At 44.0% G+C, this 143,353-nt stretch overlaps 3 protein-coding genes, 1 long non-coding RNA gene and 1 pseudogene across 4 annotated transcripts; 3 read left to right on the top strand and 2 right to left on the bottom strand.

Moving 5' to 3' along the window:
• Positions 1-24,686: 24,686 nt before the first annotated feature.
• Positions 24,687-32,085, bottom strand: LOC138430405 (uncharacterized). Its single transcript, XR_011253145.1, has 3 exons — positions 31,816-32,085; positions 30,798-30,826; positions 24,687-26,484 (listed from the first exon to the last, which is right to left on the bottom strand). It is a non-coding gene; the product is annotated as an uncharacterized lncRNA (long non-coding RNA).
• A 166-nt stretch (positions 32,086-32,251) lies between these two features.
• ABCB10 (ATP binding cassette subfamily B member 10) lies at positions 32,252-66,312 on the top strand. The gene is made up of 13 exons (XM_069572578.1): positions 32,252-32,833; positions 42,506-42,706; positions 43,538-43,740; positions 48,057-48,191; positions 48,975-49,121; positions 50,180-50,315; positions 52,767-52,862; positions 54,010-54,219; positions 55,935-56,014; positions 57,143-57,323; positions 61,647-61,690; positions 63,683-63,717; positions 64,176-66,312. Exons 1-13 carry the CDS (start codon positions 32,350-32,352, stop codon positions 64,405-64,407), a joined length of 2,184 nt encoding a protein of 727 aa, XP_069428679.1. The 5' UTR covers positions 32,252-32,349; the 3' UTR covers positions 64,408-66,312.
• Positions 66,313-71,199: 4,887 nt separating this feature from the next.
• NUP133 (nucleoporin 133) lies at positions 71,200-127,037 on the top strand. Its single transcript, XM_069572577.1, has 26 exons — positions 71,200-71,835; positions 73,808-73,926; positions 78,488-78,591; positions 79,716-79,823; positions 81,660-81,794; positions 82,410-82,580; positions 84,280-84,435; positions 84,711-84,781; positions 87,920-88,067; positions 89,986-90,133; positions 90,945-91,102; positions 92,550-92,641; positions 96,664-96,827; positions 97,941-98,035; positions 100,375-100,599; positions 105,051-105,173; positions 105,785-105,884; positions 106,756-107,007; positions 107,653-107,786; positions 110,140-110,298; positions 110,907-111,042; positions 113,784-113,902; positions 115,295-115,375; positions 117,103-117,167; positions 118,817-118,905; positions 126,290-127,037. The coding sequence occupies exons 1-26, from the start codon at positions 71,654-71,656 to the stop codon at positions 126,424-126,426; spliced, it is 3,471 nt and encodes a 1,156-aa protein (XP_069428678.1). The 5' UTR covers positions 71,200-71,653; the 3' UTR covers positions 126,427-127,037.
• On the bottom strand, positions 75,136-75,963 carry LOC138430307 (sodium/potassium-transporting ATPase subunit beta-3 pseudogene; annotated as a pseudogene).
• A 6,407-nt stretch (positions 127,038-133,444) lies between the features above and the next one.
• On the top strand, positions 133,445-136,434 carry ACTA1 (actin alpha 1, skeletal muscle). Its single transcript, XM_069572590.1, has 7 exons — positions 133,445-133,768; positions 134,553-134,693; positions 134,799-135,123; positions 135,226-135,387; positions 135,489-135,680; positions 135,776-135,957; positions 136,043-136,434. Exons 2-7 carry the CDS (start codon positions 134,565-134,567, stop codon positions 136,184-136,186), a joined length of 1,134 nt encoding a protein of 377 aa, XP_069428691.1. The 5' UTR covers positions 133,445-133,768; positions 134,553-134,564; the 3' UTR covers positions 136,187-136,434.
• Positions 136,435-143,353: the final 6,919 nt, after the last annotated feature.

The raw sequence follows: 143,353 nt of genomic DNA, 5'->3' as shown, positions 1-143,353 counted from the left end.
AGTTATGATTGAATAATGAATTAGAAAGAGCATTGCAACTGCTCGAAAAGGTAAAAGGCAATAGGAAGCAAATATGAGCACTGTGAAGGTGACATAGACAAACGGGAAGAAGGACAGAATTGGACCACAGTGCTGAGACAACTGGCTATCCACAGGGGAAAGACTAAAATTAGACCCCTACCTCACCACATGTGAAAATCAATTTGAGGTAAATGAAAACCTAAATGTGAAAGGCAGAAATACAAAGCATTTAAAAGAATATCCTCATGACTTTGAGACAGGAAAGAAGAAAAGGATTGATTAAATTCAAAAACATCCATTCCCATCGAAAGAACCACAAAAAGAAATAATGGACAGGGTATGAATGGGAGCTGGTACCTGTAACATGGGAGGGACAGAGACAAAAAGTTGAGAGCTGTACTTCACAGTAGAATCAGCTGTGGGGCTGGGAATGTGCTCTGGTTCTGTCCTGTGGAACATTCTGTGAGGCTGGGGATGTTCTCCTGTTCTCTACTGTCCAGTAAGGTAGCTAGTAGCACATTTCAGCATTTGAAATAGTGATAGTATAACTAAGGATGTGATTTTTTTTTAATTTAATGAATATAGCTTCTTGAGACTATCTGGCTAACATACTAGTCTGCAGAATTCTAAATTATGAAGAAATCGTGTAAACCAGTGAGAAAAAAAGCCTACAGTCAATGGGGAAGAAAAGCAAAGTCTTAAACACTTCAGAAAAGAAACTCAATTGGTCGGTAAACAAATTTAAAAGTATTCATCCTTGCATTACTCAGGAAAATGCAATTTAAAACAGTGAGATTCTATTATAGACACATCAGACTAACAACAGCATAAAAGCTCAACAGTGCTAAGTGTTGGTGTTTGGGGACCCTCCTGACATAGGTTGGGAATGGATATTCCTGATGTCTTTCAGACACGGTCTGGAATTACACAGCGAAGCTGCAGAAAGGCAGACTCTGCCATCACCTATCATCCCACCGCTGTCTGAGCTCCAGGCTCACACTGCCCAGGAGTGGACCCTGAAACATCCACACAACAGTGTTCTCCATTCCCCAGAGCCGAAAGCAAACTAAGTGCTCCCGAAGAGAAAGGAAACGCTCGTTATTGGGTAGTCACATGGCGATAAACTGCAACAAGAAAAACTGACAGCTACAAACAGTGAAGTGGCTGTCCCTCACAGTCTTGAGTGAAGAGAGAGAAAGTCCACAGAATGTATCCATTTACACAGAGTTCAAATCTCACAGAATGAACCATATTATTTTCTAATATGTGTTCAAAGACAAACTGTAAGAGGGCTGGAGTCCAGATCAGAAGGGGCCACCAGTGTGCCAGGGGTGACTTACGTAGTGGTGACCCCTGTGGACACTTGAGAACTGTCCCTTATGTGTTATGTGGCGCAGGTAAGCTTTATTTCCACTATGTTTAAAACATTTCCAAAAGAGTAAAAAGTTGAGGTGAGAGTGGAGGGTGGAGCCAGTGCAGGAGACATCTTAAAAGGGGCAGAAACAGACATGTGGAAGCAGACGGAATTCACCTGCCTGCTTTTATGTTTTTGTTGATTTTAATGAAAGTTCCAAAAGCAAGGCTTTTAAACTTTTAGACTTCAACCTACAGGAAAAAAAATACATTTTATACTGTGACAGAGAACACATAGAAACAGGGTTTCATTGAACCTAAGACTCCATTGATTATAAGACGCATTTTTAAACTCTCATCAAATGATGAACAATGCTTTATTATTGTTTGTAAGTTTTATTTTATGTTTATTTGATGCTTTTGAACTGTGGTGTTGGAAAAGACTCTTGAGAGTCCCTTGGACTGCAAGGAGATCCAACGAATCAATCCTAAAGGAAATCAGTCCTGAATATTCACTGGAAGGACTGATGCTGAAACTGAAACTCCAATACTTTGGCCACCTGATGTGAAGAACTGACTCAGTGGTGGAACCCTGATGGTGGGAAAGATTGAAGGCAGGAGGAGAAGGATGAAACGGTTGGATGATATCACTGACTCGAAGGACATGAGTTTGGAGCAGGCTCTGGGAGTTGGTGATGGACAGGGAGGCCTGGTGAGCTGCAGTCCATGGGGTCGCAAAGAGTCAGACACGACTGAGCAACTGAATTGAACTGATGTTTATTTGAAGCACTTTCAGACTTATACAGTCTTATAAGTGAAATACATTGGTACCAGTTTTCCTAAAGCTTTCTCACCCTGAGTCCCAACTTTCTGAGTCAATCATCAGTGCCTAAGTTTGCCCCTTTTTGACCTCAAATACACCTTAGATGGAACATCTTAGAAGAAGGCAGACTCTTGTCCCTAGGATTTCATTCCAGGCCATCAATACCCATCTGGCAAGGCTTAATGTTGGCATCTTCTTTATCTTGGTGTCAATAGAAGCTTTCCGAAAGCAAAATAAGGCTTCTTATTCCTTCCTAAATCATCCTTAAATATTTTGCTGACAGAACTAACGAGTGACTGCAGCACTGAGGGCCTGGCACCTGGACTAACAAACCACTTCACATGTCACAACTGCTACCTGGCCAAGGGCAGGTAAGGTGCCATCCAGTTGTGAGGCCCATCCTCTCCTGACTCCAGCAATGTTCAAAAGTGTGTTTTGTAAATTCCATTGTAGACTCAAAAGAGTACATAGAAAACCATTTCCATGTGTGATGTGCTGTGAGATACTAACTTTAATACTGGTCACGACACATGCATTAAGTTCATGGCCCACAAGGGACTTCCCTGGTGGTCCACTGGTTGCAAGTTCGATCCCTAGCTGGGGAACTAAGATCTCACAAGCCATGCAGCAACCCCACCAAAGAAGTTCACAACCCCTGAGTGAGGCCATCACAGGCAAATGGGTCACTGCTGTCTAGGCCTCCTGAATGCTGGCAAGAGAAGCCCAGAGTGGAGAGAGGTGGCACGTCGCTGGCAGAGAGAAGCTTGGCGGCAGGAGTCAAGGAAAAGAAAGGGCGAGGGAGGCAGGCTGTAGAATAAAGAATGAGCTTCAGGACCCACATATGTTTAATCACTGGGATTATCTCTGTATTAAGTTTTGTTCACATCATTCAGCTTTGATGACCGATATGTTTCCCGGAGCAAGTAACTTTTAGCCTCTCTGAACTTGAGACTATTTTTTCAAAATACGAAGAAAAAAACAAGAGAACTAGAGTTGCCCTGATGCTGACATCTTGTCTGGGACAGCCCCAGTGACCCTGCTGCCCTCAGCCTGGACTTGAGCTCCCTGTAACCTCGCCACACTGCTTCCCTCTGGCTTCCATGAGAAGCACCCTTCTGAGACCCCTGAGGTGCCTTGGCAGCCACAGGGCATCTCTTCCTGGCCTCACCCCACTCTGCTCTGCTCTGAGCTACACTGGGATGACCAGGAGGCAAGCCAGGCGCTTGCCTCTCCTCTCCCCTGTTTTCGGATTTATTCTCACAGTCCACACACCCCGTCACACAAATGTGCATGGGGCATGGAACAGGAAAAACTCTTCACCAGGCCCAGGCTGCAGGCAGACAGTTCTGCTCAGGCCACATGATCCAACAGTCGTGAAGCTAGTGGAGATGAGGATGTGAGGAGCCGATGGTCAGCTCAAGGGAAAGGCAGGATGCAACTAAGCAGTGGTTGCAGGCATGCTTAGTCATGTTCGATTCTTTGCAACCCCATGGACTGTAGCCTACCAGGCTCCTCTGCCCATGGGGATTCTCCAGGCAAGAATACTGGAATGGGTTGCTGTGCCCTCCTCCAGGGGATCTTCTCAACCCAGGGATTGAACCTGAGTCTCCTGTGTCTCCTGCATTGGCAGGTGAATTCTTTACCACTGCGCAATTAGCTCGCTCCTTTTTGAAGGTCCTGGAGAGCTTCCCTCACTCCCCCATTCTTTCATCTTCTTGGTGAAATGCGAAGAGTGAACCCTTTGAGGAGATGAAAGGTGGTTCTTCTCTGTGGAGCCCCACAGTGAAGCAGCAGGACTGGGTGTTAGGTGGTAATCAATGTGAAGCCAAAGCAAAGCTATGGTAAATAAGAAGAAACTCTTTGGGGCAATGTTCTGGTAACTGAGACATTTGGAGGTGGGAGAGGAGAGGGGAGTAGATGAAAAAGAAGGGAGCAGGATCATAATAAAAGGTGCCACTTATAGACTATACTCTGTGTGCCAGGCGTCAGGCTGGATACCAGAGACTCTGTGATCAATCAGATGAGCTGACACAGGACCGGCACTTCCGTCTTCCAGACCAGAGAGGCCATGGGGTCAGCAGGCACTCAGACAGCACTGAGCTTAAATGCTTGCTGATGGGTGGAATGTCAGCACCATAAAATCTATCTGCTTCTCAGACGTGTGCACAACAGCCCACAAAATTCCTGTGAGCCGTGACACTGCAGATCTGACCTCTTATCAAAAACAAATACCTTAAATACTTCCAGCAGGTCAGCGGGGGTGATGCAGCACAGGGCACTGTCTACTGATGTGGTATCCTGCAAGTTCAAAGAGAAGAATGTTAAGTGTGTCCAGGAATTTTAAGATAATGTAAAAAAAAAAAGATGTATTACACTTCAAACTACATCAACTAAGCCCTTTCAATATTTGTGGGTGGTGCCCACTTCTAGAAGAGGTTATCAAGACAGTGTCACGTAGCGTAACTATTTCACACTTCCAGATTTGCTTAACTGGTACCTCCCTCTTTCAGTTAACAGAGAGGTCAGATGTGTGACTAGGTACTCAGATACCTGAAATGTCAGCATGTAGGTCGAACAGTGACAACATTTGCTAAGCCTTCCCAGTAACTTGTTTCGTGGGGGTCTTTTGTACCCAGGCATTTAAGCAGTTCCAAAGAACTTGAATGCCCTAGATCTAGCCTATTAAGTAAAAACAAATTTCTTCTGAAGGTCAGTTGATTTAAAACAATACTCAAAATTGAATTTGATGACAAATTTCAACACTTTGTCTAAAACTTAACTCATTTTTTCTCATGTTATACGTTCTCTGACCTGATGATCTGGTCCCATACAAAAGCAGAAAATTGGCAAACTATTTTTCTTAATCATTCATTCACTGGTTTAAGATCACAGAGATTTAGGTCATGTGTTTCTACCATTTTATGTGCCTGACCCAACCTGTGAGAAGGCAGCCAACCCTTCTAGGCATATACAACATGCAGTGCTGGTGTCAAGCTGGTCCAGCTGGACAAGCAAGCAGTGGCCAGCATGCTGGAGCTGTGATAAGACACAAAGATAATCCCCACAAAGATTCAGGAGCTCACCCATCAGGTCAGGGGCCTGCTGGGACACACATGCTAAGTGAAAAGCCAATTGCAGCTCCTGGCATGCCTCCCCACAGAGAGAGAAGCCTCTCTGAATTCTGGTGAGACATTCCACCCTCAGGACAACCCCTCCAGTCCACACACCCCGTCACACAAATGTGCATGGGGCATGGAACAGGAAAAACTCTTCACCAGGCCCAGGCTGCAGGCAGAACAGCTCTGCTCAGGCCACATGATCCAACAGTCATGAAGCTAGTGGAGATGAGGATGTGAGGAGCTGATGGTCAGCTCAAGGGAAAGGCATGATGCAAGCCTAGCTCTGGAACAACATTATCCTATCTGCTACTTGAAAAATAGCTCCTGCTTACATGACTCAGATGGTAAAGAATCTGCCTACAATGCAGGAAACTTGGGTTTAAACCCCGGGTCAGGAAGATCCCCTGGAGAAGAGAATGGCTCCCCGCTCCAGTATTCTTGCCTGGAGAATCCCATGGAAAGAGAAGACTGGAGGGTCTACAGTCCATGGGGTCACAAAGAATGGGACACGACTCAGTGACTAACACGTTCCACTTTTCATGCCACAGGCTCTGGGAGGGCTCAAGGGCCCTGCATCAGCACCACCCAACACGTGCTACGCTGTCAGATGCATCAGTTCACAGAGTCGGGGAGCCCAGATACAGCCCGTCACAAGATGGTCCATCTAGTTTGAGCCTGAGCAAGCCAAGAGGGCACATGTGAGCTGTGTGAGCAGTAGCCAAACCCCCCACCCACCACAGCTGCAGTGGCACCCCTCCCTCAGCCGACAGGGACGGCTACCTGAGGGGGCTCCCCTACAGACAGTTGAAGTGGGAAGAAAGTGCCCAGACTTGATTTATGAGGGGGTGGCTCAATGAGAAAATTCAAGTCAGAAAATAGATTGCAGCTTCATTGTAGCCACACTCAGGAGTGACCCTGAAAGATAGCAGAAAGGGGAAATCTCCTAGAGGACAGTGTACCTGGTTATGTGTGCTGAGCAAAAGAAAGGCGGCCCAGAATGAGAATATATTCGGGCTCATGGGCAGTGGTGAATGACCTGGCTGGCTATTTCAGTGCCGTGGAAGACCAAGGACAAGGAGGTTGGAGATGGAGGACTCCTACGTGGATGGCCACCAGGGCTGGGCTCAGGGTGGGAAGAACCAGGAAGAGCAAGCCGTGCTCAGCAGAAAGCATCCACCGCAGAAGAGGCACCAATCAGCTACACCGATGACCACCTCAGCCTATGGATGTCAGCCGCTCTTCGTCATCAGCCACCCCGGCCCTGGAGAGACGGACACAAATACGGAATGGCCACAGTGCCAGAGATGCACAGCTGACATGCAGCCCATCATGCGGACTCTACTGGCCAAGCCTGATCTAGCTACCGCTGTCTGTGGATGTCCAGCCTACCACCTCCCTGAGCCCCCACGGTGGCACTATTTTTTGATAGAACCAACCACCTACTTAGTGGCAAGTTTACATCACCCTGGAAAGGTTCACAGTTTGTCCTACAGGAATAAACCCTATTCCAAGCAGGATCGCCCTTCCTTCCCAGAGAACTACAGCCAGCCCCAAACTTGGGGGCTGCGAAGTACCTGACCCTCCTGGTGCTCACCCTAGGGACCCACTTCAGCATCCCATGTGTCCCAGCACAGCCAGGACCCAGGCACTGAGGGGAGGCCCTGCCCCTGCACAACAGAGGAGCCAGCTGGAAACAACATTCTGCCAGAATGAACGCCGTCTTCCAGGTCTCGTGTTCCAGGGTCTGAGGCCTCTATGCAGCTGTGTCTCCTCTAGACAGGATCCAAGGATCCAAGAACCAAGGACATGGGAGTGGCCTGCTCACCATCCTTCTCCAGAGCCCACTGCCACACCTACCCTTCTGCACTCTGCAGTCAGGGGTCCCAAAGGGAGCCCACCCTTGCCACAAAACAAAGTGTGTACAGAAGCAAGTGGATACGGCTGCTGTCTGGGTGCTTGGTACCCATGTGTCCAGAGACCCAGAGGTAAGAGGACAAGGCCCCATCTTGGCAGGAGTACCTGGCTGTGAGTGTCAGGAAGAAGCAGAGCTGCTGCCTGACCACAGGGCAGTGGTCACTCAAGTGGTCAGCCTGTGTTGGCCTGTGGACTCCCCCTTCCCTGTCGTGCCCACAAATGCTCGAGTGAAACAAGCTCAAGCTGGGAAGAAGACTGAAATGAGCCCTCAGAAATGAGGGCTGGGGTCACACCAGCAAGCTAGTCACCAGGACTGGCAGAAATGACAGGTGAGGGCAGGGGAAATTAGAACAGCCAGTGGAGGAGGAGCCAGTGTGCGCTGGCTGTGGCCCCAAATCCATGAGCAGTAACACGCTACCCTCCATGGGTCAGGAGCCCCTTGGGGATGAACACACCCAAGTGCCCTGGAGCACCGGCTCCCCAAACCACAGGTAGTGTGAAGCCCTGTGGCATGGGAGGCAGCCAGGGCTGCCAGGAGCTGTGTTCTTAAACCTCTCTCTAAGACAGAACTCACTGGCAGCGACACTGAAGCCACAGTGTCTCGGGGCTCCATCCACCCCTCAATCTACCGCCATGCTCTTCCAAGAGCTCCCAGTCAAGGACTGGGCATGACCTTGTTTGCTCAAATTGGACTCCTTGAAGGGACAGCATCGAGCCCAGCCTGCCCACCGAGCTGAGCGAGCCTTTGTCAGATGGCCATCCTAGGCAAGGCCCGCCCTGCCTGTTCTGCTTCCTCCATTCCTTCCACTTGTGTCAGGCCCCCAATATGACCTGGAACTCTCCCTGCTCAGTTTTGCTCCTGCTGCTTCTCCTCTGTCTCTCCTAAGCTCCACCTCACTCCCTGCCTTCCGTGAACGTGGCCATAAATTGGGTGTCTGCCCACAACAGTCTGTAGCGCCTCAGTTCTGGAGCCGGAAGTCCACACTCGAGGTGTCAGAGGCTCTGGTAGGCTGACGGAGGAATGGGCCCAGGCCTCTCTCCTATCTTCCAGGGCTCGGGCGCCGGCAAGCCTCGGTGTTCCTAGCGTGGGTCACCCCAGTCTCTGCCCCCAGCCTGAACACAGTGCTCTGTCCTGTGTGGTGGTTTCTTTCCTCTTGAGGGCACCAGTCATATCGGACTAAAGGCCACCCTGCCCCAGAGTAACCACCTCCCAGTTTACATCTTAATTATATTTACAAATATCTGCTTTCAAAATAGTCACGTTCACAGGTGCTGGGAGTTAGGGTTTCAACATATCTTTTTTGTTGGAAGCCAGAACATGATTCAACTTACACACCGCTAGTACTCACATTCAGTGTCTGCTTCCAGAGGCCCCAGCTGACACAAAAGGTAAAAAGGTGGGTGACATGTCAATTCAGTTGACACGAAGAATTACTCAGTCATCTAGCAGGATGTACCATGTTTGACCCTGTTATTTATCATTTCATTGAAGCCCCAGTACTGTGAAGCAGCAATATATAGATTTCTATCAGATAGAAAAGGTCGGCCCAGAGGTTATTGTCCTGTAGGACATTAACCCATTAGCCAGTTCATTTCAATGTCCGTGGACTGACTATGCAAATCTCTACTTCTCAAATCCCCTTCAGAACCGAGCATGTCATCTTACTGGTTCCCCTCTAATCTCAAATTGAATACAATCTCTGACAAGCGTTCCTTTTGTATTCATCTAAGTCACACTGTAAACCTGTTAACACTGTACTTCACCACCGCGTTGGACCTCCTTGTGACTATGAATTCACCTTCTGGCACCTGCATGCCTCCTCCCAGGAGCCCTGGGCATCCCACACTGAAAGAACACATTTTTGTGGGTCAGCCTTGCAGAAAAACCACGAGCCCATAAAGTTGACACTGGAGATGCTTAAAGGTCAAAGGTGACAAATTTCCATTGTGTTTTCTCAACTGATAAATCTAGGAAGTTGGTGAATAATAGGAAACTGAAGAAGGCCACTAACAGAGTTGTTCAAATTCAGATTTTGCATGCTAGAATGATGCATTGCCTGCAGTTTGAAAGGGCTCTGGTGCCTAATTCAAACCTCACTATGAGTGATATTACACATCCTATGGATGAGAAAACTGAGTCTCAAAGGAATGTAAGCAATCTTAAGCTATCACCTGGCATGGCTGGGAGTCAAGTCTGCGTTTTCAGTCTCTACACCAGCCTTCTTCACACCTGAACTTCTGCAGAGGGTACTCTTCCTAAAAGTTACATCATGTGTGTTTTACCCATGTTGCCAATACATGTGAGTCTAATAATTATGCATACAAAAAAAGTAATGGGACATCTACCAGGGATTTCTAAAGTAAATATCGCCATTATTTCTCTATGTCTTAGCATAATATAAATTACTGAAAGTGAAAGAAAGCGAAAGTCACTCACTTGTGTCCAACTCTTCGCAACCCCATGGACTATAGCGTCCATGGAATTCTCCAAGCCAGAATACTGGAGTGGGTAGCCTTTCCCTTCTCCAGGTATCTTCCCAACTGAGGGATTCTAAAGTGAATCCAACTCTAAAGTAAATCATATGCATTCTTTTTTTATTGAAATATATTTGATTTACAATGTCTTGTTAGCGTCAGGATACAGCACAGTGACTCGTAATATATATGTGTGTGTATATATATATATTTTTTGAGATTCTTTTCCCTTATATTAATAGACTATTATAAAATATTGAGTATAGTTCCTTGTGCTATACAGTAGGGCCTTGTTGATTATTTTATATATATATATATATATTAATGTGTGTGTTAATCCCAGCCTTCTAATTTATCCCTCTCCTCACTTCTTTCCCCACTTTGGTAACCATAAATTACTTTTCTATGTCTGTGAGTCTATTTCTGTTTTGAAAATCATGTTTCTGGATTCCACATATAAGTGATATCATATGATATTTGTCTTTCTCTAACTTACTTCATTTAGTATGATAACCTCGAGGTCTATTCGTGTTGCTGCAAATGGTATTAATTCTCTTTTATGGCTGAGTAATATTCCATTGCATATTTATACCATATCTTTTTTGTCTATTTATCTGTCAGTGGACTTTTAGTTTGCTTGTGTGTCTTGGCCATTGTGAATAGTGTGGCTCTGAATGCTTTGAGTTGTGTTTCCTTTTGAATCATAGTTTTCCCTAGATATATGCCCAGGAGTGGGGCTGCAGGATCATATAGTAACTGTAGTTTCAGTTTTTTAAGGAACTTCTGCACTATTCTCTATAGTGGCTGCAATTTACATTCCCACCAACAGTGTAGGAGAGTTCCTTTTTATCTACACCCTCTCCAGCATTTATTATTTTTAGACTTCTTGATTATAGCCATTCTGAAGGGAGTGAAGTGATACCTCGTTATAGTTTTGATCTTCATTTCTCTAATAATTAGCAGTGTTGAACAATTTTTCATATGCCTGTTGATCATTGATATGTCTTCTTTGGAGTAACGCCTATTTAGATCTCTCCATTTTTTTATTGGGTTGGGGTTTTTTAATATAAAAAAGTTACATGAGCCTGTTGGTATATTTTAGAAACTAATCCCTTGTTAGCTGCATCATTTGCAAATATTTTCTCCCATTTTTGTTTTTATTTTCATTACTTTAGGAGATGAATCAGAAAAGATATTCTTGCAATTTATGTGGACAAGTGTTCTGCCTATGTTTTCCTCTAGGAGTCTCGCCGTATACAGTCTTACCTTTGACTCATGTTTCTTTAATACAAGGGGAATCAAGACTGCCGGGAGAAATATCAATAACCTCAGATATGCAGATGACACCACCCTTATGGCAGAAAGCGAAGAGAAGCTAAAGAGCCTCTTGATGAAAGTGAAAGAGGAGAGTGAAAAAGCTGACTTAAAGCTCAACATTCAGAAAACGAAGATCATGGGAAATAGATGAGGAAACAGTGGAAACAGTGTCAGACTTTATTTTGGAGGGCTCCAAAATCACTACAGATGGTGACTGCAGCCATGAAATTAAAAGATTCTTACTCCTTGGAAGAAAAGTTATGACCAACCTAGATAGAATATTCAAAAGCAGAGACATTCCTTTGCCGACTAAGGTCCGTCTAGTCAAGGCTATGGTTTTTCCAGTGGTCATGTATGTATGTGAGAGTTCGACTGTGAAGAAGGCTGAGCACCGAAGAATTGATGCTTTTGAACTGAGGTGTTGGAGAAGACTCTTGAGAGTCCCTTGGGCTGCAAGGAGATCCAACCAGTCCATTCTGAAGGAGATCAGCCCTGGGATTTCTTTGGAAGAAATGATGCTGAAGCTGAAACTCCAGTACTTTGGCCACCTCATGCGAAGAGTTGACTCATTGGAAAAGACTCTGATGCTGGGAGGGATTGGGGGCAGGAGGAGAAGGGGACGACAGAGGATGAGATGGCTGGATGGCATCACTGACTCGGTGGACGTGAGTTGAGTGAACTCTGGGAGTTGGTGATGGACAGGGAGGCCTGGCGTGCTGCGGTTCATGGGGTCGCAAAGAGTCGGACACAACTGCGCGACTGAACTGAACTGAACATTTTCCCTTTATCACCTTTCATTCTGTGAGTGTGTGGTATGGCAGTTATTGAGCCTGGAAAGCATACCCTCAACTTGGAGATATGGAAGACCAGTGCTTGATTCAACCTAAATGCTCAAATGGGGTGTGTGCACAAGATGAGCAAAACTGTGCTGAGATTAGCCTCCACTCCCAGCGTTTGTCAGGATGGGATCACAAATGCGTCCTGTGGACCAGACGTGGATCATGCCAGAGAGTGCCCTCATGCGGTCATCGTGCGCCCTACAGATAGTCTGCGAGGCCAGAGGGGACCCAAGGCTCAATTCCTAAGGGCTGAGGAAGGAGGACCAAGTGAGTACTTCCAGTAGTGATGCATCAGCCTGGATCACGGGAACAAAGATCCCCAGTAGACTCTCCTGGGATCCCGTGGTGCCACCTGTAAGAGGCAACTGACTCATCGGTCACTGAAACGTCTACCCTGCCCAGAGAGCAGAAGGCAGCCTGGAGACTGTGCCAGCTCAAAGAGGGGCTTTCCCACTCCATATGGCCCTCCACCCCACACATCCTTCTCCAACACTGGAGGGGGCACCAAGAAACTGGGTAGGCTGCGGGTGCAGGAAGACTGGGAGAGAAGAAGAGGCTGACTGCAAGACAGGGGAAAAAGGACAGAGCCTTGTCCTGATCCACAGGGACCTGCCCTGATCCACAGTGGGGAAGGTAAGGAGGTTTGGTGCTTAGTTACAATGTACTGTTACCTCTGAATAGCCAGAAATCCTTGTGCCTGCCTGCCTTTTCTTCTAAGAACAAGGGAAGTTTACCTCTGCTCAATAAACTTTATAAGGGCTGTGGAAGATGAAAATAAAATTGAATTTCAAGTTCATGTTACAAACAGTGCTTGTTTCATTGTTATATGCATATCAATACCCAGTAAGAAGGAAACCTGTTTAGCTTTGGCTTAAGGTGCTTACTAAGAAAAGAAATCCATTGTTGTGCAGAAGCTTTTAATTTTAATTAGGTCCCAATTGTTTATTTTTGCTTTTATTTCCAATATTCTGGGAGGTGGTTCATAGAGGATACTGCTGTGGTTTATGTCGGACAGTGTTTTGCCTGTGTTTTCCTCTAGTTTTTTTTTTAATTATTATTATTTTTACTTTACAATATTGTGTTGGTTTTGCCATACATCAACATGAATCCGCCACGGGTGTACACATGTTCCCAATCCTGAACCCCCTTCCCACCTCCCTCCCCGTACCATCCCTCTGGGTCATCCCAGTGCACCAGCCCCAAGCATCCTGTATCCTGCATCAAATCTAGACTGGAGATTCGTTTCTTATATGATATTATACACGTTTAGATCTTTAATCCATTTTGAGTTTATTTTTGTGTATGGTGTTAGAAAGTGTTCTAGTTTCATTCTTTTACAAGTGGTTGACCAGTTTTCCCAGCACCACTTGTTAAAGAGATTATATTTTCTCCATTGCATATTCTTGCCTCCTTTGTTAAAAGCTTCTGCACAACGAAGGAAACTATAAACAAGGTGAAAAGACAGCCATCAGAATGGGAGAAAATAATAGCAAACAAAGCAACGGACAAAGAATTAATCTCAAAAATATACAAGCAACTCCTGAAGATCAATTCCAGAAAAATAAAAGACCCAATCAGAAAGTGGGCCAAAGAACTAAATAGACATTTCTCCAAAGAAGACATACAGATGGCTAACAAACACATGAAAAGATGCTCAACATCACTCATTATCAGAGAAATGCAAATCAGAACCACAATGAGGTACCATTTCATGCCAGTCAGAATGGCTGCTATCCAAAAGTTTACAAGAAATAAGTGGTGGAGAGGGTGTGAAGAAAAGGGAACCCTCTTACACTGTTGGTGGGAATGCAAAGTAGTACAGCCACTATGGAGAACAGTGTGGAGATTCCTTAAAAAACTGGAAATAGAACTACCTTATGACCCAGCAATCCCCCTCCTGGGCATACACACCGAGGAAACCAGAATTGAAAGAGACACATGTACCCCAATGTTCATCGCAGCACTGTTTATAATAGCCAGGACATGGAAACAACCTAGATGTCCATCAGCAGATGAATGGATAAGAAAGCTGTGGTACATATACACAATGGAGTAATACTCAGCCATTAAAAAGAATACACTTGAATCGGTTCTAACAAGGTGGATGAAACTGGAGCCTATTATACAGAGTGAAGTAAGCCAGAAAGAAAAACACCAATACAGTATACTGACACATATATATGGAATTTAGAAAGATGGTAACGATAACCTTGTATGCGAGACAGCAAAAGAGACACAGATGTATAGAACAGTCTTTTGGACTCTGTGGGAGAGGGCAAGGGTGGAATGATATAGGAGAATGGCATTGAAACATGTAAATTATCATATGTGAAATGAATCACCAGTCCAGGTTTGACACATGATACAGGGTGCTTGGGGCTGGTGCACTGGGATGACCCAGAGGGACGGGATGGGGAGGGAGGTGGGAGGGGGTTCAGGATGGGGAACACATATACACCCATGGCTGATTCATGTCAATGTATGGCAAAACCAAGACAATAAAGTAACTAAATAAATAAAACTGAAAGAAAAGAAAAGTAATCCAAAATTTGGAAAGAGGCAAAGGGGATTACTAGCTGCTATTTCTGTGTCCAGCTCAAAGTTTCTAACAAGCTTCCTAGAAAAATCCTCTTAGTATTGATCAGGCTGTTTTACAATTCTACAGGAGATTAATGCGAAGAAAAGTGATAATACAGCAAATGATATTTGTCTTAAGAGTAGAGACAACATCCAAAACCATCATTTATCGCTCTGTGGGAAATTACCCATGCTTGTAGTAATGGAGCAATCTCATTCTACATTAAAAAAAAAAAGTCTTTCCTGATTAACATACGGACTCTTGTTCCTCAAATGCTCCTTGAAGCGTTACCATCCTGCTGATCCCCTCTTTAATGACTTAATCAATCCCTGACATATTGTGATTTTATATTTGTATGAAATAGTCATGCTTTGTAACTTTTTGAAAATTAAACTTTACAACTGTTTCCAAAACTTACTTAGCTGTCAAAACCCTATAAGCTTTTTTTCCTAATCTCATTAAGCCCACTAATGTCCCTGGGAACCATATTTCAAGGAATTTACTTTGGAAACAGCTGCCAAAGCAGTCTATTAGGAGAACAAAGGCAGTGCGTGGCTTGTAAACAGGCATGATGACCCTTGAGGGTCCCTTGAACAGCAAGGAGATCAAACCAGTCAATCCTAAAGGAAATCGGTCCTGACTATTCATTGGAAGGACTGATGCTGAAGCTGAAGCTCCAGTACTTTGGCCCCCTAATGCAAAGAGCTGACTCACTGGAAAAGACCATGATGCTGGAAAAGATTAAGGGCAGGAGGAGAAAGAGGTGGCAGAGGATGAGATGGTTAGATAGCATCACTGATACTGTACATGAATTTGAGCAAACTCTGGGAGACACTGGAGGACAGAGGAGCCATGGGGTCACAAAGAGTCGGACACGACTTAGCAACTCAACAACAATGAACAATGATGATCCGAATTGATTAAGCAAAAGGAAGATTTCAGGCAGTCCAAAAAGACTAAAAATCAAGACAGTACCCCAATTCACACACTCCTTTCATCCCCCAATCAACCCTGATAGTAAGGTGAGGTACTACTGTTTGGGAAGACGGAACTAAAACATCCTCATGCCAAACATTTTGTTAGGTATTTGAATTTTGGCATAGATACATAGATACATGTAGAAACATATGAGATTGCTTTTTAATTAAAAGAAGGTTCTTATTTTATTGATGGCTACTTGGAGAAGACCAATAATCACAAAACTATATATTGGAATTACAGGTAACTGCACCACTCAGAGAGAACTGAGCAGTGTCCACCTTTCAGAATTGGGATCAAATCTAAGATGCTATTAATGTCATCTCCTTACTTCATTTAACAATTTGTCATAAATATTTTCCCTTGTCATCAAATATTGTTCTGCATGATTTTTAATGGCCTCAAAGTTATCCATTCTAGGGAGGTACCAAAATTTATTTGGCGAACTACGGACCATTGAATTATGGACTATTCAGGTTGCTGCAAATTCCTAACAATTTCTTTAGGCTGCGTTCCTGGAAGTAGAATGTTAAAATGAAGTGTATTTGTCAAAAACTTTTTTAACATGTTGCCAAATTGTTCAAAAAGACTGTACAATTAAGAATTCCACCAAAAGAACTAAAGAGGCTCTTGATGAAAGTGAAAGAGGAGAGTGAAAAAGTTGGCTTAAAGCTCAACATTCAGAAAACTAAGATCATGGCATCTGGTCCCATCACTTCATGGCAAATAGATGGGGAAACAGTGGAAACAGGGGCTGACTTTGTTTTTGGGGGCTCCAAAATCACTGCAGATGGTGATTGCAGCCATGAAATTAAAAGACGCTTACTCCTTGGAAGGAAAGTTATGACCAACCTGGACAGCATATTAAAAAGCAAAGGCACTACTTTGCCAACAAAGGTCCACCTAGTCAAGGCTATGGTTTTTCCAGTGGTCATGTATGGATATGAGAGTTGGACTATAAAGAAAGCTGAGCGCTGAAGAATTGATGCTTTTGAACTGTGGTGTTGGAGAAGACTCTTGAGAGTCCCTTGGACAGCAAGGAGATCCAACCAGTCCATCCTAAAGGAGATCAGTCCTGGGTGTTCATTGAAATGACTGATGCTGAAGCTGAAACCCCAATACTTTGGCCACCTGATGTGAGGAACTGACTGGGAAAGATTGAGGGCAGGAGGAGAAGGGTATGACAGAGGATGAGATTGTTGGATGGCATCACTGACTCAATGGACATGGGATTGAGTGGACTCTGGGAGTTGGTGATGGACAGGGAGGCCTGGCGTGCTGCGGTTCATGGGGTCGCAAAGAGTCGGACACGACTGAGCAACTGAACTGAACTGAAAATGTTGAGTCCTACGCCACAGTACCTCAGAATGTTTGGAGACAGAGTTTTTAAAGAGGTGACAAATTAAAATGAGGTCTTTAGGGTGGGTCCTAATCCAATGTGCCTGGTTTCCGTACAAGAAGAGGAGATTTGGGCCCAGACGGGCATACATATGGAAGAAAGGCCAGGCCGTGTATGGACTAAAGGAGAAGGTGGCTGTCTGCAAGGCAAGGAAGAGGCCTCAGAAGAAATCAGACTTGCTGTCCTGCAGGACTGTAAGAAAATAAATTTCTGTTGTTTAAGCCACCAAGTCTGTAGTATTTTGTTCAGGCATCCCTAGCAAATAATAAAGTATCTTAGCCTTGATAATCATAAGTGACATCAATCTGTAATTATTTTTGCTATTATTTTAAGCAAAAACCAGTATAAATGCTATACTGGCTTTACAAAAGATTTCCCCAACATCTCTTTGTTGAAGTTAATCCTCTAATAGTCTCCTCAAAAGGAACTCATAAAGTCCATATTTCCCAAGCTTTTGTGTACTGAAAACAATTTTTCTATAGTTTTAAGACTTGGAGGACAACATAGTGGGTTGAATGGTGTCCCACAAAAAAAAGATGTTCAAGTACTAACCTCTGATACCCATACATCACCTTATTTGGAAAATGGATTTTTGCAAATATGCATGTGTGCATACTAAGTCACTTCAGTCGTGTCTGACTCTTTGCAACCCTACGGACTGTAGCCCACCAGGGTCCTCTGTCCATGGGATTCTCCACACAAGAATACTGGAATGGGTTGCCATGCCCTCCTTCAGGGGATCTTCCCAGCCCAGGGATCAAACGCATGATCTTCTGTCTCCTGCACTACCACTAGCGCCACCTGGGAAGCCCTTTTGAAATAAATAAATAAATACCTGCAGTCTTGGGATCAGAGTATCCTGGGTTTAGTATGAACCTGAAATGCAATGACTGATGTCCTTCTAGAAAAAAGAGAGTGAGATTTTAAACACAGAGACACAGAGGGAAAGACGAAGTGAAGCCAGAGACAGACATTGCAGTCACGCAGCTACAAGCCAGGAACGTGGAGAGCTGCCGGCACCTGCTGGAAACCAGGAAGGGAGCGGGAGCAGACCGTCCCTCAGGGCCACCGGAAGAAGACGATGCGGTCACCACCTTGATCTCAGATTTCTGGCCTCCAGCACTCTGAGAATAAATGTCCAGTGTTTTAAGCCATCAAGTTTGGTAATTGACTATGACAGCTATAGGCGACTAACACAGACTGAAATCTTCACATTTTTTTCAGTGCTGTTCCACGATGGCCTGCCTTGTATGTTACTCGGGAGAAGTCTGAAGTCCGATGGCTAATTCTCCTGCCCTTGCAAGCTCTTTAACATGTTTGCCTGGAGGCTCTGAGAATTTTTTCTTTAAGGTATAATTTACTAGACTAGGTCTCAGAATTGGCCATTCTGTGTCAATTTTCTCAAATAGTTGTGGGTTCTTTCTCATAGAGACTGATGGAGATTAGCATTTTATTTGTTTCTTTTTTGGCTGCATCATGGCCTGCAGGATCTCCATTACCCAGCTAGGGACTGAACATGAGCCGCAACAGTGAAGGCCCAGAAACCTAACTGAGAGGTCATCAGGGAACTTCCATGTGGCTTCTTTATATAGTAGATTCAAGTTATTTTTATTTTGGAATTTTTCTTGGATTATAGGTTGACATATTAGTTCTGGTCTATTGTTTTGATTTGCTTCTCTAATTATAGAAATTTTGGACCTTTATTACCTACCTTCCATTTCAGCCATTTATTCTCTGGCCCTTTATACTTTTCTCATTTTTATTCTTTGAGGCTTTTTGGACTTTTAATACTTCTCATCAGATTTTTAAAATTTAAACTGTTCTCCCTTGGGCTTGGGCACTATTTTTTCTTTAATTTGACATGAGCTCTGAGTTCAATCAACTCATTTCCTACTTTTTGTGTATTTTGTTCTTAGTTCATTAATTTCTTATTCAAGATGTTCTTCATATCCCAAATGCTTATTCGGAGATAATTCATTTGCTTTTGTTTATTATATTATAATATGCTTACGTTTTGTGCTCATTTAGAGGGGAAGGAGGGCTTTCCTGGTGGCTCAGACAGTAAAGAATCTGCCTGCAATGTGGGAGACCCATGTTTGATCCCTGGGTCCAGAAGATCCCCTGGAGAAGGGAATGGCAACCCACTCCAGTATTCTTGCCTAGAGAATTCCATGGACAGAAGAGCCTGGCAGGCTATAGTTCACAGGTTCGCAGAATCAGACATGACTGAGCAACTAACAATTTCACTTTCAATTTTTATCAGTTGAAATGCTTTTATTTTCCTTATCTGTTTCCTACTTACAATAATTTTGTGTTGATGAAAATTCTCCATTCCGTGAATGGTGGTTTAGGGTTCTATCACAAGATCATAGCTCAGGACTGCCCTCTCTTGTCAGCATAATAAAGTTCAATTTCTTTAATGAATGACTTTCTCTGGGAAAGGAAGAGAAAAAAATTCTATGACTTTTGATTTCAGTTCTTATAATACCAAATTTCCTCCTCTTTCTTTTTTTCTCTCTGTACCACCAAATCTTCAAAGAACACTTTTTCTTTCCTTTTAAACTTCCTTCCCCTCTTCTCCTTTTCCCTTTTTGAGGCAATTACCTTGGTCCAGCTCACTTTTAGTTTCTTGCTTTGTAGTCAGTGTTTGATCCACTAGAACACTGTCTCTTTTTTAAAAACTTAGTTTCATACTTAGGTTCTCCGTTCTCTTCTGATCTTAGGTTGACATTTTTTTTAAAAAAGATAGTTGGTGACCAGAATTTTTTTTCCACTTGTCTACTCTCATTTTTCGTTGTTCTGGATCTCTGTTGCAATGCATGGGTTTAGTTGCCCCGTGGCATGCGTGGTCTTAGTTCCCCAACCAGGGACTGAACCCCAGTTCCCTGCACTGGAAGGTGGACTCATCACAGGATCTGGTACTTATCAAGAGACTAATTACATTATAATCATATCATCATTCAGCCTTTACTTCAGGAAAATTTTTATTTCCTATTTCATTTGCATCTTATTGTTTTCCTCTCAGTAAAATTTTATTATCTTCACAATTATCTTGCCTGTTGCTTTTGACTCCTAGGTGTTTTACAGTTTTATTGCAATTCTTAATGATATTTTTTGCAGTGTATTTTTTACCTTCATAAAGGAACACTATTGTTTTTGTCAATTTTGGGTTCAACTACCTTGTAGAATTCTCCTACTATTTTTTCACTTGACTCCCTTAGTTTTTGAAGGAGACACAACTATCATTTGCATGTAATGGTATTTTATCTTTTTCTTGCTGATAATGACACCTCATTGACTGTTGTCTCTTCCAACGGCTGGGCCCTCCAGCACACATGTAACAGTAGCAGGAATGACCAGCATCTTCGTCTTCCTTCTGTTTTCGATAAGAAGTGCCTCTAGCAGTTCACTACTAAGCATAGCTGAAGCTGATGGTTTGATATGTTGTTGTTGTTGTTTAGTCACTAAGTCACGTCCAATTCTTTGACCCTGTGAACTGCAGCACATCAGGCTTCCTTGTCCTTTACTCTCTCCCCGAGTTTGCTCAAACTCATGTCCATTGAGTCAGTGATGTCATCTAACCATCTCATCCTCTGTCACCCCCTTCTCCTTTTGCCCTTAGTCCTTCCCAGCATCAGGGTCTTTTCCAATGAGTTGGCTCTTTGCATCAGGTGGCCAAAGTATTGGAGCTTCAGCTTCAGCATCAGTCCTTCCAATGAGTACTCAGGACTGATTTCCTTTAGGATTGACTGGTTGGATCCCCTTGCAGTCCAGGGGACTCTCAAGAGTCTTCTCGAATACCACAGTTTGAAAGTATCAATTCTTCAGTGTTTTACCTTCTATATGGTCCATCTCTCACATCCATCACTACTAAAACCACAGCTTTGACTATACAGACCTTTGTTGGCAAAGTGATGTCTCTGATTTTTAATAAACTGTCTAGGTTGGTCATAGCTTTTCTTCTAAGCAGCAAGCATCTTTTAATTTCATGGCTGCAGTCACCATCTGTAGTGATTTTGGAAACTAAGAAAATGAAATCTGATACTATTTCCACTTTTTCTCCATCTATCTGCCATGAAGTGATAGGACAGGATGCCATGACCTTTGCTTTTTGAATGTTCAATAGATCAACAGACTAGATCCATTGAATGCCAGAGTGCCTGAAGAGCTATAGACAGAGGCTTGTACATTGTACAAGAGGCAGTGACCAAAACCATCCCCAAGAAAAACAAACACAAGAAGACAAAGTGGCTGTGTGAGGAGGCCTTACCAATAGCCGAGAAAAAGAGACGCAAGAGGCAAAGGAGAAAGGCAATGATATACCCAACTGAATGCAGAGTTCCAGAGAACAGCAAGGAGAGATAAGAAAGCCTTCTTAAGTGAATAATGCAAAGAACTAGAGGAAAACAATAGAATAGGAAAGACTAGAGATCTCTTTAAGAAAATTGGAGATACCAAAGGAAAGATAGACACGATAAAAGACAAAAATGGCAAGAACCTCACAGAAGCAGAAGATATTAAGAAAAGGTGACTGCTGGGCATACACACCGAGGAAACCAGAATTGAAAGAGACACATGTACCCCAATGTTCATTGCAGCACTGTTTATAATAGCCAGGACATGGAAACAACCTAGATGTCCATCAGCAGATGAATGGATAAGAAAGCTGTGGTACATATACACAATGGAGTATTACTCAGCTGTTAAAAAGAATTCATTTGAATCAGTTCTGATGAGATGGATGAAACTGGAGCCGATTATACAGAGTGAAGTAAGCCAGAAAGAAAAACACCAATACAGTATACTAACACATATATATGGAATTTAGGAAGATGGCAATGACGACCCTGTATGCAAGACAGGGAAAGAGACACAGATGTGTATAACGGACTTTTGGACTCAGAGGGAGAGGGAGAGGGTGGGATGATTTGGGAGAATGACATTCTAACATGTATACTATCATGTGAATTGAATCGCCAGTCTATGTCTGACGCAGGATGCAGCATGCTTGGGGCTGGTGCATGGGGATGACCCAGAAAGTTGTTATGGGGAGGGAGGTGGGAGGGGGGTTCATGTTTGGGAATGCATGTAAGAATTAAAGATTTTAAAATTTAAAAAATAAAAAACTAAAATTAAAAAAAAAAAAAAGAAAAAGAAAAGGTGGCAAGAATACACAGAACTATACAAAAAAGCTCTAATGACCCAGATAACCACAATGGTGTGATCATTCACCTAGAGCCAGACATCCTTGGAATGTGAACTAAAGCGGGCCTTGGGAAGCATTCAGTTCAGTTCAGTCAGTTCAGTCGCTCAGTCGTGTCCAACTCTTTGTGACCCCATGAATCACAGCATGCCAGGCCTCCCTGTCCATCACCAACTCCTGGAGTTCACTCAGACTCACGTCCATCGAGTCAGTGATGCCATCCAGCCATCTCATCCTCTGTCGTCCCCCACTACTTTTTAATTTAAATTAAAATAAATAAATAAATAAATTTTAATCATAAGTTGAAAAAATTTAAAAAGGAAGCATTACTATGAACAAAGCTAGTGGAGGTGACGGAATTCAGCTGAGTTATTTCAAATCCTTAAAGACGATGTTATTAAAGTACTGCACTCATGCCAGCAAATTTGGAAAACTCAGCAGTGGCCACAGCACTGGAAAAGGTCAGTTTTCATTCCAATCCCAAAGAAAGGCAATGCCAAAGAATGTTCAAATTACCATACAGTTGCACTCACTTCACATGCTAACAAGATTATGCTCAAAATCCTTTAAGCTAGGCTTCAGTAGTACGTGAACCGAGAACTTCCAGATGTACAAGCTGGATTTAGAAAATGCAGAGGAACCAGAGATCAAATTGCCAACATATACTGGTTTCACATAGTATTTTTTAAATCGGGTGTGTATTGTACAAAGTGGCAGTTCTATTTTTATTGTGTTAGTTTAATACTAATAACATTTTCTTAAGTCTTTTAACATTGTACTGGATTTGATTTGCTGTTAAGAAATTTTCCATTTATATACTGATATTTGTCTATGTTTTGATTTTGTGGATATCTTTAACAGCAATTATGAATAAAGGCTATTCATAATGGCTAATGTATTTCATAAATTGAATTAAGAAATCTTTTTCTATGATTGGATACAATGAGGATTAATTACTCTCTAAAAATTTGGAAACAACTTGCCACATTGTCTTTTGTTCTCTTTTTACTTTGCCATGCTGCCCAGCTTTCAGAATCTGTTTCCCAACCAGGGATTAAACCTGGGCCACAGCAATGAAAGCCCTGGATCCTAAGCAGTAGACCACCAGGAACTCCTCCAAGTTTTTCTTTAAGGTAATCCTTAGTATCTTAAAAAATTTCTTCTCCCTTTAATCTCTACATAGATTATCTTTAATTGTTTTCTTTGATTTTTGAATAATGGTGAAAAATCCAAAAGTTACAGAAGGACCTTTACCCTTGTAGACCATTTACTTCTCCCCAGAAGCAATCACTGTATCTTGTGTATCCTTCCTAACATATTCTGTGAATGTGAGTATAAGTACCTGTCAGTGTATTTATATTTTTATTTTTTACACAAATATACTATACCACACATGTAGTTCTGCACCTTGCTGTTTTCATTGTGCATCTCAGGGTATGGCTTCAAACTGGTCCATGTAGAGCTGTCTCTACATGGTCTTCCATTGCCTGAAGGTACCTCGATTTAATTCATTTAATTAATGTCCTGACGCTGGACTGAAATGTACGGTCTTGCTATTGTAAACAATACTGTAATAAATGTTTTTGTACACATCATTATTCTAAGTGACACACCTGTTAGAATGGCTAAAATCCCAAACACTGACAACAGCAAATGCTGACGAGGGTGTGGAGCAACAGGAACTCTCAGTCATTGCTGGTGGGAATGCAAAATATACAAACACTTTGGCAGGCAGTGTGATGGTTTCTTACAAAACTAAACATACTCTTATGATCCAACAGTTGTTCTCCTTTATGTTTACTCCAAGAAGTAGAAAACTATGTGCATACAAAAACCTGCCCACAGACGTCTGCAGCAGCTTTATTTATAATTGGCAAAACTGGGCGGCAACCGAGATATCTTTCACTAGGTGAGTGGATAAATAAACTGTGGCACACCAGGCAATAGAGGGTTAGTGAATAATAAATATCAATGAACTATCAAGCCATGAAAAGACATGAATGAAACTTCAATGCATGTTATAAGTGAAAGAAGCTAATCTGAAAGGCTACATACTACATGGTTTCAGCTGTACTGTATTCTGGAAAAGGCAAAATTACGAAGACAGTAAAAAGATCAGTGGCTGTTGGAAGCTGCAGAGAGGGAGGGATGAATAGGCAAAAAGTAGAGGATTTTTAGGGCAATGAAAATACTCTCCATGATACTATAACAGTGGATACATGTCACTATACGTTTGTCCAGCTCACAGGATGTACAACACCGAGAATGAACCCCAGCGTAAACGATGGGCTTTGGATTATAATGTGGTGTCGGTGCAGATTCATCCTTTGTGACAAATGTCCCATCTGGTGGGAATGTGGTGGTAGGGGAGGCTGGGAATGAATGTGGACGAAGGTGGCATATGGGAAACGTTTGTACTTGCCACTCAATTGTGCTGTGAACCTAAAACTTCTCTAGGAAAGAAAGCCCACTTTTAAAGTCATAGGGGAGATACTTCAGGGTTAAAGGACACATACATTTAAGTTTTTAATATATATAATGAGTTTTCCATAAGTAGTGCAACAGTTTTCATCAGCATTGCCTATATTTCTACTCACCCTCATCAATACAATGTAACTGAACTTTTTGATCTTTGCTAAATTGGTAATGGACTAGGGTAACTGCTTATCACTTTTTTAAATTTAAATTTATTTATTTTAATTGGAAGCTAATTACTTTACAATATTGTATTGATTTTGCCATACATCAACATGAATCCGCCACGGGTGTACACGTGTTCCCCATCCTAAACCCCCCTCCCACCTCCCTCCCCATACCATCACTCTGGGTCATCCCAGTGCACCAGCCCCAAGCATCCTGTATCCTGCATTGAACCTGGACTGGCGATTCATTTTTTATATGATATTATACACGTTTCAATGCCATTCTCCCAAATCATCCCACCCTCTCCCTCTCCCACAGAGTCCAAAAGACTGTTCTATACATCTGTGTCTCTTTTGCTGTCTTGCATACAGGGTTATTGTTACCACCTTTCTAAATTCCATATATATGCTTTAGTATACTGTATTGGTGTTTCTCTTTCTGACTTACTTCACTCTGTATAATAGGCTCCAGTTTCATCCACCTTGTTAGAACCGATTCAAGTGTATTCTTTTTAATGGCTTATCATTTTAATTTTCATGTTTATTATAAATCAGATAGAACATCTTTTTTTTTCTTGTATTATGTCTGAGTCACTTGAATTTCCTTTGAGGGTGAAGTGTCTGTTCATTTTCTTTCCATATTTTTCAATTAGGTCTGCATCTAATTTTAGAGTTAGAAATCCACAAATAGGAATGGGAGTGATGGTATTGAGATCTTACATTTTGGATCAAAAAAATATAGTCATCATATACCCCACAGTCAACTTTGCATCTTTAAGCATGAGATGAAATTAAAACAGAATGAAAAAAGTCATAGGGTATGAGCACTTTTTCTATATATCTGGATACAATATCAGGCTCTTAACATAAGAAAAAATACTGTACCTAAATGTTACAAAGAGTATAGAATCAAGTGCACTGTCTACAGTCCTGACCTTTCCTTAGATCACGCAAGGTTCTTTGTGTAGCCTAAAATCTGGAGAGCTGCCGAACATACTTTTAGTAAAACAAAGTTAAGCACTGTAGCATATGGGATATGCAAACTGATGGTTTAAAGTAGCCTGAATAATTCAATTGGGTTGTGGGGAGGCCAACAATGAGGAAACTGACAAATAGTGAGCATCTACTGCAGTATCAAATGAGACACTGACTTTGGTTACTTTCCTAGAGCCGCTGCTGCTGCTGCTAAGTCGCTTCAGTCGTGTCCGACTCTGTGCGACCCCACAGACGGCAGCCCATCAGGCTCCTTCGTCCCTGGGATTCTCCAGGCAAGAACTCTGGAATGGGTTGCCATTTCCTTCTCCAATGCATGAAAGAGAAAAGTGAAAGTGAAGTTGCTCAGTCATGTCCAACTCTTCTCGACCCCAAGGACTGCAGCCCACCAGGCTCCTCCATCCATGGGACTTTCCAGGCAAGAGTACTGGAGTGGGTGGCCATTGCCTTCTCCATTCCAGGAGCTACCTTAATACAATTAAAAACAAAAACAAAAACTGGACAGCTTAAAACAGATTTACTGTCTCATGGCTCTGGAGGCCAGAAGTCTGAAATCAGGTTTTTGAAGAGCTATGCTCCCTCTGAAATGTGTGAAAGAGTCCCTCCTTGCCTCTTGGCAGCGTCTAGTGACTTGCTGGCCATCTCTGGCATTCCCTGGCGTGCCGCCGCATAACTGCCATATCTGCTTTGTCTTCACAGGGCATCTTCCTTGTGGGTCTCTGTCTTTGCAGGGCCATCTTCTTATAAGGATACACCACTCCTAATCCAATGTGACCTCATCGTTACATCCGCAACAACTCCAGTTCCAAGTAAGGTCCCATTCTGAAGTCCTGGGGTTTAGGATTTCAACATACCTTTTATGAAGGGACACAATTTAATCCATAACAACCTTTCACTAGATTATTTTGGGATAGGTGAGAGAAGGTGAAAGTCAAGATTTTGACACCTTCTTTATCCATAGCATTCAGCCCACCTGAGCCATATGGGCGTTGGCTGAAAGCACACAATGCGGAGGAGTTACCAAAAGTTTAGACTTCAGAGGAACTTACAAAGCATTTCTGCCCCTGGTGGATCCCACCCCTTTCCTCATTTGTGATTCACTGAACCGCATGCTCCTCTTTCAATCATCACCTTGCCACCCTGTCCCTGACAGGATGAGCTGCAAGCTGAAGAAAAAAAGAAATGAACTAAGAAAGGTGAAATGACCGCCCCCCTGCCCCCCCGCCGCCCCCACAATCAGATTACAGGTCAGACTGTAGGCCAGGGAGACTTTTGTCCACTTCCTGGGCTATTGTGCCTCGCGGGGGGCCCCCTCCTGCTGTCCCCGTTGCCGCCTTTTTAAAAAGACAAAAACCCACAGGTGGAGCTATCCCTGAACTAATCTCAACTGATCTCAAGTTTCGACCAAAACACGTCCTTTTTGAATCTGACACCTGTTGGCCACCTAACCTATCAACATTCTATTCATTGAAGGCCAGATTTTGCTACTTGGTTCAGTTATCTCTCCACCAAGAGTCCTCTGTCTCACTGCGTGTAGCATTTGAACTTTTGCTTGTTTTCTCAGAATTAATGTGCAGCCTTTCCTTGTTTTCCTGAGGAATTTTGTACTATTGATCCACTCACATCTAACTGGTTTGTTTTCTTTTTCCCAAACACATTTTAGAACATTTCTTGCTCTTTTCAGTGGCCAAGGGATTTTATGCTAATTTCTAATGAAAAGTTATTGTTATTTTTAGTTTATTCTGATTGCGCTAGGTCTCTGTTGCTCTGGTTGGGCTCTCTCTAGTTGTGGCTGTAGGCTTCTCATGCTGGCTTCTCTTGTTGTGGCCCATGGGCTCTAGAGTGCACAGGCTCAGTAGTTGCAGCACAATGGCTCAGCAGTTGTGGTGCCTGGGACTGGCTGCTCTGAGGCATGTGGATTCTTCCAAAACCAAGGATCAAACCCACGTCCCCAGCATTTGCAGGTAGATTCTCAACCACTAGACCACCAGGGAAGGCCTATCCTTATTTTAAAATGGGAAATGCATTATATATATGTGTGTGTATATATATATATTATTGTTGCCAATATATTGGATTGACAAAAACATCTGTTCAGGTTTCCTGTAATATCTTATTGAAAAACCCAAACGTTTTGGCCAAACCAATATATTGGATATATGTGTGTGTGTGTTTGTCTGTGTGTGTACTTAGAGTCGGCAAATCACTAGACCATTCAGTTCAGTTCAGTTCAGTCGCTCAGTCGTGTCCGACTCTTTGTGACCCCATGAATTGCAGCACGCCAGGCCTCCCTCTCCATCACCAACTCCCAGAGTTCACTCAGATTCATGTCCAGTGATGCCATCCAGCCATCTCATCCTCAGTCGTCCCCTTCTCCTCCTGCCCCCAATCCCTCCCAGCATCAGAGTCTTTTCCAATGAGTCAACTCTTCGCATGAGGTGGCCAAAGTACTGGAGTTTCAGCTTTAGCATCATTCCTTCCAAAGAAATCCCAGGGTTGATCTCCTTCAGAATGGACTGGTTGGATCTCCATGCGGTCCAAGGGACTCTCAAGAGTCTTCTCCAACACCACAGTTCAAAAGCATCAATTCTCCGGCACTCAGCCTTCTTCACAGTCCAACTCTCACATCCATACATGACTACTAGAAAAACCATAGCCTTGACTAGATGGACCCTAGTCAGATATGACCTAAATCAAATCCCTTACAATTATACAGTGGAAGTGAGAAATAGATTCAAGGGATTAGATCTGATAGACAGAGTGTCTGAAGAACTATGGATGGAGGTTCGTGACATTGTACAGGAGGCAGGGATCAAGACCATCCCCAAGAAAAAGAAATGCAAAAAGGCAAAATGGTTGTCTGAGGAGGCCTTACAAGTAGCTGAGAAAAGAAGAGAAGTGAAAGCAAAGGAGAAAGGGGAAGATATTTGAATGCACCCATTTGAATGCAGAGTTCCAAAGAATAGCAAGGAGAGATAAGAAAGCCTTCCTCAGTGATCAATGCAAAGAAATAGATGAAAACAATAGAATGGGAAAGACTAGAGATCTCTTCAAGAAAATTAGAGATACCGAGGGAACATTTCATGCAAAGATGGACTCAATAAAGGACAGAAATGGTAGGGACCTAACAGAAGCAGAAGATATAAAGAAGAGGTGGCAAGAATACACGGAAGAACTGCACAAAAAAGATCTTCACAACCCAGATAATCATGATGGTGTGATCACTCACCTAGAGCCAGACATCCAGGAATGTGAAATCAAGTGGGCCTTAGCAAGCATCATGACAAACAAAGCTAGTGGAGGTCATGGAATTCCAGTTGAGCTATTTCAAATCCTAAAAGATGATGCTGTGAAAGTGCTGCACTCAATATGCCAGCAAATTTGGAAAACTTAGCAGTGGCCACAGGACTGGAAAAGGTCAGTTTTCATTCCAATCCCAAAGAAGGGCAATGCCAAAGAATGCTCAAACTACTGCACAATTGCACTCATCTCACATTTTAGCAATGTTCAAAATTCTCCAAGTCAGGCTTCAACAGTACATGAACCGTGAACTTCCAGATGTTCAGGCTGGATTTAGAAAAGGCAGAGGAACCAGAGATAAAATTGCCAACATCTGTTCGATCACTGAAAAAACAACAGAGTTCCAGAAAAACATCTACTTCTGCTTTACTGACTATGCCAAAGCATTTGCCTGCAGGGATCACAATAAACTGTGGAAAATTCTTAAAGAGATGGGAATACCAGATCAACTGACCTGCCTCCTGAGAAATCTGCATGCAGGTCAAGAAGCAACAGTTAGAACTGGACATGGAACAACAGACTGGTTTCAAATCAGGAAAGGAGCACATCAAGGCTATATATTGTCACCCTGCTTATTTAACTTATATGCAGAGTACATCATGAGAAATGCGGGGCTGGAAGAAGCACAAGCTGGAATCAAGATTGCCGGGAGAAATATAAATAACCTCAGATATGCAGATGACACCACCCTTATGGCAGAAAGTGAAGAACTAAAGAGGCTCTTGATGAAAGTGAAAGAGGAGAGTGAAAAGTTGGCTTAAAACTCAACATTCAGAAAACTAAGCTCATGGCATCTGGTCCCATCACTTCATGGCAAATAGATGGGGAAACAGTGGAAACAAAATAAAGTGTCAGACTTTACTTTTTGGGGCTCCAAAAACACTGCAGATGGTGACTGCAGCCATGAAATTAAAAGACGCTTACTCCTTGGAAGGAAAGTTATGACCAACTTAGACAGCATATTAAAAAGCAGAGACATTACTTTGCCAACAAAGGTCCCTCTAGTCGAGGCTATGGTTTTTCCAGTAGTCATGTATGGATGTGAGAGTTGGACTATGAAGAAGGCTGAGCACCAAAGAATTGATGCTTTTGAACTGTGGTGTTGGAGAAGACTCTTGAGGGCCCCTTGGACTGCGAGGAGATTCAACCAGTCCATCCTAAGGGAAATCAGTCATGAATGTTCATTGGAAAGACTGATGTTGAAGCTGAAACTCCAATACTTTGGCCATCTGATGCGAAGAACTGACTCCTTGGAAAAGACCCTGATGCTGCGACCCTGGGAAAGATTGAAGGCAGGAGAAGGGGATGACAGAGGATGAGATGGTTGGATGGCATTACTGCCTCAATGGACATGAGTGTGAGTAAACTCCGGGAGTTGGTGATGGACAGGGAGGCGTGGCATGCTGCAGTCCTGGGGTTGCAGAGGCGGACACGACTGAGGGACTGAACACTTTTTTTTCTTTTTCTTTTTTTGGTGTGATGACCATATAAGTCCAGATGATCCTTTAGCCAATATTTAGTCCCTGCTTCTTTCCCCCACTGTTTTTTTGAAAGAACCATGGATGTTTTCTCTAGATTCTATGTTAGTAAATAAAAAAATTCTTGCTCATATATCATATGATAGGTGGGTGGGGGTTTTTTTCCAAGCATGACAATTTTTTCAGGGATAATTTTCAGATTATCATCTGACTGATTGTTAGAAGTGCAGGCAACACAGAGAGTTATGGTATCTTCATGAGCTACACTTCAGGTATTTTGTTTTTTGACTCCAGACCCCAGAGAGTGCTGGCTGAAAATGTTGGACTTCGTTCTGGAGAAGGCAGAAAGAAAAAGCCAGTCTCACCTTTCCCAGACAGTAGCAGCAACAGTTTTCTGGGAAGTAGAAAAGAGAAAAGAAGAGGAAGATTAGACTTGAATTAAAATTGTCACTTTTTCTCCCACAAAGTCATTATTTGACTTGATGTGGGGTATTCGGCACTATATCTCCCTTGCTTTCAGAAGTCATCTAACAAAATCCCAGGACTTGCTTATTTATAAATCAGCAGTGTAAGCTTCAGTCACATTACACCTTGCATTCTAGAAGGTAGACGCCAGGGAGAGGCGGTGGGGGTGGAGTGGTGAACTATGGACTCCATGCCCCTCTAGGTTCAAGAGGTTGGAATTTAGAGGATGGAATTTAGAGGATTCCTGTTGTCTTCACAGGATTTAGGGTGGGATTTAATCCTACATTACCTCTCCATTATGGGTACTTCACCTCAAAAGTCCTACACTCCTTACCTACCAAAGCCCCAGGTAGGTAAGTGAGGCACTCTCCTGGAGGCAAAATTTAGGGAAACTCTAAATAGCTCCAGTAATCAAGATAAATGGTATTCTAAAGAAAAAAAAATTGAAAACAAATTGCAAACAAAGCTGCTAATTGCTTGATTTTGTAAACAAAACTCTGAGGGCTGGGATCAATGTTGAGAGAGAGAGGTGGGCTTGCCCAAGTGCAGGGACAGATCCTTCATTTGAAATTTTGATACATTGTTCATTATGGATTTTTGCATTAATTTTGATTTTTTTAAAATTTGAACTAAAATATATTTATCTTGATTCTTAACCATTTTTCCCCCCCGAATCCATAAATATTGCAGCTGAAGCAATGTTTCACTTTCACTGGCCTCATCCGAGTCCCAGCCTTTAAAATACTGAGAGATCAACAAAAAGCTATCCACTTTTCCTCAAACATTATTCTTAGATAAGGACCAGGCCCTGGAGTACGGATGTCAGGCCGTGAAGTCCCTGCGTCCCGGTGGGTTTTGACCCTAATCTGGGCTTTCCGCACTCGGGTATTACACAGCGCGCGTTCTGCCTGGCCTTACCGGGAAGCAGTCAGCCGGCGCAGCCGGGCCACCTCCGCTCAATGCACGTCTGCCCAGCTTATGAGAGGACCCCTCTCCTCACAGAGCTACCCGAGTTTCACCCTCCGCCAAGCCCGCGAACACCAGCAGCCCGCTGCGGTCAGAAGCCGGGCACGTGCGATCGCTCCCGCGCTCTCCGGCGCGCCGGCGTGACCAGGGGCCCGCGCCGCTCCCAGCTTCTTCCGAGCGGTCCAGGGGCGCGCAGTGCGCCCCGCGGGGCAGTGCGCAAGCGCGGCAGCCCAAGGCGCTGTCTTCCGCCTCTTCCACCGCGGGGCGGGCGGCTCGCCGGGCTCCGGGCTGCCCGGTGGGGGGCGCTGCCGACCGGCGCCGGGGACGGGCGGGGGCCCCCGGGGTGGTCGGGGCCGGACTCGGCGCCCCGGGGCGGGGCTGCGCGGGCGGGGATGGGGCGGGCGCGGGGGCGGCTAACCGGGCGGGCGAGCGGCGGCGGCGCACGGAGGGGGCGGCGGGCCGAGGCGCACGGTCGGACGCGGCGCCATGCGCGGGCCCCCGGCGTGGCCGCTGCGACTGCTCCTGAGGCGCGGCGCAGCCGCCCGCTCCCCCGAGCCCCGGGCGCTGTGGACGCACCCGGCGTTTGCGAGGCCTGGGGGCGCGCACCCGGCCGTGCTCGCGGGGCGCTGGGCCGCGCGAGCCCCGCGGCGGTGGGCGGGCGGGGGTCCCGGCGGCCCCGCGGGCGGCGCGGGCCTGGCGCGGCTCCTGGCGCTCTGGGCGCGGCCCCCCGGGCTGTCTAGGTGCTGGGCGCTCGCCGGGCCCGTCGCCTCCAGGCCCCCGCGCCCAGCGCTCCCTGGCTGCTCGACCTTGGTCGCGCGGGCCGCGGGAGAGGCTTGGCGGCGCGGGCCGGCCTTGCCTGCGGCCGCGGCGACTCCCGGTCACGACCCGCTGCTGCGGCCCGCGGCGGCCAGGCGCTCGGAGGCGCAGAAGCTCCTGAGCCTGGCGCAGCCCGAGCGCCGGAGGCTGGCAGGTAGGGCCCTCCTCTCGGTCACCGGCGACCTTACCCGTGCGAGGTCCGAGGCCGGCGAGAGGGGCACTGAGGGGGCAGCAGGGGGCCTGGGGCCATTGGAATCGGTGAAGAGGACCTGGGCGTCCTCCTGCAGGTACGGACGGAGTGCGCCTGCTGTGGCGGTGTGGGTCCGCAGGTGCGCGGACAATCTGTAGCATATTATGCAAGTGGAGAGGCATCTCCTTATTACAGTCGTCAAGTCCGTTTCGCTTTTACTTTGCCAGCGTTCTCAAGTGACCTGGGTTGGTTGTTTGTTTTTACCCTGTCGGTAAAATTAATCGTAGATTCTAGAAGACCTATTTTGTAATATGCTCTTGCACACACAAAAAAACCACATACACGTTATTTGCGTCAGGTTAATTTCTTAAGCAGCTAACACTATTTTTACTCCGTGAAGCAAAACAATGTAAACCTTTCAGGTTTGTCCCGTTTTTGCCTCACTGAGTGGTAGGCAGGAAGTTTTTAAGCTCTTCAGAAGAGTCAGCACTGGCTATGGTCAGTGATCAGTAAACTCTAGAAGGGTTGAGAAACTGCAGATCACAACCCAAGTAAATCTTAACTGAGTAATTTTAGAAAGTAAAAGTGAATATTTTTAGAAACAAAATTCAGATTTTGTATAGTCTCATTTTTTGCCATAAATGGAGAAATGTTTAAATGCAAAGTCCTTGTAAGATCTAAATGGTTTTGAGGTTTCTCCAAATCTTCATTTCTTTTAATAAATATTGAGTCTTGTGTCCTAGGCCCTTGGGTTTCATTGATGAGCAGAAGAAAACCTGGTTCCTGCTCCTGCTGGGGCTTGCAGTTTAGTCGGGGAGAGGCATTAATGAAAAGACCATGTGACTAGAGATAAAACTGCAGGTTTGATGAGGGTTGCGAAAGAGGGTTTGTAATGTTCTTAGACTTGAAGCAGGTGAGAATCCCACATTTTTTGTTACAAATCTGTTGCTTTAGGAAGGATAGTCCTAGAGAAGGATTTGTCATATAGGGCAGGCTGGTGTGGGAGAGGAGGGAACAGAATGGAAACATTTTACCTCTCACTGACTTTTACAGCTTAGTGGGTTCTTGGTATTACCGAGGTATAAAGAGAATAATCTTGTCACTTGGTTGTGCGTGTATTTTTGATGGAATTTTTTTTTCCCTGTTTCTCTTTTAAAAGAAAAACTTGAGATTAGGAGTTCTCATTGGACTATGAGCTTCTTGGGAAGAGAGCTGTGTCTGCTTCATCTTTCTGTGTCTAGTCCTTAGCGTGTGTGTGGCACAGAATAGGGCCTTCAAAGAGTGCCTTCAAAGAAGGAATAAGGGATGGCCTGACCAGGCCCAGGTGGAAACCTGAGTTTAGAAACCCTGAGCACTGCAGGGTGTGTCCATCATCTTCATGTGTAATTAAAAATAGGTGTAGGAAATCCAGTTTTGTTTCTGAAATTTTAGATGTCAAGAAAGGTTTTAGGTATCAGGCTCAGGCTCTGTGGCGCCCACGCATCTGGCCGTGGTAGGTGGCCCAACCCTGCCTCTCCGCATGGTCACGGTCTGTGTACCTTTGTACCTGTTCCCACATGTCCTGTCTGTGAGCCTGCTCAGAAGACAGCCTTTAAGGAAGCAAGAGCTGTACCTCCTTTTATTTTAAGAAGGGGAGCTAGTTAGATTTGCTGCCTTGAAAAAGTGTGAATGTATAATTTGAGGGAGTAAATCTTGGATTGGTACACTAATTTATTCCCACCTTTCAAACAGATAATCTGCCTGCAATGCAGGAGACCCCAGTTTGATCCCTGGGATGGGAAGATCCCTTGGAGAAGGGAAAGGCTACCCACTCCAGTATTCTGGCCTGGAGAATTCCAAGGACTGTATAGTCCATGGGGTCACAAAGAATCGGATACAGCCGAGTGACTTTCAATTCACTTTTCAAACAAACAATATATACATATTGTATTTAATATGATGAAAGCTCCTTATGAGGACATAGGGTTGCCTCAAAAGACAATGTACTATTGTCTGTATACTATGTTGCACCCACTCTGAATGTTGACATTTGTAAGATTAAGAGAATGTTGAGGGGGATCGCCATTAATTTGTAACTTATCCTTGTAGGAGCAGCCTTAGACGTTGGCCCATCTCTTTGTAATGCTGGAAATAACGAGCACGTGTGTGTGTGTACTTTAAATCAAGAGGCTGAAAAAAATGCTGAATTGAAGAGAAGGAATTCCAATGTTTGTTAATTTTTAGAGAAAGGAATACAAAAATTCTTCTTCAGAAGTGTAACTATATGGTTGAATAGCAGTGTTTTCATCTGTGTTCAGCAGTTTGCTGAACATGCTGCCTTAACTGTGTGGCCAGAAAGCTTTGATCTTACGTGATTTGTATCAGAAACTTTAAAAACAGGGTCTGCCATCTGAGACGCCTGTGGGTATCTGCTGAAGACTGTCATGTCCGTCTCTCTTCTGAAGGAACCACAGTCCTTGATACGCCCCTTGGCCCTTCCTCCTGTGTCTCACTTTGTGTTGGAATTTGTAGATATCTTCCAGCAGCTGTGGCCTACAAGGTTGCTCTGCAGTCATTTTTCGCTGATAACTTGTCTTATCGTCTTGGTCACAGGAGTCTTAAAAGATGAAGGAGCTCACTGCGGGGCCCCTGTGGCTGATGGGATAAGAGGTGACTGGTCTGAGCTGTGCTCCCGGTCTGGCAGATAGAAGAGGCTGCTGGGGCGTCCAGTGAGTGAGAGGGTGGGAGCACCGTGCATGGAGCTGGGAGCTAGGAGTGAGCCCAGGGCCTGAGGGGGCAGTGGGATGACAGTGATGGAGGGTCTTGGTGCAGTGGGCACCACAGGGATTGTCTTGCTCATAATTCCTAGGTGGAAAGAAAGAAAGTGAAAGTCACTCAGTTGTGTCTGACTCTTTGTGACCCCATGGACTGTCCATGGCGTTCTTTTAGGCCAGAATACTGGAGTGGGTAGCCTTTCTCTTCTCCAGGGGATCTTCCCAACCCAGAGATCGAAGCCGGGTCTCCCGGATTGCAGGCGGATTCTTTACCAGCTGAGCCACACCAGAAGCCCAAGAATACTGGAGTGGGTAGCCTATCCCTTCGCCAGCAGATCTTCCTGACCCAGGAATTGAACCAGGGTCTCCTGCATTTCAGGCAGATTCTTTACCAACTGAGCTATCAGGGAATATCAATATCCCAGGTGGGTCACTGGTCAAGTGTGGAAGTTGCATGTCCAGCCCTCCACCCCCAAGCTGTTCACTTAAACACAGATAAGGACTTGTGTGGTTTGAGATGAGGACAGTTCTTAGAACCTGATGCCCGCCAGGAGCTTTTGCTACATTCATAGTTGAATATTACAGAGCTAGACCGTTAAGTGACCAGAATGAAGAGACTGATGAAACCAGCGGGTGTAGAAAGCAAGGCGAGGGCGAGGCGTGCTTAGAACGGCTGCATCCTGCACCCCAGGCCAGGAGTGAAAAGTTCTGACAAGGATAGTGCTGGTGGGGCAATGAGGCTGAACCTCGGAAACAAAATTGTTCCAGAAAGCCTTCAAGTGTATTTGCTTCGGAAATACCACATTTCAGAGAAAACCTGAACATCCTGTAGCTGTGCTGTGAAACGTGCTAGTCGGAGTTGATTCAAAAGTGAAATACCAGATATTCAAGGGACTTAGTATGGGGAAAAAATGTGAATTTTCTTTATGATTTAATGTTCATTGATGACTAATACTTTGGATATATTGGATCAAATAAAATATGTTATTAAATTAATATTACCTGTTTCTCTTTAATGTGGCAACTAGAAGATTTTAAGTTCTGTGGGCAGCTCACATGGCGTGTGTGCTGGGCAGAAGTGCCAGTCGTGGGCAGGCCCATTGTGGTTACTGCAGCACAGATGCCACGCCTGTCGCTTGCACTCTAGCCTTGCCCAGACCTTTGTCTCCAGGTCACTCCACAGCCTCAGAGGCTTCCTTGGCGCTCCACTTCCTGCTGACTGTCGGCCCTTTCTACCTCTTGCCTTGTCCAGCTTAGCTACTTGCCAGGCTCCTTCACTTCAGCCTCTCACCTGCCTGGGCCCTCTACTCCTGTGTTCTCTGTGGACACTGAAAACTCCTTTCCTTCTCTGTCCCTCCTCTCGGAGAGTGGGACACAGCTGGCAGGGGCACCAGTCGGTCCTGACTACTTGCTGTGCCAGCTGTAATATAGAGACTCTGTGTGTGCGCTCAGTCATGTCTGACTCTTTGTGACTCTGTGGATGGTAGCCCACTAGGCTCCTCTGTCCATGGGATTTTCCAGGCAAGAATATTGCAGTGGGTTGCCATTTCCTTTGCCAGGGGATCTTCCAACCCAGGGATCTCCCAGTGGCAGGTGGATTCATTACCACTAGTGCCAGCTAGGAAGCCCAGTATGTTAATAGATAATAGTGGATACTTATTATTGATTTAGCTTCCCTGGTGGCTCAGATGGTAAAGCGTCTGCCTGCAATGCAGAAGACCCAGCTTTGATCCCTGGGTCGGGAAGATCCCCTGGAGAAGGAAATGGCAGCCCACTCCAGTACTCTTGCCTGGAAAATTCCATGGACTGAGGAGCCTGGTAGGCTACAATCCATGGGGTTGCAAAGAGTCGGACATGACTGAGCAACTTCACTTCTCTTCATCGTTGATACTGACACTGGGCTGGAGACATCATGTGTGTGCGTCATTTCTCACATTTCCTTGAGGGAAAGGTTATTTTTATTGCCACCTTCTAGATGCATAAACTGAGGTGCAGAGAGTTTGAATGACTCAGTCGAGGTCAGACAGCTAGATGACAGAGCTAGGGCACCGATCCTGTCAGTCCCAACTTCAGAACTCCCCAGGTCTCCCCAAATCTCAGGTCCTGTGGAGTCTAGCTCTTAAAAAGGCCTGCATTCCTTGTCACCATCCTATCCGCGCTGCCCCTCCTCCCCACTTCACCTTAGTTCCCCTCTTGCCTGGAGCAGGGCAGCCTCAGGTCCTTTCATTTCTTTCTACAGCCGGAGTGAATCATTTAAAATACAAACCTGACCTCTCACTCCCCAGCCTGAGACCCTGTTAGGCCTGCCTTGCTGCAGCGGCCCTGTTCTCTTTGAGAGCCTGGAGCCTCCTACCTGTTCTCTGCACCACAGTCCCCACTCCAGCATTATCCGGCAGCCTTTCTGCTCCCTGGCTGGCCTCACCCTCCCCAGCAGAGGTCCCTGGTGTTTTCTCAGCTTGGTTGTGGGAAGATGAAGAAGACAGATTTTTGTCTCGGAATGTGGTTCTGCAGTAGATGAACTGGGTGACCTTGTGCAAGCTCCCTCTAAGTGCTTGAGTTTCCTGTCTGGAAAATGAGGATGGTGAGAGCATTGTTGGAGGAGACAGTGTGTGTGGCAAATGCTTCAGATGGTGGTGGGTAGTTAATGCCTTAGTCCGTGAGTGACATGGGGCTTGCTGCACCTGCCTAGCTCAGTGGGCAGATGAGTCCTTAAAAGCGCTGTCCTGTGTCTAGTGGTGGTAGACAGGCTGTACGACCTTTGCTGCCCCCAGACCTGCCGGTCTAGGACCTGAGTACTGGCCACAGCCCTTCTCCGAGCAGCCTGCCTTTCAGGTTTTCCTTCTTTGTTTTCAAGGAGATTGCTCTCATTCTTTGAATGCCATGACTGGATAGACTTAGGGTAACAGAAAAATGCTTGAAAATACCTGTCAAGAGACAGTAACAGTCAGGCAAGGAAGAGGAGTAAGCAAATGCTGAATGAACCATGGGAAAAGATGGAGAATAGCCAGAAGGATTGTGGTTTACTTGGCTCATCAGGTCTGGGGAGGAATCAGGATAGTTGTGGTGCAAATACATGTCAGAGATGGTGTTGTGTAGTAAAATCTTAACAGAAATCCAGCTAACCCAAAGCAGAATTTTTTTTTTACTTTGTATACATTTAACTTGTAGAAGATCCAACAAGTCCACCCTAAAGGAAATCAGTCCCAAATGTTCATTAGAAGGACTGATGCTGAAGCTGAAACTCCAATACTTTGGGCACCTGATGCAAAGAACTGACTCATTTGAAAAGACCCTGATGCTGGGAAAGATTGAAGGTGGGAGGAGAAGGGGATGACCGAGGGTGAGACGGTTGGATGGCATCACTGACTCAATGGACATGAGTTCGAGTAAACTCCAGGAGTTGGTGATGGACAGGGAGGCCTGACATGCTGCAGTCCATGGGATTGCAAAGAGTTGGACACGACTGAGTGACTGAACTAAACTGAACTTGTAGAAGAAAGAGGCAGTAATAATTTTTTTTTAATTTAAAGGGGAGATCCTGAAACGATGTTTTTTTAGGATTGATTGTTTTGGCTTTGCTGGCTCTGCGTTACTGCTTGTGGGCTTTCTCTAGTTTCAGCAAGTGGGGCTGCCCTCTAGTTGTGGTGCGAGGACTTCTCATTGCAGTGGCTGCTTGCTGTGGAACACAGACTCTAGACTTCAGTAGTTGCGGCGTGGGGGTTCAGCTGCCTTGCTGCAAGTGGAGTTAGTGTCCTGACCAGGGGTCAAACCCATGTCAGCCACATTGGCAGGTGGGTTCCTAACCACTGGACCACCAGGAAGCCCCTGGATCGAAGTTTAATTCAGCCAAATTCCCTTCTCTTTGTAATCATTATCATTACTATGTAAGAACTAGTGTGTGTTCATGCTGAACAGGTTCTTGTTTTGGAATCATAACTGAATTTGAAGACTAGAGGTGGGAGGGAGATGAGCTCTCGTAGCGCTTTGCATATACATTACACTTATGGAAGTATTTGCCAAAGGGAAGAAGCAGACTAGAGAAACTGCCTGCTGATGACAGATGAAACAGGTCTTCCGGGTTAATTCCCAGGTCGCCAGGCCACTGGCTTCTGTGGCCAAGCCCTGCAGAACCTGAGCTACATATGCTCCCAGAACCCTTGGGCTTTCAGTCCTCCTGAGCACAGTTATCAGGAACACAGAGTTTTGAAACAAGATCCTGAGTCTTACAGCAAACTAAAAGGGCACTTGGCCAGGTTTATATGACGCAGTCAGGTACGCGGGTTTCCTGGCTCCTGTAAAGGAGTCATTTCCACACAGACTTTCTGAGCTACCAGATCTTATATTTCTGTTTGGGCTGTTGTTGAACTTTGACATGCTTTTCTCCCTCCTTTGCCTAAGTTCAGTTTGTTCATTCATCCAGCCAGTATTTATTGAGCTTATACTCTATGCCTGTCCCTGTAGGCAGTTAGGATATAACAGTGAACAAAATAGAAATCTTTTCTCCTAATGGAGAGATACAGTAGATAAGTGAAACTTCCCAAAGGCTGGGAAATGCCGGAAAGAGAATGAAAGGTGTGTCGGGGTTTGTATTATAGATGGGGTTGCAGAGCAGGCCCCCTTTGAGGGGAGGTGTTAGAAGACCCCCAGGAGGGAGAGAGTCTGGGCAGTATTCCTGACTTAACAAGCTCATATTTCTCCTAGAGCTGTTTGCCAGCTGAATGACCGATTGGCAGAGTTTGCTCTTAACTCTTTGTATTAAGGTTTTGTAAAAGTGAAGCCTTTCACTGAAGTGTTAGCTTTAGGCAAGACACAGAGAAGCTATTTGCAGGGTGTTGGGAGCACCCATCCCCCACACTGTGTCCACTTAGGGTCCTTGCCATTGACTGTTTCGTGATGGTGCTAGCAGTGGGGGCGGAGGGGGGGCGGGTCAGGAGGGACAGAGGGAGCCCCAGGAGGACTGAACTTGGAAGGTTCACAGTGGCATACATATGCACCCTGCCCCAGGCGCCTGGTGCCACTCTGCAGAAGGAAACGGTTACTCGTTTGTTTCTTCCTTGGAGATGTTTTGTGTGCGCGTGCATGCTAAGCTGCTTCAGTCATGTCTGACTCTTTGCGACCCTGTGGACCCTAGTCCACTAGGCTCTTCTGCCCATGGGATTCTGCAGGCAAGAATACTGGAGTGGGTGCCATGCCCTCCACCAGGGGACTTTTCTGATCCAGGGATCGAACCTGCATCTCTTGTCTCCTGCATTGGCAGGCGGATTCTTTACCACTAGCGCTGCCTGGGAAGTTCTTTGACCATGGCCCAGCTGTAAAGGTGAACATATGGATGTGTGTGTTTATTTTTGAAAGGTCATTGGGTGTGTCAGTTTAGGGCCTCCAACAAGCAGATGTCAGAGCAGAATTAGATGTACAAGAGATCTGCTTGGCTGAACGCATGTTAGAGATAAGGCCAAAGGAAGTAGGATGAGGTGGGCAGAGCCTTTGGTCACAATGCAGGTCTGAAACCATGATTCTCCTTGAAAGCTTCTATTTACTTTCTTAAACTGTGGATGCCAGTGGAGAGGCACCAGGTGTACATTCCAGACATTTAGACAACATATACACACTGAGCCATTTGCCTGTTGGGTACAGAGCTTCAGGCTGAAGAATTTCTGGGGTTGTTTTGTGCCTACATGAACTTAAGGACCAACTAGCAAAAAAGGCCCACAGACATTTGTGTCCTCGGCTTTTCTTGATAACAGTGTGTCTTAGTGGATTGCCTCATGTTGCTTTCCATAGAGTCACCTCATTGTTTTTAATGACTGCATAATATGTATAAAATACATGTTCCATAATTGATTTAACTTTTCTTCACTAAGAAATGTTTGGAGTATTTTGAATCTTTTGTTGGTATAAGCAGTGCCTTAATGAACACGTTTGAGTGTACCTTTTTTTGCGTACACATATGGGAGTGTATCTACACGTTAGAGATAGAATTGGTGGACGAAAGGGAGTGTGCAGTTACACTTTGACTGGTAGGATCTCATCACCTTCCACTGCGACTGTACCCGTTTGCATAGCTACTAACAGTGTAAATGCCGCTTCCTTGCAGCTTCACTAACAGGGTGTTGTCAAACTCTGAACTTTGCCAAACCAGTAGATGAAAAATGATACATCTTTGTGGTTAAATTTGCATTCCTTATTATGAATGTAGTTATCTGTGACACATGCTGCTCCTAATCAGATTTTCTCAATACTTTCTTTTCTGAAAGGATTCTGTGCCTTTTTTAAGGAGTGTGAACAGTTGTGTTCTTGCATATTTTTATAATCATGATGATACTCTGGTACTTTATTTCCCAAAGCAGTCATATTAAGAAGGAAGGTATCACATATGTAGTGGATGCCCATGCCTGCTTTCCGTAGCCTACAGTCTTGTGAAATATTAGACATAATCAAGAGCTTTACTTGTGCAGTTTGATCTTCAAGCTAAGACGCAGTTAGATGCCAAGGAGTAACTACATACAGCATGAACGCAGGGAAAACGTCGTCTGAGTTGAACCCCTAGATCAAGAGGCAGGAGGGAGACCAGAGTGGATTTTTGTGGTTAGCTCTCAATTACTCCTGGGGAAGAAGAGAGGAACAGACCAGGGTGAAGCCAGGTCGTCTGGTCTGGATACTTGGGTAGGATCAGTGCCCCCTACTGACACCCTGCCTGATATGGCCCCACAACCAGATCCGGCACTCCTCTTTAGTCAGGGGTCCAGGAGCTAAAGGGAGGAGACTCCCAGCATCGGAGCATCACACGCTCTGAAAAGTTTTTTCGGGAAAGAAGCTGATGAACTCAGCGCCCTGTTCCTTGGGCAAAGCACCGAAGAACCGGAGAGTTGCTTGTGTTTTCCAGCTGCAGTTGGGTTTCTGGCGGTGTCCAGTGTCATCACCATGTCCGCCCCCTTCTTCCTGGGGAAGATCATTGACGTCATCTACACAAACCCCTCTGCAGACTGCAGCTCCAGCCTCACCCGCCTCTGCCTGGCGCTCGGAGGCTTGTTCCTGTGCGGTGCCGCAGCCAATGCAGTCCGTGTCTACCTCATGCAGACGTCAGGTGCCGGGACCTTGCTCCTGGGCGGCCTGGGTGGGGCGGGTCGGGTCTCGTGGGCTCCCTGTGCTCTGGCACCCCCAGGCTGGGGACCGTGGTAGACAAGGGACTCTGTGCTCACCCCTCCTCTCCGGCATTAGAGCTCAGTTGCCTGTGTGTCTCCAGGAGGTTGGGTGGTGGTGCGCAGCTGCTGAGCTGCCCACTGGGGACAGCCCCTGCAGGTGGCGTCGGGTGATGCTGCCCAGTATCGCTGTGTGTTACACCGTTTCTATCCCTCCCCTCTCCATCCCTGCTGAGCTGCTCGCGCGGGACAGCCCCTGCAGGTGGCGTCGGGTGATGCTGCCCAGTATCGCTGTGTGTTACACCGTTTCTATCCCTCCCCTCTCCATCCCTGCTGAGCTGCCCGCGCTGGTCAGCCCCTGCACGTGGCGTCGGGTGATGCTGCTCAGTGTTGCTGTGAGGTCTGTTAGTTGATAGGCAGTGACACCACCATGGTGACGGAGCCTGGGACAGCCGACTCCATGTCATTGCTGGCCCTTCAGCTGATAAAATGCTCAGTAGATAATTAGCCAGTTCTTGCCATTTGAAAGTTAAATCCAGGAAAGGATTGTGAGGGAGAAGCAGAATTAGCTTGTGAGAAGTCAGTGTGATAAAACTGTAAACTGCACTGCTGATCTCTGTTCTCTGTCATCGGCCCCACGGGCTGTGGTCGCTACGGGGAGCCCTGCGCTGGCCAGCAGCGCATGCGCGTGGCTGTGTCTGGTGTCCCACCAGGCCGTGACCTGGGCAGCTGCGGGTGTGCAGCTGAGCCCCCATCCTGTTTCTTTTGCCTTGCAGGTCAGCGCATCGTGAATAGGTTGAGGGCTTCACTCTTCTCCTCAGTGCTGAAGCAGGAGGTGGCTTTCTTTGACAAGACACGCACAGGAGAGCTGATCAACCGTCTGTCCGCAGACGCAGCCCTCCTGGGGCGCTCAGTGACGGAGAACCTCTCAGACGGGCTCAGGGCTGGAGCGCAGGCCTCTGTTGGCATCGGCATGATGGTACGTCCCTCAGCTTCTGTGTCTGTCGTGCACCCTGGCAGGGTGAGCCACACTCCGGAGAGCTGTGCTCAGCACTGTGCAGAGGCCTTGGGGACCCGGGGCAGTTGCCTTGTTGTTGGCACCTGAACCTTCACTTCTTATCTGGAGAACAGAATGTGGCTTTTACAAAAGCCTTGTTGCCTGGGTTCTAAGAACGTGTGGGGGTGGGAATGAGCCCAGGTAGGAAGAGCCCTGGTGCCGAGTGCTGGACCGAGGCAGAGCACTAGGCTGTCAGTCTGTCCAGCCATCTGTCCGCAAAGGCAGGAAACTGCTACTGTCAGTCATCTCTACAGGACCTGAGGGTTGTTCCCGTCCTCCTCCTGTCAGGAGCAGGATGGGCTCCCTCTGCACAGACAGGCAGCTCTGCCATCATTTACCCTCTCCCCCCATCCCACCTCTTCCTCCTTAGCTGGGGACTGGAGCCCCTCACATCTGCTTGCCTCCATTCACACCCGGTGTCTGGAGACACACCTTCTCCTGTGCTGCTGGCCGGGAGAAATGTAGTGCAGGCCACGTGTGCAACTTAAATTTTTTAGTTGTTGTTGTTGTTGTTTAGTCGCCAAGCAGTGTCTGACTCTTTGTGACCCCAGGACATGGACTGCAGTACACCAGGCCTCCCTGTCCCTCACCATCTGGAGTTTGCCCAAGTTCATATCCACTGAATGAGTGATACCATCCAACCATCTCATCCTCTGTCACCCCTTTCCCTCCTGCCTTCAATCTTTCCCAGCACCAGGGTCTTTTCCAGTGAGTTGACTCTTCCCATCAGGTGGCCAAAGTATTGCAGCATCAGCTTCAGCATCATTCCTTCCAGTGAATACTCAGAGTTGATTTCCTTTAGGATGGACTGGTTGGATCTCCTTGCAGTCCACAGGACTCTCAAGAGTCTTCTCCAGCACCACAGTTCGAAAGCATCAATTCTTCGGTGTTCTACCTTCTTTACAGTCCAGCTTTCACATCCATATATGACTACTGGGAGGACCATACATACCCTTGACTATGTGGACCTTTATATATAAAGTGATATCTATGCTTTTTAATGTACTGTCTGGGTTTGTCATAACTTTCCTGCCAAGAAGCGGTTGTCTTCTAGTTCCATGGCTGCAGCCACCATCCTCAGTGCTTTTAGAGCCCAGGAAGAGGAAACATGTCACTGCTTCACCTTTCCCCCTTTTATTGGCCATGAAATGATGGGACCAGATGCCATGATCTTAGGGGTTTTTTTAATATGGAGTTTTAAGCCTCCTTTTTCACTCTCTTCTTTTACCCTCATCAAGAGGCTCTTTTAATTCCTCGCTTTCTGCCTTCAAAGTGGTATCATCTGCATATCTGAAGTTGTTGATATTTCTCTGGTAGCCACATTTCAAAAAGGAAACAGAGGAACTTCAATAGCAGTCTAGTGGTTAGGACTTCACCCTTTCACTGCTGAGGGCCTAGGTTCAATCCTGCAAGCTGTGTGGAGGAGCCAAAACAGTTTTTTAGTAAAACAGAAAGGTGAAACGATATTAATTTTTGATAATAATTTTACTTAATATAAACAAAGTTTATCAATTCAACATGTATTTAATATAAAAATTATTAATCAAATGTTTTTCATATTAGGATTTAAAAATATGGTGTATATTTTATACTCACAGAACATCTAAGTCTGGAGGCTTTCATTGGAAATAATCAATATTTAGATTTTGTAAAATTTGTGGTTGAAAAGCACACACCAGAATCTCCAGACATACTTAAAACTTTATTAGTAACTGAACAGAAATGGAATATCAGCTTTTGAAATTTAATTTTAATTACAGCTAAAATTTAAAGTGTAGTTCCCTAGCACACTGACCACCTCTCAGGTGACCAGTAGACATCAATGCTGTCATCTTGGTGCAGTTCTAGACCCTAGAATGAGGACTGTGGCTGATTTTTCCTCATAGGTGGAAAAGCTGAAGTTTCTGACCAGTGTCCCAGAGAGCATTCAGTCCGGAGCAGAAGGCTATGTTGCCAGAGTGAGCCTGTAAGGTCTACCATACAGAAGGAAGACAGCTTTGAAATCTTGTGTACACTCAGCCAAGAGAGAAGCAAAGCTCTGGGAGAAGGCCCTTCTATACTAAATAAAGCACCGTTTCCAGATATTAATAGTCTGGGGCTCAGGAAGAGTAGCAGTTGAAGGGCAGGGTGTCAGAGGGGGCCTGTCTCAGTGCCTGGAGCAGCATAACAGTACCACGAGTGGGGGCTCAAACAGCAGAAGTGTATTTCCCACAGATCTGGACTCTGGGAGTCCAAGGTCGAGGTGCTGACAAAGTAGGTTCGTTCTGAGGCCTCTTCCCGTGGCTCGCGTGCAGCCACCTTCTCACTGCGAGCTCTGTTCACGTGGCCTTTCGCCTGTGCTTGTGTGGAGAGAGTTGGCTACTCTCTTAAAAAGACGAGATCAGGGCCCTCACCCTTATAACCGCATTTTACCTTAATTCCTTCGTTAGAGGCTCCATCCACATCCAGCCCCGTGGAGGTGTAAGGCCTGTGAGTTTGAGGGGGACACAGATGCTCAGCGGAGAAGGCAATGGCACCCCACTCCAGTACTCTTGCCTGGCAAATCCCATGGACGGAGGAGCCTGGTGGGCTGCAGTCCATGGGGTCGCTAGGAGTCGGACACGACTGAGCAACTTCACTTTCGCTTTTCACTTTCATGCATTGGAGAAGGAAATGGCAACCCACTCCAGTGTTCTTGCCTGGAGAATCCCAGGGACGGGGGAGCCTGGTGGGCTGCCGTCTCTAGGGTCGCACAGAGTCGGACACGACTGCAGCGACTCAGCAGTCAGCTGCAGCTTATAGCGGGGCCTCATGAGGAGGCACGCCCCGGGATCTGGCCTTCGGGTCTGGAGGGACTGACAGATTCATCCTTTCTCACGGGTCCCTGGACCCGACTATGGTAAGCCTGCTTCCGAGAACCTAATGATGTCTGTGCCATACTGTCAGTTGAGTAGTTTACATGTGGGTTCTTCCTCCCACCATTGAGCTGTGTGTTCCTGATTCTGCAGCACTCCTTTCCGTGACAGCACCTGTCTCATCCTTCAGAAGGTTATCTCTAAGCATGGAACTGGAGCACAGGGAGGGAGGGTCCTGAGACCATCCCCAAGCTCAGGGACAGCAAGGGGTATTCCTGCCCTGCCATGCAGACAGCTTGCCTGGGCTGTGTTGTGTTCAGACCTACTCGATTGCCTCGCTGCTCCGCCTGTGTTCTGCAGGCCACTGATACCCCAGTGCCTGCTTGTCTGTTCAGGGTGGCCCATCCCCAGAGGTCAAGGTACTGAGCTCATTGCTGCCTCAGGGCCCTGCACATTCTCTTCCAAGACCACAGGGCACTCCAGGCTTTCTCTCTCTCTATCTCACCTATTTTTTCTCTGACTCCCACCTCACCTCTCCCCTTAGATGGAACTCCCTGTGGGTCAGTTACCTCCCAGGTGCCTAGGATAGTGTCTGCTGTCTGTAGGCCTTAGGTACTCAGTTGTTGAATGAGTAAATAAGTGAATGATTGCTTGATCCATCCTTCACTTTACATTTCAGCCTGCAGCTTTCCCCCAGCATTTTCGGAGAGTCTTACACTGATGAGACTATTTGATAATGAATAATGATGCTAACACCGTTTAAAATACAATCACCTAACTGCAGGGTTGGCTATAGGAAAACCCTATTGTGTTACTTACTCTTTGGGCAACTCCAGTTGTTAGGAGACTCCTTTTGTTGAGTCCAGATCCATTTGCCTGAGATTCCAGTCCTCTAAGCCATGGAAACAGCTCTGACTTGGTTGTCGCGCCTCTGCAAGTCCGCCTTCAACTTTGTCACATGGCGTGGGGATTTTTGGTCTTGCTGCCATCTGAGTCATTTCAGGGAGACATTGCTCTGGTTGCTCAGAACCCTTAATGCAGACTTGAATACAGAACTCCTGGTGTGTTCTGGCCAGTGTGAAGCAGAAGGGGTCTCCTTCCTCCATCCCCGCTGCTCTGTTGAGTAGTGTGGTCTGATTTGGGTAGCACTGGCCAGCGTCGCGCCACTAGTGGTACAGCATTGCAGGGCAAAGGGGCTCCACAGCCTCAGAGGCTGTCTGTCACGTTACTCCTGTGTGGCGGCTGAATATTCACGGGGCTTTGTGAAGACCGAGAATGTCTGAAAAGTTCTACCAAACAGCACCTTTAGGCCTACCTATTAATTTAAACATACGCATGTTTACAGTGGGCAGTGAGAGTATCTTGCTACTCTGTGTAACACGTATGTTTTGGGTTTTTTGACAGTTTTTTGTGTCCCCTAAGCTGGCCACTTTTGTTTTGAGTGTGGTGCCTCCAGTGTCCATCATCGCTGTGCTTTATGGCCGGTACCTACGGAAACTGACCAAAATCACCCAGGACTCCCTGGCACAGGCCACTCAGGTAAAGGCCCCTCCCTGGTGTGGTCTCCACTTGGGTGAACTCAGAGCCAGGTTATTAGTGGGCAGACCCAAAGCGATGTGTCTAACCTTTCCAAAAAGTACATCCTTTGCCTCGTGTTAGCCCTGCAGATCCTGGAACCCAAAGCATTCTGCCTTCTAGACTTGATTTCTACCCACACCTCAGCACTGATCCCACTTGACTACATCATATGAGCTTAAGTCACTGTTTTTTATAGGGTGAAAAGGCTAATCATGTTCTGAAAATAGTTGTTCTGGATGATACTCTATCCTTTATTAACTAATAAGGGTGGCTTTCTAGTGCTGTCCTTGTAATGCTGTCCAGTTCTGTCTTTTTTAAAAATTAAAAATAATCATTATATTTTCATTATAAAAACCATGCATATTATGAAAATAGAATTTTGAGAAATATAATGAGAAAAAAATGCATAATCCTAGCTCTGAATGAATATTATTAACATTTTGGAGTCTATGATTTTATCTTATCTTTCTCACTGCATAAAAATATATTTATTTATCTACCAACCTTCTCACTTATTTTTCTTTTTTTTTTCCTCACTTATTTTTCTATCTACCTATATATATATGATGTGTCTATGTATAGATACATATTTGTTTCCAGAAGCAGGATTCTTCACGTACTCTGCTTTGTAGTCTGTTTTTCACTTAGTTACATATGACAAGCAGCTTTCTGTTGATAGTATCTTAAACGTGAGAACCACATTTTAATTTTGCCTCCCGTGAAATGTTTGTATTATTCTCCCAGCTAGCTGAGGAACGTATTGGAAACATAAGAACTGTTCGAGCTTTTGGGAAAGAAACGACTGAAATAGAGAAATACACCAACAAAGTGGACCACGTGATGCAGTTAGCAAGGAAAGAGGCATTTGCTCGGGCTGGCTTCTTTGGAGCAGTAAGTTGATTATTTTGGAAAGAACGAAAAGTGTAGACGTCGTGATCAGGAGAGATTTTTATTCTGTGACTCTTACCATACACAGAAAATACTTCCCTTCTCCCTCAAGACTAAGAATTACCATTCTTAAAAATATTTTTGTGAAGGAAGGGGAAAGCAAGTAAATGTGATTCAAGGAAAGGTGGTGAGACCAAAACTGTGGATCAGGCCCTGACATCCACTTCACCTGGAAACTGGTTAGACACACGGATCCTCAGCTCCACGAAACTCTTAGAATGGGGCTGGCGATCTGTCCTTTAGCCCCAGGTCATTCTGGTGTAGGCAGTTTTAAACCCACTGAGAATTAGCCAGAATAACCTCAGTGTATTCAAGAAGAGGGTATAAGAAAGTTGACCACATTGATCACAGGGAACTCAGGTAGGACACCGAGCTGGAAAATCACCATGATGGCAGAGTCACAATACTTTCAAAGTGGAAAGATGGTAGCGGTGATTCAGTGATGGCCGTAGCTCAACAGACCGGAAGCCCTGAGGAGGCACGCTTACAGAGACGATGTACCTAATGCACATCAGAGCAGATAGGCCCCGTATCTTACCTGGCTTCTCAGTGCAGCCTGCCCAGCCCACCGTGGTAGAATACATCGGGGAGGCATCCTTAATATCATTTTTTTCCCTTTGCAAATAGATTAGATTGAGTAAAATAGGAATCTGATAGGTAGCTTAGTATCTAGGTTTCTATGTTGATGAGATTATTTCCTTCAATATTATGATATTTCAGAAATATTTTTGAGGGACTTAACCTGACTTTCCAGCAGTTAAGATTTCATGCTTCCATCACAGGAGGCAGAGATTTGATCCCTGGTCAGAGAACTAAAATCCCATATGCTGTGCAGTATAGCCGAAAAAAAAAGAAAGAATTTTAAAGTTCAGATTAAAATGTATTTTGGGAAAATCTTGCTTGATGGTTAAATGCATAAAGGAAATTCTGCACAGTGTGAATGCTTTTTGCATTTGGGGTCTTTTGTTCTCACTGACTTCTGTGTTTTCTTCCCTTAACAGACTGGGCTCTCTGGGAACCTGATCGTGCTTTCCGTCCTGTACAAAGGAGGGCTGCTGATGGGCAGTGCCCACATGACAGTGGGCGAACTCTCCTCCTTCCTAATGTATGCTTTCTGGGTTGGAGTAAGCGTCGGAGGTATATAATTTAAATAGGCTTGGGGAATTAATGAAAAATCAGGTGATAGTTTCTGAAATGAAAACTTAACTTTCCCATTACTCCACTACTCATCAGTTACCTAACTGCAAAAACATTTCCTAGAATGTTACTCCAACCTGACTTTGAAGGACGGAGTAAAGACGAGTGTGATCCTCCCTGGGTTGAGAAGTGTTAGATTTTTGCAGGCCCCCTGCCCCCCATAGCTCACAGAGCACAGGGTCTCACTGGATCTGTTCCCAGCCAGCACACAGGGCAACCTGTTCCCTTTCACTGTAACATGGATGTTGGGGAGGAAGGATGGTATGAACAGGCATGTGCAGGAACCTTATCCTCTGATGGTGATGCTTTCATGACGGGCAGGTTGCTGGCGGGGAGAAGCCAACCATGTTCAAAACTAGTGAACAATCCAAAATAGAAGTGATAAAGTACATGAGACACAGTTGCTTGCTTTTGTAAAGAGTCTCTCAGAGCCCAGCTTTCCTTGTCCGCCCCTGAGTGAAGGGAAGCAAGCTCTTTGGAGGCAGAACTGTGTGGAGTCTGCAAAGCCTCAGCCAACCTGGAGCAAATGATTTCCTGCTTTTTGTTTTCCTTCCTTTCTTTGAAAACCAAGATGGAGAGGTTAGATCAACAGCCTCAGTCTGGTTAAAGGAGCTCAGGTATCCCACAGGGTCATCTCAACTTTTTGTTTTCAGGGTTCCAGAGTTTTCTCCTGGTTAAAAGAGAGGCTTTTCCTTAGACATCCGCAGGCAAGTAAGGATATTTTCTGGACTGAGAGTTCCAGAGATCCATTTAAAATAACATTTTAGTTCTGCTGGCTGGTCTTAAAGAAAAATCTGATCCAAGATGTTTCTGGGTGCTGAGTGACTTGCGAGACAAGACCAGTTCAAGATGCTGGAGCGATGATGGTATTGTTTCTTTCTTTCCATCTCTGGGGTTGGGTCTGACGGGCTGTAGGGTCACACACCGTGTGGCCATGTTCCCCGCTCCGAACAGATCTGCTGGCCACCACCTGCCCTCTCTGTGACCTTTCTGTGCACCTTTCACAGTTAGCCATCGTCAGCTTTCCTCCGGGCCCCCGTCTTGTGCTTTCTGCCACATTTTACTTGATCTTTCTTAGAAGTTTTCCATTTTAATGAACTTTAACTTAACAACATATTCTTTCATGGAGTGTGCTTTCAATAGACTTAAAAAGTCATCTCTGAACCCCCGGCCATGTAAGGTTTTCTCCTATGTTGTCCTCTAGGAGCTTTATAGTTTTGCATTTTATGTTTAGATCATTTTGAGTTAATTTGTGAAAGAAGTAAGGCCTGTGTCCTGATTTGTTTTTTGCGCATGGAGTCTGGCTGTTGCAGCAACACTTGTTGAAAAGTCTACTCTTTCTCCACTGAATTGCGTTTGCTCAACTGTTGAAGGTTGACTGACTGTAGCTCTGTGGCTCTGTTTCTGCCCAATGCACCCTTGATTTAACCTGAAGGCTTTAGTCTACTCTATCTTCCACAAATATCAGTGTCCCCAGGATGTTTGAATTGCATTTTTTCAGCACCCTCACTAAGGGAAAGTGTTACAAAGTATGTGTTCTGGCAGTTGGCATGGACCAGTGGACTTGGGATTTTAAATCATAGTTCAAAGGTGACTTTTAAGCAGAGGTTGTTAGTGTATCTAAAATTGCCAACTTTCTTTTCAGTTTTTAGCTTAGTAAATGTTGTATGTGTTGAGTCTGAAAGATGGGTTGATTTTGTGGATGTGTCTTTTAAATGAATGTTGGGGTACCTTGTACTCCTTTTTAATATGAGATAAGCATTATATTTTATTTTTATTGCTATGCTTTTGACTAAGCAGACTTTTCTGTAACATTGTGATTTTAATTCAGTGGTTGACTAGTATGACTATATATGTTTGTAAATCCCCTGATCAGACCGAAGCCTTATGAGAGATAATGACATTGCAGGAGGAGAAGCTAAAGGAAAACAAGGGTATGAGACAGAGGGAATTCTGACGGATTCCCAGGAAGCTGCTTCAAACCCTTGTTTGAAAGTAACAGCTGCTGCTGCTAAGTCACTTCAGCCATGTCCGACTCTGTGCGACCCCATAGACGGCAGCCCACCAGGCTCCCCCATCCCTGGGATTCTCCAGGCAAGAACACTGGAGTGGGTGGCCATTGCCTTCTCCAGTGCATGAAAGTGAAAAGTGAAAGTGAAGTCGCTCAGTCGTGTCTGACTCTTCACGACCCCATGGACTGCAGCCTACCAGGCTCCTCCGTCCATGGGATTTTCCAGGGAATAGTACTGGAGGGGTCGCCATTGCCTTCTCCTGAAAGTAACAGATTTTATGTTAAAAGCAGGCTGTTGCCGCTGTACCCAGAGGGCTTGGGGTAGCAGAGGGCCATTTATTGGCCGATGACAGATGTGTGCCTTTGCTTCTCATCCTCAGGTCTCAGCTCCTTCTACTCAGAGCTAATGAAGGGACTGGGTGCCGGAAGCCGCCTCTGGGAGCTCCTCGAGAGAGAACCTGAGCTTCCTTTCAATGGTGGGTCTGAACTGGGTTTGCTTTTCTTTACTGAGATTAAACATGTGTGGTTTAGGACAGTGAGATCAGCTTCCTGCCCTACCTGGGAAGGATGAGCATGAACTAGACACTGTCTTTACCACAACAGGGATGGACGGGGCCATCAGAGGGTGGGCAGTGAGGACAGATTGCTGTTGGGTGGTGCTAGGGGCCCCAGGGCGTCCCTGGAGGTGGGGGCCTGACCACACAATGTGCCCCCACCGTTTCCCTCCCTGCAGGTGATGTGTTACCACACACGGCAGGAGGAAGTGCATGCCGCTCAGGAGTGCAGACAGGAAGGGCCTGGCTAGGCCACCAGAGTTGTCTTCCTCAATGATTTTGACATTTGGGGGCAGGGAGGAAAGGAAGAGGGTTCATGCATAGAAAAGCCTCTGAGTTGCTTGGCTTTGGGGATTGGGTGGAGGGTGCTGATGCTAATTGGCTTTGAACCATCTCCTTCGTGAGCTGCTTCACTGGAAGCCCGTGCTTGGGGCAGCTGTGGCCTGGGCCGAGCAGTCAGGCTCAGTGGAAGAAGCAGCGATCATTGTCAGCCACTCCCTGGCCCCAGGGCAATAGTGAATGCCAGCGTTCTCCACTGTGAAAGAGTGGCAGGAATGAGCCCAACTGGGAGAGATGGAGCCACTTCTCCTAGTCAAGAGCAGGGTCACCCCCAGATAGAACCGACCTCTGACCCCCTCGAGCTCTGAGGCTGTTGTGCAGCGCCTGCCTGTTCATCATCCTCTTAAAACAACTCGTTAGAGAAGGTGAGATAAACCCTGGATGGGGGGCCTGCAGAGGCAGCCCACAGGGAGCAGGCCACTGGACTCAGCCGGCAGCTCTTGGGTCGGAAGCTCCATCAGCTGCTGCTCGTATCAGTAGGACTGGGATGTGGACTTGGGCCTCTGAGGGCTGCGAGGCTCCAGCACAGTGGCCCGTGTGCTGTGCTGCTGGTGCAGAGCAGGCTCTTGGGGGGGGGGGGGACTCGGCTTCCTCCCGACTGCCTGAGAATTGCCTAGACTCCAGAGCTCACTGCGCTGGGCCGAGGCTGTGGTCAGGCTGGTGGGGCCCTGGGCTCAGCTGTGCACATGTGCTTGGCGCTGAGTGATTCGTGTCCCGTCTTACCTTTCAGAGGGGACTGTTTTGAATGAGAAAAGCTTCCAGGGTGCTTTGGAGTTCAAGAACGTGCATTTCGCCTATCCAGCTCGCCCAGAGGTGCCCATATTCCAGGATTTCAGCCTTTCTATCCCATCAGGATCTGTCACAGCTCTGGTTGGCCCAAGTGGTGCTGGCAAATCCACAGTGATTTCCCTCCTGCTGAGATTGTACGACCCTGCTTCTGGTGAGTGGTTCAGCGTGTTGTGGGACAGGGGCCTCTCTTGAGCCCTTCTACTCCTGAGCCTTGGGAGAGGGTCTGAGTGGGCAGAGGCTATGCATTGTATGAGTTCTGAGTGCCAGAGGGCCTGTTCCCAGGGAGGAAGTCCCTTCGACAGCGGTGTTACTTTTCGGGCTGTGAGCTCACCCAGGAGACCTGTCGGGCATGTCGTATCCTTTGCGTCCATCTCCTCATCTCCTGTGCACTGTCTTCTGCACCTGGAGCGGGGATCAGAAAGGTGCCTCCGTGGGGCGAGGATGGCAGCACGTGGAGAACACGCTGCCTGCACCGTCTGAGCTTGTGCAGGCGCCCGGGGCTCCTTGAAGCCCACCATCCCTCCCACACGGGGCCGGCCTGCAGACAGGGCACGTGGCTGTCAGTGAGCCACTCCTGTGCGGCTCCACTGACGCTCTCTTGAAGCAGTAGTTATTTTCTCATTTTGGTGTTTATTTTTAACTGCATTATAGCATCTTTTAGAGCAAAGAACACATTCTATTAATTGATATTTAACAGTTTTAGGTGCACACCATAATGATTCACTATGTGTATATATTGTGAAATGATCACACACTCATTAGTGTGATGTTAGTGTGTCGAGTTAACGTCCCTCACCACACGTAGTTGATATCCTGTTTTATATCAGAGTTTAGAGAAGATATTCTGTATGTGTTGGTTTATTTTTGGATTAAGGAAACATTGTTTCTCCACAAGAAAAAAACCATTGGTAAAATAAAAAATGAGTTTATTTATTTTTGGTCATGTGATTTGTGGGATTTTAGTTCCCCGACAAGGGATTGAACCTGGGCCCTCAGCAGTGAGAGATTGCAGTCCTAATTGCTGGACCACCAGGGAATTCCCTAAAATCATGAATTTAAAGAGTAGGTCATAGTCTTTTTGGTTAGAACACCGTGAGAGCTGGTTGTATGCCAGGTATTGATCTGATGTGCAAAACCACCAAGTGTGTTAGTGGACGTCATTACACTGTCTGCCTCTGGAATCACTGCCTGGACTTACCTTCTACTTGCTATAAAATTCTGAGCTTAGGAAATCCTAGCGAGAGGGATGCAAAACATTGAGTGGGTTTCTTCATCACAGTGAACAGATCAGGGAGAAAAGGAACTGTACTTCTATTCCTGCCTTGTGGAGCCTGTACCGAGCGCTTAGGCTTTCTAAGTCAATACCTCGGGTTTTTTGTAGGTGTCTGAAAAGTTATTTTGGGCTTGTGTAATTCCATATGCCTAACTGAGAGAGAATCGGATTTCTTGTGTTTACTGTCATCGTAATCAGGAGGCATGATTTCGTTCCCTCAGGGTGTAAAGGAAATTCTGTCAGCTGAGGTCAAAGAGTTGCATCTGATGGTGAAAGACTCTGCCCTCGTGGCAGTCAGACAGCAGACGCTTCTGCCTCTGCACTAACACCAGAGGGAAGGCAAGCTGGTGGGACGAGCGAGGTGGGCTGGTCATCCCCCCATCGCAGGGAGAGAGTAGGTGCGGATGATCCGAAGAGTCCCTTCCAGCTCTGAAAGTCACTGAAACCCGCTGGTTTTAGGTTCTGTTTGGAGATTTTGAGTATCTAATCTTGAAAAAACTGAGTCTGGAGTTTTGCCGCCAGATCCTGTCTGTGTTTGTATCAGTCACTGGCCGCATGGCGCCCACTGACCTCTTTCCCTTCTTCCCTGCAAGGAACAATCAGCCTTGATGGGCATGACATCCGAGAACTAAACCCAGTCTGGCTGAGATCCAAGATTGGGACAGTGAGTCAGGTAAGAGGAGAAGGGTCCGTTTTTATTACTCTTTCTTTTAAACTTGCTTTTGTCATTTGCTTTTCTCTTGGTCTTGAACCTTTCAAAAGAAAAGGAATGGATGTTTCTCAGATGTAGTAAACTAACCTCTTTGGGCAGGTTGTTTATGTTTGTAGTGCTGTTTCCTGAAGACCTTAAACATTTTAACCACTTGAAGCATTATCTTTTTCCAAAGGTAGAGACTGTCATTACTTGTAATGCAGGTAGTCTAGAAGATTGGGAAGAAAAAGATACAGCTTTTTAGCTTCTTTTGACTCTTTCTCAGTTCTCATTTTCATTAGTAGCCAGTCTACTGTTTTGCCTGAAGGGTTTCAGAGATAAGCAAGCAAAAACTATGCCAAGAGCCAGGTGCCCTTGCAAAGAGGTAGAGGATTTCAAGAACATTAATATGGTCTCTTTGATGAAGCTGTTTTCACAAGACCACTTAGTGCAGGGGTATTTTGACAAGCTATTTATATTTCTATTACGAACTTTTGTGCACAACAGACAAACCCAAGCCTTCCCCCACTCCTGGGCCTCTCTCTCCAGTGAACCTCCCCTCAGCCCCACTCCTCTGGGGACGGCTGGGGGCCAGTGATGGGCTTGGCTCGGGAGGGCAAGGCTCACAGCAGTGCCATCCTCAGTAAAGAGAGAGGAAGAAGCTGGGAGTTTATTAGCTTTTTAGGACAATTCCACAGACTAGTTCTCTGCAAATGCCACTTTCCCATCTGCTTTGTGTTTCAAGAAGTGACAGAAAGAGATGGATTCTCCCTTCGTCCTTGGAAGGCAGGCAGCTGGAGAACGCAGACGGGGTTGAGGTCTTCCTCGGGAAAGGGGACTTGCATTTACAGAGCATCTGCTGCGTGCAGGGTGAGGGCAGGATCCTGCAGTGGTGATCTTCAGATGGTGAAGTCATTCTACTCCTGCTAACATGTGAACTTGTTAGACACCGTGGGGTAAATTGATGGAGACTGAGAAAATAGAACCTCCCCCAAAAACCCAGTATATATTGTCTGGGAAAAGTTCTTAGATGTAAATATTGTACTAAGCTCCACTGTGTTACTGGCCTTTTGAAATATTCAGTAAGCGTGTTTTGTTTCCAATGTGTAGGAGCCAATTTTGTTTTCTTGCTCAATCGCGGAGAACATCGCATATGGTGCAGACGACCCCGCCTCAGTGACCACTGAGCAGATAGAGCAGGCAGCCGCTGTAGCCAATGCAGCTGCTTTCATCCGAAACTTCCCTCAAGGATTCAGCACTGTGGTCGGAGAAAAGGGCGTTCTCCTCTCAGGTGCGTTTTGTTACTCTTCGTCGCAAAACGTCTCTGCTCCAAAAAACTCTCCAAACATTTCCAATCGCAGTGTTATTTTTTAATTAGGCTTTTGTCCTTAGAGTTTATGAAATTAACATTTTTGTTTTCTCAGATCTCTTTTGTACGTGACAATTCCCCAATTCCCTTCGCTTTCCGCCCCAGAGGAGTTTCCAGGCTCCCACTGGATGTCCCGCTGGGCAGTGTTCAGCCACAGCTGCTTTTTCTCTTCTGAGAATAGATGTTTTACAATTCAAGATCCTTACAAGTGAGACGGATACTGGATGGCAGGATGACCTGTCCTGGGAGGCAGAGACTGAGTCAGAGCAGGTGTGCAGCTGGAGGAGATTGTGTGTAGACCTCAGGCTCACAGGCTTTTCTATAAAAGGCCAGAGAGTAGATGATTTAGGTGTGCAGGCTACATGTGGTCTCTGTCACATAGTCATCTTTTTTTTAAAAAAAACAACTCTTTTAAAATGTAATAACCACAGCGAGGCCCTGGTCCAGACCTGACCCAGGCAGAGTCCATCATGTCCTGTTCTGGACGGTGGGAGCTCTGGACAGTGGAGGTCTGGACAGTGGGAGCTCTGGATGGTGGGAGTTCTGGACGGTGGGAGCTCTGGACAGTGGGAGCTCTGGATGGTGGGAGCTTGCAGGCCTGTGGCACCATGGGACTCCAGTGGTGGGACTCCCTGCGATGTCAGCTCAGGCAGCGAGTCAGATCGCATTATGGAGGCCGAGTTAAGGCAGGGAAACAGAAACAGTTCTGTTGCTTTCAAGTGCAGAAGTGGGACCAATGAAGAGAGAAGTAAGTTCAGTTCAGTTCAGTCACTCAGTCATGCCCTACTCTTTGCAGCCCCATGGACTGCAGCCCGCCAGGCCTCCCTGTCCATCACTGACTCCCAGAGCTTGCCCAAACTCATGTCCATAGAGTCAGTGATGCCATCCAACCCTTTCATCCTCTGTCGTCCCCTTCTCCTGCCCTCAATCTTTCCCAGCATCAGGGTCTTTTCCAATGAGTCAGCTCTTCGCATCAGGTGGCCAAAGTGTTGGAGTTTCAGCTTCAGCATCAGTCCTTCCAGTGAACACCCAGGACTGATCTCTTTCAGAATGGACTGGTTGGATCTCCTTGCAGTCCATGGGACTCTCAAGAGTCTTCCAAACACCACAGTTCAAAAGCATCAATTCTCCAGCACTCAGCTTTCTTTATAGTCCAACTCTCACATCCATACATGACTACTGGAAAAACCATAGTCTTGACTAGATGGACCTTTGTTGATAAAGTAATGTCTCTGCTTTTTAATATGCTGTCTGGGTTGGTCATAGCTTTTCTTCCAAGGAGCAAGCTTCTTTTAATTTCATGGCTGCAATCACCATCTGCAGTGATTTTGGAGCCCCCCTCAAAAAATAGAGAAGTAAGATTTTGGTTAAACACAGTTCTGTTTTATTTTTATTACAAATATTGAGAAGCGCTTCCTTTCATGATGATCTTTGTCACTGGATCTGCACGAGCAGGGGCAGGAGGCCTCCAAGTCATAGTGAAGGCTGGAGCAGGAATCCTTTCCAACACTAAACTTTTTGCTTGAACTTAGGCTATGGATAGTTTAACACAAAAATGTTCTAAGATCATTGTGTACGATTTGTTAAAGCTATAGGCAGTAGATGAAAGCCTGCTTTTGACGGATGGGGTGAGTCATGGCCATAGAGCTGTTTCTGAGCCTCTGGGACACCGTGTGCTCGGGCAGGATGCTGGGAACTGACAGAGACGGAGGCGCAGAACTGGGAGGGCCTGTGCTGTGCCTACTGGTGCCTGCTCCCTGGGGGCAGAGTCTGTGTGTCCTTCCCTTCACCAGGGTTCCCAGGCTCTGTCTCCCAGGGAAGTAACCGAAGGTTTCAGCCCACTGTGGAGGAAGGGGTGGGCTTCTAGCAACAGACGCCCTGTGTGCTCATTGGCACCTGGGATTTTCAGAGCTGACTAAAGCCCTCAGTGGCCGCTCTGCCCACCCACACTGAGCATTCGGATCCCCACCAACCAGAGAGGTTCAGATAGAAAGGGTTTTTCCTCCCTCCCTCATTGTGAGGATGGGATTGCCTGGTTGAGGACAGCTTTCAGCAATACCATTCATTTCAGTTTGAACGATTAAACTTCTTTTAGATGAAATAAGTATATTCAGCCAATAAAATTCATTTCCAAGAATGGAACTGAGTCTACTCACATGATGAACTCAGTTAGGAGTGAGTTGTGTCCTGCTGTGAGACTCTGTCAGCCTTAAGCCAGTGGCCCTGGGGGAGAGGTGAGGGCCAGTGGGACAGCAGTGAGGGGCGGAGCCACCGCTTCCTGTCCTTCCGCATCTCCCCGGCTCACCCCGCCCGCTTTGTCTGGCAGACTTAGAGCTGACAGGCAGAGCAGGGGGTGCTGGAGTGGCTGCTCTCTCACGCCCGCCTTCTCACGCGTGCACAGGCTGCCGCACGGGCGAGCTGCTCCCTGGGCTGGGAGAGAGAGCCGGCGAGAGTGGGAGCACAGGGCCAGGCTCCAGGCAAGCACGAGCGTTACCATTCCAGCTGCCTCAGCTCTCATCCAGTTCACGCACTGCTGTGAACCCCAGCTCTCCTGAGTTTCCTCTTCCTTTCCTACTGCAAGAGACACTCTACTGGGGGGAGGGGAGAGCAAACGTGTGTGGTGATAAGCACAGCCCATGCACAGTCCAGCAATACGTGAACCGGGAACTTCCAGATATTCCAGCTGATTTTCCAAAAGGCAGAGGAACCAGAGATCAAATTGCCAGCATCCTCTGGATCATCAAAAAGGCAAGAGAGTTCCAGAAAAATATCTGTTTCTGCTTTAATGACCATGTCAAAGCCTTTGACTGTGTGGATCACAATAAACTGTGGAAAATTCTGAAAGAGATGGGAATAACAGACCACCTGACCTGCCTCTTAAGAAACCTGTATGCAGGTCAGGAAGCAACAGTTAGAACTGGACATGGAATAACAGACTGGTTCCAAATAGGAAAAGGAGTACGTCAAGGCTGTATATTGTCACCCTGCTTATTTAACTTATATGCAGAGTACATCATGAGAAAGGCTGGGCTGGAAGAAGCACAAGCTGGAATCAAGACTGTCGGGAGAGAAATCAATAACCTCAGATATGCAGATGACACCGCCCTTATGGCAGAAAGTGAAGAGGAACTAAAAAGCCTCTTGATGAAAGTGAAAGAGGAGAGTGAGAAAGTTGGCTTAAAGCTCAACATTTAGAAAACGAAGATCATGGCATCCGGTCCCATCACTTCATGAGAAATAGATGGGGAAACAGTGGCTGACTTTCTTTTTGGGGCTCCAAAATCACTGCAGGTAGTAATTGCAGCCATGAAATTAAAAGACACTTACTCCTTGGAAGGAAAGTTATGACCAACCTAGACAGAATATTGAAAAGCAGAGACATTACTTGGCCAACAAAGGTCCACCTAGTCAAGGCTGTTCATTTTCCAATAGTCATGTATGGATGTGAGAGTTAGACTATAAAGAAAGCTGAGCACCGAAGAATTGATGCTTTTGAACTATGGTGTTTAGAAGGCTCTTGAGAGTCCCTTGGACTGCAAGGAGATCCAACCAGTCCATCCTAAAGGAGATCAGTCCTGGGTGTTCATTGGAAGGACTGATGTTTAAGCAGCTGAAACTCCAATACTTTGGCCACCTGATGCGAAGAGCTGACTCAGTTGAAAAGACCCTGATTCTGGGAAAGATTGAGGGCAGGAGGAGAAGGGGACGACAGAGGATGAGATGGTTGGATGGCATCACCGACTCAATGGACATGAGTTTGGGTAAATTCCGGGAGTTGGTGATGGACAGGGAGGCCTGGCGTGCTGTGGTTCATGGGGTTGCAAAGAGTGAGACACGACTGAGCGACTGAACTGAACTGAATGCCCAGTGCAGACCTCGGCAGTGCAGTGACCAGCTGTGGGGCCTCCTACAGGGTGTTCATGGCACAATCTTTCATCTGTGAAAAGGGAATCATTATAGAATCTACCTCACAGGCTTGTTTTTGAGATGAAATGAAATAATATGTGTAATGCATTTAGGAAATGCCTGGCACATAGGAATCCCTCAGTGTTAGCCATGATAATAATTCTTATTATTAATCTTTAGAGTGATGAGGAAATAATATATTTCAAACATAGGTTTCTGTTCTCTCATCTATCTCAACTTGATACCTTCAAATTGCCACGTGGTATATCAGTAAAGCCTGTTACCAAGAATTTTTGTTAAGACCATCAGTTTAAAGTCTATGTATGTTGTCATTGTCAGGTGGGCAGAAGCAGCGAATTGCAATTGCCCGTGCTCTGCTTAAGGTAAGCCTGAAGCCACTTGGTTGGGGGTTTGGGGCATTGTTCTTAACTAGGGACCTTGTAATTAGTAATGCACAATTTTTCTCATTCTTTCTTTTTGGAGGAGGTGGGTAGGTATATTGCTGACAGCTCTGGTGAAAGATGAGTTGGGAATTCCAGTGACTGTGTTCAGATTTAACAAGTATTTCTTGGGTATTAGGAGCTCAGTACAGTGCTGGAATTATCAGAGGGAGAAAAGTTTATCACATAGATCTTCCATCAAGTAGCATACTGAGTATTAAAACAGAATGTCTGTATGTGTGTAACTGAGTCACTTTGCTGTACAGCAGAGATTTGTACAACATTGTGAATCAACTGTACTTCAATTAAAAAAATACTAAAATTAAAGACGCATACAGTCTCTAACTGGAGAAACAGTAATTATATCAAAATACCAAAACAGCACAAGTATACTTACTTTCATTGTGTTTAACAACCTGCTCCACTGAGTCTTGGGCTTCCCTGGTGGCTCAGTGGTAAAGAATCTGCCTGCCAGTGCAGAAGATGCAAGAGGCCCAGGTTCAGTCCCTGGTTTGGAAAGATGCCCTGGAGGAGGACGTGCTAAACCACTCCAGCATTCTTGCCTGGAGAATCGCAGGGACAGAGGAGCCTGGCGGGCTGCAGTCCCTGGGATCACAAAGGACACGACTGAGAATGAGCACAACAAACTGAGTGGTACTGACTTGAGATGCTTACACAAGACTCCTGAGAGGAACCGGAAAAGCTGAAATTCATAGGCATTGGCATACTTTAGGAAATGATGGCCTTCTCCTTTGTTAGATAAGTACTCTCCTCAGATTTAAAAGTGATTAAAAAAAACAGCTTTACTGAAGCATGATTCACATATCATAAAACTGAGTAGTTTTAAATGTACTTTTCAGTGACTTTTAGTAAATTTACAGAGTTGTGCAACCATCATAATCCAGTTTTAGAACATTTCTATCACCTTTATGCGCCTGAGCAACCTTCCTGCATTCCCAGCCCCACCTGCCAATAATCTGCTTTCACTTTGTCTCGATTTGCCTTTCTGGACGTTTCGGGTAAATGAAATCAGACAGTGGTCTTCTGCTTCTAGCCTCCTTTCCTAGTATAGCTTCTGAGAGTCCTCCATGTTGCAGCCGTATCAGTGCTTTACTCCTTTCCAGCCCTTCGTATGGACAGACCACAATTTGTCTATCACTCAGAGGTTAATGAACACGAGTTATTTCTGGTTTAGGGCTGTTAGAAATAGCACTGCTCTGAATGGTGTACAAGTTTTTATGTGGTTATGTTTTCATTTCTTGTAGATAGATTCCTAGGCAAGGCTAGAATTTATCTGTTATATACATTGGCTGACTCTTCTTTCTTTTCAGTTTTGTGTGTACTGCTCCCAACTAAACTCCAAGAGGACCCTGAGAGTTAGACTATCTGACTCACTTTAGAGCCTCATCTAATACTTTTAGTTGTTTCACCTGCAGAATAAAGCTGCACGGTTCATTGATCACTGTGATAATGGTTTAAAGTAATCTCTAACTCTTCATTTACGAGCTCATCTCAAGCACATATGAACTATTTTTCATCCTTCGTAGACGCTGTATTGTGGTAGAATTCACACGCTATGTAGTTCACTCATGCACGGCATATAGGTCAGTGTCTGTGTATTCAGAGTTTTGCATCCATCACTGTAATCAGTTTCAGAACCTTTTCTTCATTGCCCAAATAACATTCGCACATACCCACCCACCTTATTTCCCCATTTACCCCAACCCCAGGTGACCACACATCTGCCCCTACAGATGTGCCTGTTCTGGACATCTCCTGTAAATGGACTTTTATGTCCAGCTCCTTTCATTAGGGTGTTTTCAGGGGTCATCCATGTTGTATCATGTATCAATACTTTATTTCTTTTTATTCCTGAGAGTTATTTTTTTCTAATAAAATTATATCTTTCTTATCTTTTTAATGTTTTTCCTTCAGAATCCCAAAATTCTTCTCCTAGATGAAGCAACCAGGTGAGGATATTTTAATGTGTAATTATATTAAATCAAATTCTTTCTTTATTACAAACTTACTTCTGTATTTCAAGTGACGTGGCTGAGAATACCTTACACTTTAAAGGGATGGGATATGAATTAATCATGTCAGTTGGGAGGCAGGGAACAGGATGAATTGTGAGTTGAGGGTTCTAGGTCCAATTCAGACCTTTGTGATGAATCCTTCATCACTTATCAGCAGATGTGAAAAATCCTTTTTAACTTACATGGCAGTTCTCTGGAGATCAAGGGTTCAGAGCTTCTTTTCTTGATAGTAACTTTATAAAAGTGAAACAGTTGACCCAGGGAGTTGTAGTTTTGATCACAGTAGAGGTTAGCTGCTTGTGAGGGGCTCACGTATGTGTACCGGGAAACACATGCATGAACAGTGTGCATGGCCCTGACACCTTTGCCTTCCTGTGGGCTCTCCTCTTTAGTGCACTGGATGCTGAGAATGAGCACCTCGTACAGCAAGCTCTAGACCGACTGATGGAAGGAAGGACAGTGTTCATCATTGCCCACCGTCTGTCCACGATTAAGAACGCCAACGTGGTAGCTGTCCTTGACCAGGGGAGAATCATCGAGTGTGGGAAACATGAAGAGCTGCTTTTGAAACCAGATGGGATGTACAGGAAATTAATGAACAAACAGAGTTTTATTTCAGCATAAAGAAGCAATTACTGGTATGAGGTTTTAAAGCGAAGCTGCGCTACAAGGGGAATAAAAACTCAGACTGTATGAAATCTGGAAATCAGACTTCAAGTCATTTGAAATCTGCCTATTTTTTCCAAAGTTTGTAAAATACTTTTGAGATGGATCTGTTCTGAAGACCTTTTTATTCAGAATTTTAATAATTATAACTTTCTAAATGGTCTAGAGCACTGATATTATTTTCAGGTTTTGTATTTTATCTTAGAATATTTTGATTAATAGAGCATGGCACCTCATTTTCTTTTATCTGCTGTCATAAATTGAAGCTGTTGTCATATGACAACTTTTAAAAGGGAATTACAAATAAAAAGCCTAATTATTTTAGGCCAGTTCACCAATCACTGTGTAATCTCTTGGTAGTACTCTGCCTACTTTGGGTTTCATCTTACCAGGTAGCATGAGAGATGGTGAAAAATATAACCCTTTATTTTATCCTGCTAATCTCATAAAGCAAACTGTATTGTTCAATTGCCAGTCATGTCCGACTCTTTGCAACCCCATGAACTTCAGCACGGCAGGCTTCCCTGTCTTTCACCGTCTCCTGGAGTTCGCTCAAACTCACGTCCATTGAGTCGGTGATGCCATCCAACCATCTCATCCTCTGTTGTCCCCTTCTCCTCCTGCCCTCTATCTTTCCCAGCATCAGGGTCTTTTCCAATGAGTCAGCTGTTCGCATCAGGTGGCCAAAGTATTGGAGCTTCAGCTTCAGCACTAGTCCTTCCAATGAATATTCAGGACTGATTTCTTTTAGGAAATATATATATACAGAAATAGGTAATGTCACATGGCAAGGAGGGGTCATTTATATTCCCTGTCTCCTCTGTCTTCAAAGGGATGAAAGTATAGGAATATGTGTTCCTTTGGGCTGAGACTGTTTGCATGTGTGCAGTTTTTCGCACTTTTGGCACTTGAGAGCCTGATGAATTTTAAAAAGGGAAGAAGCCCCATCCTTTGAATATGTGAACTCTGTTTTCATTATTCGTGTATTTGGGAAGTGAGGCGTGAACTGCCAGGTATTATCAAAAAAGATGTGATTTTACACTTAGGTTGTCTGTAGGCATGTATCTTGAAAATTATCTTTTAAGAGTTTATAATTCCTATTCAAATTTTACAGTGTTTTTTCAGTTAAATAGTTATGAAATTTCATTCAGTGAGGCTAAATTCCAAAATTATTAATATAGCTGTAATTTCAATCTTAAAACATTTGAAGGAAGCTTATACATTCTACAAAATGTCAAAAACCTTAAGAACTTTTCACCCTCTGAAAAGAGGATATAATTAACCATCTTTCTTTTATTTGTTGTTACAGTTAAAGCTAAACTTCTCAAAAATTCCTCCAGCAATGTTTTGAGCATTGCTTTGGATTTGTTGTATTCATATCAGCACTGTTAAGTTGCCGTTCCCTCAAGAAAAAGTACTTTTTCTGTAACGATAATGTCAGAACCTAAGAAGTAACAATGTTGATATGACTAAAAAGGAAGTTTTCTCACGTCCTAAGTATTGTGATTAGCTTCCTGATTATACTGGGAGAAACCACTATTTCCTGATAAGCATGGAGCATCACCTTTTATTCTACATAAGGGAATTCATTAATGAATTCAGTGAATAAATGAACTCTGCTTTTTGAGTTTAAACAGTACCTCTGTGACAGTCACCTTTAACCAGCTTTACTCTTGTTCTTCATGGTTTACCACTGTGGTGGTATTCTCAAAAAGCAGACAAAACACAACTACAAGGTTGGATCTGAAGGAAAGCTCTTTGTGCCATAGAAGTATTTACAAATTGAATGTGATCATTATATTTTATTTTCTAATACAAGGTATTCCCTTTTATATCATGGATTAAAATTTATAGTGAACTTTATCTGTGTTTGTCATTTCTTGTAAAACTTTTTACTACATTCAGTTTCTTACTAGAATATATAAAGATTCAGGACTAAACAAACATTACACACCTAGGAAAGTGAGAGTAATTATAAGTTCCATTCCTTTCGTCCTGATCTTTTTAAAAATTTTTACTTACTTATTTCTGGCTGTGCTGGGCTTTCGTCGCTGTACATGGGCTTTCTGTAGTTGAGACTAGCTGGGGGCTACTCTCTGGTTTGGCTCTGGGGCTTCTCAAGGGCTGACCCTGTGGGCTCAGTAGTTGTGGTACAGGGGCGTAGTTGCCCCTTGGCCTGTGGAATCTTCCCAGACCGGAGATCAAAAGTGTCCCATGCATTCGCAGGCAGATTCTTTAAGATTTTTAATGTCCTCACTTGTTATTTATAAACATTGGTTAGTTGCTTCAGCACAGTCAGGGAGCATCTCCTGCCATGTGTCAGACAAGGAACTGTGCTGTAGAACTGGTGACAGATGAGTGAGGTGTAGTGTCTGCCCTCTAGAAGCTTCCAGTGTAGAAGGAGCCGTCAGGTATATAAAAAAATTAATTACGAGAAAACAGTCACAACGCCTCTGTGACATTTAGCCAAGATAGAGTTTGGTGCCACTCTTTCTTTCCAGAGTGCACATGTGACCACATTGTTTACTTGGACAGCCCTGTAATTTAAATAAATACCTATCACTATTCCCAGATGAGGATGAAAGCACAGGCAGGCTGTGCACTGATGCAGCCAGCCTTGCTGCTGCGTACAGGACGATGCCAGAAAAATGGGCAGGGCTGGCAGGGGGACCATCACCACGACATGGGAAACCCTTGTCATTGTGTGTGCATGAGGAGCCACTGGAGGCCATGCAACGCGTGTAGGCAATATAAAGATGAGCAGAAAGCAAGCTTGATCTATGGGAAAACCTCCATGTGGAGATAAAATCTCACACTAATGAACCGAGTGCTTTGTTGTCCGCTCATCCAGGCTCCTCTCGCTGCAATGTCTCTAACCTTGGACCTTGCTGCTTCCCATGAAATAATCACAAATTAAACCATTATAGGCTATGCCCTGTATTTGGACCTTTATAAAGTAGGGCTATACTTAAGAACTCCACTTAAGCTCCATTTTTCCATAAAGTGCCAAAGCTGTTAGAAAATAAATGAAAACAAATGTAAATGTCACAAAACATGAAGTATATTAGTGAAGGAAGTTTGTGGAAACTGCATTGTAAATGTTTGTTTGGGGATGTTTTTGTATGTTTTTACATCTGAGGCATTGTCGGGCTTAGCTGGTAATCTCCATTCAGCTCACTCAATAAACATTTACGGAGCATCTTCTGTTAAGCTCTGTGCTAGTGGTGGCTGGGCCTTCCTCAGGGAGTTGGTGCTAGTGGTCTACAGCTGCGACCTCTTACCTGTTTTATATGGCCTGCGAAGCTAACGAGGGTTTTTACAGTTTTAAATGGTTTTTAAAAGTTCATAACACTTGAAATTTACATGAAATTCAAATTTCAGTGTTCATAAGTTGTTTTATTGGGGCGCAGCCATACTTACTTGGCAAGAGGCTGCAAGCCAGGGACTTTTCCTCTCTGTCCCTTGACAGAAAGAGTTTGCAGCCCCCAGAACTGATGATAACAACACATGTTCTTCACTGCTTGAAGGATGTTTAAACTATGCTGAAATTTAGTTATTTCAAAAAATTCCCTTGCCACTAGATGAGACTAAAGGGAAGCGTTGGAAATGATTGCGTGTGTACATGCTCAATGGTGTCCGACTCTTTGTGACCCTATGGTCTGTAGTCCGCCAGGCTTCCGTGGGATTCTCCAGGCAAGAATACTGGGATGGGCGGTCATGTCCTCCTCCAGGGGATCTTTCCCACCCAGCGATCAAACCCATGGCTCCTGTGTCTCCTGCATTGCCGGTGATTTTTACCGCTGAGCCCTGGATAATATCCACGATAAGTTCATCACTGTGCCCCTAACTTCCCAGTTGAAGAGGATCATAATTACTGTGTTGCTGAAAACAGAATTCTGACAGTCATACCACATCTGCAGGAAATGATCCTGACTGCTTTCCTGTTGATGGCTGCAGTAATGAGTTCTGCATCAATCAGTTTGGTCCTCATTGAAAGAGCTGTGTTTTAGGAAGCTGGACAGAGGGAGGCACATGTAGGTTGAGCATCTCATACACACACACATACTGCACTTGTGAGGGATTTTTCTTTTTATTTTAATAAAACAAAAAAGGACTTATATTGGACATATTAATTTTTAACCAACCTGTTTTTAAATTTGATGACAATATTTCCCTACATTTTTAAGTATTCATTACACACAGCCATGTGTTCTTTTTAACCTATAGCATTCTATAATGTTAGTATATTATAAATCTATTGTTAGATTTATCTTTCTATATTCTCTGCTGTCCTAAACAATGCTGCCTATATATCTTTGTTATTTTTTCAAATTTCTAAAAGTGTACACTATTTGATTTTGCAGTTTTTTTGACATCTTCAAATGTAGTGATATTTCTATTCTCTAATTCTCACAAGTGGGCACTACTAGCAACTTAACAGAGACTCAAAAAGGTGACAGAGATAGTAGAGAGAAAAGGTGGGGATTTGAGACAAGTCTTATTTAATTCCAGAGTCTATACATTCTCTTAATTACTGTTTTCCTTGTTTAGTCGCTAAACTGTATCCAACTCTTTTGTGACCCCATGGACTGTAGCCGGCCAGGCTCATCTGTCCATGGGATTTCCCAGGCTGGAGTGGGTTGCCATTTACTTCTCCAGGGGATCTTCCCAACCCAGGGATCAAACCAGAGTCTCCTGCATTGACAGGTAGGTGGATTCTTTACCACTGGGCAACCAGGGAAAGCCCTCTCAATCACCACACAGTAGTTACCCAAATGTCCTAAGACAAAAAAAAAAAAAAATGTCCCAAGACAGACGTCTCCATAACACCTGGGAATGCAAATGTTAGAAATGCAGATTCTCAGCCCTCAGCCCAATGAGTCAGACACCGAGGTGGGGCTCAGCTGTCCAGCTTAACCAGCCCTCTAGGTGGTGCTTAGGCTGGAGAGGCCTTTGCACTACACCATTCTTCCTCTGGACTTCTAAAGTGGCTACACTAGATAAAGTTAGGTGAAAAGATAAATAGGGAAATGGCAGCACTAGGGAGGGAGAAACAAGCACCTCGCTGGCTGCCCCAAGGTATGTGTGCTGCACATCTGTTCTACTCTCCTTCTTCACTATTTCCTCTAGGAGGTGGGCCCTCCCACCAAGGCGACTGTCCTAGTGTTCTCCTTCACATTCTGGCCTCCTCACACTGAGGTCAGGGCACTTCCATTCCCAGCTGTTCCCTCCTTCTGGGTGGCCTTGAGTTGGTTGTGTCTCCTGATCCAGAGACATGGCCTAGTGACCCCTTCTTTTCTTGGCCCATTTGTTCTTAGCAGCCTCAGGGCTCTATACAATCTCTAACAATCCTTTATTAAACTCTACCCAGCTTGAGAGTGCTATCTGTTTCCTTTAGGATCCTGTTTGATAGTCTACAAGGCCCTTCCCAGGCCCTCATTTCTCCAGATTCCTCCACTTTTAGTCACTTGTCATTGGTTGGTTTGTCTAAAGACCCTGGAATATACCAGGCTCTTTGCTGCTTCTGGTCCTTTGCCAGAGGATCCACTGCTTCAAATACTCTTCCTCTTTTTTAGCCTGGCTGAGGGCACGTCTCAGCAGAGATGTCCTTTTCTCCCAGAGGCCTTTGTAGATCTTCCTCCAAAGTCAGATACCCAGTCTTTCTCTGTCAGACACCCTCCTCTTTTCTTTCATACACAGTTGTACACATATCAACTCGTGGTTGTGTAAATAAATTTGTGTTCATTTGTTTAGGACCTGTCTTTCTCAATGGCCTGTGATCTCCATGAGGGCAGGGCCCACGTCTGCTTTGTTTACAGTTAGAAAACTTAGCACTTAGCATACAGGCTGGCACATGGAAGGCAGTCAATAAGAATGAGTGAGTAACTGTCTATTCACCATCCTCCAACAGTCATACATCTGATACTCCATGTCAAGTCACATAGTATGGGACAATGCAACAGCCTGGGCTTACTGAAATTATCGTTCAATACGCACCTCAGCTAGCTGGGGGTCAGTATCCTGTGTTTTCATAGCCTGAGTTTCCTCAGGGCTCACCAGCTCACATGGTGGTGGCAATCACTGATGACTATGACATCCTTTGTTTACTTATATGGCAGGCAATATTCCACTTAGCAGCTGTAGTGTGGAAGGACAGTGTTGAAGACCATCCAGAGGCGAGAAGACCCAAAAGAAGGCAAAAGGATAAAAAAGAGGGAAGTGTGAGCACTTTAACCAGGGCAAAGGCAATGCAGATGTGGTTTCTACTAGAGATGCTCAGGAGTACAGTGTCCCAGGTCCTACAGTGGAGGAAAGTGTGAAGGATGAATCTAGGATAGAGCTCTTCTTTTTGCTCTGGCCAACTAACCAATTTTATCTAACGGGCCAGAGGTGGTAGTGAAACAGGAGTCCTAAAGAAAACCTGAATTCAGCTTTTAATGAGTAGATTGTGAGGCATGCGCAAGACATCCAGGTGAAAGCGGTCCACTAGGGCTGTCAGAAGCCTATGGTTTTTTATCAGGACCTGCTGGAGATACAGCCTTGTTATGTCACTAGCATGAAGGAGAAATGACAAATCTAGGGAATAACATCTAAAACACTAAATGTGAAACCAGTGTCAGCTTTACAGTTTTTCTCCCTTATTTTGGGCAAGGGAATGAACTCTTTTCATTTCCCAAGAGGTTCAGGAAGGACCAGCGTGCCGGGGCTTTGCGTTTCAGCTACTAGAGGGGCAGCCCCGCCCTCCAGACCAGAGAAGAGCCCGTGCTTTTCCAGTTTCACTTCCCTGGAAACTCTGGACTCTATCCCCTCCACTGTTCCGCTCCAGGGCCTCTCGCTCAGGCTCCCTCTCAACTTCGAGGGTCCGCAGCTTCCACCACGTCCCACGGCTCGGCGGTCTCCTTTACATCATGAAAGCGCGCCCCATTCCGGTTTCTCCTGCTGGCCCGGCCAAGCCTCGGTAGTCAGCACTGCACCTCCATGTCACCACAGCGCACCCTACCTCTCAATTTTTCCTGAGGTCTCGACCACGCCCCGAGGCTCGCGCAGAGCTGGACGTCATCACAGCGCACCACACAGCCTGGCGCTGCTCTTTGACGTCTTAATCGCGCGCCCTCCCGCCCATCAGGTGTTCGAGCTCCGCGCGCGGGCTGCGCTTTAGCCCCACGGCTTGAACGTGCGCTGTTTGTTGCCTGTCCTTTCGGTCATGTTCCCGGCAGTCTCCTCTCCGCGGACCCCGGGGACGGGAACTCGAAGAGGCCCCCTGGGCGGAGGCGGGCCGGGCTCCACGCCCCGGGCGACCAGCAGGAAGGGTCTGACCCTGGCGTCTTCTGTCAGCTCCCCCGTGCTCTTCTCTCCGGCCGGCCGTCGGAGCTCCCTGAGCTCGCGGTGAGTGGTCATCCTGGGTTGGGTTTGGCGACTCACAGGCTCACGGGCCTCCAGAAGACACGGAACCAGGGACGGCGAGGGACGCAAGTGTTGGACAAATAGACATCCGTCACCCTTGCGTGTGATTTATTTCAGCCTTGCGTTGATTAATTCGTCAATTGAGTCTTTGCTTCACACGCTTTGCATGGATTTACCGTTGTGTAGAGGTGGAGTAAGCTCCGGGAGTTGGGGATAGTCAGGGAAGCCTGGCGTGCTGCAGTCCATGGGGTGGCAAAGAGTCGGGTACGACTGACTGAGCGACTGAACTGAACTGAACTGAATTGAGAGGTGGAGAGGGGCTGCCCAGGTGGCTCAGCGGTAGAGAGTCTGCCTGACAAGCAGGAGACGCGAGTTCGATCCCTGAGTCAGGAAGATCCCCTGGAGAAGGAAATGACAACCCACGCCAGTTTTCTTGCCTGGAAAATTCCATGGTCCGAGGAGCCTGGGGGGCTACAGTCCATGGGGTTTCAGAGTCCAGCACGACTTAGCAACTAAACAACAACGGAGGTGTTGAATTAGAATCTGGTGATTAGAATCAGGTGGTTACCTGCCTTGGTCTTATTACCCCTGTGATCTGGTGTAGGTCACACATGATCTCTTCATCTGCGAAATGGCAGTAATGAACCTAATCTGAGCCTGCCAAAGGAGTCAAAATAAAATGCCACGATGCAGATGTAAAGTGATGGTGGCAATGAAGGGCTCAAACCCTGTAGAATCGTATTTGCCTAACATACTAACTCCCTGTTAACATCTGCTGATTGGTAATTAAAGGGATTTTAGCTACAGAAGTTAACTCTGCAGCAGAATTAATAGGGGAAAGACTTTCCATAAGCAACGAAATAAGAATAGTTATGTTACCAAATAAAAGTGTGGCACACCAGTGCACATCACTTGTGAGACCACGCTCTGCATCTCCCCTTTCATTGTTAATCTAGAAGTACCTATGTTTCTTGAGTGGTTCCCTTTGAATTCGTCTATCAAAAATGAATTTGCCTCTGTAAGAAAATGGTAATATTGAGTCTTGAACTCATATTTAAAACTTATGTATAGAAAATTGCAATATTTTAAAGGAGAAATGATTTTTAAAGAATAATACCTTCTATTCCTTGACATTTGTACAGTGCTCTTCAAATGGTGATCTTGTGATTGTTTTCTACTCCTTTTGACAAAAGTCAGTGAATAAAAGTCATACTTTGTTTTCATCTTTTTATTTTAATTTCTTCTTAACTTTTGGTGATCAACTCAAAGAACCGTTGTTATATTCAGTCAGAAATAATGCTGTCAACCACTCTGTATGTGAACTCATTTAATGATAAGATCCTATGATAAGAGAATAACTTTTATATTGATATATTTATACTTTTTCTGAATGTTAAGGTGAGAAGGAAATATAATCTTTACTGCTGTATCTGTTATTGAAGAAGAGGTAACAGCAGATACTCATGACCCCACTTAATTTCTTGATTTTGATGGTATATCTGGTAAAATCTTATATTTCTAGATTTGATGAGAGCTTAAAGATAATGTAACCCAATGTTTGTAAAACTTTTTGACCATAGAGTATAATAAACTGGGCTCTATATTCTATTTTGTTTTTCAAAAATGTTGAATGAAACCCTCAAAATGACCTATAATTTGAAAAATACTGATTTAGTCCAACCTTCTTATTTCACAATTAAGGAAACAGAATTATAAAGAGTTTAATGCATCTAATTACTGAAGCATGAGAATTGAAGCCAGATTCTGTTAGGTTTTTTTTTTTAAATGAAAAATACATTTACACAGTATACATGAGCCAGAGTTTTTCACTATTAAGCTTCATCTTTGTTTATCAAAGATTTTCTCTTCATTGTGAAAATATATACATAACATTATAATGAATAATGGAAAAATTTTAAGTTATGAGTAAAATAATATGGTCTCATTTCTTTAGAGGAACACCTACGCGAATATTCCCACACCACTCCATAACTGAGTCTGTGAACTATGATGTGAAAACATTTGGATCTTCTCTCCCTGTTAAAGTCATTGAAGCCTTAACGTTGACTGAAGGTGGGTGTCATTTTCCATTTGTCTCTATTAGCAATTCAAATGAAGCCTAGGTCTGGCGTGAAGATAGAAATCTGTGCTTTCTCTGGTCACCTGGTAAAGAGTGACAATGCAGAAGACCCCGGTTCGATTCCTGAGTTGGGAATATCTGCTGGTGAAGGGGTAGGCTACCCACTCCAGTATTCTTGGGCTTCCCTTGTGGCTTTGCTGGTAAAGAATCTGCCTGCAATGCAGGAAACATGGGTTCAATCCCTGGGTTGGGAAGATTCCTTGGAGAAATGAACAGCTACCCTCTCCAGTATTCTGGCCTGGAGAATTCCATGCACTGTATAGTCTATGGAGTCACAAAGATTGAGACATGCCTGAGCAACTTTCACTTTACTTCACTGGTGTACCTTCACTTCCCTGGGGAGAAATAGTTGACTTATTTGGTTTTTCATTGTGTTTGAGAAATATAACAAATTTGGGAAGCAGAATGAGCTCATTTTAGCACAATCAAAATAAGTATTTATGGTTGTACATACTGTGTATGCAAAACTCAGTCCAATTTCAAAAGTTGTTTGAGTATATGAAGTTTAGCTTTCTAAAAATATCCAAAAACTACTGCCCTACCGCCTCACATTATTGGGTTTAATAATGCAATAGAGTGAAGTCTTACCTCCATTTTGGATCTGTGTAGTACCCCAGAAGCTGTATGCATAATTTTTTTTTTTTACCTTTCATGCTCACTTTTATTTTCCTTTTTCCTTCTCACCTAAGAGCTTTTCCACCCACCAATTTTCTTATAGCTATAAAGTGATGTGATGTTGGTCAGGTACCATTTTATCCCCTAAAATTTTGGTGGCATCAAAATATGACAGTTAACCAGTGTTAAATCTATAAAATATTTGTATAGCACAGAACTTGAAGCATTAGCCACTGGGCAATTAAAGCGCATAAACGTTGGACAAGACCTGTGTCCTACATGTTCAGAATCAGGTGCTCACAGCCCCTGTCTGGTGGTTGCACATGACTCAAAAGGCAGCATAGGCAGCAGCCGAGTCGCTCTGAAGGACACGGAATACTGTGGTCCAGAAGAGCACTGTGTTGTTGCTCCAGTGTCACGCACCGCTCCACCTTTCTCCAGAGGTGGTCTCGATAATTCTGAAATGGCAGGTCTGGCTGACACAGGATAAAGACGACAACATTTACCCTGTGGAGATATCCTCACTCCTACTGTGCATGTATGGTGATCTTGAATGCAGCTCGTCCTGAAATCTTGTCGTGATAATTCTGGGTTTTTAGGTTGGGTGATCCATCAATCTTGCACTCAGCTGTTAACTTCTTTTATGTCATCCTTATTACCAAAGATGAACTAGAGGTAGCGCACCTAGTGGCTTAGATAGTTCCCGTGCAGTTTTTTCCTGTAACATGAAAAATATTTTTAATCTATCTTTCCACTGGGAAGATAAGTTGATAGAACTGCTGGGCTTTCATTCTTTGCAATACATTCTATCCTTTAATCCAATTGTTCTATTCATTTTCACAAGAATACAAAGGTTTCCTGTGTTGTAGCCAAGCTTGGCATCATCCACACCTCTGCATGCTTCAAGGAAGGCAAGAGGAAACTGACAGGCAGTATAATCTGGACCTTTCTGCTCAGAAGAGTTTCCATTGTTACTTTCTGTGAGATTCTGTTCTTCTAAGCCATATGGCTTTAGAAATTTCTTAAGCTCATCAGTGTACCTTTTATAGGACTCTGGATTAGACATGCCAAATGAAAAATCCAATACCATCACTAGTTTTGGAAAAACCATGTAAGTCCTGAACTTGGAATCTGGTCATGATATTTTGGAATCTCTTGTTCAGAGTCTGAAGTATAGCCCACATTGTGAAGGAAAAGAGTGCAGCCAGGAACCCATAAAAGAGTAGGTGGAAGAGCAAGATCAAACCCCAGCTCTTAGCAGTGCACCCCAGGAGCGCCCTGGTGGTCACGTTTTAGATGAAGAGCTTCCACTTGGCCAGGCTTTGTTTGAAGGACTTCTTGTCTGTCTTTGTCATGGTGTGTGCTGACCGCATGGGGAGTGGTGGCACGGTGGTGCAGGAGGCGAGAAGGGCGAGGCTTGTCCTGGTTTGAGCAGCAGCAGAAGGCAGTATGTCCAAGGGACCCTCCTCGCTATGGTGAGCACTCAAGCCAACTGCTCTGCACCATGCCAGGCTGGGCTGCCACTCCGGCCAAATTTATGTTATCAGTTTTGTGCACCATTAGAAGATTCTCTTGGCAGAAAATTATTATTTTTATTTATTTTTAAATATTTGTTTATTTTTGGCTGTGCTGGGTCTTCATTGCTGCTCCCAGGCTTTCTTTAGCAGCGAGCAGAGGCTACTCTCTAGCTGAAGTGCATGGGCTTCTCATTGCAGTGTCCTCTCTCGTTGCAGAGCACAAGCTCTAGGGCATGCCAGCTTCAGTAGGTGTGGGGTATGGGCTCCAGAGTGCAGCCAAAGAGGTGACCCGTGGGCTCAGTCACCCTGCAGCATGTGGGATCTTCCAGAACCAGGGGCGGGACCTGTGTCCTTTGCATTGCAAGGCAGATTCTTAACCATTGGACCACCAGAGACGCCCCCCTGGTAGAGAAGTAGAGTGAAAGTGTGGAAGGTGTGGTCAGCACGAGCTTCAGAAAGAGGCCATTAAGGCTGAGACGCTGGGGTGACTCCGAGAGCAAAGTGCAGAGCATCCTTTGCTTTCTTGGGCCAGTGTTTCTCACACTGCAGGTAGTGACTGAAATCACTTTAGTGGCTCATGACCAGCGTTTTTTAAAAAATGAAGTAGATTGCAGAATGTCAGAGTGCATCTCATTTTGTTTTACTTAAATTGTGTATGACTACATCATGCTGTGAAATGTATTTCATACTGTGAATGACAGTCAAAGCAGTTTAAAGTACTCCATTCCATAAAAGGGAACATTTCTCATCAACTTGAACTAGCACATCTTACCAATAAGTCCATGGGAGCTTCAGGTACAATTATTTTCAGACAACTAAACTTCTACTAACCTCTGTCATGCATTGTTCCTGGTTTAAATATATATATTTTCTTTTCCCTTCTAAAAATTTCAGCTTAAATAGCATTTAAGCCTTTGACACACTCCTGGTTCATGCCATCAGATCATGTTAATAACAAATAGTACACAGGCTCAGAGGAGAGAGTTTCTAGAAATCAGGATGTGAAAACTGAAGACTGTGTAAACTTGAGAAGATCTCATCCTCACATGGAAATTTCCAAGCCCTAGTCAGTTGGTGTACTGAGTCAGGGTTCTCAAGTGTTCACCAGTGGAGGATTTGGAGCTGTCACAGTGCTTTTAGGGAAAGAAAATACCAATCAGGTATCCCAGTTCAGCAAAAAGCCCACACTCAACCTAGGTATGATTTGATATTTATATTTTAGCTTGTACCTTATTGGTGCATCCCAGTTCAGCAAAAAGCCCACACTCAACCTAGGTAGGATTTGATATTTATATTTTAGCCTGTACCTTACTGGTGCCTTTTATTTTGCCCCTCTACCCTGTCTTCAGATGAAGAGCAAAGCTCACATTGATTAAATTTCTAGGACTGTTAATGCATTTACACAGGTTTAGCACCAAAACTTACAGCAGCAATAGAGAAGTCTTCCCTTAGCCACAGGCATAAGTTCCAAGACCCCCAGGGGTTGCCTGAAACAGAATGGCACTGAACCCTGTATATACTGTGTTTTCCTATACATACATGCCTATGATGAAGTTTAATTTATCAGTTAGGCACAGTAAGAGAATATCCAAATTGCCGCATCACTTCTCTGTGCTTTGTGGCCACGTTTTAGTAAAACAAAATTACTTGAACACAAGGACTGCAACACCAAGACGGTGACTCTGATAACGGATTACTCCTAAGTGGCTAATGGATGAGTGGTGGGTACAGCGTCCATCCACTGGACAGAGGAGTGATTCATGACCCCATCAGGACAGCAGGACACTGCAAGATTTCGTCACAAACTTAGAAGTGTTATTTCTAGAATTTTCCATTTAATATCTCAGGCCCCATTTGACTACAAATAACTGAAACGACAGGTGAAACTGAGGAAACCTAACCCCTTTAGGTTAGCATATAATAATCTATCATACATTCAAAGAGCTCTTATTTGAAAATCTTGTTCTTTTGCAGGGACATGATTTTTCCTTGAAATGTTTTATGTATTTAATGAGGGGGTTTATTATTTGTGTTGCTTTATCAAAATAAAATTATGAATTTTACTAAATATTATAAAAAGTAAGATAAATTTATAACAAAAAAGAAATATTAAACCTAAGACCAGAACATAGTTTTTACCTTTCAATATATTTATAAGAGTGATTGTCAAACCACTCTTACTTTGGAGATTAATAACTCTTGAATTAGTCAGGAGTATTTTTTGTTGTGAGTTAATCTTGTGTGTGTGGTGGTTACTCTTTTGAGTGAAGAGTATGGCAGTAAGAAAGATTTTGGTATGAGAAATTTTTGCAGTTTTAATTCATACTGTAAGATTAATTATGTACTTTGTTTTTTTCTTCAGTTGATGATCAGCTGACTGTTCACATAGATGAAGGTGGATGGGCTTGTCTGGTCTGCAAAGAGAAACTCATTATTTGGAAGATTGCTCTGTCACCTATCACTAAGGTAATGATTCTTTAAAGAGCTGGAGGGGGAGAGAGGAGAAAATTCCTAATTGGCTCTGAGTTTTTACCCTAACTTTTTAGAGTTGTTGGAAATCTGTAATTTGAATCGACTCAAGCATTATGGATTGCATTTTTATAGTAATATGAAATACCAAGCATGCATACACATTTGTGTATTGGGAAAAAAGTCTCTCTCCTTATCATGATTTTAAACAAGATATATTTTATTTACATTTAATAAAGTTAAAGACATTGACATTTTTAATGAGTGTCGTGCTAGTCACTCTGTGCAGTGAAGTCTAAGACTAAATGCCATCCACAGAAACTAATGAACTGAGTTCCTAAGAGGACAGGAGCGTGTTGCACTGAATCTACTGAATCACGTGTAAGAAATAGGAGAGAATTATACCAAGTTTTATAATGCTGTTTAACTCTTCATTGTCAGCTTTTCACACGGGGGCTCTCGTTTGTATGTTCACTGCTGGACTCTCAGCAGCCTCTTTCTGTCCACTCCAGATCAGGCATGCTCTCTTGCAGTACTCATGCTCACTGGGCCTCTGTTCCACTGGGAGTCAGGCTCCAACTTACCTAAACTCTTCGTGTGTACTGGTCTCTGTACACCTGCTGTCTAGAAAACCATGTTTGTAGTTAGGAGCATAGGTGAGGGAGAGGTCCTGCAGTGGCATCCTGAGTTAGCAGAGGAAGCCTGATATTGGCTGAGTCTCAGAAATATTTTCTAGGCAACTTTGAATACTTACTCTAGTCATGCCAATTTTAAATGTCAACTCAACAAATCAAGATTAGACTGGGAAAATTCCATAGGAAGTCTACACAGTTCTTTCAACAATGGACTTTTTTTTGGTCTGGGAAGAGATTGGAGTAGTTTCTGTTAAGGGTCTGGTCTAGCTGTTAAGTTTTCCTGACTCTCTATCTCTTATATTTTGTTTTAAAATTAGTGAAAATGACGATGGAAGCCTGATCAAAAAGATGTAAGAAGAAAGTATTTCTAGTATAGTATTTCTAGCAGTGAATTAGAATCTAAAGTATGCAGAGAAAGTGAAGTCAGGTGCATGTTCAAAAATTGGATTTGAAATGAGAAATTTTTTGTTTGGATTTGTTTTATAGTTATCTGTTTGCAAAGAACTTCAGCTGCCACCTAGTGATTTCCACTGGAGTGCCAACTTGGTGGCTCTCTCTTATTCTGCTACCTCAGGCGAAGCACATTCTACTCAGGTGGGTGACTTAAGTGCTTACTGAAGTAGATTTCTTTTAAGATAAGGGAGTTCTGAAGTTGGGGGAATCACCCAGTTGGGTTTTGAAACATAGCTGTAAAGCCGCAGAAATCAAGACAGAATGGTCATGGCAGAGGTAGACGCACGGGGCAATGGACCAGAGCAGTGTACACATACGCCCCACACAGAGATGGTGCACGGATCTTCAACAGGGGTGCAGAAGAAATTCAGTGAAGCGAGGATGGTCTTCTCAATAAATGGTGTTGGAATCATTGACCATCTTTAGGAAGAAAAAAAAATTCCTCCTAAACCTCATGTAAAGATGAACCCCAAATGGATCATAGGTCTAAATGTAAATTGTAAAACTAAAAACTTTTAGAAGAAAACAGGAAAAAAATCATCATGACATGGGGTTAGTTGAAGAGTTCTTAGAAATCACCAAAAATGTGACTCATAAAAGAAGAAAAATCGATAAACTGGACTTAATCAAAATTTGAAACTTGGCTTTGCCAAGTCTCGGTTGCCCTGAGAAGAAAATGAAGAGAGAGCTACAGATTGGTAGGAAATACTATAAATCAAATGTCCAATAAAGGACTTGTACCCGGAACATAAAATGAACTCTCAAAACTTAGTAAGAAAACAAACAACCCAGTTTAAAAAGTAAGGCATAGGACTTGAACACTTTACCAAAGAGAATATAAGGATGTCACATAAGCGGTGAAGAGACATTCACGTCGTTAGCCGTTAGGGGGATGCAAGTAAAACAGTGAGATACCAGGTCACTCTTAGCACAGTGGCTGCAGTTAAAAGCACTGACTGCAACGGCTGGTAAGGATGTGGAGCAGCTGGAACCTCATACGTTGCTGATAGGCATGCAGAATGGTGCAGCCACTGATTCTCACTTTCTTAGAAAGTTAAAGTGCCCTTGCCATATGACCCAACAGTTCCATTCCTGGCTGTTTATTTTAGAGAAATTAAAGCTTTTGTTCACACACAAAACAATACACTAATGTCATAACACCTTTATTTCTGATAGCCAAAGATGAAAACAATCTGAATATCCTTTAGCAAGTGAACAGATAAATAAACTGATTCTTTCATAGGATGAGATACTGCTCAGCAGTAAAAGCATCGGTGAATTTCAAAGGCATTGTGCTAAATGAGATAAACCATTGTCAAAAGGTTCTGTTCTATATGATTCCGTTTGTTTGGCGTTCTCAGAAAGACAGAACTATAATGATGGAAATGGGGATTGCCAGGGGGGAGGGGAGGGGAGGCTGTGACCAAAGGGAAAGTGTTATGGGGCTTTGGTGCTGATGGACTCTCCCATATCCTGTTTGTGGTGGGACTTACAGGAGTCTAGAAGTGAAAGTTTTAGTCACTTAGTCATGTCTGACTCTCTGTGACCCCATGGACTGTAGCCACCGGGCTCCTCTGTCCGTGGAATTCTCCAAGCAAGAATACTGCAGTGGGTTGCCATTCCCTTCTCCAGGGGATCTTCCCAACCCAGGGATTGAACTTGGGTCTCCCACATTGCAGGTAGATCCTTTACCATCTGACCCACCGTGCGTTTCAAAATTCATAGGACTGTAAAAAGCGAAACATTTTGTATGATCTGAAGAGAAGCCAGAGTATAAAAGTTCATAGAATTATTAAACAGGAGGAGAAAATGTCAGTTTTATTGTATGATGATTCTTTAAATATGGAAAAAAAGAATTTTTCCCCTGATTTCTGTTCATGAGTAATGCATTGCGCTGGTTTCTTTATGTCAGTGTCGTCAGACTGCCGCTTTGGGCTCCTTTTCTTGTGTTTGCTGAGTGTTATGATCTTGTTTCAGGCTGTTTCTGTCATGGTTGCCACCAGAGAAGGATCCATCCGCTATTGGCCAAGCCTTGCGAGTGAAGATACCTACACAGAGACGTTCGTAGATCTGGGTTGTGATAAGACCTACAGTTTCCTAACAGCAGTACAGGTATACGATGGATATTCTTTTATATTTATTGGGAAACTGTCATTTGGCTTGGAATTCAGGTTTGGCTGACTAAAAATTTGTGATTTTGAGCAGATCATACAGGTAGGGCTGGGAGAAGATCAAAAAGGAGGCAAGGAAAGAATGTAAGAATCTAGGATTTGAGCACTTAGGCCGAGGGAAGCCCTTCTCGTGGGACTCTGACCTGTCAGTGGAGCATAGTAGCCAGTGGTATTCGTTTCTGTCAGAAACATCTTTAGAGAGTGATTCAGAAACTCTTAGAGGAAGACTGGTTTGCTAATACATATTCTGCTGGTTTACCAAAAAAATAAAATCTGATTCTTAATTTGTTGAACCTATGTAATGTGAACTTATAACTTAAAAGTCAGAATTTAAAAAAAGTAATTAAAAAAATGGCTCTGAAGTTTTTCTGTGTAGTATTAAGTGAATGGATTCATAAATAAATTATTTTTAAAAAATAGCACTGTTCTTTTTTTATTCTTTAGATTTATGTTGAGGTACAGATAATTTCCCTCGAAGCATATCAAAGTGATTTGTGTTCATTTTCTTTTCTTAGTCTTAAATACTTAACTGAACTAATTTCACATTTGTTCACAGGGAGGAAGTTTTATTTTATCCTCATCGGGGGGCCAACTAATCCGCCTGATACCTGAAAGTATAGGAAAAATCCATCAGCATGTCCTGCCTCAAGGACAAGGCGTGCTCTCAGGAATTGGTCGGAAGGTTTCTTCTCTTTTGGGAATTTTATCTCCTAGTAGTGATCTCATTGTAAGTTGGTAAAATAACTTTGTTTTACTAGCTTGTTTCTTAATGAAATCAGTAAGTTGGCAGTCTCCTATGAAGTTAGCGTTGCCACTGTATGTACAGTGGTGTATGTGAGATGAAAACTTTGATCTTTCAGTGAAGCATTTTTATTATGATGATTAGATGAGTTCATACTAACCCTCTTGCATCCTCTGTAACATTAATTATTCTTAAGTTTTATAGATTATCTGGTAAGTTCATTTTTTGAATTAAAACTATGATGTAAAGTTATAAATGTGTTCAAGGATTAGTTTTGCTTTCTAGACGTAACCAAAAGTGTGCTTTCCACCCCCGAGCCTCCAGCTGTCTGTGTGGATGACGTCTGCTGGGCTGTGGCTCAGACTCTGGAGTAGTGAGTGAAGATGCTGGGAACTAACATCTTCAACTAACTGCACTAACAGAGCAGTGGGGCATCTGCTCTGCCAGGAGCCCTGTGTGTGTTATCTCCTGTAATTATTGTGATCCGTAATATATAGAGCTTCATGTCCCATTTGTGTTAAATAAATGGGGAAATGGCCTCAGTGAGGCTACCAAAATTGCCCAAAGTTCAAAACTGCTCAGCGACAGATGCGTGCCCACAGGTGTGTGAACTGAGAGCACATTCCCCCGCCCCCGACTTTTCTGAAACATTTTATTTTATAGGCGTATAGCTGAGTAGCAATGCTGTGGCAGTTTCAGGTGGACAGTAAAGGGGCTCAGCCATACATACACGGGTAGCCATCCTCCCCCAGACTCCCTGTGCACCCAGGCTGCCACGTAACACTGAGCAGAGCTCCCTGTGCCATGCAGCAGGTCCCTTTGCATTAGCCCTGCTAAGTACTGCAGTACCACATCCTTTATGAAGTGGGGCTCTTCCCTCTGATTTCAGGTTGCTGTCATTATCTGCTTCCTTAAATGGTCTTTGAACGTAAGCTTTAACATGTCTAGAAGAAAATTGCTCGTGTTCTCTTCTCTCCTATTGACTTACAAAACTCATTTTTCTTTTGACCTATTTCTAATGGCACTGTCACCTTTTTCAGAGACCCAGGTATAAAATCCTGGTTGTGTGTGTATGTGTGTCTCCCTCTCTTTATGGGGCAGAATATTTACCAGCTTCTCTAGATTTGAGTCATAGTGACAGGAAAAGTGGAGACAAATAGGGTTTTAGTTCAGCAGTCATATATACACAGTTTTTAAGTTGGGTTAGATGTGTTCTTCAGAAGCAAGGGAGATGAAGTGATATAAACGTGTGGAACTACACACACCCCTCCAGATTGCTTCTCCTGTAACACATCTCTTGTGCTCACAAGCTATGGATATTATCTCCTTAGCTTACTTGGTTTACAAACTGACATTCAAGACTGTGCTGTGTGTGAACTTTAGTTTTGCTTCTTTCCTAGCTATAATCCACATTCTAGTTTAGCAGGACTGTGTTTTGTTCTTTAAAGAGCCTCTGACTTTCCTGCCTCCCTACTCTGCTCTTCCTGGGCCTTCTGCCTATGAAAATCCTCCTTACTCTCAAGGTCTATTTCAGGATCACTTCTTCCCTTGAATCCTAAATGAAGAATTCTGCTAGGATTACTAATCAAATAGCTATAAAATATACGATTTTTTAATTTCAGGAAAATCATCATTGACACTAGAATATAATAATCTATAAACTTTTTTTCTCCTCTCCATACAGCTTTCAAGCGTCCTCTGGGATAGAGACCGAGCGAGCTTTTATAGCCTGACAAGTTCAAACATCAGTAAATGGGAATTAGATGATTCTTCAGAAAAACAAGCACATAGTTGGGATATAAATAGAGTCCTGAAGGAAAACATTATTGATGCTATCTGGGTAAGGAACAGTAACATTCATCTCTGTCATTTTTATTTATATAAAATTGCTAGTTCTTTTAGTAGAACGCATTTCAGTCATCAGATAAGCAGAGTATTCAATCTTTAGAAGTATTGGGACTCACTGGTTTACTTAATTTTTTAAATGCATACATTATTCATTCAATAAGTTTGACTTACTGTGGATGAGGCAGTTTAGTAGGTGCTGGGGATATAAAGGTGAAAAGAAATGATTTCTATACTGAAGGAGCTTACACTGTTGATATTTTCATGTAGGGATCTGAAAGTAACTATGAAGCTATTAAAGAAGGGGTCAACATTCGGTATTTGGATTTGAAGCAAAACTGGTAAGCAATTCATTTGTCATGCAGAGCATAGGTAGTTGTTTGGAAAAACAGATTGGTGTTTGTTATAGAATAATAAGCACCCTTGCTGTCTGTTCTTCTGATGTGTCTAACCCTAATCTTATATTAGTCCGCCTATTGAATCGCTTTGTTCTGTCTGGCAGTGCTAATTCGTTTCAGAAGTGTCGGCAGTTTTCCGCCTTCCACTGAGTGTCCCATTAGCTGTCTGCCCTTGTTAGGGATCATCTGTTCTGCTCGAATAGCTGGAGCTCCTGAGAGCTGCCTGCCCCGCTGCTGGTTGAGTTCCATGCTGTCGTCTCTGCTGACTCAGTGGAGGTTCTGGGGGCTCTTCTCCAGTCCCTTTTTCGTTGCTGAGGGAGCTTTGGCCTGGGTTTGTGGCTGTGTTGAATAAAGGAAGGATGGGTGAGGTTTTGTCCTGGCTCAGTCATGGTTTATAACTGAGTCACGCAGAGTGAATTGCCTCTGAGAACCAATGCTCTTGGTGGTGCTTAAGATCTCAAGTTAGTCTGATAAAGCTACTTAATCCCATGTTGTTGTTTAGCTTTAATATTATGGTCATATAGAACTGAAAAGCCGTTTACAGTAGAGCTTCTGGATATAGTTTATAATGAGTGCAAACATATGATTTGTAATGCTTTAAAACACAGCTTCCTGGAAGTTAGGATAATTTTTATGTGTTTTAGAGTAATTTAGTAGAACAAATTCTGCTTGTTTCTTGGCTTACAGTTCTGCTGTTTAATTTTTCTCTCATGGGCTGTTGAGGCTTGTCAGGATCCTTCTTTGTAATTTCTGATAAACTTATGTGTAAACGATTAAAGAAGTAAAAATAATGTATATGCTTAATTTCCAAAACCATTTCAATTAAATACAGTTTATCTTGTTTTAATTTATCTTTACTGGACCTCCATCATAAGTTTAGAACTGGTGCCAGGATGCAGCCAACTGTGGGGAAGAGGATGTGAACATTTTTTCACATGTAATTTTCAGAATGGAAACATAGGTTGAGCACAGAGAAGCATGCTTAGGACTTGCTGTGCTGAGGCAGACACAGAATGCTGTCGTGCCGGCGTGACTTGATTCTTGTCGGGCCTGTGAGATGCAGTTCTCATTCTCCTCCTTGGCCCCCTCCCACCATTGCTCCAAGAGGTCCAGTCGTCACCCTCTGTATCCTCAGTTCCACTGATGCTTGTAGACTGTTCCACGTCTGAGTAGGTGTCTTCTGTGTAAGAAGCATGTGTCTCCCTGATGCTTGTTGCTCTTTCTTGATCAGTTGTTGAAGTTTTTACTGATTTGCAAATTAATTATCTTTCTATCATCTTTACTACCCAAAATAGCTTCATGTTATTTTAATCATGAAGATTTTTTTTTGGTAAAGATGTGAAATGAAGCTGATCTAAGCACCACTTCCTGAGGAATTCTTTATTAGCCTGTCTCTGGGCCTCATTGGCACCTCTCACCACACGGCAGTCCAGTCTGCGGAGTAACTTCAGTTGACTCACCACAGCATGGCCATCTTTACCTCCCTGCCTAGTGCAGAGGAAGGCTCTCAGGACTGAGTTCTCTGTGGCCTTGCTCACCGCCCTCATCCAGGAGCTGTTTAGGTCACTGCCGGTATATTCCAGTTTGGACCAGTGTCCTTGAAGTTTTTGAGAGAATTCAGGTAGAAATGATAAGAGTTGGGGAGCTGGGAAAAGGGAACAGTGGAGAAGGAAAATGAGAGCTGTATCGGGACTGCTTGATTTGAAGTGCATGTCATCTAGTCAGTAGCTTGCTTTATTATTTTTAGTTGTCAGTAGAGAGTGCTTGCCATCCTGTTAATATTTCTGAAACTTGAATGAAAGTTGTTAAAAATGCTCCTAAATGTTTTAGGAGTTGAGATTAGAGACCATTTAATTTTTTTTATGTTGGTGGCAACAACTTTGCTAGACTTAAGAGGGCCACATACATTTTTAAGATGGAAAAAAGTTTGTTTTCACCTATACAGCAGCTTGAATATACAGTAGCAGTTCTATGATTGGTTATTAAAGGTAAAACCAAAATGCTTTTCTTCTGTACAAAAGTAAACTTTAAAAAGCAGATTAGATCAGGGCTTGGCAACCTTTTCTGTAAAGGGTCCAAAACTATATTCTTAGGCTTTAGGGACCATGTGGTCTTCGTTGCAGCTATCTTACTCTACCAGGGGTAGCAGTAGAGCATCTGTAGACAGCACACAGACAAGTGGGCATGGCTGTCTCGCAGGACAGATTCATTTACAGAAACTCACCTGTGGTCAGTTTGACTTGAGAGCTGCACTTTGCTAATCCCTGTATTTGATGATTTGTTGGTCTTTTTAAGTCAGATTTATTGAGTTATATTTTACATACAGTAAATATTTTGTACCCTTTTTAGTGTATAGTTTGGTGAGTTTTGACGAGTGGATAGTCAGTTAACTACAACCACAATCAAGATACAGAACAATTCTATCACTCCAAAAATTACTTTGTACCCCTTTGTCAGGGGCTTTCTGGGTGGCTCAGTGGTTAAAAAAAAAAAAAAACAACCTGCCTGCCAGTGCAGGAGGTGCAGGAGACATGAGTTTGATCCCTGAGTTGGGAAGGTCCCCTAGAGGAGGAAATGGCAACCCACTGCAGTATTCTTGCCTGGAAAATCCCGTGAACAGAGGAACCTGATGGGCTATAGTCTGAGTATGCGTGCTCACACTCCTTTTTCAAGCCCTTCCTTCACTTCCAGCTCCTGGCAGCCGTTGATGTCTTTTCTGTCCCTATGGTGTAGATGGCATCATACAGTATAAAGCCTTTGGAGTCTGGTTTCTTTCACTTAGCATGATGAATTTGATATTCATTCAGTGTTTCCTTCCTTTTTACTGCTGAGTAGCTTTACCAGGATTTGTTTATTCAGCAGTTAAAGGATACTGAGTTGTTTCCATTTTTAGCAATTATGAGTAAAGTCACTATAAACATTTGTACACAGGTTTTTGTGTGAAGATAAGTTTTTATTTCTCTTAGGTAAATATCTAGGACTGGGCTTGCTAGGTCATATGGTAAATGCATGCTTATCTCTTTAAGAAATTGCCAAACTGTTTTCCAAAGAGACAGTATATCTTTCTTTTTCATTGATTAGTGATGGGCTCCTAATTTTGGCAGCAGCATGGCACCTGGCAGACAGCCCCTGCCTTGTCTATTACTCTCTGATAACAGTAGAAGATAATGGCTACCAAATGTCAGATTCAGTGACTGTGGAAGTCACTCAGTATAACCCACCTTTTCAGGTAAGATTTCTGTTAACAAGCTAAATGACCAAGTGACAGTAACTTGCTGAGTTTTTTCTCCCTAACCGTTGCAAGGTCAGATTCTTTGAGATATTCACCTGTAAGGCTTAGAAATATGTTTAATTTTTAAAAAATCTCTTTATTGGGGGACTTTCCTGGTGGTCCAGTGGCTAAGACTCTGTGCTCACAATGCAGGGGGCCCAGCTTCAATCCCTGGTCAGGGGACTAGATCCCTCATCCCGCAACTAAGAGTTTGCATGCTGTAATAAAAGATCCCACACGCCCCAACTAAAACCTGGTGCAGTCACATGTAAATACATTTTTTAAAGTAAAATCCCTTTGTTTATTTATTGTCATTAGCCACGCCGTGCAGCTTGCAGGGTTTTAATCCCCTGACCGTAGATTGAACTCGGGCCCTCAGCAGCTAAAGCAGAGTCCTAGTCCACACTGGACCACCAGGGAATTCCCAGAAACACATTTTAAGTAGCTAGTGTTTAGGCACTGCATTCTGTTTGCCATCTCATACTCACCCTCTGTTCAGCCTCAGCTAAAGAGAAGTGAGAGTGGGAGCCCTGGAGTGAGCGGTGTGCTCCTCCTGCAGCTCTGTGAAGGGAGCTTCATTTCTGTGTTACTAAGTAGAAAGAAAATATTGATGATGAACTGGAGAGTGAAAAATAGGAAGAAACTTGATGGGAATTGGACTGTGGTTTTGAGTGCTATATATTACAGAAAAATCCTCTTTTTGCTCAAATAGGATTATATTTGTAGGTAACTGTATTATATATTTATTAAAATTCATGTGAATAGTTAAAAGGCAAGAGTTGTGGACGTGAGGGAATGGGGCGGGCGGGGAGGGGGAGTAATGAATGGAAAGAATAGCATTAAGCATAGACATTACCATATGTAAAATCAGGTAGTCAGTGGGGATTTGCTGTATGACACCGAGGACGCAAATGCTCTGAGACAGTCTAGAGGGCTGGGATTGGCTGAGAGGTGGGAGGGAGGTTCAGGAGGGAGGGGGCATATGTACACCTGTGGCTGATTCATGTTGCTGTATGGCAGAATCCAATACAATATCATAAAGTGTTTATCCTCCAATTAAAGATAAGTAAATTTTTTAAAAAGACAAGCTGTCTAATTATAAGTTTCTTGATGGCAATTTAACATTGTTTAATAACTGCTGCTATTTAGGAGAGGCCCACACAAGTAGTATCTAATTCTATTGAACTTATTCTTAATACAATTTGCATAACTGACTACTGTAAGGAAATCTTAATTTGATCTTTTATTTCAAACAGAAATAAACCTTAATGTGTTCTGATTATACAAGAAAAATACATTCAGTGTTAAAATTTTTCACAGACAATGCGAAAGGGATAAAGAAGACAATTTGAGAATTAAAAAATTATGGGATTCCACTTTTATGTTTTAAAATTCTTTTAATAAAGTATCCTTTTGAGCTTTTGCTAATTTTATGACTTACTAAGCCTTATTTCTATTTGTCTAATTTCATATATGAACAAATTAACTCAGTTTTCTTATGCTTGATATCTGGACAGTGAAGAAAGAAACAGTATTTATCAGGGGTTGTTTTAAAAGTATATCTAAATTCTAAAATAATGAACTAATTTTATTTTCTTTCTCACGTTTGTTAATAGGCTTTTTAGTTGAAATCTTACCACCATGGAAATATTTTCAAACTTTGCTAGTTATTTGCAACTCAGCAAATGATTTCTCTGATTGATGTTTATAAACTTATTTCTGTCATGTTTTGTAAATCATCTCAGGTAATTTTAACAAGGATAATCAGTGAATTATTTTGTCATTTTTATGAGATAGTGTACAAAAGTGTGAATTATGAAGTCATACAAAAGTATTTTTGTTTCAATTCTTATTAAATATAATCTTTAATTTTTAGTCTGAAGACTTGACTGTATGTCGGCTGATGGTCCCAAACTTTTCAAGCCAGACTGCCTGTCTGTACACTGAAAGTGCTGTCTACATGTGCTCCACAGGGACTGGGAAGCTTTCTCTTCCTCAGGAGAAAATTGTTTTTAATACACAAGGTGGGTAATCGGTTTTGGAAAGCAGGATCAGGAACTCATTGGTCCTTCTGAGAAGTTTTTGTTCTCTTTGCAGAAGCTTGGCTTCAAGTGTGCCACCTGTGATAACTCAGTGCCATTCCTACAGTTGCCGAGAGACCGGGAGGGTGGGAGAGCCCAATTTTACTGTAGACAGAAAATAGTAACATTTTCCCCAGAAGAGGCCAAGAAAGAAAGAACTGGTGCTCAGAGAAGTAATTGTTTGTTCCTGGTCAGTAAGAATGACTTATTCTGAGTTGATACTCTTTAAACAAGTTTGTTCAGACTCCTGGGTGAGAAGAGTCCCAGGCACTGGACTCATGCAAGGGGGCTGTGGTGGGGGCGGGGGTGGTGGTGTTGGGAGAAGCCAACCAGGAGTAGGAAAAACAAGCAGATAGTATTTATCTGAAGGGGCAAAGGGCAAAATCCAGGTGAGCATGGTCCCAGCCCCAGAGCCTTGACTGGTTGGGTGAGATGCTTAGACCTTTTCCTTGCCCTCCCGTTGGCTTACTCAGTAAGTCAGAGTAGGATTGACGAGCTGTTGCTCTGCGTCTTGCAGAAGGGACGATTTTCTTGTTTGGTTCACTGTACTCACTGCTTTTGCACACCACCATGGAGGACTCAGCCTGCCTCTGCAGATAGCGAGGAGCCTTGACTTGATGCAGGGCTACAACTGGGTTCAGAGTAGGAGTAACACAGTAAAGGGCTGTCAGCAGGATCGTCTGCTTAGGGAAGTAGATTTAGGAGGGTATTGTTTGGTAATATGTATTTGATTGCGTATTTTTCTTTCTCTTAGGAGACAGTATTTTAGGAGCTGGTTCCTGCGGGGGTATACCTATCCTTTTCTCTAGAAACAGTGGATTGGTGTCTATTACTTCAAGGGAAAATGTGTCCATATTAGCAGAAGATCTTGAAGATTCCCTAGCATCTTCAGTTGCTGGACCAGGCAATGAGGTAACATGGTTTCATAATTTGTTTTTTTTTTTAATATAATTGATTTTGTTGCAGTTGTGTAGTTGCTAAGTCATGTCAGACTCTTCGCGACCCTACGAACTGTGACCTTCCAGGCTCCTCTGTTCATGGGATTTCCTAGGCAAGAATACTGGAGTGGGTTACCATTTCCTTCTCCAGAGGATCTTCTCCACCCAGGGATCAAACCCACATCTCCCACATTGCAGGCAGATTCTTTACCACTGAGCTACCAAGGAAACCTGTTACAAAGGATTTAAACATTTTTATTGGACTATTTCCCACAAATGTTTGAAAGTCATACAGTTTTAAAAGTTATGATGAAGATGTTAGTTCTTTTATCTCTCTCATTTCCTTTGTCCTCTTATTCAGAAGCGACTACTTTTAAGTCTCTTAGGTGTTTTTATTTTTTTGGTGTTTTCCTCCATATTTCTAAGTAATATGTGTATATTGCTGTCTCTCATTCATTATTTTTCATCATCTGTAGACCTCCTGTTATTGAAGACAAGGCCTTGGGGTAACTTACACTTAAGTATATTTGCTTACTTTTGTCTGATACCGGGTTTAATCTCCCATCATGTTCCAGCAGCTCTGTAGATGTCTTTCTCTCTAGCTTTGCCCAGTCACGTGTAGAAACCCTGTGCCTGCTGTCTGCTCCTTGTCCTCGGGCTCTGTCACCACACCACTCGAGTTTGCCTGGTCTCCTCCCCACTCTTTCCTCTGCTTTCCATCTTTGTGTAGCTGGAACCACAGATGTGTGGGGGTTGAGTCTCTTTTTCTTCTTGGTATTCCGGGATGATTTTTGAGGGGAAAGTGGGGTAAAAACTGTCATTTTTTTCGCTGTCATCTTGAAGCTCATAATCTATGAGATTTTTATTGTTCTTTTAAGCATTAACACTTTTGAGTAATTTCTGTTTGAAGAATATGTAAAGTATATAGACTTTTTGTGTAATTCAAAATGAAAATGATTTAGTAACAGTTTTAACAGAAAGTAACTTTTTAAAAAACTTTCATTCTTTTGTAATCATGTAGTTTTCACAATCCTGCCATATGTTCTGAAGCTATCTTAATAGTATTCCATTTCTTTTAAATTTCTCTGAAGTTTTTCTTTAAGCTTGAAATCAACCATTATGATTAGAAATATACTCTGTGATGTAAGGGTAAGCCTATCCAAAGGTTGTGTTGTGATGAAATCCCCAGATAATTTTACTCACAATATAATTCCTGAATTATATGTACATTTTCTATAGGACTTTAATTAATCATTTGATGTTCCCATAAATGTCTTAAGTATATAAGTCACTGATATAGAGAGCATGGCAAACAGCTTGTATGTCTGTGTTGTTTTCTTCATAGCTTGGTCTAATTTTTTTGCAGTAACTAAGAATATTCTTATACCTTCAACTCTAAACTATAGTTTATTATGTTACAGAGTGTGGTTTTTGATACTTCTACCAAGAATGACACTATTGCCCAGGAAGACAAAACCAAATTGCTCAAAGCTGCTTTTCTGCAATTCTGCAGGTATAACAAGTTTTTAAAATTACGGCTCTTTTGATGTCCAAGGACACTTTACTGACATTTGCTACTTATCTGTTGACTAGTGGGAGTGAGTTGAAGAAATGATGCCATCACGGAGGTGTTTTTCTGAGCTTAGGACTTTAGCAAGCTCTTGTTCTGATTTTGGCAGCTGGGGGAGGGTTCCAGCCAGGCTGGGGAGAGCATGCTGTGACACAGCCCTTGCCCTTGTTGCCACACTGTGGCACTAGAAATGGCAGTTGTAGAGGTAGCGTGGGAGCGTCTTTTATGTAGGGTGTGAAGGCAGTGAGATTCCATACGAAGGTCATCCTAGCTGTTGTAAAGTGTTGGCCTGGCGGTCGAGTTTTGTACTGTTGCAGTCACCACAGAACTCTCTGGCTTACTTAATACAGCTCCTGGTCCTGAGTTCAGCTGTTCGGGGTTACGCTGGGGGTGGCAGTTTTCCTGGTCCTGCCTGAGCTCGTGCGTGGTCTGAGGTCAGTAGCCAGCTGTCTGGCTACAGTTGCCCGCGTTGGGCCCTGGCTGGTCGGCTCCGTCTGCCTCACATGGTGTCTCTTCATCTAGCAGGCTGCCCTGGCCTCTCTCAAGCCTCAGGGTTCCGGGAGCAGGAGAGAGCAAGTGTTGCTACATGAGCGCTCCTCAAGTCTCTATCTGGTCATGGTTACTAATATCCCAGGGGCCCTGGTGAGGTCCGGGGGAGGATGCTCACAAGAGGGTGTGCACAGGGTGGAGCAGACAGCTGCACTCGCTCCGTCACACTTGCTGACTGGGTACAGTCATCTCTGCTTGTCCCCCACACACATTCTGCATAGTATGTGTCTGGTACCTTCCTTAAATGTTGTGCATTCCATTTATGTTGGAATTAACACTCAGGAAAATTGTGATCCAGCCTTTGCTCTGCCCCTAGTTAGCTGTGTGAGACTGGACAGCCGCTTACCGTTTCTGGAGCTCTGGTTCAGCAGATCTTTGTTTTTAAGAGACACTCATACTGTACCGCCTCCATTCCCCTCACTCTCAGCTCGTGGTCCTGTAACTCCACTCCTCGTGGTCTGGTGCACGGAGGCGCCCTCTCAGCTTGAAAGGGGAGGTGCGCTCATGTCTGGAAAGTTCTGGGCCGTTGTAGTGACGGTCTGCTAAGCTTAGTTTCTTGTCCAGAGGAGGGCACCATCAGGTCAGTTTTTGGTTTCTGTTTTTATATAATATTCTTTTAATCTTGTTTTATTGCATAGTGTTCAATCTGACTGCCAAGATTTGGATTAATACTATGATTTTATCTTGTATAATTTTATCCTTTGTACAGCTCGGACAGTCTTGTCTCATCTCAACGTTTATATGGTCATAGAGTCATTGTACTAGTTTCCTGTGCCTGCTGTAATAAGTTGCCACAAACTGGGTGGCTTAACGCAATAGAAATGTATTCTGTCACAGGTCTGGAGGCCTGGTGTCCAAGATGGAGGTGCGAGCAGGGCCAGCCCCCTCTGAGACTCTGGGCCAGGGCCACTGCTGCCCCTCGCTGGCTCCTGTGGCTGCGCCCACTGGCTCCCTGGGCCACGTCTGCGCCCCCCGGTCGTCTCCACTGTCACCCGTGGCTGTCTTCCCTGAGCACCTGTCCTCGCACATCCTGGTAGTGACACCAGTCATTGGATTTAGGGCCCACCCCAGTCCAGGATAACCTCATCATAGCTCAGCTGATCATATCTTCGGAAACCTCATATCCCAGTAAGGTTACATGCTGAGTTTCTGAGTGTACTTGGTTTTGGGGGAAACACCATTCAGCCCAGCATAGTCATTTCTAAATGTTTTACTGGAGAAGATGATTAAGTACGAAAGGGGTCCCTGACCTTAAGTGCTGATAAGTATAGTAACCTTAGGACTGGTGTTATTGGGCTTCTAACACAACTGTGCCTTCTACTTATACTGTTTAGCATGAAGTACCATGAGGTTAACAAGTAATCATTTCTGGGATGGTATCAGCCAATAGTCTTTAAAAAATTAAGACTTTTCACAAATGGAATTATACCTTTAAAGCAGCATTTCTCAGTCTTCTCACTGCTGACCGTTGAGGCCAGATAATTTTTGCTGTGGGGCTGTCCTGTGAATTGTAGAGCTTTTAGCAGCGTCTCTGGCCTCTTCCCTTTTGATGCTGGTAGCATCCTTTCTCCCCCAGCCTGTGACAACCGGGATTATTTCCATGGGGCCCAAATTGGTGGGTAGTTTAAATATTGTTTAGTTTTTTGTAAAGGTAACATTACTATTTTTTAGTATGGTTTCTTTGAAATTAATTTTCTTTTGATTTTCATTTTGCTGAACTCAGTATAAATATAAAATCTTGTTTGTGAGAATTTTAAGAAACTTCATCTTTCGAGTAAATTAGTTCATTATTGAGCGCTCTTGCCGTAGTATACTTTGTATTCCCATAACCTCTAGCACAACTAGGTTTCCAGCTTCAACCTTGCCTTTAACACTTTTTGGCAGTTCCTCTGTGTGTCTCTGATCAGCTCTGTCTCCTGTACTGCCCAGAGACCATTTCAACCCTTTCTTCACGTCCTCTGTCCCCATTTCTCCTCTACCCTTCCACCCCCGCGCCCCCCAGCAGTTGATTCAGCCTCCTGTTCCACAGAGATAACAGAAGCCATGAGGCCAGCTCCCTGTACTCACCACGCACAGGCTTACCTGCATCCCACCTCCTCTTTCTCCTTACCTCCCCGGAGAGCAGGAAGAAGAGTTCTTCCCGAGACCCATCTCTGTCTGTTCCGAGTGCCACTGGGTCCTGCTTCCTTTGAGACTGCACTTTCTTAGTTACCCTGTCCTATATCTCTGACATGCCACTCTTAACAAAGACCAGTCTTTGTGTCCCCTTTGAGCTAGAATCTCTTTTGTTTGTTCCTGTTTATAGCTAAACTGCCTGAAAAGTGGTCTCCAGTTGTTACTGTCTTCCATATTTTCCTCTCTCTACTCCCTGCACAAAGTTTTCTCCTTCCCAGGCTTCACTTGCTGAAGAAATACAAATCTACCTTGCCCTGGGCCAGTACGTATAATGACGAATGTCCAAAAGCACTTGTGTGTTCCACAGGCAGCTGATTGTAACACATCTGAAACTGTGCTTGTCTTCTCCAAATATTATTCTTTCTTTCCTAGCCTATGTTCCAGCCACATTCAGTTGTTTGGACTTGTCTTTACATATCAGATCCAACCAATGGCCAGAATTTCCCTCGTGTATCTCTTTCTCTTGTATCTCTTTATCTACTTGTCTCCTCCTCTGCTGCAGCTACTGCTAGTGGAAACTCTATCCTCTCTTGCCTGGATAAATTTCTGCAGGAACTTCCTCACTGTATTTATATCCCTCAGGTCTGATCTCCCATCTCCATAGCATAGGTAGAATGATCTTTTAAAACGAGAGCAAATCGCGTTTCCTTCTAGGCTCACACTCTGTCCGCGTGTTTTCTGAGCCCTTCTGCACGCTGTCCTTCAGTTGCTGGTGTTGCTGAGAGGTCTGCCCTGGACCCTTCTTCCCTCCCTCCTCTCTGGGTGATCGCCATTCCCCAGGCCTTCCCTTCTCTTGATGCGGGTGTGCCGGGTCCTGTCTCTGCCGCTGTGTCTCCCTCCTGCAGTCTCCCCAGCCTTCCTGCACCTTCTCCTCCAGGAAGGCTCCCTCCCCGCCGGTGGTTCACGTTTCTCCTCCGCGTGCCCCATGGCCCTCTGTTAGTTGCCGAGTGTGTGTGTGCCACCGCCTGTTTGTCTTATTCCTCCTGCCGCTGTAGGTGTAGTCTTGGGACGGTGTTCTGATGTTTTGTTTATTGTTCTGTCTCCAGAGTCTGCATATCGTAAATGTTCAGCATATATTTGTTGAATTAAGGAATGGATAATTGTTGTCTCCCTTTTAAATAAATGTTATTAAAAGTGATAAACTTGGGGCTAACATATGGGATTTTAACTTCACAATTAACTTTCATGGTGAATTTAGTACTTTGAGTTGTTAATACTTTTGTTTTCTAATTTTATTTCAGAAAAGATTTAGGTCATGCTCAAATGATAGTTGATGAGCTGTTTTCCTCTCACTCTGATTTGGACTCCGATTGTGAGCTAGACAAAGCTGTCACCCAAATCAGCGTGGACCTGCTGGACGACTACCCAGCTTCTGACCCGCGCTGGGCTGAGTCTGTGCCTGAGGGTAAGAGCATGTGAAGTGTGATGTTGCAGGGAGGTCTGTTTCGAGAAGAATATTCTGGTTCTTTTGTTCAGGCATTTCTTGGTGCATTTTTTTTTTTATTTTCTGAAACTATTTAGTATTAATTCAGTATTTTGTAAAAGTTTGTAACTTTCCTTATAGCAGATTTTTAAAAGGGCTCAGTGCAGGTAGTTCCCTGGTGGTCTAGTGGTTAGGATTCAAGAGTGTTCACTGCCATGGCCTCATTCAGTCCCTGGTCAGGGAACTGAGATCCTGCCAGCCATGCAGCACACCCAGAGTAAGGAACAGCCACAACAGAAACCCTGCCTCATCTCTTTTACGCATGCTCGCACACACACACACACACACACACACACACACACACGCACACACACACACACACACAAGGCTCAGAACAGATCTGCCTGGTAGAACAGAAATGGAGGAAACATTGGAGCAAATCCTACATGTTGTCTGAAGTAGATTAATTAGCTCTACTTAGCTTTGTCAGCATTTTATTTCTAAAAGGAAATTGGTGGCATAGGTAAACATTTGGCACTTACCAGCCCCAAATTAAATGATAATTTTAGCATAACTCCTGAATTTGGCCAATAGAAATTATATGTTTTTCTAACAGCAGTAGTGATCAAACCTTGGCCTGTAGAAGTGGGCACATGTTCTGCCCTGGGTCTTCTCCAGATTGTTCCTCTTACCCTCCAGGCAGCATTGGGCTACCTGGTGGTTCCCAAGGACCGTGGAACGGTCTCAAGAATCCTTTCTCTCCCTAATTTCCTACCTAGTAAGTAGCAATAGGCTCCTTGGAGACTTGGGAAGGAAACAGCAGTGCTCACCTTCTTTGACTGTTTTGAACTCTCAGGCTTAGAATAATACAAAGTGATGAAGCTAATAGTAATATATTTGTGTTTTGAATAACTGTGGTATGAATTTTATCAAAGCCCCAAAGGTTTCCTATAAATCTTAAACCTCTTGGGTAATGTAATTAATAATTGCATTGAAAGGTCAGTTCTCTCCTTTTGTATAGATTTTTCTCAACTCTTAGTAGCAGTAGTTGTCAAGCCAGCGTGTCATGTGTTTGTCTTGTTGTTGCTTCACCAGAAGCACCTGGGTTCAGCAACACATCCTTGATTATTCTCCACCAGCTAGAAGACAAGATGAAAGCCCACTCTTTCCTTATGGACTTCATCCACCAAGTAAGCACCCCGTTGCTGTGAGCCCCGACTGGCTGGACTCCGGACTCTGCTGTGCCTTCTGTGCTCTCCCATGACAGCAGGAGACCCTCGCTTGCTGATTCTGGGGTGTTTCACTGGGTGGGACGTGACTGCTGTTGTCCGTTTTCTTTGCTGACTTACGTAAACAATTCCAGGGCTGGTAGGGACCTGTTACCGCAAGAATCAAAGCTGCATTGAAAATAAGATGAAAAGGAGAAAAATAGTATACCTCAGCAAAAATGTTATTTTAACTTTGTTGTTACATTTTATGACACCCTGCTTTTCATTCAGATGTACTGTGTACTTTTATGTAAAGTTTAGGTTTTCCTGAGTTGATTTTGTATCATTAGTGAAGAATCTGAAGGTGATAACAGGTTTTTCTAATATATAGATGTTTAATTTAGAGATGCCATTAGCATCAAGTACTCATTTAAAGTATTCCTCTTTTTTTAAGGGAGAGGGAAATTCCCATTTATATTGTGCCCAAAATTAGACAATGTTTTTGTTGCTAGACAAAGTTGTTACATAAAATCACCTATCCTTGCCTTGTTGATCAATTGTGTCTCCCAGGCATAATCCAGAAAAGTTAGATTATTCCCATTTTTCTGTGTTTTTCTCCCACATTAGAAATGCCTCTGTTAAAAAAACTGCAGTCAGCTCCGTAACAGAGCACTCTGTAGCGGTGGGCTGGCCTGAGTCTGGCCCAGCGTGGCAGCCTCAGTCCCCAGCAACTGCTGAGTAATCGGACTTGCTGCTGCAGCTGAGGAACTGAAGGGTGTTTTTTTAATTGACTAACATTTCAGTCACTACTTTGTTGGATAATGGCTACCTTATTGGACAGTGTAGTTCTAGAAGATTCCAGAAATGTCTTGGTTGTTTCTAATCCTGCATACCGCTTCACTTTTAATGCACAGTTTGGCTCCTCTGTACTCTTATTATCATGACAAGACAACTTTATTTATTCATCGAGTTCTTCCTTTTCTTAGTATTTTAGGTGGGCTACAGATCAATGGGGAAAAAACACATTTTCTCCTGATGTAATTGTCAAGTGTATCAGTTAACTATTAATACATAACAAATATCCCAGGATGTACTAAGTTGAAACAACTCAGTGGGTTTGACACGTAGTCCTGCTGACTTCCCATGGGCCCCCTCGTTGAACCACGTTTGGGGTTGACTGAGCTGGCACGTCCCCAGATGTCTTACCTGACTGGCAGGCGGTGCTATTCAATCTGCTGGGGCCTCTTGGTTCCCTCCTACCGAGTCTCATCCTCCTCTAGGCTGGACTGGCCTCCTATGCCAGTGCTCTCCTCCGGGGAGCACTCTGAGGAGGTGAACTTAAGGCTGTAGGCTTCAGGCATCACATATTGTCATTTCCACCAAAGTGTCATTGGTCAAAATAAGTCACAAGGCTAGGCCAGATCAAAGGGATTGAGAAACTGATTCTGCTTCTAGATGGGAGAAGTGGCAAGGTCACATTGCCAGAGGGTGGGCTTGTTGGCATGGGAGGAGTCCGTGGCCCTAACATGCCACACTAAGGGAACGCTTAGTTCTTGGAGGGCAGGAGCGGTCGAGCTGGAGCTGGTGCGGCATTTCTTGTCACAGTCTCCTGGGCTCAGACCCTCGTGGAGTCGCACAGCTGCTGGCAGCGGTGTCTGTTGCAAAGGAATGTCTGTCCAGATCTAAAAACCCCACTCTGCCTACGCCATTACATTTCCTTTAATATTTAGAGCTTATTTCATGGAAAGATTTGCATTAATAATCAGGGAAAATGTACAACTACATACTTGTATCTACGGAAATAGTTTTAAATATAAACTCTCCTTCTGGAGGCAGAAATAGGCATCAAGTAAAGAGGCAGCTGATGCAGAGGGTTAGAGACCCCATCCTCCCCCTGGCTTTAGGGTTCTGGAACAGGAAGACTGCTGAGTTTCTAGTTCCAAAGGTCTGGAGTTGAGAGGAGTTGATTAATGTAGGTAGAAAAGAACAATTTTACAATTCTTTGATAACCATAAGCAATGATTTGAGGAGTAAGGTAGGCAGAGACAACAGTAGTTGACAGAATCTCTGGGGTCACTGTAGTCTTAGAAAAGAAACACCTGTACTTTCTTACAGGTGTAAATTGCCCTGGCTGGGTGCATGTGCGCATGCGTGCGTGTGTGCGTGTGTAACAGCCCCAAAGACAGACAGCAGGGGATCTTTCTGGGGGAGACTGGGGCCAGCCTCTCTGTGCCCACTGTGCTTTTGGTGGAATTACGACTGCATTCTCCTGTGTTTTACTTTGAATGCTCTCTAAGAACACATGTTGATTTTTCCACAAGGTCGGCCTCTTTAGACGTCTCAGCACGTTTCCAGTGAGAGGGATGCCAATGGCCACACGGCTACTGCTCTGTGAGCATGCCGAGAAGCTGGCTGCTGCCATCATCCTTAAGAACCACCACTCGAGGCTTCCTGACCTCATGAACACAGTGATCCTGATGGCTTTGAACAAGAGGGACTGTGACGTCCCATCCAACCTGACGCCCGCAGATGTCTTCTTCAGAGAGGTGAGATGAGCCCCCTCTTCCCCTTAGCACGACTCTGGAGCACTGCCATTTACTGAATGGACCCCCAGCAAGGAGAGGTTTGAGGACAGAAGATCTTGTTTTGAATTGAACTCCATGTTTTCTGGTTAAATTATCGCTCAGAAGCATCACTCACTGATCACTTTCCCTGTAAATGAGAGCTTGGGAAGTTGACGACGAAGTCCTCTCTGTCATGTCTGATGTTTTCTCTGTGCTTCCCCACACCCCTCTTGACTCTGCCCTGGAGGGCATCTCCACAGCGGGCTCCCCTGCCCCTGCGTTGCTCTTGGCTTTGATGGCGCGGCAGCGCCGTCGGCTCAGAGCTTGGAGCACCGTCCCCACCTTCCTTCCCTGCTGCTTCTGCCTGTTTGCTGCGCCTGCTGTTGGACCAGCCTCCTCTTCGGCTGCCCTCTGTGTGTCCAGCAGCTGCTCCATCCCGGTGCCCCTTCAGGCCTGGAGCGAGGCGTGGCTCCCGCCTCTTGTAGCCCGAGGCTACACCGTCCTGTCTGGGTGCCCTTACTCTTACCCGTTGCTTTGTAGATAGTCCCTTCTCTAAACTCTTCTCAGCTGCCTGCTAGGATCCTGTGCTGCATCTTTTTTTTTTTTTTTTTTTTTTTGACTGTGCTGAGTCTTCACTGCTGTGTGTGAGCTTTTTCTTGTTGTGGAGCATAGGCGCTAGATGTGAGGGCTTCAGTAGTTGCCCCATGGCAGGTAGAATCCTCCCGGACCAGGGATCGACCTTGTCCCTTCCATTGGCAGGTGAATACTTAACCACTGGGCCACCTGGGAATTCCTTCCACTTCACTTTTAAAGTCAGATTTATTTTCAGAGAAAAGGAAAACCTCCTGTAAACTTGGGAGGGAGAAGAGATGAAGGTGCTGGAAGTCAGCCCACAGCTCTGGTACCTGAGTGAGCACTCCCAGCCTTTTGAAGGACAGGGTTGCCTCCCGTCTCCATGAGTGACCACTGATACCACGGCCCAGGGCTGGCTGTCTCAGTGGGGACCACAGGCCCTGCTCTGAGCCACCTGCAGCAGTGTTTTGGGCATGCTGATAGGCTGCTTCTGGAGTTCATAGTCCTTCCTGGAACTGTCCCTCCTACCTTTGTGGCATTATCTGAGTTTAGAAACAGTGCTAGCCTTCCCCCAATTCTGTGGAATGTGGAATTGTTTTTTGCATTTGGGAAACTTCTCTGTTTGGTGCCTCTAATTTTGTTTCCTTCCTCCTACAATTTAGCTATAATCTAGCAACTAGTAGCCTCTGCCAAGAGTCTCTTTTATTCTGAATATTTGATGTACTGTAACCTGAAAATAATTTGACACTGAACTATGTTCAGATCTGTTGACTCCATAAATGTATCTAGTTTGACGAAGACATCATTTTTATACGTTTGGGTTTGTTTTCTAGGAATGTAAGGCAAAAGATTTTTCTGTTTTATTTTGTTTTTTAATCAAGGAAGTATGCCTGAAATCCGAATTAAAACAAAGAAAGACAATTCACCTCAGGTTTTTTTATCTAACCAAACTATTGTGATTTTTTGTTTCCCTTTTTGTCTTTTTTTCCCCATGTTCACCTTTTTATTTGAATATTGGATTTAATAAGGAAAACGATGCACTGAAAATATGTTGTAGAAAAAAATACACAAAACAGGATCATTTTTTTAAGTATAATCACCATAAAGAGAAGGGTAGTTCCAGGTCCTGTGGTATCACAGGACATCACATGTCCCATAACTGTTCCTCATACCCCACTGAGGATGGGACAGGAGAAGGTTGATTTGTCCTCCAGATACAATGTCCTAATTGTCCTTTCCTGCCTTAGCCACGTGGCAGGGTTGGTGCATTTGCACAGATCTCCAGTTGTGAGTGGAGGGAGAGTGGATCGTGAGCACAGTCCAGCTCAGGTCAGGCAGAAACTGTGCTCCTGACCAGTTTCTTTTTTGTTGGGAAGGTGCACTCAGTAATTTCACAAATTACCACATCACTTATGTTCACAGTACTCTGCAGGGACAGCACTATATAGGTGGACTTGGATAAGATAAGATAACAGTGGTAAATTAGCCAGAATTGGGCGCTGTCCTATTTAAGGCATGACGGAATTGTCACCAGAGAAAGTAAACAGAAATAAGATAATTTAATTACTCATCCCCTGGATTTTAAGATTTTGAGCTATGAAAATGGAAATTAAGTTTTGGTAATCAGTGCTAGCATCTAGGATGTGCTGTGTGTTAAGTTGCTTCAGTCATGTCCGACCCACCAAGTCATGTACCACTGTAGCCCACCAGGTTCCTCTGTCCTTGGGATTCTCCAGGCAAGAATACTAGAGTGGGTTGCCGTTTCCTTCTCCACCTTTTTGTCTTTATTCATACATAATTTTACATGATAAAAGTTGTTTTTTTTTTTAAATTATTGATGACAGATTGAATTGAGCAAGAGCCTGATTCCTTTTTTGACTTTTAGATCAAAGTACTAAGCATATAGGTTAATTGAGTATGTGTATGTTTTCCAGTTTACTGGGGAAAAAAAGGAGTCTGAAACTTATCAGTTAGAAGGATACATAATTGATGAGTAGTACCATAGGATATGATAGGAGAAAAAAATTTAAAATATGATTGGTTCCTCAAAAGAACACTCCATATAGAAAATGGTAATGTTTAAGATTGTTTACATCACCATTTATCTTCACTTCTCTTTACATTTACTGGTCTTTGGGTAAAGTTCTAAAGGTCCTTCCATATAGCATAATCATAATAAAAAAAGAGAATTCAAGAAAAAAGAATTCAAGAGAACTGAAGAAGGAATACATAAGTTTCATTTGTATCAATTTTTTTTCTTTTTACCTGTCCGTCCACTTGGAAGTAGTAAATTACATTACAAACAGGTATTAGCATTTTAAGAGATGAATTGGTTAACCAAAGTTAGGCTCTGATTGCTGGGCAAGGTGATCTTGCAGTCCAGGTAAAAGATAAAGTAATACAGGCTCTGCTTGAAGGGGCACCCTCCGCCTTGCCTCCAGTCTGAGAAGGGGCCCCACACCTCCTGGGGCTTTAAAAAGCAAGTTCACAGCTTCAGAACTGTGTTGGTTCAGCTTCCAACTGTGTTGGTACAGCTTATGAGCCATGTTTGAAACCACTGAACACGTAACATATGTGATAGGGTATTTAGCAAATGTTTTGGCATTTTATTTGCTCTTATGTTATTTTCTGCCTCTATGTCACATTTGCTTTCGTTACCTTTTTCACATAAACAGTGTAAAAAACTTACAAATTCCATGTGCCAGAGGTTTCTTGCTCGGGCTGTTAGGATGCCTTTGAGGGACACCAGAAATACTAAAGGAAGAACAAGATTTGAAAGACAGTGACTTTATTTGGGCTGCATTGTGTGTGTGTTTATGTCTTGTTCCTTCAGCTGGTTTGTAAGCTCCTTGAGGGCAGCAAATCTGATTTCCATTTCTTCTTATCTTTGCGTGCCCAGTGCTATGCCAGCTCTAACTACCAAGTAAATATCCACTTGATAAGTTAAGGGGGGTGAAAGCTCAACTGTGAGCTGAAACTGGAAGCAAATGTTTCAGTGCTTAACATTTTTCCTCACTTACCTTTATGTGTTAATAATTAATGATAAAAGAAAAGAACAGTTATAAGTTATATATTTAGTTTCTATGTAGCTACTGTTGCTGCTGCTAAGTCACTTTGGTCGTGTCCGACTCTGTGCGACCCTATAGACAGCAGCCTACAGGCTCCCCTGTCCCTGGGATTCTCCAGGCAAGAACACTGGAGTGGGTTGCCATTTCCTTCTCCAATGCATGAAAGTGAAAAGTGAAAGTGAATTCGCTCACCCGAGTCTCTTAGCGACCCCATGGTCTGCAGCCCACCAGGCTCCTCCATCCATGGGATTTTCCAGGCAAGAGTACTGGAGTGGGTTGCCACCGCCCTCTCCAGTGTAGCTACTACTATTCTACAAACATTTCTGTTATGTCTAAAGAAAATAAATTCCTCAAAGAAAGAAATTAGCCTGTTCATTAGCCAGTTGAATCACTATTTTTATCCATTGCTTCATTTGTTTAATTCATTAGTTTAGGGTCTTACATTATAATGTGACATTATTTGTAACCTAATACTATTTAAAGGTGGCATTGAGCCTTTATAACTAATAAATATTTCAGTTACTTGATATTTAAATAAAAACTCTACCTGCTAACAGTTCAGAATTTGTTTATTTATCAGACTGTTATTTGGGCTCGCTACCTTTTAAAAGTTAGGAGATTCTAGCTTTCCTTGGGTTTTAAATTTGTTTTTGTCACTGACTATCCCCCTGACTACTAAGCAGAGGATGTAACTTAGTGAGAAAAGCCTGCTGGGTCGATTCTAGGCAGTTGTGATTGTCACCTGTCAGCATGGTTCCTCTTTCTAGTGGGTGCTGTCTCTGTCCTCCGCAGGCATCCCAGGTAGATACCATCTGTGAGTGTTTACTGGAGCACGAGGAACAAGTCTTGAAGGACACGTCCGTGGAATCAGTTGAATGGGCGGAGGTGGTGATCAATGTGAACAGTATTCTCAAGGTACAAGCGTATGAAGATTCTAGCAAATTAAAGCCCAGACTGTGGACAGAAGAGAAAGTGGTTTCCATATTCCTACTCTGCATCACCAGCAATCCATAATGGGTTAGCCATTTGTTGATTCCAAAAAGTTAGGAAAGCATCAGTAATTTTATCAGTCAGTTAGCAGACATTTTGAGTGTGTGCCTTATGCATATTAAAAGTTTCTGCTTGGTAGAATAAACCTTTTATTTTGGAGAAGGACATATATATCATTGTAAATGTATTAACTTTATTGTAATTATCTAAATAATTGTCAGACACCACTTAGCAACTGAGAAACAACAAACAAGTTTCTCTCTTTTAATTACTCAAAAGCTCACTTAAAACGTTCCATTTAATTTTTCCTCAAGGATATTATAGTGATGATTTTCCTACTTCGGTTACCGTAATTTTATAAAATTGAAGTTAGATTATGGGGTAAAACAAATTTCAAATGCAGAAAGAATCAAAAAGTAGTCCTACAGGCCTGTGCTGAGTAATTTTTTGTAATAATAGAACTTGATGTTTCAGATAATTTCAGAGATCCTGGGATCCCTAATTCCCGGCATGTGATAACACATTTCATTTTCCAGGACATGCTGCAAGCTGCTAGTCACTATCGACAAAATAGGAACTCCTTGTATAGAAGAGAAGAGCCAGGAGAAAAAGAACCTGAGTATATTCCATGGACAGGTGAGACTGCAGGCACTGATCCCAATTTTCTGATCGTTAGCAGTTCCTCAAATTATATATATTTTTCTTTTTTTTGGTTGTGCTGGTTCTTCGTTGCGCACAAGGCCACAAGGGCTTTTCTCTGGTCATGGCTAGCAGGGTTTGCTCTCCACTACCATTGACTGGCTTCTCATTGCAGTGGCTTCTCTGTTGTGGAGCACGGGCTCTAGGCACACAAGCTCCAGTAGCTGCAGCATGGGGGCTTAGTAGCTGCGGCACATGGGCTGTTGCTCTGTGGCATGTGGAATCTTCCTAGACCTAGACCAGGCATGTGTGAACCTCTGTCCCTGCATTAGCAGGTGAATTCTTAACCACTAGGATGTCCCAAAATACGTTTCTAATGGTCTGTTGTTTTTGGGAGTCATATTATTCTCCTAGTACAAGTTTGTAAATGAAATAAAAAATAATATAAGTGACATCTCCAAGATGAGCAGATCTTATGAAAAATCACTTTATTCCCTTGAAATAATTTGCAGCTGTCTCTATAGCTTAATTTTTTAACTGATATTTGTGCATCTACTAGGTTTTAGTATGTATTCATAGAAGCAGGCCCTGAAAGTAGCGACTATATTTTATGTTGATTTAACACACAGAAGTAAGTGGAATAGCATTAAAGGAATTTAGAAGGAAGAAGAGTCAGGTTTACTTGACTTTGCCAAGGCCATCTCCATAGAGAAGATGCTTTTGAGCAGTACATAGACAAGTTTCTACTGACCCCTTGTTTGATTTCTTTTTCCATCAAAGGTGACAGGATGTAATTTTTAGGCAGTTGGTCTTCCCTGTAGCCATTATGGAACCCTTACTTGTACTGTTATTTTGTGTGATTTCACAGCAACCAGCGGTCCTGCTGGCATCCGAACAGCAATAGTGCGCCAGCATAGGACTGTCCTGAAGGTGGTTTATCCTCAGGCAGACAGCAACCTCCGAAACGTTCTAACGGAGCAGCTAGTAGCACTGATTGATGGCTTCTTGGATGGTTATGTTTCTCAGCTCAAGTCTGTGGACAAATCCAATGATCAAGAAAGATACAGCAATCTGGAAATGGAATACCTACAGAAAAGATCAGATCTCTTATCTCCACTTCGTAAGTGTATATTTAATAGTGAGGGCTATGGGTCTTTGAGTCTACAGAATGAACGGAGGAGTCAGATCATTCAGGCAGAAGTATTCAGTACAACATTGTTAACCCAGTTGTAGTTCAGAACTTAAGCAACACTTCATATGTATGTCTTTCTGTGTTCATCTGTTCGGCCTTATTGTCATTACTTAACCTGGTATCCTAGACAATGCTGAAGATGATTTACAAAGGAATAAATTATCAGCGTGTGGAGACGGCCCTCAAAGAACTTGATACCGTCTGAGACCTTCATAGGAATGGCTAGCCCACCGGCAGAGCAGATAAGGGCCATTTGAGGGTGTGGGTGGCTGATGAGACTGCAGCAGAGGACATAGCCAGACGGTCATAGCCAAGACTGAAGAGGAGCTTGTCTTGCTGCGTGAAGGAGGGGAGTAGCATCTTAGGTGGGCAGTGATGAGGGAAGGGCTGAATATACATCTTTAATAAGTTTATATGGATTATGAAACTAAATGCCAATAACTAGAAAGGTTTCCATTAGTTACTTTTAGTATGTAATAGGAATAAAGGCAAATTTTCAAGTAATATTATTTTTTATTATGTATTAAGTTTTCACTAATAGGATTTTTTTCTCATCTGTTCTCATTCCCACAGTCACACTAGGCCAGTACCCATGGGCTGCTTCATTGGCAGAAAAATACTGTGACTTTGATATCTTGGTACAAATGTGTGAGCAGACTGACAACCAGACCAGACTACAGCGATACATGACCCAGTTTGCTGATCAGGTAATGAACACAGGGCTGTAGGCAGCGGATCCTGTAAGAAGGCTTTACCATTTTACATCTTACTTATGGTTTTTTTTGGTAATGTGTGTAATTTTATTTATTTATTTATTTTTGGTTGCACTGGGTCTTCGTTGCTGCACGCAGGCTTTCTCCAGCTGCAGTGAGTGGGAGCTACTCTTGGTTGCAGCCTGTGGTGTCTCCTTGCAGTGGCTTCTCTTGTCACAGAGCGCAGACCCTAGGCACATGCACTTCAGGAGTTGCAGGTTTTGGGCCTAGACCACAGGCTCAGTTGTGACGCTTGGGCTTAGTTGATTCATGGCATGTGGAATCTTCTCAAATGCGGAATCGAACCCACATCCCCTGCACTGGCAGGCAGATTCTCATCCATAGTACCACCAGGGAAGTTCTTACTTGGAGTTTTTGGAAGACAGTGCAGTCTTTTTGCAATTTACTGGATGCTATTCTGTACATTATGTTTCTTTGTAAATTGTCAGACAATTTTTTATATATAAATATTACAGAAGGATTCTTTGACCTTTGAAAAATATGTCAAGACTTTTATTTATATTTTTATATTTTCGAAGTACTTAGATGTAGTAATATTGGTAGAGTTCCACAGTTTGAATGGAAGATCTTGGGAGCATAGAATGCTAGTGTTAAGAGAGCTCAGATTCCCATTTACCTAAAGAGTCTTGTTTTCCTTCTTTGATATCATGCTTCCTTTTTTTTTAATGCCTAATTTTTTTTTAAGTTCCCATTATGACACTATCTGTGTAAATTTAAGTTGTTCCTTAAAGCCAGTTTATTTCGCCAATCTATGAAGCATGTTTTATTAACTGCTTATTTCACTTAATACATGACAGACATTTGTCCATATCATTGAATATCACACAACCACATTTTTAATGGTGTTATGGTATTTCATGGACTGGATATAACTTATTTGATCAGTACCTGATTTCTGGACCTGACTTATCTTGTATTTCATAATAGTGCTAAAATAAGTACTTTGTGCTTATTGTAATTTTTATTCTTTTTAAGGATTCTTATTTCTGTTGACATTTTCCATGCATTCTACTTTGTTTCTTTTACTTAAAAAAAAAAATCTGTTTATTAGTTAAAGTTCTTTTGTGCTAATTCCAAAATGATCGTTCTTAAGTCTGCTTCTGTTATCTACATATTCATAGTTTTCTGCTTCCTAAGTTGTGTTTTGGACTTTGTGTGTGTTAACCATGAAGATGGAAATCAGCACTGGCTTTTCTCCCCTGCTGCTGCTGCTGCTAAGTTGCTTCAGTCGTGTCCGACTCTGTGCGACCCCATAGACGGCAGCCCACCAGGCTCCTCCGTCCCTGGGATTCTCCAGGCAAGAACACTGGAGTGGGTTGCCATTGCCTTCTCCAATGCAGGAAAGTGAAAAGTGAAAGTGAAGTCACTCAGTCGTGTCCGACTCTTAGCAATCCCATGGACTGCAGCCTACCAGGCTCCTCTGTCCATGGATTTTCCAGGCAAGAGTACTGAAATGGGGTGCCATTGCCTTCTCCCCTGGAAGGCAGATAAAATGAAAGGCAGATCACTCAATTCATCAAGAATAGAGGTAGGCCAGGGCTTGATTGCTGCTTCTGTTACATTCATTCATTCCAATGAACATTCAATGGAACAAAGGTTCCAATGAATTAATTGGTTTCAAATATCTAATGGGACTGGTGGTTCTTTGCAGAATTCCCCTTTTTGTGGAAACATCTCGTAAGTAATGTGTGAGCCTGAAGGACACTTATCTTCCTTCCAGCCCAACCTCTTACTCTACTGCAGGATCCAGCAAATGTCCTGGACATTTGGAGCCTCGCTAAATTCTGATTTATCACGCCAGCCACATGAATGCATGGCACACGGTTCTACCGTGAAATCTTTCACCCTGGAAGGATGGAGTCCCAGGAGTGTCCAGTAGACCTTCCTGTAATGAGATCTTGCTCGTATGTGCTGTCCAAAATGGGAGTCTCCAGCCACAGATGGCCTTTTGAGTACTTGAAATGTGACTGATGTCTCTGAGGAATTGATTTTTACATTTTAGATTAAGTTTAAACAGCTACATGTGAGCAGTGACTACCATATTGGACAGAGCACATCCAGATTTTGGGTGACATTGAGCAAGATCCCCATTCTGAATCTGAAGGTCCTCCTCTGTCAAATGAAGTCATTTGAGGACCCTACAGTTAGGAACTTGGTGTTTAAAAACAGGATTTCCATGCTGGAGTCTAAGACCTTTGGAAAAAATACATAATGCTTTTTCATCAGAAATGTATTTTTTGAAACTGTATTACTAAATATTATTGGATTCTTGCTTTGTTCTTTACAGAATTTTTCAGACTTTCTCTTTCGTTGGTATCTGGAGAAAGGAAAGCGAGGCAAATTATTATCTCAGCCCATTTCTCAGCATGGACAGTTGGCGAACTTTTTACAAGCTCATGAACATCTCAGCTGGTTACACGAAATTAACAGCCAAGAATTAGAAAAGGTAAGGTTTCAGCTGTATGGATCAGATTTAGGCAATTTCAATTTAGTTTTTAGCTAGTTTTTTTTTTATAGTAAAATATTACAGATTTTTTTTAAATGTCTATCTTTCTCACATAATTTGATAGAAGTATTTTTCATTTAGGATGATATTGCCATTACTTGTTATATCTCAGTGAAAAGAAATGAAGCCTATTGTAATTTGACTGTATTTACAATTTTAAAAAAAGCACAAAAATGTCAACACATAAATAGCAGTCATTGGCCATTTTTTGTAATGAGTTTTTTCTTATAATAGAAATGTTCAAATTATCAGTAGAAACATTAAATAAATTCAGGTTTCTCCTTGACAAGGTGTTGTAGTGAATATTATAGAGCAAACGTTTTATACATGTCCCTTCTCCCAGTGACTAGTGTGAGTGGCTGATATTTTATTGTGTGATTACTCTCAAAGTATGCTGCTGATCTGTTTTAAGTTTTCCTGATAGTGACTTGATCTTTCATTGATATAGCTTGAGGAGAGGAAAGCAGGTTTGGGTTTTATTTAATCATTATTTTAACTTGACTTAATACTGAGAATTTTACTACAATTTTCATATTTTGTTATTTTAGGCTCATGCAACACTTCTGGGTTTGGCAAATAGGGAAACTCGTTACTTTGCAAAGAAAAAAACCCTTCTTGGCTTGAGTAAATTGGCTGCTTTAGCATCAGACTTTTCAGAAGATACACTGCAAGAAAAAATTGAAGGTAAAAGGCAGTATTTGAACAAGAAGATGTATAAGTCAGTCATGCTGTCCGTGTAATCTTAGAATGCATCCCTGCTATCAGTTAATGGGATCCTTTAGAGACAGGAGCCATCCCCTTTCTATTCGGTGTTCTTAGACAATTACTCAGTTATATAATCAGGGTTCTCTTTTTATAGAAAAGTAATTTGTGCTTTAAATAAGAATTCCTAAAGAATAAATTCAAATGATTTGGACAGAGTACTCTGATTACGCCCTTAGCAAATCATATGCTAAGAACAAACTGCCATGCCAGGAAACATGACATTTATTCAGTGGGTTTGCTGTAGGTGGTGGTAATTCTGAAGCTCTTGGTTTCAGAATTCAAAAATTATTGTTGTCATAGTAGTGAAACTATTCTGTTTCACATTCTGTATATTGTAGACTGAGAAAATGGTTGAGAATATTATTTTTGAGAACCAAAGGGAATGGAGGTATAAATATAGAAGGAAGGTGAGGAAGAACCTATATTATTGCATTTGAATTGCATGTATCACATGGAGTCATGGTTGTTTTCTTGAATGTATTTCTTGGCTGTCTTCCTGAAAAGTCCTAAGAGCAGTGTCACCCCTGATAGCATGCATATGCCTCATCCCATACTTTGGGGAGGTGTCCCAGCCATGTGGTTCGGGGTGAAGTATATGCATATGCCTCACCCCATACTTTGGGGAGGTGTCCCAGCCATGTGGTTCGGGGTGAAGTGTATGTGAATAGGGGTATTGGCGACAGGAGTAGCCTGTCTGGGGTCTGGATTCACATTCCACTGCTGTCGCTTTCTTCCTCCAAGGAGTAGATGCAGTGCAAGGAATCTGGACAGAAATTAGACCAGTCTTGTTTCACATGTTTTTTTCCAACTGACTAGCTTTGTGACCCAGAAAGGAAATGAAAGTTGCTCAGTTGTGTCGACTCTTTGTGACCCCATGGACTATACAGTCCATGGAATTCACCAGGCCAGAATACTGGAGTGGGTTCCCTTCTCCAGGGGATCTTCCCAACCCAGGGATTGAACCAGGTCTCCTGCATTGCAGGGAGATTCTTTACCAACTGAGCTCTGAGGGAAGCCCATAGTAGTCACCCAGGATACACTACAAAATGCATAGTTCTAACAATCAGAGACACTGGGTGTTCTTTGAGAAAAATGTTTTACTTTTTGTAAAATTGAGTACTCAAATCATAGGATTAATATTTAACTTTTATTATTGAAATTATTTTTCCCTGTGGGAAGAAATTATTTTTCACTCTTTTATTTTTAAATGCTTATGGTGCCTGTTGTTCTAGAGAAGTGTGTATATGTTCTGCAAAGCTGGTTGGCAGTCTGCAGGGGGAGCCATATTTTAACCTGGCCGTCAGGGAGAGACCATATTAATAAAAATATTTTAAAAATTTTTTTAATTTATTTGTATTATTTTTGGCTGTGCTGGGTCTTTGTTGCTGCATGCAAGCTTCCTCTAGTTGCAGTGAGTGGGAGCTACTCTCTTAATTGCAGTGCCCAGGCTCCTCACTATGGAAGCTTCTTTTGTTGTGGAGCACCGACTTGAGGGTATGCAGGTTCTAGCAGTCATGGTGCATGCGCCCAGCTGCCCTGCAGCATGTGGAATCCTGGACCAAGGATCAAACCCATGTCCCCTGCATTAACAGGTGGACTCCCCACCCTTGGACCAGCAGGGAAGTCCCCGATCAAAATGCTTCAACACGAGGTTTTGCTTCTAGTTTCCCCCTACACCTGGTCATTGTGTTGCATTTGATCACTTCTTCTTAGCTTTCGCTTTCTTAGTATAATGAGAATATTCTCAGGCCTCAGTAATTTCCTACAGACTATTACCGCATTATGTCTGATTGAAGGGAATAGATATTTAGAAGGTAACTTTATATTGGTTATATAAAAATTTCCCTATGGAAATCTGTAAAGTATAGAAAAATAACAATAAGAAAATAATATAATCCCACTACCCTAGAGATGACTACTGTTACTTTTTTCTGTATCCTTCCAGTGTGTTTTCTTAGGTATGGAAATTGCACAAAACAATTCCATTTAGTTTTTACAAGATTGGGATCATGTGGAATGATGCCAATATTTAAATGAGCATATCTGTGCTTTAGTCATTCCATTTTGCTGTAACTGCTGTTAGCAAACAGTTCTCAGCCCTTTTTCCCTGCAACCCAGCTTGTTCTCATGGGTGAAGCCAGGTCATGATGGTTTATGCAGACCCAGAGCCTCTGTCAGCTCATCATATGGAGATAAATAACCATTGCTGGGTAATAGAATTGGTGCACAGTCCTCTGGGTGCTGTTCTCCTGGGAAGTTCTCATCATGTCCTTTAGTGAACGAGATTATACGAGACACTCCCATAAGGTAAAAAGAAGTGCTTTACAGAGTAACCTTAAAACAAACTGAGACACTTCAGATTTGAGGGACTTCTGTCTCTGAAATTGCCATTTGCTCTACAGTCCCTTCCATCAGGTTTGTTTTCTTAGCTCTTCTCTCCCTGATATTTCTGGTTGCTGGGACAATCCATATGACTTGGATAAGACCATGAGTGTTTGTAACATAGTTAGGAATCAAGAATAGGCAGAATTAATAACATTCTCAGATCATTGAATAGTGATGGGACTACCTTCAGAGCTGTTCCTTTTCCTTTTAAATTTATATTTGTTGATGACAGAGCAAAAGTGAATGTTCATACTGCTCCCCGTGTTGTCTTCTAGAAATGGCTGAGCAAGAGCGCTTTCTGCTGCACCAGGAGACCCTGCCTGAACAGCTGCTCGCTGAGAAACAGCTGAGTCTCAGTGCCATGCCTGTACTGACCGCATCGCAACTCATTGGCGTATGTGCTTTTCACATCCCTACAGCGTCTTAGTCTCAGAACAACCTGTGTTTCCTTGGCCCCTTAGTGTGGTTTCTCAGAGTAGACATCTTTCCATTTCCTATTTTCCTGGTCACTATCCTCGGGAGTCAGGTGTCAGAGCTGCTTAGGAGCAGGATGCCAGTTAGCAGAAAGTGGAGGATCAGCCTCTGCCCCAGTAACTCTCTGTCTGTTCCTCAAGATGCTTATCCAGGTGACCAGAAGAAATTACTTCCATTGTGCTTTTCTAGTACAAGACAGATATGGATGAAGAGATAGAGTTCAGGTTCTTTAAAAAGAAAGATGGTTTTAGGAACTGGATTTGCACAGCCTGTGAGTGCCATCCGCCTCATTCCTCTGCGACATAGCAGGTTCCTGAGGACATAGCTAGATTAGGAGCTGCAGCCCAGAATAAGGCAGTTTTATTGCGTAGTTACACCCTTAATTCTGCTTCTCTCTTTTCCTTTCAAGAAGGTATTTCAAATATAAGAGCAATGTCTTACAGGCACCTTGAGTTTACCCTAATTATGTTACTAAGAAAGCAAGCAATTCAAAAACTTCGGTATTTTAGCCATTATTAGTATTAATAACAGATTGCCTATTGAGCTCACAGCAGCTTCTCCTGATAGAGCATATCTAATTTAAAAACCTGAGGAACTGTTGCCTGTAAGACCATTGTTTTATATACTGGTAAGATGGAAAAAGTTTTAGCAACTTTACTCTGATACATTATCAATTTTAATACTGCATTCCCATTTCAAAGATGTTGACATCGGGGAAGAAAGGTTCAGAGACAAATAAAATATTGTTTTCAAGTGTTGTAACACAGTGACAACAAGTGGATAGCTTTTTTTCTGAAATGGTTTGAATATTGTCTTTGCTGTTAAAGGATTTTATGCAGTATTTTAAAAGTGTTATTAATAGGACATTTATGATGTATTATGGGACATTTATGATTATATAGTTAGCTGTGATCTAACCAACCAGGGATAACTGTTGGTAACATACTGGTGTGTTTTCTTGTCTTTTAAGTAAACTGTAGACCAACTGCATGCTTTCTCCTCAGTCTCAATGTTTAAAAAACTATTGAATGAGAACATTTCAAAAGCATTATAGCCAACTTTAAAAATGTAAGAACAATTTACTGATATTTTAAAGCTATATATACACAACTTATACAAGTTAATTACTGAATGAACATAGGTGTGTTTTAAAAGACAGTTTGTTGTGAGGTAGATGGAGTTTAATTTCCAAAGGTGCCACTGTTCTTTGCTATAAAGATACCTCTAAATGTGGTAACTTCTCTGTAAATCTCTCTGGTCTTGTTTATAGGATGACTTACAATAATTCTCCCTTTGTTTTAACTTGCTACAGCTGTATATCTGTGAAGAAAACAGAAGAGCTAATGAGTATGATTTCAAGAAGGCTCTGGACTTATTGGAATATATGGATGAGGTATGTAAAGTCACTTGATAATCTCAGGTAAGGATCACAATTTGTGTATAGTTTTCTGAAGAACTGAGTACATCGTGAAAATGTCTTAATTTTAAAAGACTACCTGGTTCAGCTACCTGTAACTCTTGGAGTATATAACAGTCTTTAGAAAAGCTGTCAAAAGAGCTCACCTCCTGATAATTCTCACACATTTCCAAGTATCTTTTTGTCTGCAAAAATAAAAATTGCTTTTAAAGGTCCTGACATAGTTTTTCTCTTTCATTTAATGAGTCATTGTTAGTTTGTCAGACTGATAGGCTGCTTTGTCAATTTATTCTTCATGGTGCTCACCCTAAGAGAAGCTATTTCTCAGCCTGCTTTGAAAAAAAAGATTGTATTGATAATTGTGTAGGGTAAATAGTCAACCCTGCAACTGAGAGTAGTTTGGAAGATTATAAAGACATAATATGTTGATTTTTATGTTCAGTTCAGTTGCTCAGTTGTGTCCGACTGCGACCCCATGAACTGCACCATGCCAGGCCTCCCTGTCCATCACCAACTCCTGGAGTACACCCAAACTCATGTCCATCGAGTTGGCGATGCCATCCAGCCATCTCATCCTCTGTCATCTCCTTCTCCTCCTGCCCCCAATCCCTCACAGCATCAGAGTCTTTTACAATGAGTCAACTCTTCGCATGAGGTGGCCAAAGTAGTGGAGTTTCAGCTTCACCATCAGTCCTTCCAAAGAACACCCAGGACTGATCTCCTTTAGAATGGACTGCTTGGATCTCCTTGTAGTCCAAGGGACTCTCAAGAGTCTTCTCCAACACCACAGTTCAAAAGCATCAATTCTTCAGCACTCAGCTTTCTTCACAGTCCAACTTTCACATCCATACATGACCACTGGAAAAACCATAGCCTTGACTGGATGTACCTTTGTTGGCAAAGTAATGTCTCTGCTTTTGAATATGCTGTCTAGGTTGGTCATAACTTTTCCTCCAAGGAGTAAGCGTCTTTTAATTTCATGGCTGCAATAACCAGCTGCAGTGATTTTGGAGCCCAAAAAAATAAAGTCTGACATTGTTTCCACTGTTTCCCCATCTACTTCCCATCACTATGTTTTCCCATCACTATGAAGTGATGGGACCAGATGCCATAATCTTCGTTTTCTGAGTGTTGAACTTTAAGCCAACTTTTTCACTCTTCTCTTTGACTCATCAAGGGGCTTTTTAGTTCCTCTTCACTTTCTGCCATAAGGGTGGTGTCATCTGCATATCTGAGGTTATTGATATTTCTCCCGGCAATCTTGATTGCAGCTTGTGCTTCTTCCATTTCTCTGTTTAAAGTCTTGACTCTCTCATGCTTCCTGATAAAATCAGGTTATCTCAGAATAATCAGATACAATTTCACATGAAATTATTGACAGTCTTACTCTCCTGAGTCAACTTTAGCATCTTACAGAAAGGGAAATTTGCCAGGCTCCTCTGTCCATGAAATTTTTCAGGCAAGAATAGTGGAGTGAGTAGCCGTTCCCTTCTCCCAGGAATCTTCCTGACCCGAATCGAACTGGGGTCTCCTGAATTGCAGGCAATTCTTTACCAGCTGAGCTACCAGGGAAACTCTTAAAATGTTAAAGTAAAGCTTAATAATATTTATATAATATTAGGAGCTGACATAACTAAAATTTAAACATGTATTTTTTAAAATCAGGACTTAATGAAGATTTTTTTTTTTGTTTTGCTGTGAAGGAGGAAGATGTAAATATAAATGATCTAAAACTGGAAATCCTTTGCAAAGCTCTTCAGAGAGATAAGTAAGTTCCCATAGAGTGAATCTAAGACATGATTTGAGGAAAGGATTGTTAGGGAGATTATGAGATCATGCATCAATTCATTTTGTAACCTAATTGTATTGTAATGTATATTATAAAAATGTTAATAGTTTCATTAGCAATCCTAATTTTTTTATTCAGTAATTAAGGAATTGTTTAAGGACTTAGGACCACTGGAGTAATGATTCTCTACTTTTGATTTTAAATTTTGTATTGTCAATTTGCACAGAAATATATATGTTCCTATTTTCTCAGAAGTTGAGCTAGTTTTTCATAGGAAGACTTGAGGCTACTTTTCTTTTTTAATAAGAAATTAGTACAGTTTGAGAATCAATATTGTCTCCTAAGTTACTGAGACCTCTTTTTAACTGTAATCTCCCTGCAGAGAAGGATTTCTGTCCACTGGAATGGTGGTGTTAAGATTCATTGGCAAAGAGAGACTGAGAATAATCAGTTATAGAGATGGATTTTTCCCAGGGAAAGAATTTTTCTTTTTAATTCTGGCCGGACTGCATAGGATACAGCATGTTAGTTCCCCAAGCAGGACTCAAACCCATGCTCCCTGCAATGAAAGTGTGGAATTTTACTATTGGACCGCCAGGGGAAGTCCATATTTTTTAAAAAAAAATTTTGGCCCAGAAAATAGTTTTGAAGAGAACGTGACTTGAGTGCTAAAGGCCTTCTCTACTCAATTTTCCTTAATGTGGCTTTGAGAAATTGCAGTGAAACTATTTTTACTAAAGCATTTCTTCCAGTGATCACTCATAGATAGTTTAAATTGTTGTCAGATATGGTCTTGGAGGTCATCCTCTGAAGCATCTAGCTCTGCCTGTTGGGTTCTCCATAGTATGTAAGAAGCATACTGTGTCATTTGACTGGAATTCCTTGTCTTGGCTTCAAAGTATGAGGGATGTAGCCACTGATTACTACAGAGCATGGTTCTGTGGGTTTGTATTTCAGTAGCAGATAATCTCAACCAGATAAAGAAAATTTAGGTTACATCAGACACTGGTTGCCATTTTATGAAAAACAGAATATATTATAATATATTTAAACTATGTTTAAACTATTGTCTGTGCTCTGAAAGGTCATACTTTGGGGTCATTACTAGTTTTGTTACTTATTTAGAAAATTTTCTTTGGAAAAATACCTTACTACTTGGTTTAGACATTAAATACATGCTACCTGGCTGAAGCATCTTATATCTAATATAGAGACTCTGGGTATATCTAGAGTCTCTGGGTATATCTAATTTGAAGCTCTTTTATTTAAGCAATTTTCAATCGTGTCACAAAATTCAAGATTCTTTACCCCCTGTTGTTGCTGTTGTTTAGTCGCTAAGTTGTGTCTGACTCTTTTGCAACTCCATGGACTGTAGCTCTCCAAGCTCCTCTGTCCATGGGATTTCCCAAGCAAGAATACTAAAGTGGGTAGCCGTTTCCTTCTCCAGGGCATCTTACCAACCCAGGGACTGAACCAAAGTATCCTGCACTAGAGGCAGATTCTTTACCTCTAAGCCACCAGGGAAGCACACTACAAACATCAAAACAAATCCACAACAGAAAACAAGTCATTTATTTCCGATTATGGCCGTGGTTTCATTTTCTGCTCACGGTGATTTTGTTTTTCAGCTGGTCCAGTTCGGATGGTAAAGATGATCCAATTGAAGTATCTAAAGACAGTATATTTGTGAAAATCTTACAGAAACTTTTAAAAGATGGTAAGTGGTTGGTTAATATTGGAAATTACAGTGTCACTTCTAGGTTTGAAGTCTTAGAATAATGGAGATTTGCCTAGGTATCAAATACCAGAAGGTTAAATTAAATGGTATTGTACTTAGATTTGTTTAAAATAAAGGGAGGGAGCTGTGTCATGGTGGAGTTGCCATCTGCTTGGCCAGTTAACTCTTGTGAAGGTTGAAAATCTGAAATGCAGTTTTTTTGGTGTGTCCCATACTAAACTGGCCATACCATGCTTGAGAACAAACCGCAAAATATTCTACCAGTTCATTTTGGATATTAAAATCAGTTTTAATGACAAAATAAAAGGAAACAAGGGAGTATGTTTTGTACCTGAGACAGAAAACAAACTTCTGTTTCCTAATCAAGATCCAAATAAGTAAAGAGGCTTTTATGGTTAAATGTTTGTTATGAAGGGAGATGAGGTAGAGGATACTTAACTTTTACTTCCTTTCATATAACTAATATATGGAGAATGTTAGACTAGAGGTGAGAGATTTTATGCATTTTATACACGAAGTTGTGATCACTCACACTCACCTAGAGTCGGACATCCTGGAACGTGAAGTCAGATGGGCCTTAGGAAGCATCACTACAAACAAAGCTAGTGGAGGCAATGGAATTCCAGTTGAGCTATTTCAAATCCTAAAAGATGATGCTGTGAAAGTGCTGCATTCAATATGTCAGCAAATTTGGCAAACTCAGCAGTGGCCACAGGACTAGAAAAGGTCAGTTTTCATTCCAACACCAAAGAAACATAATGCCAAAGATTGTTCAAACTACCGCACAATTGCACTCATCTCACATGCTAGTAAAGTAATGCTCAAAATCCTCAAGCTAGGCTTCAGCAATAACCAGACTGCCTGACCTGCCTCTTGAGAAACCTGTATACAGGTCAGGAAGCAGCAGTTACAACTGGACGTGGAACAACAGATGGGTTCCAAATAGGAAAAGGAGTACATCAAGGCTGTATATTGTCACCCTGCTTATTTAACTTCTATGCAGAGTACATCATGAGAAACGCTGGGCTGAAGGAAGCACCAGCTGGAATCAAGATTGCTGGAAGAAATATCAATAACCTCAGATAGCAGATGACACCACCCTTATGGGAGAAAGTGAAGAAGAACTAAAGAGCCTCTTGATGAAAGGGAAAGAAGAGAGTGAAAAAGTTGGCTTAAAGCTCAATATTCAGAAAACTAAGATCATGGCACCTGGTCCCATCACTTCATGGGAAATAGATGGGGAAACAGTGGAAACAGTGGCAGACTTTATGTTTTGGGGCTCCAAAATCACTGCAGATGGTGATTGCAGCCATGAAATTAAAAGATGCTTGCTCCATGGAAGGAAAGTTGTAACCAACCTAAACAGCATATTAAAAAGTAGAGACATTACTTTGTCAAGAAAGGTCTGTCTAGTCAAGGCTATGGTTTTTCCAGTAGTCATGTATAGATGTGAGAGTTGGACTATAAAGAAAGCTAAACGCCAAAGAATTGATGCTTTTGAACTGTGGTGTTGGAGAAAACTCTTGAGAGTCCCTTGGACTGCAAGGAGATCCAACCAGTCTATCCTAAAGGAGATCCGTCCTGGGTATTCATTGGAGGGACTGATGCTGAAGCTAAAACTCCAATACTCTGGCCACCTGATGTAAAGAGCTGACTCATTTGAAATGACCCTGATGCTGGGAAAGATTGACGACAGGAGGAGAAGGGGACAACAGAGGATGAGATGGTTAAATGGCATCACTGACTCAATGGACATGGGTTTTGGTGGACTCTGGGAGTTGGTGATGGACAGGGAGGTCTGGTGTGCTGCAGTTCATGGTGTCGCAGAGAGTCAGACACAACTGAGTGACTGAACTGAACTGAATACACGAAGACAAGTATAGCTCGTTTATTATAGAATTATTAAAATAGATGATGTTAAATCCAGGCAGTGTGCAAAATAGGCTAACCTAGTATTTACCAATCTTTTAAGATATAAGGACACTCTCTTTAAAACTACCTGGAATAAAGTACACAATGACAGAAACTGTTGTAAACTCGGTAGCCCTTTCAGATGGACGTGAATTTTATTCATGATGCTGACATTTGCATACAGTTGGAAATGTTCCATACCTACATCTGCAGGACACATCATTTGATCTATATAAGACATGCCCAGCCCAGTGCCTGGTACATAGTAGTCACTCATTAAACTTTTGTTCTTTGAAAGGCTAGAATTATTTTACAGATTCACATTCACAGTTCTTCTGTAGTACATTCCACTCTGCTGTCCTCTGCTTGAGAATCCCTGAAATGACAAGGGCCTCTGAGGAGAACCATGGAGCTCACCATACCAGCCAACATGTGAGTGAGGTGAAAGAGCAGCGACCTCTTGGTGCTTACATGCCACAAGTTTCACCCTGGATAGAACTGTTGACCTCAGTACTGACCTGGAGGTTTATTTATGACTCTTGACTACCCCACATTGACAGTAGGTTTAATGAACACTTTTATTTTCAATGGAGAAGGAAATGGCAATCCACTCCAGCACTCTTGCCTGGAAAATCCCATGATGGAGGAGCCTGATAAGCTACAGTCCATGGGGTTGCAAAGAGTTGGACATGACTGAGCGACTTCACTTTCACTTCACTTTTTTTTCAAAGATGAATAAAGAACACAAAGGCAGGTAAGCCATTTCATTGTCAAAATATAAAAATTTTAAATAATGGAGATAACAAAAGAAATTATCTTTTGCTGAAAAATCCTTGAAATTCAGACAGTTAAAATATATCTTCTAGGCTTTCTGTTTTCTATATTTGGAATTGAAGAAATAACTGGATATGGTTGATTTCTTTGTGCTGTTGAAGAGATTCATTTGGATCCAAATCTGATGCTTTCCATGAAGTTAGTTCTTGTAAAGGTGCTGCTGAACTGAATTGTGGCTAATTAAGTATATGGTACTATTTAAAGTTCACCTTGCAGTTTTTGCTATCTTTAGATTATATATCGTAGATGGAAAATGAATAGAAACCTATAATTTTCCAAAAACAATTAAGTTTTGACTGAAGGACAAAAACAAGTGGAAACATATGTATTATATAATGATATAATATATATTAATAATATATATTTATAATGTTATATATATATAAAACAATACCAAGCTGAAGGCATTTATCTTTGGAATCTTTTTAATAATATGACTTCCATATTGTTTACATTTACAAGAGTAAATGTTTTTAAAGGGCAGATTCTGGAGGTAAATATAGATAGCTTCCATTATATTTCATAGACTTGGGCAGCCTAACAATTACTTCACCTTGTGGGATAAATTTAGCCTGTAGATATATTTAAGTTACCCACCTGGAGCTTTTCAGTTTTTATGTTTTGTTTTTAATAGTTATATGCTTCCTTAATATGCTTTTCAGTTTTAAAGTATATTATAATGAGTGAAGTCACTCAGTCGTGTCCAGCTCTTTGCCACCCCATTGACCCTGCCAGGCTGCTCTGTCCATGGGATTTTCCAGGCAAGAGTACTGGAGTAGGTTGCCATAGAGGGAAAAAAAATTGTGTATCGTTGCATGGAATTTAACATTTTTCCTAATTAGTCTCTGGAATTTAATAATTGAGAAGAGCTCTTACAAAAGTCTTGTTTTCTATGAGAGAACAGAAAGAGAAATTAAGGAAACATTTCCATTCACCATTGCAACAAAAAGAATAAAATACTTAAGAATAAATCTACCTAAAAAAACAAAAGACCTATATATAGAAAACTATAAAACACTGATGAAAGAAATCAAAGATGATACAAATAGATGGAGAAGTATACCATTTCATGGATTAGAAGAATCAATATAGTGCAAATGAGTATACTACCCAAAGCAATCTATAGATTCACTGCAATCCCTATCAAGCTACCAACGGTATTTTTCAGAGAACTAGAACAAATAATTTCACAATGTGTATAGAAATACAAAAAACCTTGAATAGGCAAAGCAATCTTGAGAAAGAGGAGTGGAACTGGAGGAATCAACCTACCTGACTGCAGGCTATACTACAAAGCTACAGTCATCAAGACAGTATGGTACTGACACAAAGACAGAAAAATAGATCAATGGAACAAAATAGAAAGCCCAGAGATAAAACCATGCACCTCTGGACCCCTTATCTTTGACAAAGGAGGCAAGAATATACAATGGAGAAAAGACAATCTCTTTAACAAGTGGTGCTGGGAAAACTGGTCAACCACTTGTAAAACAATGAAACTAGAACACTTTCTAACACCATACACAAAAATAAACTCTAAATGGATTAAAGATCTAAATGTAAGACCAGAAACTATAAAACTCCTAGAGGAAAACATAGGCAAAACACTCTCCAACATACATCACAGCAGGATCCTCTATGTTCCACCTCCCAGAGTAATGGAAATAAAAGCAAAAATAAACAAATGCGACCTAATCAAAATTAAAAGCTTCTGCACAACAAAGGAAACTATAAGCAAGGGGAAAAGACAGCCCTCAGAATGGGAGAAAATAATAGCAAATGAAGCAATGGATAAAGAATTAATCTCAAAAATATACAAGCAACTCCTGCAGCTCAATACCAGAAAAATAAATGACCCAATCGAAAAATGGGCCAAAGAACCAAGACATTTCTCCAGAGACATACAGATGTTTAACAAACACATGAAAAGATGCTCAACATCACTCATTATCAGAGAAATGCAAATCAAAACCACAATGAGGTACCGTTTCACGCCAGTCAGAATGGCTGCTATCCAAAAGTCTACAAGCAATAAATGCTGGAGAGGGTGTGGAGAAAAGGGAACCCTCTTACACTGTTGGTGGGAATGCAAACTAGTACAGCCACTATGGAGAACAGTGTGGAGATTCCTTTAAAAACTGGAAATAGAACTGCCATACGACCCAGCAATCCCACTGCTGGGCATACACATCGAGGAAACCAGAATTGAAAGAGACACGTGTACCCCAACGTTCATTGCAGCACTGTTTATAATAGCCAGGACATGGAAGCAACCTAGATGTCCATCAGCAGACGAATGGATAAGAAAGCTCAGTTCTAATGAGGTGGATGAAACTGGAGCCTATTATACAGAGTGAAGTAAGCCAGAAAGAAAAACACCAATACAGTATATTAATGCATATATATGGAATTTAGAGAGATGGTAACAGTGACCCTATTGCAAGACAGCAAAAGAGACACAGTTGTAAAGAGCAGAGTTTTGGACTCTGGGAGAAGGCGAGGGTGGGATGATTTGCGAGAATAGCAGTGAAACGTATATTATCATATGTGAAATAGATCGCCAGTCCAGTTCAGTGCATGAGACAGGGTGCTCAGGGCTGGTGCCCTGGGATGACCCTGAGGGATAGGATGGGGAGGGAGGTGGGAAGGAGTTTCAGGATGGGGAACACATGTACACCCATGGCTGATTCCTATCAATGTATGGCAAAAACCACTACAATATTGTGAAGTGTTTCAGTTCAGTTCAGTTGCTCAGTCATGTCCGTCTCTTTGTGACCCCATGAATTGCACCACGCCAGGCCTCCCTGTCCATCACCAATGCCCGGAGTTCACGCAAACTCACGTCCATCGAGTCAGTAATGCCATCCAGCCATCTCATCCTCTGTCGTCCCCTTCTCCTCCTGCCCCCAATCCCTCCCAGCATCAGAGTCTTTTTCCAGTGAGTCAACTCTTCGCATGAGGTGGCCAACGTACTGGAGTTTCGGCTTTAGCATCAGTCCTTCCAAGGAAATCCCAGGACTGATCTTTAGAATGCACTGGTTGGATCTCCTTGCAGGCCAAGGGACTCTCAAGAGTCTTCTCCAACACCACAATTGAAAAGCATCAATTCTTCGGCGCTGAGCTTTCTTCACAGTCCAATTAGCCTCCAATTAAAATAAACAAATTTTAAAAAATGTTTTCTGACTTCTCTTAAAAGATTTGCTACACTAGACTGAACTATTAACCTGGTGGCCATCACCTAGAGCCAATGAACACTGCCCACTTAGATGGCGTCGTAAGTTTTTAAGAGAATTGATGTTTAGGAAATTGATATTTTCACAAGTGTAATACTGTTTCGCAGATAAAAAGTCTTTATTGAAAGTGTGTTGATTGTAATGAATGATATATAAATATTGCAGATTAAGTCTCATAGCATTTCTTATAAGATTTTTATTGTATAGTAACTAAGTACCAACAGTGGTGCTAGGCACTTAGATGATGTTAAAAATAAACAGTATTTGATTTTGAGAAGCTTGTGGTAATGTGACAGGTTATAAAATGTTACCTTATTAATTTAAAATGTTTCTTCCAATTTTCTTTATTTATCAAATGAGAAAATTGTATATGCTGTCCTGTAACTACACAGATGCTTATTGGCTTTCCAGGTCCACAGGGGACTGACAAAGGCGTGGTTTCCCTCCTCCTAGTCTCAGAGAGAAACTGCCAGTATGTTAGATACTGCAGATAGCTTTCATGGCAGTGTTCCACTAAATTATTTCCTGAATAGGAGAATATAGAATTGTTGGAAATACTTGTTTTCTTTTTAATTTTTAAAGAATTTTATATGTCTTTTCAAAAATAAACTTGAAATACAAAAGAAAGTTGATCAAAATCAAGGAAAATATATATTACCAAAGTTGACTCTGGAAATTAATTTAAAAAAATTAAGCGAACCAATTACCCTAGGAAAAAAAACATTAAAAACCAGTTCTCAAATAAGCACCTCTGCAGTCAGGCATTTCTGGAGTGTGGGGAGACCACCCATCCAGGTGAAACAGTGGGTCTTTGATCTGGGGGACAGATAAATGTCTGAAAGTCTTTTAAGAGGGTATAGTATAACTTTGTCTTCCTTGATAACTCAGGATTCCTGTCTTAACAAATTTTACAACTGGTTTATAGGCAATCTTTCACTGATACCTTCTACTTCTTTTACTGTATAGCTGCTTAGAATGCTGTTTGCTTGGCCTTGAAATACTTGTTTTCAAGTGATTATTAACTTAAAACTTCCACACTGAAGGAATGGCTTAAGCTATGGAGAAAAATGAAAATGTTGCAGATTGTTTTAAAGACTTGAAATGGAATGGCTGTTTTGATGGCTCTTTTGACCACTAGAGTCAAACACGGAGCCCAGATACATAGAACAGTCATGTAGCCCCTACTAAGTGAAGACTGTCATATTGTCAGGCCTGTGAGTATGCTTGGCAGATGGAAGGAATTTAGAACAGAGTATTTTCCAATAGCAGAGTGACGTTATATTTTAAATAGAAGCACAGGTGTTTCTATCATCTGTCATCTTAATTCATTTGAGAATTATGTGAAAATTAAAAAAAAAAAAAACTGTCTGTGTTTGTATTTTTAGGCATTCAGCTCAGTGAGTACCTACCCGAGGTGAAGGAGCTGCTGCAGGCCGACCAGCTGGGAAGTTTGAAGTCCAACCCTTACTTTGAGTTTGTTTTGAAAGCCAATTACGAATACTATGTCCAGGGACAAATGTGACTTTTTCTTAAAATGATTATTTTTCCTTAAAATTTGTATAAGTGTGTCCTTATAAAAACTTTAGACCTTAAACATCTAGGAGTTTGTACAGTTTTATAACATATATTTCTGAGTTTTTTATACTTTATTTGTAAGCTACTACAAAATAGTTGTATGACTGTAGTTTTGGTTTTCAGTTACATGATATTGGTTTTTTTTCCCTGTTTTCCACTGAAGTTTATCAGTTGTTTTCATATCTACTACTGTGCCTTTTTTTCTCACTCCATCCAGGGTCCTGGTTCCAGCTTCTTGTATGCAAAGACCACTTCTAGGCTTTAGCTTCTATAACTCTAAAAACAGCAAGATTTCACTAAGTCGTCTCTGAAATTGCTGTGACTCTTCGATGTTATGTACTGCAAAGTGTCTGGAATATTTGTTTTGATTTTGATTAGGGCTGGGAGCAGAATATCTACTGGGATAAGTGTCACAATTTGCTAACTTATAAAATAGACAAAACAAAAAGTGGGGCAATTCAGTGTGAGCTTGATAACTGTTTACTTCATTGGGAAAGATGTCAAATTTTTCTACATAAATAATAGTATTAATAAAAATATCTTGGTGAATAAAGCGTATTTACGTTTTCTAGTATTCTTGCCTGGGAAATCCCATGGACAGGAGCCTGGTGGGCTACAGTCCATAAGGTCGCAAAGCATCGACATGGCTTAGCAATTAAACCACCACCACCACAACCTATTCAGTCAGCGTCATGCATTTCAGAATGATTTACACTGAATTCCAGCTTCTCCTCAGTCTGTCTAGCTAATGTAAGGTGTGAAACCTTTATAGAAACCTTTATCGGTTTTCTTAGTATGGCAACTGATTTAACTGAAAAGTAGTCGTTCTCAAAGCTTCTTTGTCTTGGCCAATGTCATCGTGCAGTTTTTATCTGTCTTTAAATAAAGATGGAGTTGCTGGCATATTCAGGCTTTGGCCCAGTTGAATACTCACTGAACAACTTGGTTCCAGCAGCCGAAAAGGTCAGGAGTTAAATGTGGTGAAGAGTCCGGTTCCTGGCTTCGCAGAGCTCAGCCCTCGTGCCGGCTCCACTGCAGGCTGCAGATGCTGCCTCTGATCTGCTCCCAGTGGTAACCAGAGGGCAAGAAGGGGCTGCCCGGCCTCTGGCCTCTGTCTGCATTGCCATGGTGAGGCAGCGTGAGATCAGGGTGAGGAGTGTCCTAACGCTTCTAGGGGAGTTAGGGAGAGAGAGTTGTCAGATGGCATAAGAAATGGTTGGATTCTTGTGTTAAAGGATGTTGGTTTTAGAGAGACTTAGTTCTTATCCATACGATCCTGTCCTGTGACGCTGTGCTCTAGGGACACAGGGCCGTGCCGCCTCCTTGAGTGCCACAAGCCCGGTTACCCCCTGTGAGGAGAGGCGGTGACGGTGGCCCAGGCCCACTGACCACAGGGGCAAAGTGCTGCTCTCAGCGCGATGGCTGATGTCTCATTTTGACAGAGAAAAAGGCTCTGCTGCCTCTGTCTGTTAAGGATGGCCATAGCTCTAAGATGGTTGGGGCTTTTAAAAGAGAAACATTTTAACGGTAATAGTGTAATTAAAGCCTAAAGATATTGAGTACTTTTTTTCTTCTAAATTTTAAAACTTTCCACAACATAGTCTTCATCAAAAAATAACTGATTCTTTTACAAACTAAGTAGTTGATAAATTACAAAGGTACTATAAAGGTGAGCATGTATATTAAGGAGACAGAAACGGTTCTGACTTGGAAAAGGTTTTCTTTGCTCCTGTCTTTGAACGCTGCTCAGAAAGTCACAGCTTTTGGCCCCAGTCAAACAATAAGGTTGTGGGTTTGATTGTGAGGAGTGGTCCTTGTGTGCTCTCCTGTTTTAGGGATTTGTGACTGTGTCAAGGATTGAGGCAGAATCTGAGAATGACAGCAAGAGACATGCTGGAGTTCTTGGTGAGGGAGAAGGCGACTGACATGATGCCCTTTGTTTTGGCATTTTGTTTTTGAAGAAAATTTTTTAGAAATTGAATTTTGCTTCTTTTTATCTTTGGGGTCTGAATCATACTTTTCTTGAAGCATCCATCACCCTCCAAGTACTGGGGGACTGTCTGGGGGAATCAGGGTGTGTGGCATAGTCCTCCACATAACTAGACCTGGAGGAGAGCCACACCAATGACCTTAGCTTCTCCCCATGCATGGGTGTATTTGATAACTACAGAAGTATCAGTGTAGTCCACCTACCTTTTCCTGGACAGTTTATTCAAGGAATCCTTCGAGAGAAAACAGCTGTCTATATTCTTATGTAAAGTTAACTCATTGAAAACCAAAGTGTATTTTTTACATAGAATCTTATGTAATTTTTATAAGTTAAAAAATACTGTAGGAAATGTGAAACCTCTCAAAAATATATGGAGGAAAATAAACCCCTGTAACCCCACTAGCCAGGGATAACTTCAGTTACCATTTTGAAATATATCCTAGACTGTGCATGTATCACATTTTATAACCTGTGTATTTTGATGTGAGGTATTATGAGCAACCTAGACAGCATCTTAAAAAGCAGAGACATTACTTTGCCAACAAAGGTCCATCTCATCAAAGCTCTGGTTTTTCCAGTAGTCATGCATGGATGTGAGAGTTGGACTATAAAGAAAGCTGAGTGCCAAAAAATGGATACTTTTGAACTGTGGTGTTGGAGAAGACTCTTGAGAGTCCCTTGGACTGCAAGGAGATCCAGCCAGTCCATCCTAAAGGAAATCAGTCCTAAGTATTCATTGGAAGGACTGATGGTGAAGCTGAAACTCCAATACTTTGGCCACCTGATGCAAAGAGCTGACAAATTTGGAAAAGACTCTGATGCTGGGAAAGATTGAAGGCAGGAGAAGAAGTGGGTGACAGAGGATGAGATGGTTGGATGGCATCACCAACTCCATGGAGATGAGTTTGAGTAAACTCGGGGAGTTGGTGATGGACAGGGAGGCCTGGCGTGCTGTGGTCCATGGGGTTGCAGAGTCAGACCCGACTGAGCGACTAAACTGACTAACTGATTATGAGCATTTCTATGTATCTTTAGTCCAGTATTTCCCGACCTTCTTTTTCATTATCATTCCTCCTAAGGAGACTTTTTAAGACAATTTTCTTCAGTCACTCTGTTCCCTTCACCCCCACCTCCATGAAGATTTATACCACAGGTATATTGTATATCTTTTTTATGTACCACAGCCTTTGGAGACACAAATCATTGTAATATCTAAGATTCTTTTAACCTAAGAACTAACTTTCCCCCCTTCAAGAATGTATGTCTTCAGTATTCCTCAAGATACATTTTTTTTTTTAATGACTGCCTGACACTTTACCATATGGCTGTATTATAATTTATTTAACAGACCTCTGTCTCTCTTCTCAACAGTCTTAAAACACTTGGGTTATTGGTCTTAGGTTGGGTTGGGTTGGTTTATTTATTTTTCACCATGTTAAATAAATACTGGAATAAATCTCCATACAAAAATTTTTGTGCACTCCAGATATATTTAAAATACATTGACTTTTTCTGTCCAAGTGCTCAGTGAGCAGTTGTAATGGTTTTTAGTGTCCTTTGCTCACCCTCACCACCTCATCCCTCTCACTGCCTCCAAACCCTTTCAGAAGAAAGATAGTGTATTCCATGCACTTGCCTCGTTTCAACGTTGAAATCAGTCTTAAAGAGTGGCATCCTCAGTTAAGAAGCCTGATTTGCCCGAGGTCACATAGCCCATCAGAGGGACAGGTACACTCAAAGGAGCTTTACTGAAGGGCAACCTTTTAACTGATTCACTACAGCTGACAAGTGGGAAGCGCAAGGGGAGATGCAGTAGAGGGAAGGGGGAGGAAAGGCTCCAGTGGAGTATAGTCCCTTAGAGATGACAAAGCAGAGCAAGTCTCGGCCTGAGAAAACCATCAGTAGAAGATCGAAGTCCTCTCTTCCTGATTGCCACAGTTGACTGCACATTTTTAGATGTGTGGCTTAGGAGGACAGCGAATTTGGGTTTTTTCCTTTACCCACTTGGTTGCTGAACTGTTTCTGACTTTGTGTTGCCAAGCAGCCCCCCTCACTTTTTTTTTTTTTTTTTGAGATGACAGAGGATGGCCGCATGTGAAGCTGTGACTTCAAGATATCTTTTGCCCTTCATTGGAGAAGATCCCTTGAGGATCTGTTAAAGTTCCAGAACATACCAAGTGTTGGACAAGTTTAGAGGGAGACAGAAGGTAGCCCAACCACTCCTAGGGAAGGGAGAGTCTTCCAAGTGCCTGCATGTCCCCAGCAGTATGGTACCCAGGACATGTCTGGCTCTTTGGACCTTGGTTTTCTTATGTTTAAAGCTAGTGTAACTAGTACCTGTCTCATGTACCTCCAGATAGTTACAGGATTAACGGAACAATATGAAAACAAGCATTTTAAAAGTTCACGTCTAAATAGGTCAGAAACCGACAGCACAAGGCTGGGATCCACAAACGGGAGGAGGTGAGGGACGTGGCTGAGGGCATGGGAGGGAGCACATGGGCTGGGCTGTGGCAGATGGGCCTGCCAGATGATCGAGCTGCAGCTGCCCCTGCAAACCTGGAAGCAGGAGTTCTCCTCTGAGCATAGCTTGCATGGCTGACCTTTCCAGGGTCACTCTCAAAAGGCTGTGCAGGCAGTGACCTGCTTACTCAGACGCAAGGCACTGGGTGGATCCCCAGAGCATACATGTATGGAGACTGCCTCCCACCTGCTCCTCGGGCTGTTCCTGAGCCAGTGAGAGTTCAGCCACCCTACAGTGGCCCTCCAGGACTATTTCAACCAGCCTGACCCCGGGCAGAGGACAGGCACGCCAGCTGGTGTTCTTAGGGCCCACCGCCCCAGGGTTTGCTGTCCCATCAGGTCTCTGCTAGCTTGTGAGTGCTTGATTCATAGCTTGTCATGTGTGTTCAAATCTAACAGACTGAGCTTACAAAAGCCTGATTCATAGCTTTGCATTTGTGTTTGAATCTAATAGATCCTGAGCTTACAAAAACTTGCACTGAGAAGAGTTGCGCTGAGCAAGAATTTTGAAAAATACAACCTCCTTGCCTTTTAAGAGGTCATCAAGTTCTTAGGTATTCAGTGAATGACAGCATACTTCTACCTTCAAGACCAAAATTGAAGCTATTCCCCCTACACTGTACACAGAGTGCATTTGCCCCGTTATTTTCCCCTGGTGTCTCCATGCCACACTGCCACAGCAGAACACAAGGTGCTGAAATGTAGTTCTGCCCATTATTCATTCATTCTCTAATTTAAGAAGCTGCATATGAAGGCACAGTGGCTTGATACACACTAAAGAGGCCCCGTACTAGCTCCCTAGTTTGTTATTGACTTTGGTCATTTTTAGGAAGGCCTGCAGTAGTGTGCCGGAGAAGGCAATGGCAACCCACTCAGTACTCTTGCCGGGAAAATCCCATGGACGGTGGAGCCTGGTAGGCTGCATTCCGTGGGGTTGCTAAGAGTTGGACACAACCAAGCGACTTCCCTTTCACTTTTCACTTTCATGCATTGGAGAAGGAAATGGCAACCGACTCCAGTGTTCTTGCCTGGAGAATCCCTGGGATGGGGGAGCCTGGTGGGCTGCCGTCTATGGGGTCGCACAGAGTCAGACACGACCGAAGCGACTTAGCAGCAGCAGCAGCAGCAGTAGTGTGTGGCTGGGGACGAGGGTTTTGCATGTGCTTTTATATCCCTCTTGGAGGACCCACACCTGTCCCAGTTGCTGAGTTCCACCACCGAGTTCCTATTCTGGGAACACTTGAGCACATCAGAAAAATGAGTGGTTCCATTCTGGCTCACACCACATCACTGATGTACCCCTTAAAGCATGTCCCTGAGTTCATTGCAGAAAATTGTTCCTCCTTGTACCTTCCACAGCAAGGTTAGAACTGTTCCCCCCAGGGGAAAAAACAGTGAGAAGCACCAACTTAATAACCTCCTCTGACCCCTACTCCACCTTTACCATAAGTAGATCCAAATCCTTCTAGAAAATCAGAAAGACAGATCCCCCGTGTATCAGTGTATCAGCGGTATAAATAGAATCGCTCAGCAGGCTCTGGTGGACGGTGACTCTCCAAGGTGGATTGGGAATCAGCTGGCCTTGGCTGGGCATCACCCTCTAAATATAACGATGAGTTTGTTCAGCCTTTGCAGAAGGGAAAGGTTTTGCCCATCCTAGAGCGTGATGCCCTTGTCCTCTTTACAGGGAGGAGAGACTGGTGAGGCGTCGTCTAGTAAGAGCACCTCTCAGTTCCCACCCTAGGGCTGTGACACTTGCCTTTCCTGCCCAGGACTGGGGCATCGGTGAGCCCCGCCAAGGATGCGGGAGTGGGGTGCTCGGCTCAGCCTGCCATACTCCGGAGCCGGGCAGGTAGTCACTCAACTTCTCTCCCTTCCTGAGCTCCCGAGCCCACAGCGCGTCCCCGAGGCGGGCAGCGCTGGGGGGCCTGGCTCAGTGCCAGAGGCTGCGAGAGCCCAGAGCCGCTGCCCAGCGCCTCCTCCCCGACTCTCCACAGTTGTCCTGGCGACAGCTGCGCGCCCGCCGGCCGCTGGTGGCCCTCTCCGGTGGGGGTGGGGGCCGGCGGCGTCAGCCCTCTGGGCTGGGGAGCTCGGGCTTGGGGGAGAGGCCGAGTTCGCTGGGAATCTGGGGGGAGGGATCGCCTGCCTCCCCTGCCCGGGACTCCGGGATTGACTGCGTCTCCGGTCCTCTTGGCCCCACCACTAGGATACAGAGTCCTTCTCGGTGGAGTCACACTTGAGTTGGGGGGTAAAGAACCCGAACGAAGCAGAGGTGAAATGCGGGCGCACCTTCCCGAGGCTCCGAGAGCCCCGACTGGCCGGGGGCGGGGCGGCTGCGGACAGGTGCAGCCCGGGCGCAGGCCCACTGCGCGCCCCGCTCGCTCGGTGACCCTCGCCGCACCCCAGCCCCTCCGCCAGGCGACGGGGCGGGGGCGGGCGGGGCCGACCGCCGGGCAGACGCTCCATATACGGCCCGGCCCGCGTTACCTGGGCTCAGGCCAGGCCTCTCCTTCTTTGGTCAGCGCAGGGGACCCGGGCGGGGACCCAGGCCTCGAACTGGTCGGGGGAGGGGGCTCTAGTGCCCGACACCCAAATATGGCTTGAGAAGGGGAGCGACATTCCTGCGGGGCGGCGCGAGGGGCGCGCCCGAGGGCTATATAAAACCTGAGCAGGGGGACGAGCGGCCACCGCAGCGGACAGCGCCGAGAAGTCTCGCTTCCTTCCCACGGTGACCGGGACCGGAGCCGGAGAGCCGCAGGTGTAGCCACCCGCCCAGGTAGGCAGGGGCGTGGTGGGGACAGGAGGACAGGCCCCACGCGGCAGCCGGGAGAACTCCGGGTAGAGTGCGGCCCACTCACTGCATCAGCCCCAGCCCCGCGCCCTGTGAGCCGGCCTCTGGCCCCAGAGCCCCGTGTGCTTTAAAGAAGAGACAGGAGGCCGGGTCCTTTGGAAAGATCTCCAAATTTATTCCCAGCCCTTTGGGGGCAGCTCTCCCTGACACTTCGTGCGTGCCGAGGCAGATGAAAGGTTTTGCTGTAGTCCTCCCCAGGGTAGTTCCTTCCCAACAGAACCAAAGGGCAGTAGAAGGGACAGTATCCCCTGGCTCGCCATCAGTCCCAAGGGCGTTTCGGCTGTGAGTCTGAAGTGCCATGGAGGTCCAAAATAAGCCATTCGTGCTCTGGCGGAGTACCCACGCCCTTTCCACGGCGTCTCCTTCCACCCTCACAGTGGCCCAGCAATCAGGGTTCACGGACCTTGACCCCCATGCGACGCCAGGGAGGGGCGGAGAGGGCGGTGCCTGCAGCGAAGGCAGAGAGCTCTGGGGTCCGTGTGTCCTGAGTTCCCAGGTGGAGAAACGCTCTCTGCGGTCTCCTCGCAGTAGAGCTCCCAGCAGCGAAGCTCCGCCCGCGCGGCTTTGACTGCTCCCCCGGCAGGATGGCGCCGGGCTGGGGGCTGGAGGCTGGAGGTGTCCATAGGTCCCCCGGGAGGGAGGGCGCTCCAGCCAGCGGGGCCTCGTGCCTGAAACACTGAGCGTCTCCATGGCATTCCTGTCCTTGCAGAAACCAGACACCATGTGTGACGAAGACGAGACCACCGCCCTCGTGTGCGACAATGGCTCTGGCCTGGTGAAAGCCGGCTTCGCCGGCGACGACGCCCCTAGGGCCGTGTTCCCGTCCATCGTGGGCCGCCCTCGTCACCAGGTCAGGCTGCCGGTTCCCGGAGGGAGCCAGGCCGGGTCCCCACGCGGCCTAGCCCGGCTCCGCTGGGAACCTCGGTAATGAGAGCTTGGTATATCCGCTCCGCAGGGCGTCATGGTGGGCATGGGGCAGAAAGATTCCTACGTGGGAGACGAGGCGCAGAGCAAGAGGGGTATCCTGACCCTCAAGTACCCCATCGAGCACGGCATCATCACCAACTGGGACGACATGGAGAAGATCTGGCACCACACCTTCTACAACGAGCTCCGCGTGGCCCCCGAGGAGCACCCCACCCTGCTCACCGAGGCGCCCCTCAACCCCAAGGCTAACCGCGAGAAGATGACCCAGATCATGTTTGAGACCTTCAACGTTCCGGCCATGTACGTGGCCATCCAGGCAGTGCTGTCCCTTTACGCCTCCGGCCGTACCACCGGTGAGAGCCCAGGAGCCCCCGCCCCCTCTTCCCGAGCGCCTGGCCGCTCCCCGAGCGCCTAGCAGAGCGCAGCCGCTCACCTCCGACTCCACCCTCGCGCAGGTATCGTGCTCGACTCCGGCGACGGCGTCACCCACAATGTGCCCATCTATGAGGGCTACGCGCTGCCGCACGCCATCATGCGTCTGGACCTGGCTGGCCGCGATCTCACCGACTACCTTATGAAGATCCTCACCGAGCGTGGCTACTCCTTCGTGACCACAGGTGCGCGGCCCCCCGGGCTCCCCAGGCGGGTGGGCCGGCAGACGGTGCGCTGCCCCCGGGACCCCGCGCTGAGGGCTCCTCTCCCGCCCCGCTCCCCGCAGCTGAGCGCGAGATCGTGCGCGACATCAAGGAGAAGCTGTGCTACGTGGCCTTGGACTTTGAGAACGAAATGGCCACCGCCGCCTCCTCCTCCTCCCTGGAGAAGAGCTACGAGCTGCCCGACGGTCAGGTCATCACCATCGGCAACGAGCGCTTCCGCTGCCCGGAGACGCTCTTCCAGCCCTCATTCATTGGTGAGCCCCGCGCAGCCGCCATCTGGCCCGTGCCAGCCCCGCGGGCCCCCCGGGCCTCCCGCCCTCTGTCTCACGTTCCCCTCCGCGGCCCCCAGGCATGGAATCGGCGGGCATCCACGAGACCACCTACAACAGCATCATGAAGTGCGACATCGACATCCGGAAGGACCTGTACGCCAACAACGTCATGTCTGGGGGCACCACCATGTACCCGGGCATCGCCGACCGCATGCAGAAGGAGATCACCGCCCTGGCCCCCAGCACCATGAAGATCAAGGTGGGTGGCGCCCTCGCCCAAGCCGCGGCCTGTGAGGGGCTCCCGGCCGCGACCGCGCCCCTGACAGGTCCTCACTGTCTTACAGATCATCGCCCCACCTGAGCGCAAGTATTCCGTGTGGATCGGCGGCTCCATCCTGGCTTCGCTGTCCACCTTCCAGCAGATGTGGATCACCAAGCAGGAGTACGACGAGGCCGGCCCCTCCATCGTCCACCGCAAATGCTTCTAGACGCCTCTCCGACAGCTGCGACTTCTCCCCAGGACGACGAATCTGCTCGCGGCGCAGGCGGCTGACCTCGAGCCACCGCGCGCAGCTGCTCTCCAACCATCAGCGTTGCCGCTGCCGCAAACTGACACACTGTTTATAATGTGTACATACATTGTTTACCTCATTTTGTTATTTTTAAAACGAAGCCCTGTGGAAGGAAATGGAAAACTTGAAGCATTAAACTCAGCCGTTCTGTTTTGCTGCGTAAAGTTGTCTGTTGTGTTTATTTGCGGGGGCGGGGAGCTGCGGGGGTAGGGGAGTAAAAGGGACTCCGTCTTCCTCCGTCACTTTTCACAATACTCTAAATGAGTGCAGGCCTTACAAGGCCTTGAGTTCAGTCTTCCGCAGCTCACGGCCCTCCCCTCTGGCTCAGATCTATTCCTCAGACTGGCACCCGCGCGGTGGCCCGACTTGACCTCCGGCGTGTCAGGGCGCGCCTCAGGCAGGGCGCTGACCGTGGTGCTGGCCCGGGGTCCCGAGCGAAAAGCGCACTCCCGCTCCACCCGCGGCGGGCGCGGCCTTACTGAAGCCGGGTTCCCTCCTGCATCTGAGATCTAAACCGAAAGGTGTGCGTTCTGCATTTGAGGAACCAGTTCTCCTTTGTTAAGTGAAGATAACCACTTCTCGGGAAGGCCTTTGCTTCGTCTGGGTGACGAAGCGCCCTTCCCAGAGTGGGGAGGGGAAAGAGCCGCGCCCAGAGGTGGGAGGAGGCGAGAAAGGACCAAGTGAACGCTCCAAAAGAAGGAGAGCGCGGCCTCAGCGGGGACAGGCGCTGGGGGAGGGCCAGCGAGGAAATGCCTTCAGGGAAGGGAGCGGAGACAGTGCTGAGCAAAGGCGAGCAACGGAGAGGAAGCAACCCTACTCCACTCCGGCAGAGTCTGAAAGACACAACACAAAGGACCAGCTTGTATTTCTATGAGACAACAGAGCATCTCTACATTTTAAAGTAGTCTAATGTTTCCTAGTCAAAATTCCCGGGAAAAGTGTTTCCTAAATGAAATAGATTTTGACTCAAAGAAGGTGATACACTCATTCAGAAATATGTTTATAAGAATTAACAATACAGCTATATCATATGCCACCTTTCCACGTTTATTCTCTCCTTTTATGGCCCACTGAGAAGCTTCAGGAATCACTGAAGCTTCCAAGGTAGGAATAATGCCAAACCCAGATATCAAGAGAACCAGTCATTCAGTAGAACTTAGGATTTTAAAAAGACAAGTATATGATACCAAATCCATTGAAAACCATCTATCTACCCGGGGTGGACACATGTTTAAAAATGGGCTAAATTCTAGTCTTTCAGAGGAAACCAACTTGTACTGAAAAATATCAGAATTGCATGAGTCAGCTAACTGGCAGTTTAAATCTTTTTTTTTTTTTTTAACCAAAACCCAGGTCTCTTAATTAGAATTTTAGTAAGAAATTTAAGGCAGTAATGACCCATTTCTGCTCTGATCATAGTCATCAAGCGACTGACAGAAGTTTTCCTCCTGCCTCATCTTTGACAGTTTTCTTCTGAAAGGATGTACAAAATTTAGAAATTGTGTGGTTTCACTGGAAGTGTGCCAAATGACCTTTCCTTTTCTGGTACTTCTTTAAAAAGAAATAAGCATCACATATTTCATTAGTGTTCTGTATCTTTCCTTCTGTCAAGTAGTTCGTGATTATAGTTATTTGGTAAATTGTGTTACCTATATTAGACCTGAGCGAAGATTTCTGGTGTGGAGTAGTAAATACTTTATATATATGCCCTGGGTGGGATAGGCTTCCCTTGGGGCTCAGGAGTAAAGAATCTGCCTGTAATTCAGGAGACAAGGGTTAGCGCCCTGGGTCAAGAAGAAGATCCCGTGGAGAAGGAAATGACAACCCATCCCAGTATTCTTGCCTAGAAAATCCTATGGACAGAGTTGCCTGGCGGGCTACAGTCCCGTGGGGCCCCAGAAAGAATCAGACACAACTTATCCACTAAACATCTATATATATGTATAACACTACACATGTGAAATGCACATGCCTACTGTGTATAGAATACATACACATCTCTGTGCTGGGAGAGGAGAGAAATAACTATTTCCAGCAGCACGAAGTGTGTTTGCAGTAGGAAGAAGTGAGAAGCCGCTGTGCAGCAACAGTGTACTCACACTAGAGGGAATAGTGTTATGGCTGGTTTCCCACTGAGAAGCCATCTCAGAGCTCCAAGTTTTGGACCTGTGAGAGAATTGAAAGCAACAAAAAAACTTCCCGATGATCACTTATGGTGTGTCCCCTTAGACTTGGTAAGTCTTATCAGGGATCTAACTGCAGTTATTTTCCTCTATCAAAATAAATTGCCACAATTTTTATTCACACCAAATCTATTTTACTGGCGCTCAGTTGAAGAAACAAGAGACAAAGAAGAAAATGCGAAGAGAGGGTCAGGATTGAAAAGAAGAATTAGACTGAGTGGGAAAAAATAGAAGAATCTGGGATTGGAGTACACCGAGGCTTCATAACTTAAACCATTGGAAGTGATTAATATAATTAGACCGTGGACTCTCAGGGTCCCTCCTCGATGCATTAATTCCTGAATTGTCCCCAGATATGACAGAACCCATAAGGGGATTCATGCAATATTTTATTGCCCATCTACTATGTGCAAGGTGTGGTTCCCTCCTGCTAAGATGTGGTTCCCTCCTGGGAGTTTGCTGTCACTGCTCCACCACCACAGGGCACCGATGCCTTGCCTTGGATCACCATAAGACTTGCTGGAGGAGCTGGCAGGAAACAGGGAGGCTACCCTGAAGCATGACCACTGGATGCTGTGCTCTCACCACCAGCAGGCTGGCTTCCCTCCCATGCAGCATTGTCCTCTGACAGGCTGGATGGTTCCAAATTTAGATTCTTGTGGGGAAACATCCCTCATTGTACTAGAGAAGGACATAGAGTACGCCACCTCTCCACCAGCAGTACCTCTGCCCTGAGGACAGAAGGCAGAGAGGGCTCAGGCCATAGACCAGCCCTGCCTCTGAGGGCACTCATGTGGCCAGCCCACCTGCATGCTTTTCTCCTTTTCTGTCTTGCCTCATTTGTCATTTCTATTTTCTCTCTGCCTGGTACTGTCCTTGGAAGTTATCCCCTTTAGCACTGTTGATATGTCACAGTTCATTTGGGGAGTTTCCACAAGCCGATGCTCTGTGTCTGGGCTGCAGCTCAGAGAGAAGCTGAAAAGATTTGCTTTGCTGGCACTCTGTTGAGGTGAGCAGCATGGTGATTCCCAGGGCTCCGGGTCCACTTGCATCCTTGTCACCTACAATCAGAGCCACTCCTCCAAGCAGGCCCAGGGCTGCAACTTCTGGAATTGGCATAGGGTGGTAAAAGCAGCTAGAGGTTAGCCAACGTGAATGGACAGCAAGGGCCCCTCATTTCGGGTGGCTCTGTTGCTGGGTGCAGAGTCCTGGGTCTCTTGCTTGGCCCAGCCTCTTCTGGTCACTTTCTTAATGGCTTATCCTGATGAAACACAGCAGGACCCTATGGCGTCTTCCTAGAACAGACACCGCCCTCTCCACCACATGTTATCTGCCTGCCTCTTGTCTGTAGAAAAAACTTCAGCCAAAGAATAAATTTAATCAGAGAAGTGAGAAATTGCAGAAGCAAAGAAGGTAGTCAGACAGGATGGTGTAATAATAATCATTCAGTTCAGTTCAGCCGCTCAGTCGTGTCTGACTCTTCGCGACCCCATGAATTGCAGCACACCAGGCCTCCCTGTCCATCACCAACCCCCAACTCCAGGAGTTCACTCAAACTCATGTCCATCGAGTCCGTGATGCCATCCAGTCATCTCATCCTCTGTCGTCCCCTTCTCCTCTTGCTCCCAATCCCTCCCAGCAGCAGAGTCTTTTCCAATGAGTCAACTCTTCACATGAGGTGGCCAAAGTACTGGAGTTTCAGCTTTAGCATCATTCCTTCCAAAGAACACCCAGGACTGATCTCCTTCAGAATGGACTGGTTGGATCTCCTTGCAGTCCAAGGGACTCTCAAGTCTTCTCCAACACCATAGTTCAAAAGCATCAATTCTTCGGCACTCAGCTTTCTTCACAGTCCAACTCTCACATCCATACATGACCACAGGAAAAACCATAGCCTTGACTAGATGGACGTTTGTTGGCAAAGTAATGTCTCTGCTTTTGAATATGCTGTCTAGGGTGGTCATAACTTTCCTTCCTAGGAGTAAGCGTCTTAATTTCATGGCTGCAGTCACCATCTGCAGTGATTTGGGAGCCCCAAAAACTAAAGTCTGACACTCTTTCCACTGTTTCCCCATCTATTTCCCATGAAGTGATGGGACCGGATGCCATGATCTTCGTTTTCTGAATGCTGAGCTTTAAGCCAACTTTTTCACTCTCCTCTTTCACTTTCATCAAGAGGCTTTTTAGTTCCTCTTCACTTTCTGCCATAAGGGTGGTGTCATCTGCATATCTGAGGTTACTGATATTTCTCCTGGCAATCTTGATTCCAGCTTGTGTTTCTTCCAGCCCAGCATTTCTCATGATGCACTCTGCATATAAGTTAAATAAAGCAGGGTGACAATATACAGCCTTGACGTACTCCTTTCCCTATTTGGAACCAGTCTGTTGTTCCATGTCCAGTTCTAACTGTTGCTTCCTGACCTGCATATAGGTTTCTCAAGAGGCAGGTCAGGTGGTCTGGTATTCCCATCTCTTTCAGAATTTTCCACAGTTTATTGTGATCCTCACAGTCAAGGGCTTTAGTCAATAAAGCAGAAATAGATGTTTTTCTGGACCCATTAAACAAAGTCAAAGACTATAGGTCCTCCTTAGGATTATAGGTAATATTCTGACCCATGTTCTGTGAGCTGTCCCAGAAGGTGGAAGAAGTTAACTACATGACGACCAGACTGTAGCTATGACATAAGCTGCCACAATTCCAAGAATCGGGTACAAATCAACCCTGGAACCAAAGATGAACTGTACTGAAAACAATCAAGATGACACTGATCAGACCACTGCATGACTGATTTCAAGATGACTATCTGACCCTGTCGTGCTGTTTCTGCATGTATTAGATTGGTGCAAAAGTAATTGCAGCTTGGCATTGTTGAAATTTGCTATCTAATATTGGAATACCTCCTTAAATAAATGCAGTTATGTTACATACCATCTTAATGTGCATTTCTTGCTCTATGTTTTTTGCTAATGACTTACTACTTTCTTTTATTTTATATGTATTTTAGACTATGGAAGTGATGTTAGACAAAAAGAAAATTTGAATGATTTTCTTATTTGAGTTCAAAATGGATCATAAAGCAGGAGAGACGACTTGCAACATCAACAGTGCATTTGGCCCAGGAACTGTTAACAAATGTACAGTGGTTCAAGAAGTTTTGCAAAGATGAGAGCCTTGATGAGCACAATGGCCAGCCATTGAAAGTTGACAAACAACAGTTGAGAGCCATCGTTGAAGCTGATCCTCTTACAACTACATGAGAAGGTGCCGAAAAACTCAGCGTTGACCATTTGACCATTTGGCATTTGAAGCAAATTGGAAAGGTGAAAAAGTTCAATAAGTGGATGCCTCAGGAGCTGACTATAAATTTTAAAAAAAATCATCATTTTGAAGTGTCATCTTCTCTTATCCTGCACAACAACAATGAACCATTTCTCAACTGGATTGTGATGTGCAATGAAAAGTGGATTTTATATGACAACCAGCAATGGCCAGCTCAGTAGCTGGACTGAGAAGAAGCTTCAAAGCACTTCCCAAAGCCAAACCCTTTTTGCATCATAAAAGCGATCATAATCACTATTTGGTTATCTGCTGATCCACTAGAGCTGACCCACTGTGACACTGGGTCAGCAGACCAGTATCAGTAGCGGATCAGCTGGTCTACTACTGCTGATCTGACCCACTACAGCTTTCTGAATCCTGGTGAAACCACTACAGCTGAGAAGTATGCTCAGGAAATCAATGAGATGCACTGAAAACTGCAATGCCTGCAGCCAGCATTGTTCAACAGAAAGGGCCCGATTCTTTTCCACCCAACAGTACATTTTACAACCAACGCTTCAAAAGTTGAACAAATTGGGCTACGAAGTCTTGCCTCATCTGCCATATTCACTGACTTCTCGCCAGCCAACTACTATGTCTTCAAGCATCTCAGAAACTTTTTGCAGGGAAAACACTTCCACAACCAGAAGGAAGCAGAAAATGCTTTCCAAGAGTTCATCGAATCCCAAGGCTCAGATTTTTATGCTACAGGAATAAACAAGTGTTTCTTGTTGGAAAAAATGTGTTGATTGTAATGGTTTTGATTAATAAAGATGTGTTTGAGCCTAGTTATAATGATTTAAAATTCAAGGTCCAAAACTGCAATTGCTTTTGCACCAACCTAATAACCTTTCTCTCTGCCTGTGCATCCCTGAAGCTCCCCTTTCAAAGCTCTTGCCATCTGATTGGCACGGGGGAACTGGCCTTTGGATATGAGTGTGCTTTCTCTGCAGGTTGCAGGCCTCCAGAATAAAGCAAGCTTTCCTTTCTACTAATCCTTGCCTCTGAAATATTAGCTTTCGATGATGAGCGTCAGACTGCAGTTCAGTAGCACTGATAATAAACAGTTTCTGGGGGTGGTGACCACGTGAAAGAAAGACTGTGAAATGTGCCAAAGAGATGTTGTATTTCTCAGAGGTGCCCGTGGAATCAGGATTGCCTTTCACATGACAATCACTGGGGTTTCCTGAGCATTATTCCCATGTAGAGAGTTCTGGTCACTGAACCACAGGAGCTGGCCTCAGGAGTAGTGGTCACTCTACATCATGAGCCAAGGGGGCCACAGTAACCCTGGATCCTTGTCCACCCCATCCTTTCTAATTTCCTTTATAGGACCTGTACTACGTTACCAAACACTAGGTGGCTTAAAACAACAGGATTATTATGTTTTCCCCAGAGTTCTGAGTGCTAGAACCCCAAATCTAAGCTGAGTTTTCTCCTTTTGAGGTCTCTCTCCTTGGCTTCCAGAAGCCTCTTCCTTCTCACCATGGGGGTGTCCACACTTCCTCATAATATAACATTCTGAAAAAACTAAAATACCCTGTCTCCAAATACAGTCACATTCTGAGATCCTGGGGGTTA

Source organism: Ovis canadensis, chromosome 25 (genome assembly GCF_042477335.2).
Source record: "Ovis canadensis isolate MfBH-ARS-UI-01 breed Bighorn chromosome 25, ARS-UI_OviCan_v2, whole genome shotgun sequence".
NCBI lineage: Eukaryota > Metazoa > Chordata > Mammalia > Artiodactyla > Bovidae > Ovis > Ovis canadensis.
Note: the sequence above shows the minus strand (reverse complement) of the source record. Positions and strands in the feature narration are given on the sequence as shown.

Excerpts from the sequence above, each read along its gene's own strand:
- NUP133 (XM_069572577.1), top strand. The coding sequence starts at position 71,654 with ATGTTCCCGGCAGTCTCCTCTCCGCGGACCCCGGGGACGGGAACTCGA. Across the intron at positions 81,795-82,409 it reads GTTTCCTAACAGCAGTACAG|GGAGGAAGTTTTATTTTATC; the intron begins GTATACGATGGA and ends ATTTGTTCACAG. Across the intron at positions 107,008-107,652 it reads AGATCTCTTATCTCCACTTC|TCACACTAGGCCAGTACCCA; the intron begins GTAAGTGTATAT and ends TCATTCCCACAG.
- ACTA1 (XM_069572590.1), top strand. The coding sequence starts at position 134,565 with ATGTGTGACGAAGACGAGACCACCGCCCTCGTGTGCGACAATGGCTCT. Across the intron at positions 135,388-135,488 it reads CTACTCCTTCGTGACCACAG|CTGAGCGCGAGATCGTGCGC; the intron begins GTGCGCGGCCCC and ends CGCTCCCCGCAG. Across the intron at positions 135,958-136,042 it reads CCAGCACCATGAAGATCAAG|ATCATCGCCCCACCTGAGCG; the intron begins GTGGGTGGCGCC and ends ACTGTCTTACAG.
- ABCB10 (XM_069572578.1), top strand. The coding sequence starts at position 32,350 with ATGCGCGGGCCCCCGGCGTGGCCGCTGCGACTGCTCCTGAGGCGCGGC. Across the intron at positions 32,834-42,505 it reads CGAGCGCCGGAGGCTGGCAG|CTGCAGTTGGGTTTCTGGCG; the intron begins GTAGGGCCCTCC and ends TGTGTTTTCCAG. Across the intron at positions 56,015-57,142 it reads AGATTGGGACAGTGAGTCAG|GAGCCAATTTTGTTTTCTTG; the intron begins GTAAGAGGAGAA and ends TCCAATGTGTAG.